Source organism: Nesoenas mayeri (assembly GCF_963082525.1).
Source record: "Nesoenas mayeri genome assembly, chromosome: 3".
NCBI lineage: Eukaryota > Metazoa > Chordata > Aves > Columbiformes > Columbidae > Nesoenas > Nesoenas mayeri.
The window spans coordinates 26883103-27027281 of record NC_137544.1 but is presented as its reverse complement, the minus strand read 5'-3'; the positions used below and the strand labels follow the sequence as shown (position 1 = coordinate 27027281).

The window sequence follows — 144179 nt, the reverse complement described above, 5'->3', positions numbered from 1 at the left end:
GTAATAAATATGTGAATAATAAACAAATCTAACCATAGGGAGGGAGGAAGGAAGGAGGGAAGGAAGGAGGGAAAGAGGGAGAGAAGGAGGGAAGGAAGGAGGGAAGGAAGGAGGGAAAGAGGGAGGGAAGGAAGGAAGGAAGGAGGGAAGGAAGAAAGTCAGGCCTGGCTTCCAAATAAAAGACAGATCAACACTATCAAAACTTGTACAAAGGCCCTTACTGATTTCTGTCCTGAAAGGTTTGATCTTTTGGATGATGATAACAGTGCAACTACAGCAGGGCTTCGAGACATATAAGGATGTTTCCAAAACATAATTTTTTGTTTTAATTTTTGCTTTTAATTGTTGACCTGCTTTTGTTACTGATTATTCTTGTTTCTATCTGTTTTATAAGACCATCCTGCTTAGTAACACATTTCTATGTTTTTTTTCCCCTGTTTATTTTGGGAATGTCTTCTTGTTTTTTTTAGTGTTGCTTACTTTTAATCATTCAAAGAAGGTATTCCCACAATGTTTTGGTATGTTTTCATATGATACTGGGGGGAGGAAACCAAGTGGTTGCTATAGAAAGGTCTGTTTTTCAAATATGTAATATCAGACATGAAAATACAACAGAGTTTAGTTGTAAGAATTTCTATATATTGGTAAATAACAGTAGATACTGACACCAAAAATATACATTTTCAATAACAACATTATAAAAAAAAGGCATCTAACCTGAAAGAAAACTTGAGAGACAATATAATCTATTTCTTACTGTAAAGTAGGATCAAACGTACCTATGCTATTCCTGGCAGATGCTTGCCTAACCTAATCTTAACAATGTACCACAATGAAGCTCTCAAAACCTCCCTGAGCAACAAGTTTTGATGTATGATTACCCCTTTAACATTAGAAAGGTTTAGAGGGGTTTTTTTATGCTTTACTGTCTCATCCAAACTTGCCTTGCTGCACTGAAAGTCCATTTCTTTTTGTCTTATCCAGACAGAAAAAGAAATATTTGTAGGGACTGGTTTTCTTTATTCAGAATAAAAACCTTCTACCCCTAAGAAGATAAAGATAGGTACACCAAGTTTTAGTTCCTTCAAAATTTCTTTTACCCTCTGCAAATTCCCAAAGATTAATAATGACTCTTGATTCTGCCAGTTCTTCCAATATCCTGGCACAGGTGTCATGATCCAGATAATTTGTTAAACTGCTTTAAGTGTTCTCCCATCTGTCTTTCCGCTGGTCTAACCTGAGCCTTCATTCACTTATTGCCAGTCTAAATAGCAGTTGTCCAAGTGACGATCTGAGGAATTAAGATAAGAAAGTTTTAAATATTTCTATATTTTAGGTTTCATCTGGCTATAACTTTCTGTCTTTACTGAGTGGAAGGATTTCCTTCCTGTTGCTGTACTTACATAATGATACATTTTATACTGCACATTCTTGGTTAGCATATCTTTGCATTGTTTTTCTGATTTTTTCACTCATTCCTCCTTTATTCATTACAATTCATCCCTAGTAACTTTACCAAATCTCCACATCTGCTCTTCTTAGACTTAGAATTTGCTTTTAGCTAACCTTTTTCTTATAGCACTTCCTCCTCATGGAAATGATTCATACCTGAACATTTAATATAACTTCTCAGGGAACTGCCAACTTCTCCTATCTCCTTTTTCCCTCTCCGACTTGCCTCCTGTGATTAGCAATACCACTGCAGCCATAAATCTGAAACCACATGCAGAAACCTAACACAACCTTTGCACATAGCAGGGAATGAATTGCAGAAGTGAGAAATGACTTGTAGAACAAATATTAACTATATATAGTTCAGGTATATATATGAACTGGAGCAAGTCTCTTTAAAATTGTACATGAATTTGTCAGGTTTTGAAATGTATAATGATGGGTTAATTTTAACAAATTTAATACCAGCATCTGATGGTGAAGAAAACAGACTTTCATTTAATATATTACTACAATTCGGGCAGCAGCATGGAGAATTAAATTAATTAAATTAAATTAAATTTTTAAATTTAAGACAGTTTCTCTGAATGGCAAGAGTCAGCTTAATAAAAAGTTCTATTGTTAGGACATAGTATTCACTAGATGTCAGGATTACATGCTTTTACTTCAAATAATAAATGTGAATTATGAATTTACTTAAGAGATAACCGACAAAGTCATTTCTAACTTATCTTTATCATATAAAAGTTTAGGTGTTCCCATGGGGGCAGAAATGAGGCTCACTAAAGTCAGTGCAAAGCCTCGGGGTTACCTCAATGGGCTCTAGATCAACCCTTCATGTGTATGATAAGATAACATGAAGTGAAAAACTTGAAGATAAAGATAATCAAAGCATGACTGAAGAGCTCTGCAGTCACACAGACTTGTTAATCGAGTAGAGGTACATGGCATCTCTGTTTAGATATAGAGAAATAAATAAAGTCTATCGCATGAGTCAAGTCTGAGAAAAGAATAAATAGGTGGTGATGTAGAAAGATCTATGGAGCTGTTTATCCTGTTGGTGTTGAGCCAAGTTATGACTATTGGAGAACATATAATTCAAGTGACTTTTATACTGCTGTATAATGGACTGATTAAATAGGCTTATAAAACATTGAAGAACATAGAAAATCTACTACAGATTAACCAAAAAAAAAAGGTTTGACAAAACTTCAGGAAAAACAAAAAAAGAACTGAGGTGATATAGAGAAATCTGCAGGCATCCAGGAAGTGACGCTTCTCAAGTCATTGACACCCTCCCTACAAGAGGAATTACAAGTGTGTTACTAAAAAAATTGAAAACATAGAAAGGTAAGATGAAATTTATCAGGAATCTTCATAAAAGCACAGAGATTTGCAGGCTGATAGGACATGAATATGCATTTTTCCAAAAGTAAATGAAAATTTCCTCCCTACTTGAACTGTAAAAAGGTGATATTTAGAGCACATCTCATCTTCTGGGAATCATCACTGTTCCAGATGGCAATAAATTTTGGATTTCATAGCATGACATCTTGTTTCAGATAAAGCCAGTTAGTCCTACCCATCCTAGCTGAACAAAGAGTTTCATGCTTTTAACAAATAATTTAATGCAAACAAAAAAGTAAATGGCAACAGCAAGACAACACTACCCTGAGAGAAAACACATAGCTCCAAGAGCAGCTCAGCATCCACCCATTAAAATAGTTGCCAAAATGCATTATTCTCTTAAAAGACAACATATTGTGTCTGCAGCAGACAACTGAGCCACATACAGATTTTACTTCTGCAAGAAGTTTCATACACTGCTATCTCTTACCTAGGGGAGCACTAGATTATTCTAAGCTTAAAGAGAACATAATACTAGGAAAAACAAACAAACAAACAAACAAACTGGTGAGGAACAAGTAGGTATTTCTTGGCATTATTGTGATTCACAAATTTTGTCCTTAGGTACTCAGAAATAGCTGAATCAATATGAAAGATATTGAGAGGGGTCTGGGGTTTTACACAAGTTTGGCATTAAATTCGAGGAGAAATGTCTCTACCAAAGATATAAAGGTTACTGCAAGGGAAAACACCTAAAGAATAACAACAGCTTGAAGGTTTTGCTTTTTTGATTCCCAAAGGTTTTTAGCTTCTTGAAGAAAGTATCACTTTAAAGCCATTTCTGTGGCACCAGATGATCGCAGTAGGAGGCCTGAGTCCAGCAGCTTCTGGGATTCCCTACCCCATGGCAGGATGAAGGCCAAGCTCCTTTTTCTAACGTAGAGGCTGAACTTACATCTAATGATCAGCAGCTTATACCGATCAGCAGCTTTATAACCGTATATAAAACATCCACATTTCAACCCAGACATTGCTTTGAGCTTTGCTACAGATATTTCTGAAATAGAGAGATGATCTTTACGGTACTTGCTGAACTTGGAAGAGTCACTGAGGGAATCATTTGGCTCGTCATGTTTAATTAATGCTCATAAAAGAAAAATGAAAGGACTCACGCTGTCTTTCCCTTGTCAAGAGTATTCTGTGTTGTCCTGTCTGTCCACACAGAAGTCATGGTCTATTTTTCATTCTTCTTTTAGATCTATTCCTTCCAAAACAAACACATTTGAACTAAGCTGTACAAAATGCTGATGTCCAGCACTTGGTCTGTAAGTGCCAGTAGCAATATCACCAGAGGCATGGCCACGGAGCTTGGTCTTGTTACTGCAAATACTTACAGTACAAGGAGGTATGCTACAGGATTTGGAAAGATGAGATATTCTGATAGTACGGTGATGCTCTACACAACCAGATATCTATGATCCAATTATAAAAAGGTTATACATTCTGTGAGAATGACTCAAGAGGAGCTTGAGATATTCCCAGAGTGCAAAAAGCTGCAGGTTACCTCTTCCAGCTGACATCTGGCAACAGACCACATGCACTTCCAGTCATTTGCATTGCAAAGTGAACAGCAGACGCATAAATCACCTAAAATCTCAGACATTCACCTGACAATGCTACAAAGAGTAGATGATTAACAGCACTTAGCTATGACTAAGCAACAAGTGACATAAGGTTTACTCTGTGTTTTACATTTGGTATTTCATTTTTCTTTTCATCTCTGCTTTGCTTTTGCATTCATTAGTTGCTTCAGGAAATGGCTAGAGTTTACAGGCTGCCTGGACATTGGGATGTTCTCAGAGAATGTACTGAAGTGCATTGATCTGAATGATATTGAATCTATTCCTTCCCAATGGTGCACAACAAGTGACCTTAGCTGATTGCACAGATCTACTGCTCTTTCCATTAACAATGTACAACTCATGGTTCCCGTTTTCATACATATTAAATATATCATAAATCTTTACCTTGAGAAACAGCCAACCAATATGCAGGAGTCTGTAATGTTTTGAAACTCCTCTGCTATTTGAACTGTGGTTAGCTCCCGGGGATGAGTTTCTCTCTGGAAGGGCACAGGCTCTCTGATGGAATATGCTGTTGGGGAAAACAGTGACAGATAGACTTCTTACTTAGAAAAAAAACAGACCAAGTAACACCTTTATGCAAGTCATCATGAATACATGCACTCACCCAACACAAATTATTCCCCAAATACAGCACGGGTACAGGACACTCTCAGCACCCAGCTCTATTAAGTGAGTGACATTATATCATGATCAGCTGCTTCAGAGAGTATACACAACGTTTTAACTAAAAGTTAGTTAATTTTTATGTTTTGTTCCTTAGCTAATTATCTCAAACCCCTTCACAACTTAGTGCTTGACAGAATGCCTATGTGTGCTTTGCAATAAGACACGGAACAGAGACTTAAACTCAGAATTGTCCTTTAGCACTGCTGTTTTGCCTGAGAAATATAGGTTTAATGATTTGATGGGATTTCATCTGTCATATCCATCATCACTGTGTCACTATAACTGACAAATTTTCGGAAGGTACAATAAACTATGCAGCAAACATTCTGTTAATTATTTGATGCAAGCTCTTTCCACAACGTGAGGTGGATTTTTGCCCTTGCCATTTCTATCACTGGAAATAGATATGGAAAATTAGATATTTTAGCTTCTCATTTTGTTTTTGAAGCAGCAAAGTGTCAGCCATCATTAACTATGTGCAATGTACCTGAATACAAAGGAAAACAGTCAAGAAAACCTTACCTATAGCAGTGTTACTGTGTAGTGCAATAGTACAATATTTATGCGGACAAGAAAAAACAGAATAGTGTCTACCTCATCTTTTCAACAAAATAATGTCCATGTGGTTTAAACCTTAAAAAACCAATATTTTTCTAATGAAGTTGTAGTGGCAACCTCACCTCGTAGCCAATTTATAGTTAATATAGAATATAGGTGAATATAGATTTATCTATTTCAGTTCTCCATAGATGAAAATTAATGAGGGAATAGTCATTACTAAAGGAGACATTATGCTGAAGAAAAATGTATTTAGCATTGTAATTTTCACGGGGGCTTTATGTTTACCTCACAAAACTTGTGCCTGGAAATGTCCATAAGGCTGCGATGTTTCACTCACAGGTTTGCCCAGCTTAACTTGGGAAGGGCGGGAAGAGGAAAGTAAATCTATGTGTTGATTTTTCTGTTATGGGGAAACAATTCAGAGAACTTCAGCATGTCCTGCCAGAAAAACTGCTACTGAGTACACAGCCAAAACTGCCCCATGCCCCCTGTCAGGAGGAGAAGTGGGTGCCTGTGTTGTCACTGGGGGAGGCAGGACAGCCCGACATCCCAGCCTGACAGAGAGGGGATGCACAGAGTCCTCTCCCACCTGCTCTCCACCCTTGTTTCTGCTACACTTTCTGATATTAAAGGTTTGTTTTCACTAGTTTGTTTCTGCAGTTTCTCTGTAACTTGTTCTCCCATCTCTGCAGCCTGTCTGGGGTGGGCTGGAGAGCGACCAGGGAGGTTTGGCTTTGCTGGGCTGCAGCTGAGCAAAACTGCACCTGAGCCTCCCCTCTGCCCAGCTGAACCAACGAGCCCAGCCCCACTGGCTGGGGGATGTTTATTGCTACAGTAATCTGGAAGCCTGAGAAGCCCGTAATTCCCCAAGGCACAGGAGTCTGCTACAAGCATTTCAGTTTTCTAATATCAACTTTTTTCATAAGCAAGTTTCATAATTTTCTCTATTAAAAACAAAGGAGTTTGAATGCTTTGAGAGCTTGCAGGTAAGCCTGGAAAGGTTTACACATTTTCATTTTTCAGCTCTGATACCTGTGACTGGATAAGATTTTGTACAGGAGCTTAAATAACATGGTTTATATTTTTAAGAGATCCTTAAACATGCTTTAACATACACTCTCCTGGCTAACAAAATCCATGTTTATTAGTAGTTTGCATACCTGATTTCTAATGCTGCGGCACACACCAGTTGCTTGCTGAGGGAATTACAAGACTCCCTAGTAAGTCTGTGCTGTTTAAAACCCCAAATAAACCAAAACTCCAGAGGCTCACACATTTAATTTCCCTTCTCACTAGCCTTGCCAAATATCTCCTTTTCTATAGTGATACCTGCACACAACCAAACTTTGTCTAAAGGTCTACTTTATGGCACTAATTCTGCTTTACTGTTTCATTGCCTGTAGGGGTGAAACTAGAGCAATGGAGGCTCTTTTTTGCCCATGGGAATAATGGCATTCCATTGACATGGATGACATTAAACCTTACCAATAAAAGGGTATTTAGTGTATGCAGCAAAACACTCACTGTCCTTGACTTCACTTTTCTTACCCAGAAACTATGGACCTGTGACCACAAGAGCTAGACTCAAGGGGAAACATGGTATTCCCTGACCCTCATTTATACAATGACATTATTGCATGCTGCAGAGGAAAATGTCATACACGAAGCAGTGTCCTCCACATGCCTGGAAGTTCTATTCATCTTCAAGGTGGGGTCTCAGCGGCATGTCTCTAACAAAACCTTGTTTCAAAAACAACTCAACTTTGCAAACAAACACTGCACAGTGTCAAAGGGTTTGTCATGTCTTCATGACTTCACGTGAGAGTTGTTAATTTCACAAAAAAAGGACATTGGCATTTCTGATTCCAGCTAACCCAGAGCTCCTTCTGTGTTACTCCTGCCTCACACACCACCTCCATCACTGAAGTTTTTACAGGCTGTGCCCTTAGTGTCCTCCCACAGATGTAAGTGGGGAGTCAACTTGGCACCACAAACCAGAATTTATTTGATGGTTCTCTTGGGTTGGGGAAGTTAGAAGAAAATCCATTTCAGTCCTATCCAGCTACATTTGCAGAGCTAAGAGCCAGAGGAAAAATAAGCAGGAAAAAAATTTAGGAAATTCATCGTCAGTGGGCAAAATCAAATCCAAATCTGTATGCACATAGGAAATGAAATTGCTCCATAAGAATGTACCATTTTTATATATTAGCTCTCCAGAGATAAAACAACTCTTAAGATATGAATTCTGGACATCACAGGTAAGCAATGAGAGAATAAAATTCCAGTTACTCACCTTGGGCACTAAAAGTCTGAAAATAAACACACTGTTTCTACTGTCCCTATCAGCCCTACCCATACACAAGAGCAGAGAGAGTTTGTGATAAAGGAGATCCCCTTCAGGGTCATGTCAGCGTAATAGGGATGTTTTGTATTTTGGTTTTCCTTTATCCTGAGGCTATTGCACCTCCAGTCACTGCAGAACAGGGCATGTTGTTACTTACAAAAGAAGAGTAACCGAAAACTATTTTATTACCAGGTTCTGGTGAACCAGGAAACAGATAAACAAGAACTCTAGGAAAGAAAAGCTTTTATCTACCTAGTGTATACAAGTAAGCACACGGACAAGAGGCCGAGGGGAGTCTCTGGTGACCAACTCTGAACTTGGATCCGATGTAATGGCCACGAGAGACTTCCATGGGGACTGCAGCAAGCTGGAAGATGGAAAAAGAGGACATTACATGGGAGAAAAACATGCAGGAAAAAAAATATTTGCCTGTTTGATAGAAATGTATGAATGGAGAAAAATCTTCCAATTCCTCAGAGTGTAACAACAAGACGTCATAAAAACTACCAGACTAAATTTTAAACTGTAAAAAGCATATCCAATAAGAAAGTTATATGTTTAACTAGGTTAGAGGTTGCTATGCACTTTTAGTCAACCTTCATCTTATTTAATGTATTATCTCACAGCTTTATGAGCACACCCACCTATGAAAAGTATGGTTTTGACCACTTACCATGACTCCAAAGGTCAGCTGTGGATCACTTCCCACTGAATCCCTGGTGGTCCCCATCAGCTGGGGAGCCTCTGAGGCCCGGGTGGCTCAGCACAGCCGCTCTGGTGACACTTGGAGGTGACGGTCACTCCTACTCTCCGTGGCTCCTCCATCATGGAAATGATCCGGACTGGTATAACCCTCCCAGACGAGCCTCATGGCAGGTCACAGGCTTTACTTCTCATTGTTTGAAACCTTTTTTTTCCATTTTTTCCCCCAACTGCTTAGGCATGCTACAGTTTGAAAACTAACTTTTGGGATTTTATGTTATTTATGTAGCTTTGAACACTTCACATTTTTTCTACACCTGTTGGGAATTCTGCTATGGGCATTTTGAACCGAGCCCATACCAGGCAGGACCATAAAGCAGTGTCTGAAGGAATCAGCTATGAAGAACAAGCTAGAAAAGTATATGAAGTGTTGCTCACCCCAAGACTGAAAGAAATACATTTATGTGCAAATTAGAAACATTCCTGGAAGCATGTTTGCTCTGCAACACTAAAAGCTTGATTCACTTGATGACTTTGAATAAGCAGAACTGTTCTCATTTTTAAATAAAAAAGATAAAACTGCATTGCATTATCTTCCAGTTAGTCACACTTGCTGAATAATTATATTTTATCTCATTCTTTTAATACCCTTTTTCTGGAGAAAGAAGCATGTGTAATTGTAGGCAATCGACAACAACTTCCCCAGTATATTCCATGAAAAAACATAGTTTATAATCACCATTTATTATTTACCAGATTGGTTGCTGGACAGTAAGAGTATAAGCAGAACTCCTCGATTTTTGTTCTCTCTGGCAGAGGATGAAGAGTGACAAGCATTAGAGCAGCATCGCTGAGTGACGCTCCCCACACTGTGTGGCGTGAAACTCCAGCGCTGCCCTGCAGAGTCCACAGTACAGCACCAGGGCTCTTCTAAGGTTTTTTTGCCATTTTTAGCTGTAAACACACAATGGTTTTGAGCAGTGGAGACCAGGGAAAGGGGTGAGGAAGAGGTTTCTGCCTGGCATGAGAGAGGACCCGAGGGCAGGTATGCCAGGCTCAGTCAGAAGACGACACCTCCAGCATCGGTGGAAATAACTTACAGCTCTTGTTTGCGTCTTCCCTTCCCTGATAAATAATACAACAGGCGCATCATTGCTGGGACACTCCTAGCCTTCTTGAAAACTGCCAGCATTTCCTAACTAAAGGCAGGAATTACATGACGAAATGGGTCATTAAATAAAACAGATGCTTTTATTGTAGCACATTAACTTCTGTGTTATTCTAGAAAAATGCTTATGCTTGACATGACTGTGTGCTCCATTCCTCCAAAGCCGGCCACTGACCTTAAAACATTTGTCAAGTATTGAGTCAGATCCACACTGTCGGAGGTCACCAACTGCCTCATATGTTCCTTTGCTATAAAATTATTTTTTTAAGCATCCAAGGTACTTCTTTACTGTAACCTGTGCATGGTACCTGCCTTGATTTCTTGTAATGTCATACAGTCCTTATGGTATCTGTCAACATCTGTAGCTGCTCCCAGGGTAGTCTGAGAGGAGATCCTCAAGGAATAACAGTTCTGATGAAGGAACTCCTCCTTAGGTTTGAGGGCTTTGGGTTTTAGATTTAAGGTGAACATACTTCACTTGCATCTGTCAGTCCAGCTGATTTTTCCAACACATAGAAACAGCTTGTGGGATTCACAGAGCACATGGTCCACATGGGGGTCTGAGAAATGAGACTGGGGTTTTTCTTTTCAAGAAAAGGCACAGAACACCAGTTAAAGAAGGACAACAGAGCACAACAGAGAAAGCATAAGGGGAGGCAGAGGAGGGAGAAAGAGTGGAACACCCTCAAAGTCCACTTCACAGCATGCTCAGTGGGAAAATTGGATCCTCTTAACGTCTAATCAGATGAATGCTTGGAGATTACCTTTTTGCTTCTGCTTCAGAAAATGCTGTGCTGATGCACAGATGCATAGTCTCCCATCTAACATGCACTTTCAGTTTATGGAAATGCAACTTTTAGCATTTCATCTGCTTTTATCAAAAGTAATTTTGATGCCACATTAGAGTTGCTCAGCATTATTTCATTGCGGGGGGGTGGGGAGGGGGGTGTTCCCCACAATTACAGTATATTTTGCCTACCAATGGAAAAAACAGTGCAAAAAAGGTAGAGAGTAACTCCACAGAAGTGCTGTGCAGTGGGATTCTCCAGACTAACCTTATTAAAAAATTTTTTACTGGGATGTCCTCTCTCTTCTTTCTCATGCTTTTTTGAGTGCACCTCTAGATATTGGCACTGCAATGTGACAGGCATCCATTGCACCTACTATCTACAGGAGCAAGTCCCAGATATGCCACAGTCCAAGGAGAAGACTTTTGAAGATAAAAGTGTCATGGCTTCACACACCTACAGCCTACATGTTTCAGGGCCACATACACACCTCCTCCTCCCTTGGCATGGAAACTACAGACACAGGCTGGAAAAGCCATTGTCCAGTCAGACTGTAATCCTCACAGCATCTTCCTTGCACTGGGGAGGTCTGAATAGTGAGAGAAAGTTTCCCTTGTGAAAGGGCAGAATATGAAAAGGAAAAAAAAAGATACACAGAAAACACCATTCTCGCCTCTTTTAAACTTCAGTAAGCCAGGGACAGATTTTCTTCCCCACTACAGACCCATTTCCTCATGGCAGCATCGTCTCTCACAGTTGTCCAGAGAGTGGTCAGGATGCCTTGTGCCACCCATGCTCTGAACACATCTCAGTATTTTCCACAAACTGCTGCATCTTCTCTTGCACTAACCTCAGAATAAAACACATTGTTTAAGGATGTCCAGGCTGTCAAAAACATGGAGCTGCCTTGCTGCCTTTCAGCAATGTGGGCAGTCCAGCCCTACAGGATAGTGGACTGACCATGGAGAAGGCAGGATGACAGAAAGGGCCTGGCAATGGCATGCAGGGCCAGAACAGCAGCAGCCTTGGAGAGCTTGGTGCAGGGACAGGGGACAAGGGAGTCAGAGGGAGAGGAAGGTCCGGCCAAGGCTGCCCCTCTCACACACAGCCCTGGAGCCACTGCAGCAGACAACTTGGCAGCAGGGTCATGGTTGTATTCCTGATTTCCTAGGCACCTGCCTCCTCTGTCTGTGCATGAAACTACATTTCTTGACCTTTTTTGTCCCCCTTTTTTTAGCTCCAATGAGTTAATAAATCTCAGAAGGTGGGGTGAGGATGCGAGGGGTGGGAGGAGTGCGGTGCTCCTCTGCACACCTTGGGTCACACAAGTCTGACTCTCCTGTGTTGCTCAGCTGAGGTGGCAGTAATCAAAAGCTGTGGGTTAATACTTTTAAAACCCTTCTAACAGAGGGACAGAGTTCCTGTGCTCATACCCTTCCATAGCAAAGATTATACCTTACACCTTAAAAGTTAAACATCTATTTCTCCCCAGTATCAAAAACTTCAGTGATTAACGAGAACCTGAAGTTTATGCCAGCAAGGAGATTTACTAACTGCTACTTTGGACTATTGTAATGTAAATTAAAGTCTCTTAGGGCTGTGTTCTAGTAATTTAATTTTAGGCTGCACAGAGTTGTGGAGAAATGCCAGGAAACAATGTCCCTCTCCTTGTAGAAAAGCCAGATTAAAAAATGGAAGCTGGTTTACAGTCTTTTGTGCTGTCATTCACCCCACACTACCTGTGTCAACCAAATGGCTGGGAAATCAGGTTGGCATCAATAAGTCTCAGAAACATCCATGAACTTTACATGCAAACTTCATGCTTTGTACTGGGTACTAAAAACACTTTTCTGCATGAATCCTCTGAAGTGGAGCTGAAGAAAAACAGTGCTTTACACATGTGAAGCACCAAAAATCCTAGTATCTGCACTGAAACTTCCTGCAGAAAGACTATGTGGGTAGGAAGAAAACAAATTTCATCTAAAACTGCTGAAAATAGCAGATCTGGGGTCTATGGGCTGTGTGATATGAATTCAGGTGCTGAGTTAAGTGTTCCTCTGCTAAACACTATCATATGAAATGAGAGAAGTAACACTGAACTATAACCAAGTTATTTCCCATTGTAAATTAGAAAAGAAAAAAAAAATGGTCTTTTCTCCTCATCACAATAGAAGTGAAGCAAAGGAAATAGGCTGGGGGAAGCAAATGCCCTTCAGAAGCCATTAGAGTTAAATATAGAATAATTTTAGAGACGAAACATTCATATCCTCTTCTGCCTAATCCACTCTGTTGCCAGCGTGCAGAATCATTTCTATGGAGTCAGAGCGAGCACGTGGGGCAAAAACATGATCTCGTCAGCCTGTGGCAGCCCTGAACGTCAGGCTGTCCAGGCCTCCTTGCTCAAAATTCTCTACCAAGCAAACACTCCCCAAACACAGCATTATGAGTGAGAGGCTGGGCCCAGCACTCCCAGCTCCAATATCCCGCTAGCCTAGAATTGTGGGAGACACCATCATTCACTGTTAGCACAGTCTATGGCAAAATTAATACCTAAGGCTACAAATTAGCCTCCATTTTTGGAGATTCCACCATCGCCAAGTGCAACAGACACACCAGAGCTATTTTATCACTCTCCATATGGATCGGATTTGCCAACCACCATCACAGGAAGAATGCACTATGCCGATGCTTTGTGCAAGGACCAGTGTAAATTATAATACCTCCAGACCAGATTAGGGAGTACCATAAAAAGGCCATCGTCAAAGGGAGAAAGCAAACCCATATATCCTGACTGCTACTAAAGAAATCTATCCAGTGTACTTCAGTAAAACTAGAAAAAGGTACCATATCACATCCCAAAAAGAAAAACACCAAAATGTTCATTTAACACTGACTGTACCAGAGCAATAACCCTTCCTCAGAAATTAGGACCAGAGGGACAGAATTGTTTTGAGCCCTCAGTACTGTCACTCCTCAAACCCACCCCATCGCTCCGTGACCACGAACCTGCTCATTTCCCATTCCCCCTCATTGCAAGTCTCTCCTCATTGCTTTTTGGTTTCCCAAGGCCAGCACTTGGGGAGAAAGTTCCAAAATCAGCAGTGCAACCTATTGCTTTACATGGTGCAAAAGATCTACCCGTGCAAGGCAAGATTAATTCCTTAGCTGTAACAATAATTTGGCAGTCCTTCCACACCAGCAGGCATGTTGTTACTGAGGCCGGCGGAGCTGAGCCCCTGCCCTGCAATGTGCTGGCCACCTGGCTGCTGCTGGGACAGCTCCGAGAAATTTTGGGGAGTTTTGAAAGCAAGATCATTACAGGTGCATTTCAGCACCGCCACCTTCAACAGCAACAGTAAGTCCGTAATCACAATGAGTTTGATTATGGATGCAAATTAAATATGCTATAAGTACAGGGATCAACAAATACTCTGATTTACTGTAACGGACACCAGTCCTCATTTCTTGAAACCTGAATTTGTGCTGTACAGTGGTTTGACAAAAAGCCTCGGTAAGTCATCCACTATCCAAGAGTTACATTGAGTTATCACATGAGCAGCCATTACTCAAGGTGACAGTCCCAGCACAACAAGCCCCTGTTGAGAGCACTTGAGTTTATGTCAACATGAAACAGAAGAACTCAACGGACATCTGCCTGGATGAGTCCAGTGCCTGCATGTAGCCACCAGCCTTACTGTATACAGTGGAACAAATTGACCAAGCACTGCATCTATCCAGCATTGCTCCCTGCACAATAAGACTGACATTTTTCTGGTTTTCTTTAGATAAGCCTGGGGTTTTGTTGATTTTTTTTCTTTTTTTTCTTTTTTTTTTTTTTTCTTTTGGAGGAGAAGGAGGTGGGAGATAAAAATAGCTCATAATTAACAACAACTAGTCATATGTGGCAACATGTTTAGTGTTGAAGGGGCAGTAACCTTTCAAAAATGATGGGAGAAAGCTTGGCTTTGATTTTCTCCATCAGACCTGATCTGCCTGGCACACTGGGGCACAAAGATACCCAATGCACGTTGTATAGCCCACTTTGGGAAACAAAGGGGCTGTGCCCAGTTCTGGTGCAGGTTAGACCAATCTTGGAGGTTATTCTAACCCAAAATCTATCATCTTCTTTAGCTAATTTCATAGGGTCAGCTATTTTAGCAAACATCTTGAAAGGCAGGTTTTCTAAAGCTGCTAGCTGAGAAAGATCAGGATTTCCTCCATGGCGCTCTCTCTTGATTAGGAGATATTTCCTCACTGCCAGCAGATATTGCTGTTTCTGAGCTAATCCCAAATTATTTTTGTTAAAACCTATAGCTGAGCCTCATGGTGAAAAGAGAAGACTCATTCCTTAACCAAGAATAGTAGAGAACAAATAAAATTCACATCAGTTATTTTTCTACTGCTGAAGTTATTTCATTGTCATTTTATAATACACAGTTCTCTAAATTATATACAGAAATTTCCTTCTTCTAAAAAAAGTAATGAAAGTCAACGTCTGAAAGCAGAATATTAATCTTCTGACTATTTTACTGCAGTTTTAGGCTTTTATATCTTCACTGCATATTAAAAGGAGGGGGAAAAAAAAAAACATAAGTAGCTAGTGAGATTGATTTCTGGAGCTGTTATTTAATCTCTGGGGTTTTTTCAGCACTTAATACAACGTAGCCAGTAGGGAACAGTCACATTTTGTGTTCATTCATCTGATTAAAGAGAAAAAGTCACTTCCTAGTGCCACACATTCAGCCAAATTACCATGGGCTGAGTCATCAGGCTCATCACCACCCTCCGCCAGACTCCACACAGCCCTTCCCGCAGATGATGCGCAGCGGCGTCCTGCACAGCTGCATCCCTGCACGCCACCACCCCTGGCCACTGCCACTGCCCCGAGCCCACAGAGCCGGGAGCCGTCCAGGGGCTGAGCTGGCCCTCCTCACCACAGGCACCCAGGAAACATCGCCACAGATGAGCCAGAGGAAAATTGCATCTATCTGGAGTCATTTATTTGGAGCTTTGTTTAAAAGCAACATGAGGCAGACAGAGAGAGAATAAATCTGTGGTGAGAAGTGAACCAGGATAACAAATAAGGAGACAATACTGAGCTCTGCTCTTCAGGGAGCACATTAATATTCTTATCTAACAATGTGTCCCTTTAATGATAATGCACTGGAATCAATTCAAAATCATATTAGTATAAATAAGGTGTAGCTGTTACCAGAGCTCAGTTTAAATGACAAAGCTCTATATTAATGTGAATTCATTAGTATCCTCTTCCCTAAATTAGTATATCTAATTTGCAACTAAATTATTTGGGGGGTTTGTAGCATACCTGACCCCAACCTGATGCTGCAGTACTTTTACCCTCAGAGAACCGGGGCTGGGAAGGGTGACAAGAGGGCTCTCTTCTGAACCATTGCCAAACACTGTAGCACAGTCGTTTTAGTTCCTGATTTGGCAAAACTCCTTTAAAAAGCAATGGTCATTTGCAGAGCGAGTAAAGAGCAAGAGATCAGAGCTCTGCTGTGTGGTACAGCCATGAGAAATTACAGCATGTCTCTCTGCGCAAAGACAGAGAATGCCACTTAGAGATACCACAGCAAAATTGGTCAAGTCATCCTCCATCCATCATGATGTCTGCAGCTTCCTTCACATGGTGGGAAAGATGATGATAAATACAGCATGAGTGCGTTATAGTGTGTCTTTTTCCTGTGCTGCAAATAAAGCTGCCTGCAGAGTCTGCCTCCTCAGGAACAAATGCCAAGGAGATATTCAAGGAAAACTAAGGGAGCTGGTTAATTGAGTGATGCCCACACCCCTCATCAGACATGATCCTACAGAATGGAGCATGCAATCCCAATCTGGCACTGTTTACAAACATGATGCAACTGGCATCGTTTCAATATCACCGTAACAGGTGAGTACACATATAGGTTGGGGAGGAAATAACATTTTTATTGACTGACAGATTGCAGTACTACGTTACATTGAACATCTCATTAAGAGTGGAGTAAGCCCTGCCTAAAATACAGCACTGTGCAGAGGTTAGCGGTACAGCAGTCATTTTATTAAGGTTAAAGCTATCCTGTAAAGCTTTGCTGGAACAACGATGTTCATTATGAATGCCAAATAAATAAATAAATAAATACAAATCTTATCTCAAAGCCAGCTTCTCTGTGCAGAGGAGCACCAAAAGGAGGTACAGATAGGCTTTTATCAGCTCAGTTGGGCTGTTCGAGGAAACAAGAGTAACAAATGCAGCATCTGTATATACACCTTCACTGGAGGGCTCAGCAGACACACTGTGCCAGCACAGCTGCTGCAGCAGCATTGCATCCAGGATAAATCACCCCTGACACAGGCCGTATGCATGTGTGTATGTACGTATAAATAATATGTGTCTGTTGTGCATATCCTGACTCTCAAGTTCTGGTTCCAGACATGGCCACAGCCTTCGACAGCTTCTGGGGTGTGCACAGTCCCCCGTAGCTTCTGACAGTGGTGACAGTCACTCCACTGCCACCTCCCTTCACTCGGCACTTCTGACATACCTAAAATCAGATCGATAGAGTACAAAACAGACAAAAAGTTATTATGCATATAAAAATTTGACACTTCAGCACTGAAGATTTTGGGGGGATCTGAATTACACCTCTGCTAATTACACATCTAATCTTCCTCACTTTTGACAACTTCACGACTAGCATTGTGTTTGCCCCTGATTTCTGCACTCAGCTTCCATCTCTACAGCAACCAGTGCTCGAGTATTCGTTGAACATCCTTACTCATTAAATACCATAGAGAGTAGAATTCTACCTCATGTTTGGACAGGCCCAGCATAGTGTTTATTTAGTTGTCTACATGTTACATGGAGCCATAAGACTCCTTGGATGGTGCACAGCTGGGAATGCATTTTGGTGAAGGAAATACATTAGCACTAATTATAACACTTCACATGAACACAGACAGAGAACTCCAATGTTTAGCTGACTAACAAAAACATATTTACTACATATGGACAACCTTGTTCAGCTCAAGCCAATCGTTTCTCAAGTACTCCTGAGCCTGTGATTCTGATAGCAAATAGATGACTGGAGATCAGCTAGTAACCCACTGTCGGGGCAGCTGCTCTCTGTTAAGCAGAGGACATTGATATTTCTTACGCAAGAGAGAATTTTTTTCCTTGGCTTCTCCTTTGACAAAGCTGGGTCTGGTGGAAGAAAACAGCAGGAGGCCCCTGGCCCAGGTGTTGCGCTGTGCTGTGCTCACACTCCATCCGTGGTCATCACCGTTGTTTTTCAGAAGCCTGCTCGTTCTTCCAGAAATAGGCTGCTGCCAGAAAAATAAATAAATAAATAAATAAAAGAGGCTTTTCAGTTACCGATTTCTTCCAAAGCCTGTGAAGAAAAGTCAACCTACAATATTTCTGCAGTAGCTTCAACCAACTCACATTCTTAAAATTCCTGGTAATTATAATTTTCAAAACGGCTTTTAAAGGCCACGTTGGATTGCAGACTTTTTTAAATTATGAGACACAATAACTGGTGGATCACAACAGGTAAGGCTAGAAGGAGCCAAAACCCACTGAAGTTGAAAGAAGCACCAGCAGGATTTAGTCTAGAGTTTGCCTTGTACTTTAACCATCCTAAAGGCTGCTGGCAATGACATAGTATGGTATCTCTTTTGTCATAAACAGAGTCACATGAACTGATAAATTCTGTGCCATTTGAAAGCCGGGTGCTTAGTCCCTGGCTCTAACACCACTCTGCAGACTGATGACTGATTAATTGACAGGCATTTTGGGGATAGCTAGTGATGAATATCAACAACAAAATGAAATGTCAGCAAGTGAGTGAAATGTATTGCAAGGCTTACATGGATTATGAGATGTAGTATTATCAAACAAGAGAACCAAGTCGAGGGATAAGCAAAGTGTAGAATCAGAGCATCCAGCAGGATAGTGATAATTAAGTCCAGGGAGATGATTTTATAAATGTAGATTTAACGGCTTTACTCAGATTCTCATATTTTCTTGTATAACCAGTAGGTTTATTCAGAGATCGTGTTAGTAATCAACTCAAGTAGAAGTGGCGACGTGAGTAGAAAAGTAGCTGCACAGAGTAACAGTTAGGTTGAAGAAAAGCAAAATTACAATTTCCCTGCTGCCTGCTAATGACTTAACGACCTCAAATGTGATCCATAGGGGGCTGCAAAAGCAAACTCCCTTTTGAAATTCAAGCAGGATTTTCATATCTGTTATGCTAATTTCCAGACAATAATGTGACCAATTTTATATATAAACAACAATTTCATCTGTCATTTTGGGCTCAAGTTGTGATCCTTTTCAGTAAATAAATATCAGCAAGTAAGTAATAATGTCCCTTAGGCTAGAATTGTAACCCTGGTGTCATCCAGAAAACAAACCATGTTAATCACCCAGCTGTAATGCCATGAAAATACACACATCTGTTTATGAGCAGTTGCCTGTTCTTACGTACCTGTTACTGGGTGCATCATATGCACCATCTTATATTTACATTTCTGGCCAGAAAATAAAAACTCTGCTTAACAAAATAGTTCATATTTCACTACTGAGTTTTGGAGTTTTGCCTGTTGTGAGGATGAACTGGAACAACTGTGCATGGCTTTGGGAAAGGACAGGAGAAAACCATGGTGGTAAGATAATTTGCTGCAAATATCCAGTGCTAAATCACCATTACTTGAGATGCCTGATTTCCCAGCAGTTCCCCAGCCACAATACTGTGCGATTAATATTCCCCTCTGCACATATAAATGAAATGACTGATTTCCAATTTGCAGCCTCTACACCCCTAAGGAGGACATGGAGTGATTTTAAGTTGTCCAAGAAAGGGGTTTACAAAAGCAAGCTCCTACACTCTACATATGGTTGGGTGGGGAGTTTTTTGGTGTCCACAAATTGCTAGATACTGAAATTCTCTAAATGAAATTTAGAGGCTGATGGGAGCAGTAACCATCAAAATCACGAGGCTTAACCTGTGATATCATAAAACCAGTGCAAGCAGCACTGCCATCAATAGCTACCTCAACCTTTTTGCTGCACGCCCAAAGCCAGAACCTGAAGAGATTTTGTGACAGACACCTCCTTGAAACATATGCCCAAAACTTTTACTTTCAACAGACAAGAATTGCCCAACATCAAGAACTTTCCAATCACCTATAATAAGTACATGCATACACACTTGCACAAAGCACTTAGATTCTTGTAAGATTAAAACCAATGATTCAACTGGAAAATTGAAAAAGCCTCAGTATAGAATCACAGAATCATAGAATGGTTTGGGTTGGAAGGGACATTAAAGATCATCTAGAATTCCAACCCCCCTGCCATGGGCAGGGACATCTTCCACTAGACCTGGTTGTTCAAAGCCCCATCCAGCCTGGCCTTGAGCACTTCCAGGGATGGGGCACCCACAGCTCCTCTGGGCAGCCTGTTCTAGTGCCTCACCACCCTCATGGTGAGGCACTAATTTAAGTGTACCTTCTTTCAGCTTAAAGCCATTACCCCTTGTCTTATCATTACATGGCTTTGTAAAAAGTCCCTCTCCTGGAAGGCTGCTATAAGGTCTCCCTGGAACCTTCTCTTCTCCAGGCTGAACAACCCCAACTCTCTCAGCCTGTCTTCACAGAGGACATGCTCAAGTTCTCTGAGTGTCTTCATGGCCTCCCCTTGACTTGCTCCAAGATGTCCATGTCCTTCTTATGTTGGGAGTCCCAGAGCTGGACGCTGTACTGCAGGAGGGGTGTCATGAGGGTGGAGCAGAGAGGGAGAATCATATAGTGAGAGATTATAACCAATTAGAATTATCATAAATTATTATGAGAATAAATATATATTATTTTTAAACATTGTAAGGCCTTATTTCACATTTAAGTGATTGTTTCATTATAACTGTACTTAAATACCTATAATTACATGTTGGTTTCCATTGTTCAGAATATTTTATATGCACAGGTAAGGCAAACGCTCAAATATAAATCCCAGACGGTGATTATTTTTAATAGTGCAATTATTTTCTCATCATAATCACTAGGGTACAATTCCTATTAAACTATTCAGTATTCCTTGAGAAAGTTAAGTAAAAATCAATCTGACTTACTTTAAGGGAAGGGCTTCCCAACTCTGCTCGCTCTCTCATCTCTGCTCCAGTAAATATAAATGTGTGTTAGCTATGTGGAGAATCAATGAAATTATATTAAATTTGTAATTCAGCCAAGTGTCTGCAAATTCACTAATTATTTATATTTTGAGTGTTGTTGACACTGCTGTTATCGAAAAGCTCAAGAGCCCATCTCTTTAATGTAACCAAGTTTTGAGGAATCTACACCACCATTACATTAAAGTTGAAATATTTGTGGCCTATTTAAGTGGTTTAGATAGTTTTCTAATTATTTACTTGAAATTGTGAAAAAAAGTTTGGTTTCCTGAAATGCATTTTATAAAACAGCACATTTTCAATAGATGCTGATAACTTAATACACATGCTGCATAAAAAAATTTGGATGCTTGGGCCTTTTAATGTCATAACTGACTGTGTTTCCTTCCTGTAGTTCTCTGGAGAGCTTTTGGTATAGGTCAGAGAGCAGCAGGTCCCTCCAGAGCCCCCCACAGCAGGTCCTGCTCCAGGAAGTTGTGTAATAGAAACCTAAAAAACATCATTCTCCCTATTCCAGCAGTAAGAAGGCAACTAGCCTAATGTTAGCAAACCCTGACACAGGCGAGGAAAGCCTGCCCAGGGACTGCAGGGCAATGAATTTCAACCCACAATATGACAAACGCTGATGCAAACACCTCAAAATCAATTTGAATCCACAAGGACAAGTTCACCACAAAGACCTGCCCTCCCATGGTTGCTAAACACCTCGGGACATTTATTAGAGGAGTGCGAGTAACAACCTCACTTCTGCTTGGCAGATTACATTCTGCCTCCATGAACTCACCATTAAAATTTCAAACGGATTGCACTTTATTCATTTCCTGTTTCAAAATGTCCATTATTAGCAAAAATGGCATTTTAGTAAAGAGGGAAATGATTTCAATGTACTCTGCAAATCGATTTGTAAGGATTTCAGCAAAGCAATTAGGGGAAATGTCTGGACTACAAACACGGAGTGATGTGAGATTCCATCCTGGCTGAAAGGTCTGTCAGGATTTCCATCCAAAGATACAGCTGCATTTCCTTACTCTCCACCTCACCGTTTCATGAGCTACATCTTAAAGTTTTGTTCTTTCCTGGTTTTATGCCTTGGCACTTTACCCAATTTTAATCAATTTTAAACCTCCTGCTTTCCCACTGAGCAGAACAGATGCCAAGCAGGACTGGAGAAAAAGGACAAAGAGATGCCACACCAGCAGTGCTCAGGAACCACTGAAGAGAAATACAAACCAAATTAAACCTCTAAAAAGTACCAAGTGCTCAGGACAGGAGAAAGCAAGACTGACCAAAGCTGAGTTTGGGTACATCATGCAGTCCGCAAGATGACAACCAGTCTCAAGTTTTCCTAACAAAATTGGCAAAATATAGGATCACAAGTTGCAAGCTCTACCAAAAGGCCCCAGGGCATCATTTTAGGAAGCTATGTGTCTCTTTTTTTTTTTTCTTAGCCTTTTTCCCCCCCTGTAAGTGCAGTGAATTTGTAGCTGTGTTCCAGCTTCTTTTGAACTGTGCACCAGAGACATCATAAATAACAACCTTGCTGCCATTTCATTGACTCAGAAATTTTCCAGCTATTAGAAACCTGAGTTCCTTTCACATTTGCAGGTTGTGCTGTCTCACTGTCAGCTCTCTCTGAAAGGTTCCCTGACATCCCAAGCTTAGTGCAAAAGCAGTCTTCCCTTCTTCCTTGTGAACCCTTTCAAGCCTAGCTGGTAGTTTGGTTTAGTTAGTTAGTTAACCTAACTTAGTGTAAGTAATTAAATCTCACACATGTATAAATAAATGTATTTATAGATCTTTAAAGCTGGCATTCACACACTGAGCCTAACTCTTGCTTTGCCCTACATGTCCCTGCACCTCTCATTAGGGTAGGAAAGAAATTCATGAAGCATTAACCAACTTCCAGAGCTTTTGTGCTGGAAACAGAAATAAACAGAACAGCTGAACAAGTCAAAAGCATCCAGCTGGGATTCTCTTCCCTGAGCTTCAGACACAGTCGTGCCGGCTGTGCTGGGAAGGACGGCAATCACAGATAAACAGCACGTTCAAAACAATTTGATACCCACAACACCGTAAATAAATTAAATAGGGGTTTTTCACACCCTGAAGGAGTGGGATGGAGCTGCTCTTGACAGATTTGTCAAGACTGCATCTAAACAGACTATTAGAGCGAACGAGGGAGCAGAAGAGTGAACACAAGGCAAGAGCAGCCTGCACCACCCATGCAGTGAGAAGGAAAATCTCATTTCCTACACTATGTACAGCATGTTGCAGCCCTTGCACATGGACAGTACACAGCCCTTAGGAGAAAAGCAGATCATACGTTGTGAAAGGGGAGTGGGAACAGCTCCAGGTGAACTGCTGGAAGCAAAGGAGATCAGAAGGCGGTATCAAATGGCAGATGGAAATCAACATCCAAGTACCAATGTGAAATCCAAAACATTACCAGACTAGCAACCAGGAGTGCTTCAAACATCCAGAACATCTAACATCAGGATGCTAGAGGAGGCCACCTAGAATATTTGTTTCTATAATAATCCAAAGTTATTGCTCAAGTAAAATACTTTTTTACACATCAAGTGCCTGGAAAGAGAACTTTTGTCTTTGCTCATTGTCACTGCAGGCAAGTTCAGAGACTCCATCTGAGACAATCCTCCCAATATGCTACACAAGTGGGGAGACCCAATCTACATGGTATAGACTGATACAAATGAGGCAGAGCTGGGGCAAGGAGGGATGGTTCCCCCTGCCTCGCAGGTGAGGCAGGTAGGCAATTTGCCACTGATCACCAGGGAAATCCATGGCCACATCTCACACTGAACACAAACTCTCCTGGGCTCTGCAGCATGGTCTTTGAGTGGCAACAAAGGCGACGTTCAGTGGACCAGCGCTAACAACAGCAATGGGATTGTGCCTGCTAAGCCAGCATGAATCCGATACATTTATTAAGAAGGGAAAATGAATGCATTTCACTCACTTTTGTCCCAAAATTTCCAGCATGCCCCCACATAAGTGTTCTCTGCCTGCTGGTGGCACACAGGAGCTCATGGCTCTATTGCTCACTTCCCATTCCCTCACCTCGTAGGAAAGAGTTTTCCTCTCCCAGCCCTGTAATCAACTGTTCTTTGTTTCTAATAATGTCACTTCAGAGGAAAAACAGGCATATGCAAAAGCATTGTGAAATTAGCAGCTTTCCATACACAACCAAAGCCACAAGATATTCAGCCTCAGGCTCCAGCAAGCAGAGGCCTTCATTTTTCACTTGCTTCCGTTATGATTTAAATATCAAGTAATTCAAGTTTGGAGGGAAATGAAAGCAAAACAGGAGTGCTTGCTTGGGCAGCTGTACCCTGCCTGCCACCAGCAGGCTGTGGGCAGTTGTGCAGCCCTATCTACAGTGTCCACCTCCAGTACAGGTCAAGCTCACCAAGAGCATCTCAAAGCATCGTGGAGACATGACGAGATTAATGGAGCAAGAACATCTGGTGTCAACAGAAAAATCTGTTACTGCAGCTGCATCACTGCAAAGTGTTAGACAGCAAATCGTGTTATTTGCACTCTTCCCCACATCTTCCTGGGGAGGTATTTTAGAGGTATGACCAGAGAAATCTAGATATAGGCTCAGAACTTCACTGTAAATGGATAGAAGAGGATGCAATCAGGGAAAAAATTCTAGAAATATTTGGCCTTAGGCTCACATCTGGCATTAAACACTGACAGTTTCTGGAAAGCAGGTAAGACAACGTTTTTGTCGTCAATATCTTAATGGTCCTCCCATCATCTCCCAGTTCATCAAGGCAAAAAACCCTATTCCACCTACCTTTGATGGGACATGAACCTTCTTTTCGTGGCAAGATTACTCACCTATCTCCTTTAACCACACTTTATAATGCAAGCTGAATACCATACCTGCTCACACAGGTACAGCCTGAAGGTGTGACTCTGCAGATTTTCATTACTGTCTTTGCAAACCACACTGTATCCTTTTGTAACAGAGGTAGATAAAACCATTTTCCCCCTCCAGGTCCTACAGAATTTTCATTATTCATACTTCTGACTAAAACAAATAAACAGTCATATTTTGTGACTGCTTTTATCTTTACTGATGCCTAAGATATGTCGTTTTGTGGCACATTAATGAGAAATATATATGTCAGAACACAAAAGCAGTAAGTTTTGCCCGCAGTCTGTTGTGACAAAGCATTTGTTTCTGACTGTATTGAGCCACCATCTGTGGCTCACTGTGCAACCTGATAGCTGCCACCAGTGCCGTGACCTTCTGAGCAATCCTCCTTAGTACAGCTTCCTACCCTGTCATTTAAGAAAAAGAAACGACTGGGGAATAACTCCCAAATATGCACCTCTCCCCACAACCAAAATTCAAGGGATGAGGCAGAAGACAGAACATCCACCAGAGAATCGTATGCTTTGTATGCTAATCAGCTGTGGAGAGCAAATAAAACATGTCCTATAAAACAGAAAATTGACTTCTTCCAAATTAGGAGAGATTATAAGAATACTTGCCTACTCTGAAAAGGAAAATCTAGTGACTGATTGCATACAGGAGCAGCCCCGGTCCAAGGCAAAGCAGCTCCCCAGCCTGGATGCGTTGAGTGGGCAGAGGAAAGACACGTCTCCCACAAAGGCTCCTGGAGGAGGGAAACACCTTCCTCCAGTGTAGACTTCAGGTGTTATTTAAGGGAGAAAGGTCAAAAAAACTATTTTGCCTTTTTGACTTTCTTGTTTGTTATCTTTTTAGGCCCTTTGATGCTGTGTCCTTGAAACTGAAAGCTCAAAAAGCAACTGCAGGAAACTGGATTTTTATTCTTCTCCAGTCTTTTGGCAGGAACAAAAGCATTTGCTTACTGCATTACCTGTGGAGAAACACAAAGCAACACTTCAATCACCCATTCCAAATCAGAAACACAAGGTAAAAGCCAAACAACTGGGAGCATGCTCAAGGATCATAAATTTCCTTTTGCAACTCCATTTTTCTAACAAGCTTCTGTTCCTGAAAGTACTATTAAAAAATGCTCTCCTTTAAAGCAAATTCTGGAATGGCAGAAATAAATTAATAAAGTGACCAGAGTACTGTTTTGAGCTTGTTTTCCATGCTTATGAAATATATTGAACATATTCAACTGACAGCTCTGTAAAATAAAAACTTCTATGGGTAGGAAGAGATGAACAGGAGACAGAATATGCTTCTTGCTTAGCTCCAGGCATATCTCTTTAACATATTAGGGGAGAGGGGAGAAGCTACTTCAGTCATCATGTCAGAAATCAATCAAGTATCCAAGCATCCATTTTGGATATCCAGCTATCCAAAAATTATTTGTCATAAATGATTAGGTTGCCTTTAAATTATTAACAGGAGCTGAAATTTTCTTATTCCTTAGTCAAGCAAACCTGCAAAGCAAAAGATATTTTTGTGGCTTTTTTTGGCTGTGTAGTAATTTGCGTATTACAAATTGTGAATAGTTACTTATGATTATAAAATAATAATTAAAATACGAAATAGACCAGTTTTATGGCATCAATCCAAAATTATTTGCTGCAGCACATAAGCTGGTGTATGAAATTTGCGGAAGCCAGAGTTTCGCTCTGGCTGTAAAATCACAAGTCTAGAATACAAAACACAGCATTCAAATACAAAGACATTTCTGAACCTGAAATAGCTGTGTTTCAGAGACTATGAGATCTGTGATGCTCAGAACAAGAGACAGTGTTACAAATTATACACAATCTTATTCTTTGCTTGATCAGTAATTATAAAAATAGTTTATATTTGGGGCATTTCATCTCATCTTCAAGATCTGTCATAGGACATTATGGTGATAAAACATAGGGCTTGTTTTTAGCTGTTGCAACACTGAAATCAATCAAGTATCTGTATGCAGTCCAAAGGGACAATAAATCGTGTTTGTCACACCTGCAACCAATTTTCTGACAACAAAAGATGTAACAATGTACAGAGCCTCTGATGCCCTATATTTATCCTTTCTCTGAGAGCCAGAAGTGAACATAGAATCCACCCCTCCCTCTTCTTTTTTTTAACAATTATATTTTTTAACATACCTCTTATGTTTTTTACTACAGCTGAAGCTTTTGCTTGAGGCAGAAGATGTTTGAAGTGTTTGAAACAGAGCACTCTTGGCTTCATGGAGTGGCCTAGATTACACTTCATATAAATGAAGTTATTATATTAATCTCAACATTCATCGTGAAGTATGACAAAGTTGAAAATGCCTCAGATTTGTTATGAAAAACAATATTATAAAAAAACCCTTCCTATTATTTCTGTTTAATTGACTGCCTCTTTCTACATAAATATTCTAATTACAAGACATATTTGTTTCCTTTATTGGTAAATATTAGAACAACATAAGAGATTAAATTAGAAAAAATATGTGCTGTTGCAAACTCTTAGTTACAGAATTACTTGCTCCAACTGCATTGCCTCGATTATCCACTGATCTATACACCCTAATAGATATTCACGCAGGTCAGTCTCAAGCACAAATCGTTATCAGGCAGATGTTTGAGACATCTCAGATTCTGGAGATGAGAAAACACAAGACAGTCATATTCCCTGCATCATGTTTAGTCACCTTTGGTTACCCGCAGCCGAAGTCACCAGGTACCCAATTACAGCCTGGTGAGCTGACAGAAGGTTCAACGTGAGGTGCGACCTCGTGCCTTGTGAGGCTCATTAGCCACATCATGACAGCGCCTGAGTAAGTCTCTGGAGGACCAGCAATGAAAACGCAGCTTGAAGTCTGGGGTAGAGATGAACCACACACAAAAAAGACAGAGGAAAAAGGAATATCAGAGGCACAGAAGAGCATCCGTGTGCAGAAATATTAAACACAGGAGGACTCTTCAGTTTAGGAAAGCAATAACCGAGGAAGGGTAGAGCTGGGACCTGTCATATTGAGAAGGTGAAAAGAACAGTTAGTTGCTGTTTCTTACCGTACAGTATAACAATACAATCAGGCACCAACCCTAAATTAACAAAAAGGAAGTATTTTTTCACATAATACATAAACATATAATGCTAAGTATTGTTACACAAGCATTAAAAGGTAAATAATACAAATTACTTCAAAAAGTGTTTTAAAAATTAATGGACTGGCCAGAGAATGATCAGTGTTCACTTCTCCGCTTCCTTTTCCTGAGCATCCAGCCAGGTACAGCTCCCAGGGATGAGATACGGACCAGGAAGCTACAGGATTCACTTGCTTGGCTTTATTAGGTAGAAAACATCCATAGCAATTCAAAATGCTCAAGGAGTTCAAAGCAGCAGCAATAACAATGACAATTTAAGATTTGCCAGTCAGAATAAACAATATAACAAACAGGCAATAAGTATATATCAAGCTTATTATTGCCATTCTATGCTATGAGAATTAGAGTTGGAATTGAGAGATTGCATGCAGCTCCAATATTTCTTGCCTGAATTACAGTGCTTCTTTCAAACAAAGGCCTTTCAAAACAGGAGGAATCATGACTAGTTTGCATGTGTAATATTTACTTATTTTTATCTGGACTGAAAGAAGCAAAGAAAACCAGCCTCTAGATGCCCTTGCCTTCACTCATAAATGCAATTTAGTGCACTAAACCCCAATACATTAAAATAATCTTTGTAAATCATTATGAACTCACACCTCAGATCTAACACAGCTGAAATGACAAATTAAAAATGTCATCTCATGATGCATGTTAGCCCAGTGTCACTAAAAGCTAATGTATTTTGTTCATATCAAACTAGAATTGCCAGCAAATGGATATTTTTTGCTTGAACAAGGTACAGCTGAAAGCTCTGAAAGAAATCTGACTCCAAAGCATTTCTTCTGGAGCAATCCATAAATCGCCTGCACATGCGATTAATGTTGGACATGGGAGGAGGGCTGATGTGTGTCAAAACACTCATGTGACAGAAACGTGTGTTTGGAAAACAAAACATAAAGGCCAATAAAAAGACATTTTATAAGCTGGCAAAAAGATTACAAAGGTGGTTAGAAGAGACTTGGACAACAATAAAACAAATAACTGGGCTGTTCTTTCTTCAGCGGTCTCAGGCAAAGGAATAGGTAGAGAGTGCTCTGAGAAGGTTGCCCTGAGAAGAGCAGCGTCATGAAGGACATTTCATCAAGATGCCAAAGCATCCTTCTTGTGTAGGTGTATGTGTAAAAGTAGTACAGTACATGGAGTAGTATGCATGGAAACTATTCTTGCGAAAAACAAACAAACAAAAAACAACATAAAAAGAGAGACTTTAGACCTGGTTCTACCTTCTGTTCTATGAGCAGTCAATATTTGCTGTTGGCTGTACCTCCTTCTCAGCTAAACATCTTAAGCTCTTCTGTTCTACAAGCAGGTATCAGTGAATCTGCATTGGTTTTGCAGCTTTCCCAGGCAGTGGTTTTGAACTGCTGCCACTCACAGGCTTCTGCATTCAACACAACAAGTGACCAGATCAGCAACAGGGACAGTAGTTGCCACTGCTTGGACATTGTTAGTTGAATTCAGGTCTATGAAACAACACTGTGCACGACAGAGCCAAGCTGTTGGATTTCTTTATCATTTATGTGCATTGGTGAAAGCTTAAAATGAATGTCCTTAAGGCTGTTATCACCAGCTGGAAAGGTGCAAACAGTTTGTGATTCAGCCCACACACCTGCTTAAAATTCAGATACATCCAGCTGGTTTCAAGGAACAGGCAGGATTCCCATGCTTATTGTTATCACTCCAATGTCACATCAATAACACATAAAGAGCCAGAAAAGTGAGGGCTTCTATTCAAAAACGAGCTTCTGCATCATCAGAGATCCTGAAAAGTTTGTGGACAGCAAGAGAACTCAGGCAGCAAGGAAGGCACAGACTTCAGCTCAGGGTTATTTAGCATGTAATTTGATTTCATGTGTTTTCCTGCTTCGTATTCATTGATTTCAAATCCTTCCTCAGTGCCCATTTCTGCCACAATAGCTATGGTAAATCGCCAACTCATATTGGACAGGCAAGTGGCCAGCTGAGACCATGGATGTAATTAACGTGTCTAGTTTAAAAACCCACCTCAAACCTTCAATTTATACAACAACACATCAATGTAAAAACACCTTCTGGTCACAGTTCTTTCAATTTTTTTACCATCTGCCCCTCATATTTGTCACACTCATCACAATGTCTCATAATTTAAATTTTAAGCTGTTGAGGACAAAAAATATTCTGCCTTGTGTATTCTTGTCCAATGAGACCATGAACAGTGAGCCACTGCCACAACAGCTCCTCTGAAAACTAATTCATATAATAAACTTATTATAACCTTCCAAGCATTCCTTTATCATTTTGAAGCACATTTTTACCTGTATTTTTTAAGCAGAGCAATGAAAGGTGCGGTTTGATTTGCATTCAAACGTGAACAAGACGCCAAGTGCAAGCGCTGCTCTGCACTCTGCAGCGTGCGCTCCACAGCGTGCATCTTCCACAGACAAAACTCTGTTGTAGCAGCAGCAGATTAAATTAATCCAGACAGTTTCTGTCCTTCAGGGAAAGCCTCCTTGTTTTTGTTACACTCAAGTCTGTCGATGCTCTAAAGTCACAAGACAGCAATCCACAGTACATAGCATCTCAGAGATTAGAAATGGAAATCATGTTCTTCTTCAGGAAAAAAACAAAACAAATAAAACAAACAAACAAACAAACAAAACCCCCAACACACTAAAAACATTATTTCATGCCACATCCGTTGAGCAAAATGCTGCAACTCTGTTGAGTAGTTATTTAAGCAACCTTTGCTTCCCAGGGACCGATGAAGGAAGCAGATGGGTCTCCACATGCTCCTGGTGCATATTCTCCTTCTTCCCGATCCCCTGAACACAGAATACATGAAACAAGATAATGATGACGTGAAGTTGGTCTAAATGTTTCCACAAAACCGAACCTCTTTTAAAGAGCAAACCTGACATCAAAAACCCATCTAGGGAGTGTGTTCCACCAAAACCTTGCTCAGAGAATGCATGAACAGAAAGGCCTGCTGCCTGCCAAAGAAAAGAAAAAAACCTCTTGGGGTTGAATCACTGTCGAGGGTTAAGATTGCGGGGTGACAATAAAACCCTGGCAGATGTATTGTTAACCTCCTCTGCCCCCCTACTTCCCCCTTTTTTGCCCCTTCCTCTCCCCTCTTCCCACTAAGGACAGGTGATTGGGAGGGAAAGAAGGACAGAGAGAAGACAGTTGGAAAAATTAACAATGTTTTACTAATGCTACTAATAAGAATAGAGAAAATAACACAAAATGTACAAAACCAATCTTGAAAGTCTCAGCAACTGCAGAGCCGACACCTGAAGTCCTGGATTGGACTCTGCAGCCAACCGGAGCTGGATTCAGTCTGTCACTAGGCCTCAGTTCGCAGGGACGACTAGCGAGGTCCTCTCCTAATGTCAGCCATAAGCAGAAGGGAAAAGAAGGAAAAGGGACGAGATCCTCGTGATGTCCCACTTTTATATGAAGTATTCACGTGAATGGAATGTTATACACAGTTGGTCAGTTTCTTGGTCACCTGTTTCTTGTTGCCCCTCTTGCGAGATGTCCATCCGTGCTTATCAATATCTTTGCATTCCATTGCTATGTTTACCAAAACATGTATCTGGTTGTCCAGGAAAATGCAGCTAACATGAAGGCTTTAGCTGAAAGGCAAATTCACTAAAAGAGAAACTTGTTTTTTAACAAAACCAGGACAATCACCCATCCATCAGTAGGTGTGAATAGTAACAGCAGCCTGTAACCATGGGCTCTACACCCTGAAACGGATCACTTCATACCATTTTGCTTATGGGCAAGGGGGGGTTTAATATTATTTATTGTACATTAAATAACCAGGTTTCATGTCATAATTCATTCGCTAGTATGATTCTCTGCATCCATAGAAATTAAAAGCTATACAGGAATTTTTTTTTGAGATATTGGTCCTCTTATAACCATGAGTCATAAGGTCCCTCAGATGTCACCTGTAAGATCTCCTGTTTTTCTATGGATCTGATGGATCTTTTTGACGCATGCAGCCAACAGCCCATGTCCATCACTGCTCACTGCTCCTCAACAGCTCATCCACACAGAAAATAAACATGGTGATGCCTTTATCCCTCATTTTCCTATTCCAAGCCACCCTGTGATCCAGGGACTAGGCCGAACGCTTTTCAGTGCTGACAACTGCTTTGAACCATGAGCAACAGCAGGAGTGAGTGCCAGCAGAAACCTCACGCTCCTTTCTTCACCCCTGGGAAGTTACAATTTTACCAGTCACTTACAAACATCCCACAGAGACTATTTGAGAAGTGTATGTTTATTAAACTTCAGTTTTCCACTGAGCAGAGTGACCCATGGCTTTCATAATTTTCCCTCCGCAGGCACAATTCGGCCATACAGCTAATTCGTGCTGTAGATTCTGCTCAGCAGACCACTGCAAATTATCCACACCAGCAAAAAAAACACTTCCAGAGAGTAAATTTAGGTTAAGCGTTGTTCAAGGATTTGCATGCAAGACTCTCGCCACAGTGAATGATAAAGACATTAACATAATGATACATTCAAAAGACATGCTGAATGCTTTTATTTATTTAAAGTGCAGAGGAGAACCAACATTTCATTCCCAAAACAATCATTCAGCAACAGTTGAAAATTAAAACTGTTCAAAACCACCCAGGAATAACATGTCGTGGTGATGTTTGTTTGGTATTAATTAAAATATTAAGACATCTGGAATTGAAAGGAATGCCAACAGCCTTCAACTTTCTGGTAGGGAGAAGAAATAAGATATCTCTATGTCAAGGTTTAAGGCAAGGTGGGAACAAACACTCTAGTATATTCTTATCATTTAATTTTAGTTCACACACTTTAAAAGATTAGTCCTAATCCACTTGATTATCTCCTTGTGTAGCCATATATTGAGCATTCAACCTCACGTAAAACCTCTGAGTTTTCCAAGCAGCTGGTCAAGGTAACGCTGCCTGGTCCACCTGCCTGGCAGACCCAAGTTCATAATCCTCAGCTGAAAAAGGTCATGAACAATGAACACTTTAGTCTGCTGCTACAAATCACAGCTCTGCTACGACATCAGTTGATACCAGTTGTAGAAAGTGTCTATTCACTTCCTTATAAAGTCAGATTAACAATGTCTGCTAAAAATACTTCATTTAGTCTTTACTAAAGCTTGGGCTGCACTCCTTTAGACACTTCTTCCAGGTTTATGCACATGATCACATCTTACTAATTAAATGTTCTCTACAGTTATGATGATTAAGAAGGTGACAACTGAATAAATAACACTATGTATAGGTGTATTACTTTATATTTTTTCTGTTTAAAGATATTGTTCTTGCAGGCTACAGAAACACTCCTCAGGTAATTTTTATTACAGAAAATTATTCTTGCAGACATAATCAATGTGGAAGAACAGTGACTCAAGTTTAGGTCTACTAACACAAAGGGAAAGAGGTAACCTCTTCAAAACAAACTTCATCAGAAGCAATAAGCTCCAACTGACTGTAAGAAACTTTAATAAGGAACCATAATTAAGAAATGTAGCATTTTTCCAAAGAGTTTAAATAGGATTAAAAGCTTTTCTAAAAAGTTTATTTTTTTAAATGTTACCTAGAAATACCGGATCACTATGGCTGAAGGGCAGGGGAAGTAAAATTTTTGAAACAGCACTAAATTATAATAAAGGAAAAAAAAAGTCATCAGTTTGCTACCCATTCAAAGATAAGATTGCCTACTAACCAGCCTTTTGAGAAACTGGGTCTGAACGGAGAGTGTTGGCAGCCGGGATTACTGCAGAGATAAAAGCAGCAGCATTCCTTGGGAACTTGGCTTCATGTGTTTTAAATCCTGCACAAAAGAGAATTTAATATATATTTAACCTATCACATGATAAAACAATATATGATGAGAACACTGCATGAGAATATGTGAAAGGTCTGCTACCACTACAGCTAGTATTTTTTCAGTCATAAAAACCATTTATCGAAAACACTTTAACTGAACCAGTTTTACAGCCATACGGCACAGAGATATTATTTCCCCTCCCAGATCTGTATTTAAACACCTTAACTAAGTGTCACACAGGTGAACTGCTTTAAAATAGTTTTCAGCTGCCCATAGGAAACAAGCGGCTCTTCTCTCCTCTGCAATCTGACTTGGTGTGCGCTGGGAGCCCACATAGCAGCTGAAAAGAGTGAATATCCCATCAAATCTGCTTCATAACCAGACTTGGTGGCTGTGCTGCAGACTGGCTTTGGCCTTCAGTTTGGAAGCAACCAAGCAGCCTTATTATTCTACAATTTTTATTTCTGATAAGGATAGCGAGGTTGGTTTGGTTTTCCCTCAGCAGAGAAGTTCCATTCACATATGCTCCAGAACAATTTGGAGATCAAAGGAAAAACATCGAGTCTAGAACTGGCTTAAGTATCTTGTCAGGAGGCCTCCTGGGTAGAAGAGGGGAACTTCTACAGAAAGTTGGCCAAATGCGTTAGAGGAAAATTTACTTAGATTCTCATTTCGTGGGAACTTCACAAGGGCAAAGGGAGGAGTTAATTTAATATGGTCTATGAAGGTCTTTAAAACTTTTATTGTGTGGGGATTTTTTCCAGCTGATGCTTAAAGAGAAAATGAAGTGGCATTCTTTAATCCAAAAGTTGCAAAATCCTGAGGTGTCAAGGTAAGGCCTTCCATATCTCATAAAAATCAGCTTAACCCAAAACATAGAGGCAATAGGCAGAAAGTCCACAAAAATCTGTGTTTAAATTAAGGACATTCAAACGTATTTTTCCACCGTTTAATACATTTGAAATGTTTACAATAAAAATCTATTATTTTTTAAAATTAATTTTTAAAATGTGAGGATTTTTTTTCAAATATAATTTCTAAAAACACTGAGTATAAACAGGCAGGGAGAGGAGTACTGCACTTCTTTCATATGTATGTTCACATCCAGCAAATTACTATAGCTGTGCTAACAACATATTCAACTATACCTCTTATTACACACCGTACAACTGGTTTGAAATCTGGATACTCAAATAACACAATTTATTTTTCCTATTTGTATGTTGATTTAGATATTTGTAGTTTTTCTTGATAACATGTAACAGTGATGAAACTGTGAGAAGCAAGACCTTAGATGAACATATAAATCCAAGTAAACGTTCCCTCAACTGTCAAAAATTATATTTCCATGAATACTAGAACCTGAAAAGTGCAGTTTCAATAATTTCTCAGGACATGGTAAACTAGAGAAAAATGTGATCAGTTGTATGTAAAACTTAACTTCAACAGTGTCTCCTGATTTTAAAGAGGGAAGGTCTAAGAAATCTCTAAATTCCTTTCTAAGTCCTAGTGTCAAGGATTCTTCCCTTTTCCATTCAAAATCATACAGCAGCAGCAGTTATAACTGTTTCTTACCTATAACACATTAAGAAATTTACCTATTTTTAATTATGCTCTAAACACCAGAGATCAGAATAGAATTAATGTCATTTAGCAGGTTTTCTCGTATTTTTCTACAGCCAACCGTTTCTCTGAAAATGATAACTGACCAAACCACTGACATTCCAAAGACCTGAACATTGTGTACCTGAATCACACATTTCTGACTCTTAGGTCTGTCTACGTAGATTGCCTCTATATTCTACCCAAAAGCACTGGAGCAGCTGTCTGAACCAAGGACACCCTGCAGCTTGGACTATTAGATTCTTCCTAAACATAAAAATAAATCCCAGTGTCATACACTGTAATGGCCAAAAGGGACAGTCAGATCATCTACTTTGAACAGTACAACACAGACCATTACATTCCATCCAGGAGCTTGTGCATCAATTTGACTGGTTCGGGTTGAGCAAAGACACTTCTCATTTAACTTTGTTTTTACTGAAGTTCACTTCAAAAATGCTGCCATGAAGCATGGCCAGGGACTCTCTGTTTGTGTAACGCCTCCCATGATTCATCTCTGATCCTGAGTAGAATGTAATGTTCTTCTAAAAAATAAATATCAAGGTTACACCATATCTGCTTCTGCTATACTAATGTCCTTTCATTATCCCACGTTCATGACCATCTTAATCAAGATTTATGATTATATGACAAGTTCAGCTTATCAGAGAATTTTTGTTTCAGCTAGAAACCAGCATCTTGTGATGCTTTCATTGTGGTCATCATTTTTGTTCCAAGAGATAATGAGAGCTCATACATCTTCCTGCCTTTCACAGCCTAATCACCAAGTCCTGCTCTCCCTCGACATCACCTTCTTTTCTCCAGCTATTGATCTCATCTTCCCTAACCCACTTCTGAAGCCTTCCAGTGCTTCCTCTGTTAACCAGTTGGTATTTAAGTACCTATTCCTATATATTTCCCAGCTACAATTCACTCTTGACATTATTCCAACCATTTTTATACCTGTTTTCCAACTGATTTACCTACATAAATGCTTCATGTTCCTTGGGGGATTGAGTTGCACCCATTGATCACAACCTTTGTTCAATTCAAAAGCCATAGACCCATCAGCATTTGAGGGATTTAAACAAATCTTAGCAGACAAGTGTGCTAAGGGGTGAAAGTCTTTCTTCTTCTCTTTGTCAACTAGATACGAAAGGTGGAAGTTTTGATGTTGAGATAATACCATTACCAAAAGTACTGCAAGAGTACAGATGAAGGTGCAAAGGTTAGTAATCTCAAAAGCATCTATTAAAATCAGCGCTTCCCACCACACTTTGTACGGCATACACAGGTACAGTTGCGTGCACCCCTCAGAAATGCTGCCAAATATTATCTTAATATCTCATGTACAAACCCAGAATACATAAGTGTCTTGTCCAGAACAGTTTCAAACTTTAGACGTTTGTGTGTCTCCTGTATTTTTTTTTCCAAGTTGCAAAATACAACAGAACTTTACTTTAAAAAGCCACTTAGGAGAGCTGATGTTTCCAAACAGACCCATCTGCAATGCTTTACTGGAGAAATACATATTCTTTTCAACTTGTAAGTTTGGGGATTTGGGGTTTTTTGCTTGGTTTGGTTCTTATTTTTGACTACTGCATAACTAAATCAGGATCACCTAGTTTTCACAATCCTTCTCTTCTGACTAAATATATATATTCTTAATAGCACTACTACAAGAAATATGTTCAACTGAACGATTTACATATTCTTAGTGATTTTGTCTTTCCAATCTCAAATAGCTCCATAATCGAGCAGTAAGTGATTTTTATTGAAACTATAAAGCAGGAAGACTTTAAATCCCTAGAAAACAATTCATTCCTCACTACTCAGCTGCTCAAAAGGAGGATTCTCATTTTAGATTTTTTGACACTATCAAATTCAAAATGGTCAAAATGTGTGAAATACAAAAATAGTCATTCTCTTCAAATAGCAACAAAAGCATTCTTTTCAACTTGTAACTGTATGCCATAATCGGTATGTTTTTGTGTTACATATTTTATTATAGTCCACCTGCCAGGTAATAAAAGGGAATAAAATATAGTTCAAAGCAATTCATAGTGCTATTAATCAAGAGAGGTAAACTCACAATAATTAAGTAAACTAATGCAGGACAAAGGCTTTGTCACATACTGTTATGTTTGCTGCACTTCAGATTAATGTATTTTATTCAGAGAATATAACTGCACAAATCCTCCTTCTTGTAATAGAGATTTATTTTTAAATTTTATGCTTGAAGTCCTAGAAATAACTTAATTCTGCTAATGTAGCAATCCAAGGTAGGCTATGTGAACAAGCAGCTATTCCCAGTGTGACATAAAAACACATGTAAAGCTCAGAAATTAATTGCTGGGAGTTTCGTTCAAACAGCAAGCGACAATGTTGACATTGGTGGGGTTAGGACAAAACAAACATCTCTACTGAATCAAAAATTACAGTTTGTGATCCTTAGCTGCATTCAGTGTCTCAACAACCTCATTCTTCTTCCAGCTGCTTCACTTTGGAACATACGTCTCATTGCAGGTCTGAAAAAGTTTCACTGCGCTTCTATTGAAAGAATCCATGATGTCCACTAAGGCACCTCCAGTTCAGTAACTCAAAATTAGAGGACAGCCACCCCTTTGCAAGGACACTTCAAAACCCTAAGGCCAAGTTTCTTAACCACCCAATACAACTAGGGGACTTCCACACATCAGGTGGGGTGCTGCCAGGAGCTCAACCAACAGGAGAAACCAGGCCCATGGGTGTTCAGAACCCTTTCCTTCTTGGGCCCAGAACAACCACCGCCCTGCAGGATCCAGAACACAGAGTCTTTGCTCAGGGTGGATTTCTACAAATCCTTTGAATATGAGACATCCAAAAGAATAAGAGGTTTGGCAGTTCACACAAAGCAGTCACTAAATAAATTAAGAATAATTCAAGGAAAAGGAGCAGTGAATCTTGGCAGATCCTCTTCTAACAAGACGTTTTATTTTTAAAGCCTGGTGTTGTGCTAGCCCTGCACAAGTTCTGTACCCTTAAAGGTACAGATGAGAAGACACAGACTTACAGTTAGTCCAAAAATCTTAACCATAATCAGTCTTTAGTCCAGTCACAATATTAATAATCTAAATCAGTCAATTATTGTAGAGAAAATAAAACCTCTAACATAATACAACTAGCAAATTTTACATACTCACTCCCTTGCCTGTATCTACCCCTTGGTTCCACACACCCTTCCTCTGCCCCCTGGCATCTTGGAATCAACAGCACACGGTTGGGGTCCCACGTTGTCTATCAGAAGCAGCAGGATACTGATGGTGAGGGGATCATTCATTCTTCTCTCTTGTGTCCACCTGGGCTAATATTACACATTTCCAAATATGTTCTACTCATGCTGTTCTTTCTTCATTGGTCTGGCAATTCCACATTACACCCGAATATATGCTGTGGTTTACTCACATTACGTATTTGTTTTTTCTTCTCCTATTCCTAAGTACCTGTTTTGCACAACTCTTCAGCCTGTATTTCTTTCAAGATCAATTGTTTCAACACAAAACAACTACTTATCACTAGCTATTAGCTACAGAAATATAACAAAATCGTTATAAACATAGGCAGTACATCACCCAATTGTACAAAGTTAGGCTGTCATTTGACGGTTGCTTTTGCAGCGGAAACAAAGCTTCAGGTAGGGCAAGGTAAGTCCAGATCAATCAAGTTCAGTAAGTCTTCACGCCAAGGTCTTGCAGAGTTAATACAAGTCACCAGCAACGACAATTCTGTGTTTCTGTGGTTACAGGGCTGTACCAGTAGCTAGGTCACTCTCCAGGGAAGGAGTAATGTTGTCTTGAAACCCCTGAAGCATCAGATAAAATGAAATTCAGGCTTTCCAAATCCTCTGGAGAATACTGCAACAGCACGATATAAAAATACCAGCTCTACTTGGAGCTTCCACCCATCGCTCAGTGACAGCTGCTCAAGTGGATGACGTTTGTATGTCAGGAGACAGGTGGGATCCAGGTGACCCAAAGGTGCATCCAGATGGCTGTTTAGCTCAGCAGGACACAGGAGGCTCCAGCCATGATCACACATACAGAAAGTGCTAAAATTGAAAAGGAATATATGCTAATAAGATTTTAGCTTCTTCAAGACGAATCACTTGGTAGAGTGTCAGCTTTTTGTATTACTTTCTTACATAAAGGTGTCCAAACTCTCTTTATTTTCTATTTCAAGCACCAAAATGAGCTCTCTACCTTTAGCACCGAAGTACACAAATTAGGAAGGTGATTTCCCTCGGCTCCTCCTGTAGAAAACAGACTGACTCCTCCAGAGGGTTTGATCATTTGCAATTTATTTATTAAGAAGAAATATATAAAAATGATGTCAAAATGGGATAAAAATACTTAAACATTTTGAAGGAAACCGAAAAAGTTGAGTCAGACAAAAATCAACTAATAATTGGGAAGGAACTTTCATTTCCCATCCTTCAACATGCCATATGAAACAGTGTCCTAAAGCAGCAAGAACAAGTACTGGATGCAGTTACAGCTTCATTATATTTATTTTCTTCAGCCTATTCAAAGCATTAAATATCTGTGTCTTCCAGGTAATGAAGTGCATACTCCTGAGTATAGGGACAAATTTGGCTAGAGAAGGGAAAAGAATGAAAGAAAACCAAAGAAAATAAACAAACAAAACCACCAACACAGCTGCTTAGTCTTCAGTGAAGTATGCCTCCAGTCCCTCCAGTTCTGCATCAGTTGTTGTATTTGAAGAGGTGGGAGTAGAATTCGAATTCACACTTTCCTGACTATTATTTCTTTGTTGAGTGTTTCCTGAATTAATTACTTCCTTCTTTGGTTCTCTACCACCACTTAATAGCTTTTGACTCTCTGTAAAATACTGATTAGGATGATTCAAAGAAAACCCAACGTCATCAACCTGCACATAAAAGGAAAGGAACAATAAATTATTATATTTATTTCAAAACGTCATTTTTTTCACATTCAAGAACAAATCAATTAGCAATTTAATAAGTTCAAATTTTGTTGAAGAAAAAGGCGTCAGTTTGTAAATACTATCCCAGTAAATATTAGCAACATACAGAGTTACTTTCATCACAAAGTTTCCTCTTTCGTGTTAGAAATACACCAACTGCTTTGGCATATTCAAAGAATATTTCACATTGTCTTTGCTGTAGTAAAGAAAATCCCACGATGTATAAAACAATATAAGTAAAATGGCATACCTTTACAGATGTAGGACATTGAACCTACACCTTAAAACAGCATTTACCTACACAAAAGAGGGACAGAGACAGGTCTGGAGTGCAAATGACAGTAGAGAATAACTGCCTTGAGAATAACTGCCTAAGTAGAGAATAACTGCCTAAGTTGGAATAACTGCACAAAATAAGTCCAGATGTTAAGTATCAGTGTGAAACTGTGAATGGAAACGGGTAGCTTCACCTCTTTGCCTGTTTTCTTCAGTAGTCACAAATGCAATAGCTACAAGGCAGAAGCTGAAGAAAGAAGCCCAACAGATCAAGCTTGTCTCTGCTCCACCAGTGACAACATCAGCATTCTGAAATGCCATCAGATGCGCAGCCAATACCAAAGAACAAACAGTCTTCAGTGGAAAAAAATACAGAAAACTAGCATAAAGTGCAGCATATTTTTACTGCTCCTTTCTGCTTAGCAGGCACATTCTTTCAGCTCCATAATTATATGATAAATGAACATTCAATTAATGCTCATCAAATATTTCAACAAAGTTCATGCAAATACTAAGAATATTTTGAGAAAAATTCTGCTCTTAAATAATGTTGGAAAAATTCCCAAACTTGTGATACAATAAACCAAGGAAGACTAAAAGCCATGTACCAGTAATTTTCTGCTTTCACTGTCTTCCCTTTTTCCCAGAGGGATGTGGCCAATTCAAGCATAACAGGCAACTTTGCACATACACGGCGTCTCACGAGGACACGTACTGATTTAATATGCCAAAATCCATCAGTTTAGATTTCAGTCACTTGTGAAAAATCATAAAGCAGAGAATCAAGATGCATTTTAAATGGAACCCTGATTCAATGCATGATCACCACCCTAGCTGAGCTCCATCGGAAAATGGCAACACATAGAACAAAAAAGTAATTCAGACATGAAGATGACATTAGCAACTACAGTAAGTGACCTTGCTTGAAAAAATCTAAAAACTAAGTGACAGGCCTAGCACACTAATTTGGTGCTCAAAATAAAAGACACAAAGAAAAATAAAAGAAAATAAAGAAGAAACCTGAAGCCACCACTGAATTTCATTTCAGTCTTATCTGGATGAGTTTTACCCAGCCAGCTTTCATCCACGTATCAATTTCTATTATGTGGGTACTAAATTACTTCTTTACACCAAAAAGGCTTAAAAGTAAGTGATAGAGTGAAAAGCCAGCTTTCCTAGAAGAACCTTTTAATTAGTTCTACTTTTTTTTACCTTAAAATCTCAGTTTTCTTCAGACTAATTGAAGGTTCACTTTTTAACTCTTCATTTTGTTCTAAACTCTTATCTCCCCAACAAATTGGAATAAGGTGTAGAAACAGTTCATCATGCACTTTTACAGAGGCAATTGACAGCATCTAGCTAAAAGCTATTTACAGATTAGTTAAAATTGTAATATGGCTCCATGAACCCTATTTTAATTACAATAATTCTGCCCATTCATTTTATCACCTTTTTTGGAGAGCCTCAAGTGAAAAAGGGGAAGTTTTGTTCATCATTATCATCTTCCTGTGTGATACAGTGATACATAAATGATTCAGTTCTGTGTAATTTTCAACAAGGTTCTCTGAACAAAAATATTCTGCTCTGGCTGGAAATGCACAAGAAATTTGACCACAAAAATGGAATTGAAGCATACACAAATTTCTTGGCCTTTTTGTATCAGATTGCTCATGCTACTTTAGATGGGTTTACAATGCTTTTAGGTAATACAGGTCAACACACATCAATTTTTAAAGCTGCATCATTAACTCAAACTTACTACCAGAGATAGATAAACTTGATTTCTCTAGCAGCTTTATCCATTTATACCTGTAAATCCATCTGGAATCCACTATGCCCAAAGAAAAATGTATTTTCTGTGCAGTCAAAAATTTAAGCTTATAACACACACTGATCCACATGAAAAGGCTTGTAACTTCAGACAGAACTGTCCATTCCATCCAGCAGATTATACCAACACAAGACTTTCCTTGGATTCAACACATGGTGCACATACTGGTTTTCACAGAAACTTTGTTTTGTATTTCTGCTATAGTAAATACTGTTTTGAAAAACCTGAAGCAATCCTGTTGTAGCTATAGTATCTTTTGGTTTTAAGCAAGAACTTTTAAAATAACAGTTGATAATGCTACAGCTGCTATTACAGAAAAAACATACGGAGCAACCATGGTGCTACAGTAAATAATATCAATTAACGATATCCCTTTTTAAAAAAAAAAAAGTTCCTGTGATTTGGTCACAAAGGCCTAAGAAAAATGAGGTTTGCATATGTTTTTAAATGAACTATTCAAAAGTGATTCTTCTGCACCAGAATTTTTTCTATGTGCAAGATTTAATTTACTTCTTAAAAATAGACAAGGATTGTAAAGTATCAGTACCCGTTACAGCTGTACCTATAATAAGCAACTAATACAGCAATTCATGTAAATAACAGTAACAACATTGGTTCCTGTCACAAGACAACGCGCTGGACCCCACAAATGATGGTTGCTTTTGTTCTGTGGTTGTGAGATAGTGAAAGAAAGTTCAGGAGAGATGTGCCATTAAAGTTAATAAGCCCAGTTTACACAGAATATGCAGGTTGGTAACAAGTTTAGCAGCTAAATTCTCTAAAACATCTGCCTTCATAAGCACGTTTCATTCAAACTGCAGAAAATGCCTTTCTGTGCGTTCTGGTTTCTCTCACAGAAGTAACAGCAGCAGCAAAGCAGACAGATGACTATCAGGGCAAGCAGCACACACAGATATCTAAGTTACGAAAAGAGCAAAAAAAAGCCAGTGCTTTTCAGAAATTTGCTATAGAAGAATGGAAAGACAGTTTTCCTAAAACACAACAGACCTTTGACACTGCGCTGATTTACGCTTTGGTGAATGTTGACCTTGAGGTTTGCAGTCATATCTTAGGAAAATATTATTTCTACTGACTTAGCCTTACATAGGGCATGTATTATCTAAATTCCAATTATATATAATTTTGTACTTCCTGTTTTATCGTTTTCTCAGATTGTAAGACAAAGTGTTCCTCTCTAATTACAGCTGCCGAAACAGCACTGGATACAGAGTTCAGAGTATACTTTTACTACACATTCACACATATAATTAATTGCTGGAAATCTGCCAAGACAAACACGTCCATTTAAATCAAATGTGAAAACCAGTGAGAACAAAAACCACAATGGTAAATGTCTCTGAGTGGGTCATCTAATCTTTATCGTGTATTTAGCAAGGCTACTCCATATTCTTATCTTTAGAAGGGACGTTTTAATTTTTTGAGTTGAGGAGAGAACAAAGGTATAAGACGGGCCATGCTCCACTGTTTTTCCTTCACAACAAAGAACCGCTGCGAAAACCAGGTCTTGGAAGAAATCACATAAGAGATGGACTGCAGTCATTTGCTATCTTACGATTTTATGGAGAATCTTACTTCAGTATATTATAGAAGCTTATGATTAAGCAAATGGGAAAGCTCTGAGAATGTTAATTTTGATTTTAAAAGTAGTCACACATGATTAAAGACATGAAAAAATATCAAGTGAAAATTAACAATATTAATTATGTAAGTGCTGCAAGATAAGAGTTTCAGTTAAACTTGTTAGACCCATTTTGGTATTTTGTAATATATCTTAAAAATTTAAACAAGCTTGCATAATGGTTTAAAACCCACAATTTGTTTAAAAATGGGATAGAGAAAAAGTTAAATGGTTTGAAATAGAGAGAATTCAAGAATATTGACATGTTCAGGAAGAAACCATAACCTTTTATTACATCTTCTAATGTTCAGGGTATTAATTACATCAATATATAAATGCAGAAAAATACAAATATTTGAGGTATATTTTAAATTATTAAATGAAAACTAACAAGGTAAGACAGCTAATAATGGATGTGAGACCTGCAAATCGTCTCTGTACTTCCATGTATGGTTTCCAAGGCCTTCCTCAAGACAAAGACAGTGATTATAGTTTAACAAAAATTAGTAGCTACTTACATCATGTGTCAACTCAAAGTACTTCTGACAGGCCAGCTGGTAATGCATTCCTTTCACCAATTCCAGGATCTATACAGAAGGAGAAAAACGTAAAAGATTCAGAAGTAGCATGTATACATCTTGTTGACACCATGACAAGGTGTTGCACAACAAGCTTGTATATACTTTATGGAACTTTTCAGGACATGGCACCTTTGACATGTGTGTATTCTACTAATAACTGACAAGATTTATATATACTATAGTTCTTTAAAAATAGCCTGGCTACATTAAAAACAAGATAAAACCACAGGAAGATACACTTGGTCCTTAAAATGTAATTTCAATACTCTTAACTTCAAAAATAAGTTGAATCTATATATTGGTAATATAATGGTGACAGTTATTGTCAAACTATCATATAGTAACCTCTCTTCCATAATTGCAGACATAAATCTGGTAATTCAAGTGGCTGAAGCATGAAGCAATCAAGGACACAATTTGTATTTTTATTTTCCACATTAACAGTTCATGCAGAAGCAGAATAAAATACTACTGTGCTCCCATCAAGAAAATTTAATGCAAATCCTTTGAACAAGTATCTGTGAGAGGGGAATGCTTTTACCCTCAATCAGATTTGTCATTTTTGAAATGAAGTTATTTCTAGTCAAGCTCAGCAGAATATGTGAGTGAATAGGCTGTTTTGAACACCTTTTAGGAAAATCATGCCATCTCTTGTAAATACAATTTGCTTCCCAGTCCTACTTCAGGTAATCTCTTCTGTGCTGCATAAAGTCCCATTCTTATCACCAGAATGCAATGCCGGTGGAAATTTTTTTAAAGTTTCATCACCTCCTCCCTTCTTTATATAATCAAAACGTATGTTCTCTCTGCTTATCAGAGAAAATTGCTGGAATTAAGAGACAGCCTCAGTGGAAGGAAAAATAGTTTTCAAGAAATGTCAATTTCAAGCCCCTTTCCCAGGGTTGACCTTTATGTCAAACACAGCAATACACTCCAGCTTAAGCCCCTGCTGTACTCATTATTGGATGCCGTCTTGTATTTATTGACAGATGTATAAATAAATTACAATTGCTGAATGGATAAAAACAGCAACACATTGCTAGGAAAGTACTTAGTCACATTGTTTCTCTGTAATAGCCCAAGTGATTACATTTCTAGCCCTCTTGCCACTTCCTGTTAAATCTTCTGTAAAAGATCAAGGCCAATTAAGCAATAAAGACCAATATCTGGCACTATCTATCTGTGCGTGTGTGTATCTGTTTTTTTTACCTCCTCCTTCCTTTGAAATTGACTGAAAATATTAACATCATATTAAGTAGATAAGGATTGAAGAAAACTCATTTATTCTACACATTTAAATCAAATACTGCCTTATGTTTTCCTCTGTCCCTCACTACAAAATCTATACCATGGAAAGGAGCTATCTCTGGTTTTAGGTAAATGCAAACCAGGCTGTATGCATGCACTTTTTAAAAATGTATTTTTCATTGAATTTGCAGTAATCATCAGAAGACCTATATGTATGTTTGTGAGTTGAAATAAGCATTCTAATGTTCTTTAGGATTCAGACTTTTCAAACCTGAAGTTTCCAGCTGAAACATGTCAACTAATTTAATCTAGTTCATAAGTACTTCAGGTTTTCTCAAAACTATTCTTCATCATAGCAATATTACACCTAATATAAATAAAAATTTCTCTAAATTCAGGTGTAAATATACTTAAATTCTCAGAACCTTAAGTGAGCAAACAAAAATTTAAGTATGGACAAACTCTGAGTATAAACCCCAAAAGTTTAAATGCACCAAGGTCCTCCTGTAATATAAGAAAACATTCAAAACAGTTGACCAGTTAAAAGGTTAGTCATTCTGCAGTTTGTTTAACTTCTCAATCACAGCAGTTTGATGGGTATTGCCCAGGTGCACGGCAGTTTCACCAAGGAACTGCTGTCCCGTTCCCCCTAGACTCCTCAAACTTCTCAGAGCAGCTGTTAAGTCAGCACACAGATTTTGCTGCTGTACTATTAGTAAGATATATATGTATATATATATATATATCTGTTGGAGAACAGCTGTTAGAGGAACTTCCACCAATATTCTCCAGTGAATTCTGGCAACTAGGTCTTTACAGCGCTTCTTTTCCTTGACACTGATAAGAGTTTTCCACAGAACAGAATGTCAACTGAAACAGACCAGAGACTTCCACTCAGTTTGTTAAATTTATTAAAGTATATGATTGCACTGGTAGTCATCATCTTACTCCTGCTCTCCACCACATCACCTTCCCAACTTTGATTGGTTGGCTAATTTCAGTCAAATTTGACAGGGCAAGATGACAAGTTCCTACCTGTTGATTACAAGTTGTAGTTGGGTAGAAAAGCCAGATCAACATTTGTGGCTTGTTCAGGGAAAAGCAGTTATGATTCAGCTCCTACCCCTTCAGAGAGGCAGCCAAACTAGCACATGTAACTTCTAACTGGCCATGACACAGGGGACCAGATTCATCTTCTGCATATGTGATGGGGTTGAGGAACAAGAGGTAGATTAAACATATGCAAAGAGGAGCAGGTTTAGTAGATTAACTGGCTTTAATGCGGGTCAAGTTGCTAAGATGTAAAAAAAAGTTTAAAAAATGCAACAGAATGGAGTCCATCTAGAAAGGAGTCCTCTGTGTGCAAGAAACTAACAATCCCCTATTTAAGCAAAACAGAATTATAATTCATAATAAACATTATCCTTCCTACTAGGTTTGTGCACATAATGAAAGCAAGCTTGCAGCTGGTTTTCACTAGCATTACCCAGAAACAGACCTCCACTCAAAACTATCGTAATTCACAGCAGCAACCTTTTGCCTCTCTATATATTAAGACATTTACACTAAATTGCTTGATTTGCAAGGAAAGGTACATACTCAGGGACTCTTCTTGTTAGTTCTTCTGTGTCTTTTGTTTTGCTTCCATCTGCAACTTGCTTTTCTGATGCTGTTTTACTGACTACTAATAAGGTGAAGATGATGTTTGGCAGCTGTGTGTGTGCAGCCACCTGCTTTGTAGATTCTCAGCACCAAAAGCTAAGACACTGCACTGCAGGATAATTTAGGCTCTGCAATTATCCACTGTTATTTTCATTTACTCAAAGTTTGTTTGCTTTATTTGAAATTTGCAGAATTCACTTATATTTCAAAATTAAAATCTTTCTACTATAGATTCAGTTAAGCATGACACATTTCTAACTTCATTTTTATTTCAAAGGTGACTGAAGATACAATTGGGTGGAACTGCTGGAGCAGATCTGAACACAGTCCAGTTTTCTTCTGTTTTGGGCCACTTTGTGACCACCTCAGCATTAAGTCCTTCTGACTGTTTTTAGATATTCCCTTTGTGTTTTAAACTGATTTTGAAGGTTTCACATTTATAACATACACATGTAAATTTTCTCAGATTTAAGCTCTGTTTTCCCATAGGGACTCTCACCCACAGGCTACAAAATCATTGTTACAGCTTTGTCAGAGCTCCTGTTCCCTTCAGACTTTTACTTGTCACCTGTAGTGAGGAGTACTTGACTGCACATAGTTTTAAAAATGTACATTTTATGATTAGAATTTTTTTTGCTATTTTTCAGTGACACATTTTCATTTAACTGACAAATCCTGCATGAGTTTACAGTCGCCTGTTTTAAAAGACAGTCATACCTGGTTTTAGATGATGTATAACCCACATTCCTCTCTTGCAATGCTAAGACAAAGCCTGGACTGTTATAAAATATGAAAGCATCTCAAGTACTTCACAATTAAAAAAAGAAAAGTCACAATGTAAAAAAGTAGTATTTGATTCATGTACGCTTTAAGTTTCCAATATAACTGTTTCAAGAACAATGAGGTGAAATATTTTTATTTTATGTTCGTGTGTTATCTGTTTTCGCATCCTGATTTCTGCGTTTATCCCTCTTCTTTTTGTGTACTTCTTTCTTTCTTTCCCTTCTAAATAAAAAAAAATTATAAGTAGTTTAATACACCATAAATCGAAGCTGCTGAAGTATGAAGACACAGCCCCTAATTCTGTCCACTCATTCCTGCCATCTGAAAACGAACCTCATTCGTCCTTTATAGTTAATATCTTTTCTTCGTCTATTTTACCACGCAGTCACAAGGCCAGCATAAGGAAAAGAATGGGAACCCACCAGGGCAGAACTGTTTCCCACACTAGCAGGGCCCATTCAGACTAATTAACTGCTCACGGACCTGAAGTCTGAGATTTCACTACTGAATTTAAGTATTTCTAAATTGGGCACACTGAAATGAATGTCATTCATCTCTTTAACCACAGTAAAAAAAAAAAAAAAAAAAAAGCATTTAAACTATACTTTTTGTATTATTTGTTGTAAAAGGCACATTTGACTGAGCATTGGTACAGGCTACCCAGAGAGGTTGTGGTGACTTCATCCCTGGTGACAGCCAAACCCCACCCGGGCATGGCCCTGGGCACCCAGCTCTACATGACCCTCCTTGAGCAGGGGGTTTTGGCAAGAAAACCTCCAGAAGCACCTTCCAACCATATTGTGATTCAATAATAAACAGTCTCAATAGCACCTGACCGTACATTTGTATTACGTCCTTTAGGTGATTAGACACATATTTTCTAGTTCAATCATCTACCTTATGTACTTTAAATTGTGTTCTATGTATAATAAAATCTATGCACAAACCCTAAAACTCTTCTGTATTCTTATAGTTTTTATTATCAAGCAGGTTAGCTGTGCTTCTCAATGTGTTTCTGCTTCTTCTTTCTCTCAAGTTTTCTTTCACCATGCTTTTTTGTTTGTTTGTTTTACTCTCACAAGCCCATTCACCAGTAACTAGTCAACATTCACCTTTTTTTTTCCTTACCAATACTTAATTCAGATTTTTGAACAGTCCACTTGTATTTAGTCACCTACAGCCTCTTTAGCATAATAATCTTAGCTGACAATAGCCAGATATAACTTGTCATTCCTAGTACTTGTTTCCACTTATCAGCAATAAACCAAAGATTTGGAAAATTAGTCTGGAATACTGTAACTCACGTTTTAAAAATAATTAGTTTTACGCTACGTCATGTTAGGATGTCATGTCATCGTAAGATGTTAAAGCCACGTCCTGTTAATACTGTACAGCACTTTACCCATTGATGGTGTCAGAAATATTAATAGTAACACCCCAGCACGAATAAACACACACAAAAAAAAGTCACTGGGGTTGACAGTAAAGGTGTGAATTTTAATATCAGAAAAGAAGGCTTAGTATTGGCTGGTTAAATTTATGATTGTATTTGTTCAGCTTACATGCGAAAGTAGTCCTAATTAAATCAATGAGGACGTTCATGCTTTAAAAATAAACCAAAGACAAGACAATTAAACAATGCACACGTGGTAGCTGGGAAACCATAGAAATGTAGTGTCAAAATACAGGGTTTGCAGAGTCAGCCAGAGAAAGTATAATCTCAGATAAAACGGGGAAGACATACTCCTAACACACAACTATTGCTCTTAAAATAATAGAAAAGCTGAATGCTGTCTCCTATCAATAAATGTTCCCCATCTATAGAAAACGTGGAAACTTTCACACAAATCTACACTAGAGTGCCACAAAGATTTATCTTCACTATGATGTTTCCTTGAATAATCATACTTTTGTGATTGACATTGTCCACTTCAAAAGATTTAATGATTTTAAAGCATTTACAGGTTTTGATGTATAACAATAACTGAGAGATTTTGCATAGTGAACAAGGGGTCTGAGTCTGAATGACGTACAATTTCTGGATTCAAAGTCTAACACTTCTAAAAAATTCTCGACAGAAAATGTGTAAGGGTGCCCTGCTTTACAAACTGAGTTTTAACTAGTTAATTTGTGGTGGGATGCTTTCTCTGGTAAATGCTCGCAAAATCTGTGTTCTAAGTAAAAGTGTGAATTTGATGAAAAGGGCTAATATATATCAAGTGCCATATCATTTCTTGATCAATCAAATATTTATTATAGCCACAAGTCAAAAAAGACAAAATTCAAAATTGGAATTGCTGGAAGAAATTTTAAGGAACTTTTATGTACCAAATTTCACTGTAATTATAAAATGGGTATCACAGAAGTTTTGGCTATATCATGAATATAAATTGTTCTTGTATTTTTATTTCCATTTCATATATTTTCACAATAAATACTAACTTAATGAAAGATCTCTTATTTAATCACTTAGTAAAAGACCTCTTACTTAAACAGTACTTGCTACTATCTAATCAGAGCTTACAAAAGCACTACCATGAGGATGACTGATACTAGGGCTGAATTCTTTAGCTGTAAGGGAAAATATTTTTACAGTCAGCAATGATCTAAAACTTTTCTAATTTTAGATCATGAGGAGAGAGAGTGTGGGTTGTCTTTTGTTCTTCCACTGTGGTGTGTTTTGGGGTTTGGGTTTTTTTTGCTGGTTTTGGAGTATTTTGTTTGGTGTTCTGTTTCTTTTTTCATTCATGGAAACATATAGCTATATCAGAGACCTAGGCACAGATTGGCTTATTTATTTCCCCCACAACACTAAAGTTGTTAGAGAACATTGGCCACAGTTCAAAGGCTCAATCAACAGCTTTAATTTAATCCAATTTGGGGAAAAAAAGCAGTTTTTTAAATGAAGAGAACAATTCTACTAGAAAGAATATTCTTCTGAAGATATCTACGGCTCATTTACATAAGCATTTTTCCCTAAAGAAAAACTAGTAATTGGAGCAAATGCAAAAAGGATGAGTCTTAGACTCTCTATTTCTCTTGACTGTAGAACCAGAAATTTTTACTACCTTTTTCTTTTATTACTGCAATCGAAGTGAATTGGAAAATAGGTAATTTCTCCAAGAAAGCTTTCAGAAACAAATAATAGATATTTTGAAATAACTCTAATTCAAAGCCTATCATATCTGCTTTTCTATTTGAGATATGTAGGCAACACATTACAGTGCATTTAGTACAGCACCACAACAGATGCATTCATCTTAACATATGCTTTAATCTCTATATTCTTCAAATTGATTAGCTCTTGTCAAACCTGGTTTCATAAAGATTTCACCTGATTAGCAGTATACTAAAGACAGAAATGAAATGTGATCCAAAATATACTATAAATTCAAATGCCATACAATCACACATTTGCACATTAGATGCTCAGCTAGCTGTATTACTTTTCCAAGAAGCATTTTTAAAACAAACAAAAAAAGCTACTATCATGAATAAAGAAATAGCCTAACCTAAGGGAAATCTGAAATAAATACGAGTTAAATAATTTAGTTCTTGGAATAAACATCAGGATTAATTCTTTCTGCTTGAGGCTATATAATAACTAGGCAAGACCTAGAAGTCATCTGCTGCATTACCTCAGGAAAATTACTTCAATAGATAAACTCCCAAATGAGACATAGCCTCAGAAAATCTGGACTGGGATAGCAGGCTGGATCTAGATACCTCGCAGCAAGCAGATTCATATATGCAAATGTTTTGATCACTGTTTTCATTCCTGAGTGCAAAACCAAGGGCTGCAATGAAAGCCATCCAGTGCTCAGGCTGATTACTGAAGTCATGAGGTCTGGCAGTACTTGCTCTGCACCATCGTCCCAAGGTCCAGCTTTCCTTTTTTTCCCCATCTAGCCCATGCACAGAGAATCCTTTGGAAAAGCACCATGAGGCCGGGGCTTGCTTCCACCACAGACCAGCCAAATGCTTTGTCTGCATAAAAAAACTGCACGGCTTCCTGGGCTTATGAACCTAAAAGGAAAAGGTGCATCCCTTTATCTCAAGTGTACGGGGGACAGCCCCAGAAAGAGAAGACTGAGAAAAGCACTGGAAAACCAACCAGTTTGGGTAAAACCGCAGCCATACGGGCTGGACCCCAGCCCACACTGCGGCTCATGTAATCGTCATGAGGAACAAGCTCCATAAACAAGTGAGGAGCTTTTTCATGGGCTTGAAAGGAAGACATATGAGTACCCTAAACCAACAGATTAAACCCCAGTGGAGGACTAATTCATGACTACACAGCTAAAACCAAAATGAATGCTTGGAAAACTATGCATCATTCACATAAAGATGGACAGGTCTGATAAACTGAAATTTTTGACACAGAAGTTCAGTAATTGAGAAGCTGAAGAAAAGCTCCACGTTCTTTGAATCCAAGAAATACCCCAAAATAAGATAAAAAACATGGAAAAAGATTGAAAATAACATTAATAACTGTATTCTGACAGTGCTGGAATGAAGTACACGTTCTTGCTGTTGGGAAAAACAAACACAAAAAAACCAAACCCTTGATCAGAGAAAAATGCAGTTTACCACAGAGAAACAACTGCCATCTACACTGGAAAACAGAGAGTCTCAAGAACAACTGAAGCAATTGATCAAAGTCCTAAGAATAAACTCCAGCAACAGGCAAAGGCCTCAGGTTCTGAATGGACAGACGGGGAAAGCCCTGGAAACAGAACGGAAATCGAGGCAGAGCACGGGTATGGAAAGAACCCACAGAAACAGGCAGCATAGACACAAAACACAGCAAGGGAAACACATCCAAAACAATGGGTTGCTGGTTGTCATTTTTTCCTGAAACATCCAAACCCACTTGAAGAAACTGCCAGTCAACTTGAAATCAACCAAGACAGCGGCCTGGATTTCACAACGCAAGGACCTCTTGAGATAACCTGTGAAAATTATGAGAGAACTAGGAAAAAGAATAACTTAGGTAGTTGCTGATGTACTACAAATCCAAACCTTCTCATGGTCTAAAGGATTGTGAACTAACTTCATGGAAGATAAACCACCACCACTCAGGAATCTGCATTCCCTTGATGAACACAATATATTCAGGAATAAGCCATGTTTTTTGTGCTGATAGACAGCACAAAGACCACTGAAAAGAAACATATAAAACATCAAAATAGCCTTGTTCTATGATATCCCCTGAGAGCTTCATCAGAAAAATAAATGTCCTCAAGATCAGTTTGTCAGCAAGACCCTGATGAATATTTAAAATGTTGTGAAGAAATGGAAAGGAAAATCTCTAATAGTAACAGTTCTGATCCAGATCACTGTATATGAGCTGGAGACAACAAGCATTCAACAGACAGCCATGAAAAACAAGAGTCCCGCAAACAAGAAACGCAAGCCTCCAGGCGCAGCTGATAAAGACACGTGCTAAGCCTCCATCAGACTCAGACTTGAATATCTCTATTCACACTTGCACAAATTAAGGTTAAGACACCAGTTCTGTTTATTTTGGGTACAAAATACCCACCAAAGTAAAATCCTTTGTGCATGGCCTGAGCTGCCATGGCTTCTCCAGCCTCCCTGGCCAGGACAGCACCAACATCCTGACTGATGCTTCCGGAAGGCCTGATGAGGCTCCAGTCAACCTCTGTTTCAGAATGAGAATTTCATCTCAGTAGGGAACAGAAATTGTTGACCTTTCAATGAATCAGAGTGAACTTCTTAGCTTAGGAGAGAAACTTCTATTACTGCTCATCTGAAGAAAGAAGTGTGAGGTTCTCCTCTCGCAAATGCCATTTGCCCAGAAGAGTGCTCTGGAGTACCTGTTCCACAAAAACTGCACAACTGTACAGAAGTTCCAATGAGAACAAAACCCTTGGTGAGCACACAAGCAGAACTGTAGGTGTGAGCTCTGAAGATCTCATGACCTTGAGCACAGATACATTCCTGAGACCCAGCATGAAGATGTCTTTTAAAAATCTCATTTGTTTTCATGACAGATTCGCACACTGACAGATAAACGTATGAAAAATTTAAGGGCACAAACCATCCACCCAAGAGGTCTCGTGCGTATAGATATTGGCACATTCTCAAAAAGAAGCACGCCTTATGCTTATAGCATATTAATCCTCTGTAGCCCTGAAAGCATTTCATTTAGGTGAAAAATATATTACTAAATAAAACAAAGATTAATCTTCTAAAATTTAAACAACATTATAAGTAAAAACGTACAATACATTTTAAGGATTAATATTATCTCAAAATTGATAGAATTGTTGAATTGAATTTTAAAAAATCTGCTATTCTGTTGCAACTACTGTCACCTAAAGGTCATATTCCTAGAAAGGTAAAAAAGGAAGCAAGCACCCATCAGCTAAAAAAAATTAAGATCAGCTGAGATAATGCTGGAAGACTGGGTTCTCACACAGGAAATGCCATAGGGAAATCTTTGGAAAAAAATGATAAAAATAAGCATTTATGTCTGAAGGTGAAGGATTTCTGTGCAGCCACTTGTTGGCTGAGTCAGAAAGTCATCTCAAGTCCAGTAAATTACTATAAATTATAGTAAAAATCACCTATTAGGTGGATAGTAACCTTGAGATACACCAAGTAAAAAAGCAGCACCCCAGGCCACAAGTTATCAAGTTATGCCCAACAGAATGTTTCCTGATGTTAATCAAAGACATCCTCTTAAGAAATGAGCAGGAACACCCTATTTTTTAAAGTCAATCATGAGGTAGTTCAAACAGGATTAGAATTTGGACAGCAAACTTGACCAGATTCTAGAATTAGAAGGTCTCAGCATAGTGACTGAATCCTGGGATCCCACAGTGAAGTAGCCTGATATCAAACTGTCTTGGATTTGTTTTGTGCAGCAGGAACATTCTTGCTGAAGAGAAGTATCAGAGGAAAAGCACAGAACAGCCTTCTCACAACCTGTCCATCCTGGGAACAGAAATACTAGCATTTCTTCTTAGATTCCCAGATGGACAGTTTGATTTTTGAGTGCCTCAGTTATCAAAAGTGACTTCTAAGATAACATTCCACGCTGCTTGCAGTCCATTAAATAAGTAACTCTATGTACTCATGTAAATGTTCGGTTTCACTGCTCAGTGCATAATTTCACAGATCTTGTAGTATTTTATTTTGCTGATACAGAACTTGGTAGTGATATAACATATGCCGTAAGCAGGGAGGTCTGAAACGATGAATTGATTGAGGAACAGAAGGTCTGGTATGTGACCTCTCAATGTGATTTGCAGAATTCTGTAATTTGTATTCAACAGAGACTACAAGTCTTGAACTTTCATTGGAATTCCTTAATGCAGCTCCTTAGCCACAGAGAAGCATGCATCACTACTAAGGTGGAAAGCAGAAGTCTACTGTTGACGTGATCTGACACCTGTTACCACTGCAGGGTGTCTCTTAACTCCCTCAGTGACACCCATCAAGAAGTAAACTGGGAAACAATTGAGCAAACAAACGTTAGTTCAAATTACTTTTGCACAGATTTCATATAGAGGTTTGTAAAATATCAAAAACTGAATTTTCAAACAGTCAAGTATGAACCTGCTAGCTGCAAATGGTATGGACTGGCTGTAAATTTTGATAATATTTGGACTAAACAAAAGTGTCTGATCTCCACATTAATAAAGGAACATGACACAGAACTCCCAGTCAGGAATCTAACCAAAAGTTTTGCAGATTTACTATTTAGATGAAGAAAAATGGGGCCTCAAAGCCCAGAAAGATGAGGGTGAAGATCCTGGGAAGTTGTGGATGACACTGGAGATCACAGATGCAGGGAGATGAATGCTGGGGAAAGCCCTGGGACCACGGCCTGTAATGCCCAAGACTGTTAACCACGGGCAGCTGCAAAGCAGGCATTGATATGACTTTCTGCTCTGTCCTCCCAGACCAGCAGTGATTCCCTTGCTGGAAAGGAAAGCTGAGACCTCAGTAAATACCACCAGGGTGGGAACGAGAGGGACTGTGTGAGACAATCAATCTGGGATACAGTTCTAATCTCTTTGATTCGTAAAACAAACAAATAAAAGAACCCTAAACCAAACCAGTATCCAGATCCACTACAGGCTGTCTCACCTGTAACACCATGACACACATTTGTTGATGACGCAGCTACTTTGTACGCTGACTTTTATTAAATGGATTTGAGACTTCCACTCCTTGCAGACAGCTCGTACCCCTGGAAAACTGCTGTAAAATGTCTGCTCCTTTTAAGTTCGCTGCCCTGTGCACAAGGCCACTTGAGTGTTGTCTCAGCCCAGAACAACACATTTCTCTCTACCATAAACCAGGCAGAGAGAACTGAAAAAGCATTACGGTACCTACATTGATCTGGTTTTGACAACACAGAAGGGAATTTTTCACTTTTTGTACAACCTCCTTATCTAAAACATCTAGAGCAAGAGGATGACACTAAATGAAGTCACATTTGAAGACGGCAAAATAATTTTGGAACAAAGCAAGGAGCAAGTGTAAAAGGCCCCAAGCCACGGGAAATACATAGCTGAAAGGCTGAGCTCTGAATCATTCATTAAAAACAGGAATCTGTCAGGTTGTAAGCAAGCTCTCATTTGATCTGGAGTTAACAGGAGGTCTAACAGACTCAAAGGGTACAGTTTGAGTGAATGTCAATCCTGAGGCCCAGATACTGGAAAAGCAACTCTATCAGAGGCTTCAAAAGACTGACAAACCATCCATCCCTAATAACCATTCACTGAGCTAAAGGAAAAACAACATTTCTGATACTCAGCAACTGTCACCAGCATCAGAGACGACTCTAAAAAGACATGGCCTGGACTGAAAGATCCTGAACTCTTATTAGTCATGCAAATGTTATTGGACCATGCAACTGTAGCAATGAGGAGTGGTAGCAATAAAATCTGTTTGAGATCTTGGGGACAGATGTGAACCAATCCTACTAAATGTGAATCCTCCTGCTAAATATATCAGAGACTGTCTGCTGTAAAAGATCAGTTTCTGAAAACCCAGCCACAGCCAACTTCTTTTTTTTTTTCATTATTATTATTATTTTTCAGATGGAGCATGTTTTGTTTTGGGTTTGTTTTGGTTTAACACTAGGAGTGGCCACCTAAATCTCAATTCACAACAAGTAAGAATCTATGTTAAATATGAAGATACTGCCCCACTGTGCAAATTGACTGAAGAAATAACCTTTACTAAATCAAATCCACACATAGTAAAGCAGCTGAACCAGTAAATCCTCACCAATCTTTCCAATGATTAGCAGGATAAAAATCTCATCAATTTTTGATGCATATAAAAAGGAAAAAAGCCAAAGCAAAGTATCTCTGCTGCCTGTCAGATATACGGAAGACAGTCAAATGCTTGTTTATATGAACCAGGAGAAAAGAAGAAAAATAAAAGAAGAAAACATTCCTAGAAAAAAGTCTGGTTCGCAGTCCTTCAGTATACATGTCCAAAAGTTCCAATTTCTGCATTGTCCTTGCTAAGTAAGATAGTTTCACGAGGCATTTCATGTCCTTTTGTTGTTTCGGGGATGTTAACACAATGGATGATTGAGAATGTATGTTTAAGTTTTCTTTATAGGAAGCAATTACTTATGTGTACTGACTACACAGTACAGTCTTCCACAAGTCACTGCAAAAATAAAAATAAATTATCTAAAATATTGCCAGATTCATTTAAACTTTGTTTTTCATCACAGTGCAGTAAAACAAAATTCTGCATTATATCCACTATAGTAATAAACCAACTCATAATATTAAGCAATAAAAAGTAGATTACAACAATCAACACATCGGTGGGAGCACTGGAGTCAGAAAGCCATGACTCTGCTTTAAACCTTTTATAAAAAGAGATAATTCACAATACATACTGACAAACTGCATATAGCGTTCCTACACAAATAGAAAGTAAAATTGAAAAGTAGTGCCTTATTAATGAAAGCGCCAAACAACATAGGCCTTACCTGAGTTATTCCACTGGGAGGGATCTTGTATGACTGCAGCTTCTGCTTCAGTAGCTCAGGATCGCTGTGGCGGAATGGGCACCCTGACGGTAAAAAACAAGCAAGCTCACAAACAAGGCTGTTAGCACACTAAGGCACTCAAGAGACCAGCTAAGCTCTTCCTAATTGTCTAACAGCTTATTAATAAGAAAGTTAATTGCCCATGTGTACAATTGCTTACTTTTTTCTTACTTTTTTTTTAATCATTACTCCACTGCATGGTTATCAGGGCACCACAGGCTCAAGAGTTACATAAAATATCACAACGGAAACAGGCCACAATTCTCATTCACTGACAGGAAAAGAGTTTTAGTTAGTTCCTTACTAACAACAATAGCGCTAGTACAGTTAATAACTGAAAAAAACAGGAAAAGACAAGTAATGAGAGCCAACTGGTCTTTAAAGCATAGTCTTTTTAAAAAATATTACTTCAGAAATACCTTAGGAAGTTCCATCCCCTTAAATAAGAGTGGGGCTCTTTGTCCTAGAATTAGCTTTGAGACACAACTGGATGAACGACTTGGTACTAAAGTAACAACAGCGAAGCCGATGGAGATTTTCCATGTTTAGTCACACAGAGGTAGGAGGTTTTAAAATACCCTAGCAAACTTCAGATGTTCTGTATGATTGAATTCATATCTCAAAACACCTTTAATTGGTCACTTTTTAAAGCATCTGTACATTTAAAGTCTCCTTGCACTGCATGACATAATGTATATAAAACCAGAAGCTATCAAGTGTGATCTAAAGAGTACAGTGTAAGACCACTGTGGCCTTAAAATTAAATACATAATTCAAGAGACTGCAGGAGGGAGTAACTTCTCTGTAACTTCTCTCGTCAACAATTTCTGCCTCTTTTTTTTTTTTTAAGGAACTTACCATGATAATCTCCTTGACTTGGTGGATTGGACATGATAATCTTCATGCAGCTGTATGGGGTGTAATCCGTTCTCTTCCCTTCTTTCCCATAGTTGTGGCGAATGCTGTAAGCATATCCTTTGTCAAACTGAACAAAAACAAAAGGATAAATTCTTACATACTGTGTCAGTGATTCTATCTGTTCTGCAATACTGGATAACAAAATAAACCTTACAAACATATTCAAAATGAGAAAAATAAATATTGAGTTGCTTGCTGCTAGCTTTGATTTTTATATTACATAGACTTGTATGTGCACATAGATGTGTTTTACACACATTTCACAAGTGTGAAACTGCATTGATTTAAGGTCTTTCCACCTGATGCAGTATTCACTATAAAGATGATTTAAAGATCAAAATTTTGAACTCCACGATGTTAGTAAATGCAGAAAACAGTCATTTTAAATCCTACACAAATGTCCATAAATTGATCGCTTCATCAGGGCAAAAAATAGAAATTCTCTTTACTCAGGTCCACATTCTTGTTCTCCCAAAGCGTAATGCTTCACCGATACTTTGTTTCAGCACTGAAGTTCAATTCATTAGATTCTAAAATGGAATATACTTCACTTGTACCAAGCAGAAAGATTTTAGTCTATCTTTTTTGTCTACTGACAGACTACCAATTCCTCCAATAAAATGAAATCTTCTAAAGTAATACAGATGTAAAAAAATATTTATCTTGGTGGATGAGTACAGTGCTATCAATGTACCATTGTAGATAAATCCTGTAGAGAATATTCAGTGACATGAGTTCATGTTATTTTACATGTGGCAATAGGTGACACAAAATTTGTAGTAGAATCAGATAATTTACCATCTGAATTCTGTTAAATTGCATGAGCTACCATAAGCCATCAAGGAACATGTGTTCAAATACAGGATAAAATAATGAAGAATAATGTTTAGAATTACACATACTCAGTCTCTTTTCTCCTCAAAAAAGCTCTAAAAATACATTAAAGAACCTGCGCTCTTGCTCAATTCAAAAGTTTAGCATTAACCTTACGTAAAATTCTTTATCTGAATTAAACAACCCCCCAAAGAATATATGGGGTTTTTCCTCAAAAAAATACTTTAAAATAATTTTTGACACTGATATTTTACTAATACAAGAAAACGTAATATACTGAGAAAAGACACTGAAGTGTACAACTGGCAACCCTACTACTACTTCATGAACACTCTGATTTCTACAGGTAAAAGTAGTTCCTTGTTTGGCCTATGGAATTCCAAACAGTAATTCAGAATATTCATATACCTATGAAATACTTCGAGATGCTAAAACATGTCTAAAATACAATAGAAAAATAAGTATATTTTTCTTCACGTAAGACACTTAAATATTTTTTTAAAGTATAAATAATTGAAAACCTATAACATAATACATAAATAAATTAAAATGTGTATTAAAATATGCACAAACACTGAGAATAAACTCCTAAATTGCACCTGATTCTGGAAGAGTGTAAAATCTTTTAAGATGCTGGTCACAATCGAGCCAATGTATTAATAGTAATATTCAGAATTCCTTCCAAATAAGGCATAAGACATCCAAAGCTCTGAACAAACACTTACTAATTAATCCTTATTGTGCATTTGCCAAATTGACTTTATTTTAAAAGACAAAAAAAAAAAAAAGAGCGAGAGGGAGCAAACAGATAGTGTTGTATTTTCCAGCATAGCCACAGGCAGGATCCAGCACCTGGGAATATTCCTATTGAGTCAATCTCAAACTTTTGCCCAGGAGAGAAAAGAAACTGGTTGGTCAAATAGTAAAGCAATAGTACTTTTGCTTGCAATGGAGAGTTGGGTTTAGCAGCTCTTCCTCAGAAAACAGAGCAAGCCTGTGTGAGGATCTGCTGTCGGGAAGGGCCAGGGGAGCAGGTCCCCACCACTCCGCAGGGTGAGCAGCGGCTGCTGAGTCCTGCAGCTCCTCCACACACCGTATTTACTCCTGAGAAATGGCAAACAGCAAGTGCAAACGTGTGTATTTATTTCCAACTTCCTGAGTGCACCTGTTCAACCGAAGATGGAGTCTGTGATCCTACCATCACCTATTCTTCCATCCAGAAGCTCTGGAACCTTTCCGCCTTCTTTACAAAAGACAAATGAAAGCATATTTCATTTGCTTAACAAAGGACATTGGAGCACACAGTTAAATTAGACTAAATTAGTTTTTGGAGGGGAAAAACAAATCTTGAATGCTTCAGGATGTATTGCTTAGTTTGCCAGAGAATTAATACCCCTCTTCAACTAAAATCCTGAACTGTACTTTTCACATCACTTGCCTTAATGCCCACAGAAATTACTTTTACTACGTGACTCGTTATTTTATGCTGAGAAACAGCTCTTGCAGTAAATAGAAATAACAGCTACATAACAACACAACGTGCCTTGGGATTGGTTCGACATTTTCTCATTGCTTTCTTGTAACCCTGTTTGGATCTGAGAGCTTTTGCAGTGGCAGATGGTGGAGAAGAACAACACAACTAAATGGTGAAGCCAGCACACGCAGATACGGGCTCCAGTAAGAGCTCTCATCTTGTGATTCAGCACTTATCGTTAATTAAGCAAACAGGATTTTAGCAGGGCCAATATCCAACAGGCTATGTGGTCACTCTCAGTGGGAAGAAACCTTGAATTGCGGCATTTTATTTCAGAAAACACATCCTGAGCAACAGCCCTCTCTGTACACTGGGGGCCAAGCTCAATCATCAGACTCACTCTTTCCCAAAACCATTACTCTGGGATGTGCACAACATAAAATCCCCCTCGGGATCAATCCTTCCTGCCAGCAAAAGCACCACTGTATAATTAGATGTGTTTGAAATATGCACAAACAAGAAAGCACAGGTAGGGAACTGTACTTCCTATTTATTCTACTGCCCCAAATTGAAGTGGTAGCATTTTCACAGTTCCACAAACGAAGTAAACAAATTATGTGCAGCACACATCATGCGTGTAGGTGTTTGCAGGGTCATTCTAATTGCTTATAAATTACTTGGTTTTAAACTATTTCAGAAAAACAGTTTAAAAGCCTGTAGTTCTAGTATCACAGTATATTCTAACTGCAATCTCCTACAAGGTCATTATGGCAAAAAAAACTGTAAAACGTCAAAACTTGAATAAGCGATTTTAAAAAAATCAGTGTTTTGGTGATGGCCCTATAAAAACTGTTGAGGGTTTTAACGAAGCCTGATATGAACTTGCTTAATAATGATGCTGCAGGAGTGTGTACACTGTCTACTCTGTGTGACAGTTTCCACTGTGACAGAAGAAAAGAATACAAAGGCAAAAAACGATACTATTATCATAGAAAAAATGGAAATATGTCTCATTTAAGCAATGAAGTGGTTCACAATGAAACCAAGAAGCTTTCTCTGAGCTTTACCTTGACCCTCGAAGATACAAAGTTTTGTGAGGACTTCTCTTTCCAGTGTATGGGGACACTGAGGCTTTCTTAGACTTCTCCCTATAAGAAACTAAGCTCCTAGCACTGATTCGTGGGAGTAAAGCAGTTATCCAAAGCCAGAAAAGAGAAGGTGTAAGTAATTAAGTAAGTGTACAATAGCAAGGAAATGACATTTTGCTTTTATGTGGTATATTCACATGATTATCAGACTAATGCAGATTAACTGTTAGTTCAGACACACATACTGTGTTAGACAGCCTTCGCTAGAAGACATACAAGTTACAAATGAAGGTGTAAGTAAGGCATGAATAAAAAGATATTTTAAAAACATACATAAGCTCTAGATCTGCAGCTGGCATAACCTAATATCAGATTACTATGTTCCAGAGAGGAATTTATGGAAATGTTGTTTTCAATAAATTCTGATCACATAAAAACCACAAAATCTTTGGATGTATATGCTTTCCTTTGAAGAAAAGTTTCTGTCAAAGCAGGGAAGGATGAGTCACGTGTGCCTCATAATTATGAATTCAATACAACTGAATAAGATTTTGAAAGAGAACAATGACGAACAACATTCCCAAGGCATTCCAGCCACTGCAGAGTAAGTAACATCATCACTGAGAGTTACTTTCCTTACATTACTTGTCATATTTGCAGATTTTTATCTGGAAATAGAACTAGGTCATCTACTAATTTTGTTTTCAATTCTGAGATACAATATGTGTATAAGGATAGAAAATAACTTGCTGACAGGTTTCCCAAGGCCTGCATACTGAGGTTCACACTTCGCAAAACTTTGTTTCAGTTTAACTAGTTTTATATACTCATGTAACATTTTCTGCATCTATTTCTTACAGTACTGGGAGATTTATTTATTTAGAAGTCTAACAACTAAGCAAAACGACCGCAGTAATTTTGTCTAGCTTCTTGGCTGACCACCAGATTAGTTCCAACTCTGCAAAATTGAAAGAAGTAATGGTTTCACACCTTTTTTTAAACAGTCATTGAGTAATTTCTTGTCTGAGTCTGTATGAATAACAGCTTCAAATTCATAAATTTATTGCACAAACTTGTGTATCTTCCGAAATAATTGGTGGACTCTTTCAGTCATTTTGCAGGCAGTCACTGAAATCATTACTGTTGACATTGCTTAGTTGGCATATCTTTTTCTAAGCAACTCTTTTTTTAACCTCACTCTTAAAATAACCTCAACTCGAGGTTATCTTTTCCCAAGCATGGTTGTTATTTATGAGCACAAGTAAATGCTTATGCATCTGCTAATGCCAAAAAAAATCAATTTATCCTAAATTCTCAACCTGTAGCATGATTTCTACCTTTACGGTACAGATCAGAGACATCAGCTAAAATTGAACTGGAAAATTCAAATAGGTTGTGCAGCTGTCATCACAGATCGACTCACATCAAGTACAAACAAAACCTCTTCCCCTCCCATTTCATATTTTCCAGGCCGCATGAGACAAGAACTGCTCTGCCCTGGAGATGGCTCCAGCTACCCCGAAGAAATCAGAGAAGTTTTCATCAGCCAAATTCCTTTTATACTACTAATGCAAATATGACAATGTAGGCTTTTTTTTACAGTAGTCCAAGCTTGCTTTAGTATAACTTAGCTATATATACAATTTTTCCACACATTTACATGGACTAAGATTTTGGACGAGGAAAAGCATAAAAGAAGCCACAGCAGGCTGTCTTCTACCTAAGACACTGCGTCAAATTACCAGCACAACACATCATGAAGCCATCTCCCATATACTACGTGTTTTCTCTTAGGCATAAGCTTGGTCATCTACAAAATACTTGATTAGGTACTTCAAGACACAGCAATATTTCTATATCTAAGTTATCAATACTTTTTTTTTTTTTAATTCTGTTGATGTTTCACATACAGTCTATTGAAAAATCAAATACAGAAGATGCATTTCAAAACATGGTCATGGAAGAGACATTTCAATTCAGATTCGATTGTTTGGAGCAAACAATGAGGGAGTTGCTTCCAAACAAACTGAAGCCTCTGATCAAGAAACTGGCCCAGGGAAGACTGTTCTTTCACAGACTGCCAATGAAATAAAGTTTCCATGGATGTAACAGCTTGAGGAGGTCTTTAAGGTAAACACCACTTTAAAAACTACTTTAAACAAAATTAACAGCATGTATAATTGTGACTTCATTTTAATGTTCACTAGTAAGAGTAGAAAAAAAAATTAACTTTTTATGATAATATTTTATCCATTTCTAGTTCTGGTAAACTGTCTTTGTGATTACAAAATGATGCAGCAGTCTTTGTTTAAAGATTATTTTTACAGAACATGAAATGATTGCCTTAGCACTACGCCCTGTCTTCCCGGCATAATATCACCTATTTTTGGATAAAAAGATAGATACATTTGAAAGAAATAAGTCCTTTCCACATTGTTCTGCACCCATATCCTAACTCTTTTTGGGATTACAATGCCTAAGTTATTTCATGTAGTACTCCACTAATTGTACTAGCCATTTTCTCTAATATCATTAATATTTCCAAAAATTACAAACATAGGAAAAGATGAAAATGCTATGTACATATGAATATCACTGGTTTGATATTCCCAAGAATCATCGTTTTTTCAAAACATTTGCTTAACCTACTGCAAAATGTTCAGTGAGTCACAGAACCAAAAAAAAAAAAATCTGAGTGAAAAACAGGCATTTTAAGGCAAAAATCAGTTTGTGGGTGACAATTTCACCCACACCAGAATTCCACTAACAAACTGATACACAATCTCATTGAAAATATTGAAAGTTTCATGCTGGTAGTTCCAAGTGTTACTGAACATAGAGGTGTAAATTCCTTGCAATTTTAAATAGTCAAGAAATAGTCATGTTCATGAATTATAATGAAGAATTATAAGGAAATTGGAAATTATAGCAAGAAAGTAAATATTTCAGACAGTAATTAATACTGAACAGGTGATGACAACTGCTGATGCTTTGTTTTTAAGCAGAAGAAAATATTAAATCTTATTTTAAACATGAATTAAACAGCTGTTTAAAATGGCATATTTGACAGCACCATAAGAAATACTGTACTTTTCTTAAGTACCTATAAAAGTACATTGGTACTTTCCTTCAAATAACAAATGAAGACTCAATAAAGCCCATTACTCTAAATGTGTTTTAGTTTCAACAAATTTCTGCAGACTGTGCTCTACAGTATTAAAGAACTCTTTAAAAAAAGTCTTTCTAATATCAGAGAACAATCTTGACTCCTTTAATACATATTTACTCCATAACATACTCATTTAGAAAGTTTAATGAGATATAAAAAAAATCCAAAAATCAATTTCTAAATCAAGGAATCTCATTCAGTTCAGAAGAAAACCCACAATGCACTTCTGGTTCTCCACGAATCACAAGGACACCAAAGCCTTTCAGATTTTTCTGCTGATGTTTTTCAATCAGTGGTTTTCACATTTCAATATTCAGAGGAGTTAACTTGGAAGTGTATCTTCAAGCGGAAGGTAAGCAGTAAATTAAGGGGGTTATTCATTTCATCAGAAGTGGCAGACAGAGAATAAGAGTACCCAAAACATTCAGTGGTGAAGCAGAACACAGCATTATCACTGAAAAATATGTGATAGCATTAACAGATTGCAAAATAGACAGAAATTTGGCACGTGGTACAGTAAAAAACCACTAAGAAACTTAAATGGAAGTAGAATAGTAACTAACTGTGTGCCTCGATAGGGATAAGATTCAGCTCCAGACATCTAAATCCAGACGTCTCCCATTACTGTCAATGGAGGTCAATGCAATCAGAAGAGCCTGCGGAGCAATTGAATTTACTCCAATGTAAGTGCCTAGAGGCTCATTAAATAAATCATTCTCTAGACACTATTGACTGTATAGGCTAGATCTCTATTGATCATAATGGCAGCTTAGGATCCCAGTATAAAGATTATGTATATCACGAAAAAAAGAAATTCAGTAAGTCTATATCAAAACTGGGAGAGATCCATACTCATATGTATTCCACTGCAGTATGTATTACAGGTTTTCAGAGAAGATGGATGAAGACTGGCCATGGACCCCTGCAAAGTCCAAAAAGTAAATTCCCACTGCTTATCCAAGCTCTATCAATACTCTAAACAGGAGTACTCTCGTATGATGTTCTACAGTTTTGAGCACAGCGAGGATGTAATGCATTTACAGTCTAATATAGTTCATGATATATTACACTGTGGCATATACTATAACCTAGATCAGCAGGTACAATAAAAATGTAAGCATATAGGGAAGAAATAGAAGAGAAAACTGAAGTCAACAAGGAGACACGTTATCACTTTGTGATGAATCCTGAAATGTATCCAATGGGCCCTTGGTTATAAGACAAGCCAGCAATGAAGAAGCGCTACTGCTGGCATGGGCTGCAATTCACCTGTGCTAGGGTGTTCCCAATTTCAAAGATCTCTAGAGGATACTGGAATTAATCCAAGGAAGTCTGGCTCATTATCCAGTATTCCAATTCTGCTTAGTAAGTCCAATTACTGTAATTCTTCTTTAAAAAAAAAATAATAATAATAATCTTTCCTGTTTGGGAAAAAAAAAAAATCCTCAGAGTTTCATTGGCTCTCATACCCCAAACCCAACTCCATGAAGTAGATGAATTAGAAAACAAACAAACTGGAATTTAAACAATGAAACACCATAAAGATCACTAGCTTCTGCTCCTCCATGTACAGCAGGGGAGGGAGAGGAAGGTATTTGAGTGACATTTTGCTTTTCTCCTTGTATAAGTGAACTTTAGAGACAGGGAGATCAGGAAAAGCTCAGACCACACCACATTAAGCAGAATTCAGTTTCAAAGCTAAATAGCATTGTACGTTTCAATATAAAATCAGAATCTAAATTTATTTCATGAAGTAGTAACCTCGATGCTGAAATACTTAAGCCTTCTCATAGTAATTTAACTTTCCTACATCCACATATTAAATTTCTGAAACATAAATTGTGCATAGCACAACTAATGTATAAAAAGCTGTCCTGTCTTTATTCATGAGATTCAATAGATTTCAAAGACATACAGCAGAATGCTAAAACAATTCTGAAAGTAAAAATACATTTTTATGTACATAGTGCCTATGTGGTATATCAGCAGAGTGCACACTTGATACAACATTCTGCTTTTCTGGATGACTGAATATGAAATATAGCTGGCTGAATATAGACAGATGGAATATGACAGCTACATGATGTTACAACAATTACATGGACATTATCAAAAGAGAAGACAAAGCATACAGGAATCTGGGTTTTGCTTTGGAAGTCAGTTTATACAATTAAAGGAAATCCGAACATTTAATATAATAATTTTAAAGTATTCTTCCAAACAATTATATTAAGATTAATAAATTCTTCTATCAAAACTTTTCTGTTCAAAAAGCACAGGAACATAACTGGAAGAGACCTGCTATCTTACTCAGTTTGTCCTGGAAGGTAATAAAAACATATGGATGAACAGGTTTGCATCTTGAAACAGTTAACCCCCATCTCAGAACGTGGGGTAAATAACCAGAGCTTAAATACATTACTGGTGGTGTGTGGCAACATAGAGCAGGTATTTTCCAGCAGATGGCTATAAAGAGAGAGATATAGGGTTAAGAAGGTATTCGACAGAGCCTGCTGAAAACCGTATTTATTGACACCCCGATGCTTTACAATTGCTGAACTTAGAAATTTGGCAACCAGACAGACAAATCCATCTATTACTTTTCTTAAAATGTCATGGACTGACTTACTTGCTGCAGCTGCAATTGCTAATAAAACAAATGCCTCTTCTGACAAGTACACAACATTTCTACAGAGATAAAGTGCAAGTTTGACAAGTGGTTCAAGACTACAAAAGGAATCTCAGAAAATTAAAGGTCTGGCTTTAACATCCATTTTTATACATACAATTCTAAAAAAATACTACTGTATGGAAAGAAAAAATGTGTTGCTGAGAATAAAACAAGTTGTAAAAGACCAGATTCTAATCTAAATTAAGTTTAGTACAGGAAAGATCCTGATTGCTTTCATTCTTGACAGTGCAAGAACATTTCCACTAACCTGCTCATACACTAGGTTACTAAATACTGATTTCAGTGCCTAATATGTAACAAGTGTGAAAACTGATTTCTTTTCATAGTAGCTAATAAAGTTAAAAATATCACTAAAACTTTGCTAGCAATGTAATTAATATCCTAGAAGAGAGATGATGTAGCTAGAGTTCTTCTCTAAGACACACCACAGGCTGAAAGTTGGTCTAAAATTTTCCTCTATAATGTAAGACAGATGATAAACACTGAAAATCAAAAGTAAGGGCAGACACATTTTTTACAGGTTTAAAAGAAGAGTAAACAAATTAAAGTACTTTAAAGCGAATAATCATAGCAAAATGCCACCAGAACTGTGGTTTCACAATAAAAACTGGAGAATTGAGGGTTTAAAAGAACATAACCAATAAATCTGCTAGCAGCTGAAAAAGGGATTGTGTTTGGAATGAAAGAACACACATTTTTACCATAGCACCTTTTACTGTGATTCCTTCAGTATTGTGCCCACACAATAACCTTCCAGTATATAATAGTCTAAAATTATTTTAACTCTTCTAGTACATCATCATCAGTTGTGGTCTATTTGAATAACAGCCATGAGGCAAAAATATAGGGAAAAATAATATTTTTATACCAACTTCATTTCATTGAAGAAATATTGCTTTAAGATTTTTGAATCTATTACTCAAAAATTAACTGTTTTTTTAATTCTAAGTTTTTTTAAAAAAAACCCAAAGATTCTGTAACAAAAATACTGTTTTATTAGAAAAAAGTTAAAATATAAAATGACTAATAGTGAAATATATCCTTGTCAATATTCAATAAGCTTAGATAACTATAAGATACACTGATATGCTGCTTAGTAATTTAAGGCCTGAGAACATAAAGTTTCAGATGGAAATACGCAGAAGCATGATTGAGTTTAATATGCATCAACATTAGGTACAGGGCATAATTAAAACTACATCATTCTCTTAAATCTACATAATTATGTCCCAAAGACACTTTTGCTTTAGTATCCTTACTGATAAAACAGCAATGGCCTCAGGTTTAGAAGGTCATGCAATATTGTTTTAAAGTAAAATACAGCCTTGCAAATAAAAGGATAAAAAGGTTTTAGTTTGGTTTTATTTATTCTAGTGTTTAGAACTCCAGATGTGGCAAACAAAACAAAATTCTAATGCACGCTAAAAGAAAACAAGTGAAGTTACAGATTATTTCCCCACAAAAAGTTACGGGGAACTGATGCAGGATTGGGGGGTGGGGGGGAGTAAGCATGGCTAATTTATATACCTACGCACTACAGTACCTTCTCAATGATGATTACATACATGGAATATGGGCAGAAATGGTGGAAAACTGATTATTTTCATCTTATTTTGCTGAAGTAAGTGGTAGGACATTTCTACCATGTATCAAAGAAAAACTGATCTTATATTTATATCTGATTTCTCATCGTCTAGCTTCTTACATGTCAACTGGAGCTATGATATGTTTCATTTATTTGCCTAATTTGGAGTTAAAAAAAGTAAAACGGATTATGAGAGAAAGAGCCACAGAACACGTATCTATATTCTTCACGTAATAAAGAGGTAAGAGCAACACCACCTACAAACTTGCACACATTTGTGTGAGTATTGTGAACAAGGTAGATGTTACCGGTAAATCTCTTGGCAGCAAACTCAGGATTTCCTGTTTACATGAAAGATGAAATAGCATCAACTCCTTTGCAAAACTTGTATTAATCATATCATGCAATAATGTCCATAAGCGCAACATGGCATGTTATTTTAACAACAACAATTCCATATTGCTATTTAACCCTAAGTCCTAATAAAAATCTCCATCTGATGCAAACAACTCTAAACTATTTTGATTTGATCTCACGATTAATTAATAAAGGAAGCAAGCAGCTATCTCCAGCTCTAACTAGATCAGCTGATTTTCTGCAGAATGATTGTGTCCACAACACTAAACAGAAGTAACACTGACAACACTGACAGTGACTTCCCTTCAGCCATGGGCCAGGATTAGATGTTTGCAGGCATTGCTAATATTCTCTACATTTGATGCAGTTGGTGAGGAAACTTATCCCAGCTCCTTCCTATGACTTTGTGGAATTCAACATGAGTCTGCAAGGAGTTATTCACGTTTGATCACACTTCTTGGAATACAATCAAACACAACCCCTGTGAGCACACTTTCTCAGTCACTGCCAGAAGCCTTTGCAGATCTCTTTCCTACTGCTTTGGTCAATAGCTACACAAAACAAATTGAAGACATCAAACCAAGCAGACCAGTATGTCAGTAATATGCCACTGGTACTCATCTGAGTGTTTCAGAATTCTTAAGTGCTTCACAAGAGAAGGGAACAGAATGCTAGCAAGAATAAATAAATGTACAAAGGACACAAAACACACAAAGGACAAACTCTCATCTATAAAACACAACTTTAAATAAATATGATAATACATGATAGAAAGAATCTTGCATGCTTTTAACATACTTAGTGTGATACACTTATTGCCAAAAGTAATCAAATTTTAATGACAATTGAAGCTTATTTCCATTCAACTAACAAAGGATATGATTCCTTAGACTAAACTCCCGTGGTCAGATGACAGATGTTTTGCAAGAAATTCCTAGTTTTCAGGCTCAGCTCTAACCGCTCATATGGAACCAAATGGTTAAGTATGATAGCTATCCAAAACACAAGCCCTCAGGATTTCCAGTTATTTGGGTCCAACCCCTCCCTGCTTCTTCTTAGCAAATTACCATGGCCAAAGGACAGATAACAAAATCTTTTTCCAGCTACAACCAACAATTCAGCTTGACGCAGATGCAACAACAGCAATTAATGTATTTACAGCTTCAAGTCATGCTTTTCATTCTCATGCCTAGTTGTATAAACTTCGACTATAAAACAAATTCACTCAAAACACCTCTTCTGCATATTGTTTATTAAAATATAAAACAAACTCCAGCCTATCCTCTTCAGCTGAGACCATGCCAGTTAATAGATCTCAGCAGCCATCTCTCTTCACGTGAATATCATCTTCAACAATGGTTATGTCCCGTTTGAACAATGCACCTGTTAACCTCCAGGCTTCAATCTATATGCAAAAAAACCCCAAACAAACAAAAAAACTCAAACCAAACCAAAACCTTAAGGAAGTTATATGGAAAGAGTAGATCTCTCGATGATTGATGCACTGCCATAAAGCTGATTCCTGGAAGCTAACATTACTATGGACACTTTTAACTTGGTGTTCAGAGTATCACTGTGGCATAAGCTGTTCAGCTCCTAACAACCAGCATCTTGGTCGAGACACTTCACAAGTATTTTGCACAAATATTCTAATTTCATCAACATGGCTGTTCAGATGAATGCTACAAAGGACCCCAAACCAAAACCACACAAAAGAACCCAGGAACAGTGAAATCTGAAAGTCCTTTACCTTAGCCTTTGGGATTGAAATTCAAATTGAATCTTAATTTTTGCTTCAAGCCAAAATTGCCTAGGATGCACTTGCAGCACCCAGAGTCTTGAAACCCCCATAACATTTGCACAGTGGTGGGGTTTCTTCCCTTCAAACTTGCATTTAAAGAAAAGGTTTAATGTAAATTCAACAATAAGTTTGAAAATCAAAACAAGTCATGTAAATCAAAATGCATTTTCATGTTTCTTCTGACAACTGAATCACTTCTAGCCTGCTATTAAAGCAACCTCAAGATCTAACCTTCTAGAATACAAAAAACATTTGGAAATATATCAGAAAAGAATGTTGACTTTCTTCATGCTCAGCTATACTAGGTAAGCATAACCATTCAATATATAATAATGTTATGAATAGAATGTCATTTTTGCCAAAATGATTCACCCAAAATCTTTAAAATTTGCTTGTTCTATCTCACTACAACTAGAGTATGAAATTATCATTTCCAAATAATGAAAGAGAAATACAGGCAGTAAGTGGTTCTACTGAGGCTAATTTTTACAGTCAGTGGTGGAAGGAAAAAAAAAATCTATTTCATTTATGATGAGTTTAACACAAAAATCAAAAGCTTGGCTATCTAGTTCCCTGATAACCAACAAAAGCAAAGGCAATACGCTTAACTATATTAATACTTTGTTACCATGACATATTTTTCCATAGACTTCAGAGGAATTTTACAGCTAATATATGCTGCACTTTTATTGCATTATTTTATATCCTAGAAGAAAGCAAACATTTTGTTAAAGTTCTATAGTAGCCTTTATACATCACAGGAGAACTCAAGCCTAGCCATCTATTTGCATGACAGTACTACTGATGCACAACTAAACAAAGATCAGATTTTACCCTGTAGAGAGTAATTTAAATTATATTTATATCTTTATCTCTTAGATGTCAAATATTGTGGTTTGCTGTTCAAGACGTCAGTCTAGGCTGAAGACTTGTAAAATTTAAATAATTCAAGAATAAAAGTAGTAAATGGCATTCAGTTAGACAATTATAATTAAAAATGTGACAGAATAATGATCCTTTTCAGCTTTATGAATCAAAATATATTCTCCAAACAGTAAGCACCACTACCAAATATAAAGCGAACAAGTAAAAAAAGATTCTAGCCGCAAATCAAGCCCCAAATCTGCAACAAATGAGAGAGTGAAATACCGAAACCAAAGGTAACCAACTGACCAGTACAGAAAATATTTCTGTGGATTTAAGGAGGTAAAGGTTGTTTTAAAGAATCACCACATCATCCATACATTAGAAATTGCATGGTGGATAGTTGTTCCTGCTTAAAAGTACTGCCCTGTACCAAGTGCCTGTTTCTATTTTCATTTAAATACATGAGGTTTTTAGTAATATAATTGTATAGACCTACAAAGCTCTATAGCATAACCATGTCTAATTTACATCTCTACATTATATTTCTTTATTCCTTATGATCTTGTCTCCCTCTAGTGGCTGGCCCTCACAAAAATATACTCTACCCCTATTCAGACCTGTGTGCAGAATCATTGGATAATTCAGCTGGAAAGCCCCTCAGGTCTCTAGTCCAAGCTCCCCTCACGGAATTTGTTTTTGGCCCTGAGAGAAACATTCACCACCAGCCGTGTGCAGTCAAGGTGAAGCCTCAACTCCTGAATCCAGACTCTCCTAAGATCATCTGGAAAAGAAATGGAAGAGCCAGGAAAATCTAATCACTGGAAATATCTCATTGGGATGTATCTTCATCCTAAAGTCTCATCACTTCTTAACAGAGTAGGAGATGTATTCTTTTGCATATTGATGCAGTACATGGCTGGCAAGTTGTCTGTCCTCAGTTTCATACATCATCATCACGTGTGGAAGAAACACCTAAATATATTATAATAATAATCAACTGAAGCTCAAAGGCTTCATTGTGAAGGGTTTGCTTCTTTACCAATCACAAACTCTGAGCAAGGTTGCATCTGAGTAAACTTTGCTCTTCTTGCTTCCAGGAGAATGTTTGTCATGAGGACCTTCAATAGTGGGAAGGCATGAAGAGTCATATCTCAGGCAGAAACCTCTGACAACAGGAAAAGAACCTGCTCATTGCCACTTGTAATCAACTGCTACAGAAAACAACAAACCATATGAAACTGCTGTAAGATGATCTGGAAAATGAAGTCAGAAGAGGCTTCACTGTCCTGAATGCCACCACAGCCCAGGAAAGAGTCCCTGAACACAGGGACTAAAGAGCCATGTCTTCTTCTTAGTGAGAAGTCACAAGGACAAGAAAGATGTTCTCTCATCGGGATAATTTAGTAAACATAGTAATGCTTAAGTGTTGGAGATTTATTTAAAAGAAGAAAAAACAAACCCAAAAAATCCACTTTTGCACAATTTTCAGATGCACTTGAGTAGCATATACAAAAGTAATAAAAATCAGTGCACTATCAGATTGCAATATCAAAGGAACTACATTTCAACACAGAAGTGCACAACTAGCAACTGCCTATTCTGTAAAAAGTGGTAAACAATCAGAGTATTAGAAGTGAGCGTTTCATACCCCCGCGTACCAAATACTGCTGAAGAAAAAGAATATATATCACAAGCATGTATGTAGGAAAGGAAAGCAGAAAGTGATGGGTTGCCTTAATCATCCATTCGTATCAAAACCTTGATTCCAGGCCATTAGCTAAAGAAGAAACTGAAGAATGCCTTAAAGAAACTGATCCAGCTTTCATTCCCTCCTTTGTTCTAAATACTGCATCATCTTTCAAGTTGTCAATCTCACTCCCATTCACAGGCTAGTAATACAAATAGATCTGAACACAACAGCCAAGTAACAAACTCTGCTATAAGAGGATTTTCTTTTCAACTAAGCAGCATTTTTACAACTGTGGTGTCATTAATTTGTCTTGATTCATCTTACTACTTCCTTGTTTCAAGTATTTTAAAAGCATATTGGAGTTACCCCCTCTTTTTTGGCATGGGAGGGGAGTTATTTTTTAAGGAACAAGATATGGAAAAATCTATAGTCATTAATATCAGTTTAGAGTAAGATTACATTTTATAGAAAAAAAAACCAGCCTAAAAAAAAAAAAAACCAAACAACACACTGAGGCACTAAGGTTATAAAGACAACTGGCATAGTCACTCAGTCAGAAGTAACCCATCTACCACCATTTCACAGCTGATCCTATCATATGAACAACAATAATTTATCAGTTAGACACTATTAGCCCAGTAATTTGCAGAGCAGTTTTAATTACAGTGCCTAAAGAAAAAACATTTTATTTTGTGCTTTGTATTTATCTTTGTTATGATCATGCCATTTTCTTAGGGACACGGTTTAGTGCCAGAGGTAGGTTATGCTTGAACTCAATCATCTTGAGGGTCTCTTCCAACCAAAATGATTCTATGATTCTCCCTGCAACAAAGCATCTCTACCAGTTCCAGCGCTTTCTTTGTAAGCGCTACCTGATTATCTCTTTTCCACTGAATACATGGTTTCACACTTCATTTACAGTATTTTTCACAGATTTCTCTCTAAAGGTAAAATATTGTTTCCTACAAACTTTTCTACAGTGGTTTTATCAATGAGCCCTGAGGTGTATCAGTGATTCAGAGCACACAAGGAGTACTTTTGGGTGCAAGTTTTCGTTGTGCCTACCCTCAGGCTGCTGGTCGGCACCCAGTGCTGCTGGTGCGTTCAAGGCAACTTCCTCCCTGCTGAAGGCTGAAGTCTGATTTAAGATTGAGAACTGGCGTAAATGTTGCAGCCATTAAAGACAAACGCAAACACACAATTTTTAAACCATAATCATATGCAGCAAATTGAACACTCCCTCTTTGCAATGCACCCGTCAGTAACAAATAATTAACCTTACCACACACATATCTTCACAATGCTCCAGTAAAACAAAACAGTATAATTATCTCCACTCTACAGGAAAGGAACAATAGCATGAGTGCCACAAAATAAAAATGTCAAAAGAAGAAAGTACCAATAAGAATTGTATTAATCTTCATTTTTTCAGGATATTGTATGACATTTTACTGTAAAAAACCACAGGCCACTGACTTCAGTTACAGGTATGAAAAATCAGCTTGTTTTTTCACTGAAGTCTGAACTGGTTATCTAGAACTTGAGAAGAATACAAATTACATGGAAAGAGCAGCCTGATTGTGAAAAATGCAGTAATTACAACACCCTTGCTTCATTTACAATATGCTTACTAACATTCAAAGCTAAGCATAGGATCATAAAACTTCATTTATTTCCAGAGCCTATCAAGAGAGATGCTATAGCAGAAAGTCATAACCCTGTGATTGAAAACAAGATTCAAGGTATATACATGTCTTCACATATGTGCATACACCTAGGGTCAAAGCACAAGTAGGTGGAATCAGGCCTGTGCACAACTTTTTTAAAACAGAAATTATATAAATATATATATATATATATATTTATTATTACTTCTGATAACTTGTTTTTATTTTTTCAAGTTCCTTTAAACACAGGAAACAGCAACTGAAAAGTTTGCACTTTCTTGAATTCAACTAGCAATTAATTGGCATTCAACTGCATAATTTAAGTTATTGCCTCTCTTCAAATCCTGTCCTGAAACCTTTTTACGGGAATGCATTGTGGATTTTTTTTTTAACAAAACATATCCCCTCTTACATCATATGCCATTTAAGGAGCAAGATTTACAGAGATTTAGGTACACATTCAAATCATATCTTCAGATCCCTTTCTCCTTCCCAAAAAATCTGCAGACCAGTTGATCTGTCCTCTGGGACATGAAAGAGATACACGTGCCGTAAGTATTGTAGCCAGCATTACTTTTTGCCCCCTATCTTGTATAAATAGCCATGTCCCAGAGAACCTAAGCTAACAAACGATTGCCTACCAAACACTCCGAAATACTTTGCAGGAAGCGAAGGAAAGCTGAGATCTCACAATATTAGATGCAACGTATCACAGTCCAAACAAAAATGACATGAGTCTGAAACTTCTGCTCTAACACACACCACAGGCCAGGCAGAGACAAATGAGAGAGGAATCCTGTTTGATTCTACCCAGGCTGGTCAAGGTAAGGAATAGGTCACAAACCTCCAAAAATTAGCATACATTTTTCATGCTCCCAAAGAAACAGCACATGTAACACTTTTCTCACTCTCAAAAATACTGGCAATGGTTAGACCAATGATTAATATGTCAATAATACTGCACATCGCACTGAACAGCATTTTCTTGCTATATTCTTGAACAAATTTTTCTGTCTTTGTTCACCTCCAGTTTCTTCTTTTATTTTTAGACCATAAATTTGCTAAAGCAATCTAACCTCACACACAGCTGTCCAATTACTTTTTTTTTTTCTAATTAACCAACAAAAAAGGTTAACCTTGCCCTTCAGATAGTACTGTTTGTGGTCACTTACCTGCTTGGTGAATTCGTTTAGTCACAAAGTACCTGTATTTCATAAAGGACATTGGTTTCCTAGTGATTTAGTGTTAAAGTAAGATTTTTCTAGTTCTCATCTATAAAAATCTTCTTTGTGGCTTGCCTGTTTACCCCACGGTTTGGGAGAATGACAAACGAAACAAATTAATAGAATTAGAATTAGGAATAGAATTAGGAATAGGGATATGATAGGATAGAATTAGGAATAGGGATAGGATAGGATAGAATTAGGAATAGGGATAGGATAGGATAGGATAGGATAGGATAGGATAGGATAGAATAGAATAGAATAGAATAGAATAGAATAGAATAGAATAGAATAGAATAGAATAGAATAGAATAGAATAGAATAGAATAGAATAAGCAGAGAGAGAAAAAAACCCACACCTTTAAAAGATATTACTGTGCCTTTTGCCCAATTACCTACTTTAACAAGGGTCTATTCAAATATGTAGCACAACATACACATTAACTACATCCTCACATTCACATACGTAGATATTTTTCATTTGTTGAATTACCTTATCTGCATCCACTTTTCCCCTGATAAATTCTTTCTTCCAAAATTCCAGTGCCTGTTCCAGAGTCAAGCCGATGCCTTTTAAGAACAGCCCATACTGCATCCGGCCTCCGTGCCGGAGATGGTGGTTGTCACGTAAGGCTTTGTGCAACTGGCGCATGCAAAGAGGGAATGATTTCACAGACAGCTGCCACAAGAAAAAACTGCATTTAAGGCATACTGATCTTTTATGCTGGAGGAAGATGCTTATTGTGATTATTAATTAGCTCCCCTTGAAAATGGCCATGGCCGGAAGAAAAGACATGCATGTGCAGAGCACCTTGGGACTGACGATAACACAAATGTGTCCTTAAGAGATCACCTACAACAACCACCTCAAGAAATCCAAAGGACAGAGTAATGCAAGTGGTAGGTAATATTAGAATATTTCCAGTTACTAAGCAAGAAAGGTTTAATTGCCATCAGGAAAAATATATCCCCAGTTCCATTACAATGTTTCTTTCTTCTTCCTTGTTTTAGCTTCTGGAATGGAAACATAACGTTTGTTTAGAGTTTTCTGGGGGAGGATTGTTTGGGTTTGTTTTTAAACATCTTTGAAAAACTACAAGCAGGAGTAAAATTCTTTACAATCGACCTGCAGGTTTTTTCCCTGAAGAATACTATTATAAAGCAAGACCTCAAAGATAAAAAAAATGTGATGCTCAAGTTTACTGGAGCTTTGCATTTTTAATTTCAACAGCTGAGTCATGTTGTGGAATTCACTACCAAAGGAACGCTGTTCTTGCTAAGACGAACACTGAAAACACAATTTCTGAAGTTCAGATAAAGGAGTTGTAGTGTGTTTTCAATTGTCTCTGCACCATTGAGGTGGTTTTACAATCCATTTCATTTTATTCCTTTTGCTTTGAAAAAACCCTTCTGTAAGTCGAAAGTTCAAAAAACACCACTGAAAAGACTAGCATTGCAACACAATAATCACAAACTAAACATCATGGGCTGTAAAATTATTAAATAAGAAAATTTTCTTAAACTCTGTTTATAATCATGTTAGGTATTTGTGAATGTACACAAAATTAAGCAGCAAATTAAGCAATTCATTATAGCTCCAGCCTAAATCCTGATTAGACTCATTTTCAGTTAATTCTGCTCCATTTTAAACTTTATCATAATTTCATTCAAGTACTTCTCAAGAGTTACAAAGCAAATATGAATTAAAAAAGACAAAGGCTTTATATGTTGTCTGTACATAGAGTATTTGAATTCTAAAAGTTACGTATCAACATACAATATAGCTCAATTAACACAGAGGACTTACAGCATCGATCTGTTCTAGAGAGATTTTCCCAGTGTTCTTTTGCACGCTGTAATCTGGGCCAATGTAGGAATGGCTGAAGAGCAGAGCAAACAGTACAGCATCATTAAAAACTGTTCAAAATTATTTTTTTTACAAATTTATAAATGCATTATTTTACAAATTCAGGTCTGCAAATATTTCATATCAGGCAAAACCAAGAAAACAGTAATTGACAGTGATGTAAGTAATTAAGATTCATAAAATTCAGCACTGCAGTCAACATGGTAAATAAACACTACCTCCCTTTATCTGAAAGGAGTGATGAGAGGTCACTCAGAATTCAGATCACACTGCTGTTGACGCTGAGACCTCTGAAGATCATCTAGTCCAACCTCCTGCTAAAAACAGAGTTAACTACAGCAGGTTGCTTAGCATGTCATCTGATGGGGGAGAAGACAAAATTATACTTTTCAGGCTCTGAAAATCTCAAATATTCTCAGTGTGGTAAGCAAACAGGATAAGTTTTTTATGTTTCCTTATTTTACATTAAAAACTAGCATGTGACTTTTGCACGGTCAAAGTGTCTTGGTACTTGACACCACTCACCAAAGAGCTGAACCCCACAAACTGCCTTTAAGGCTTGTGCTCTGAAAATGCTTTATCCGTCCAGAATACATGCCAGATTGGAGCTGGGCATAAAGAGGCCAGCACTGGCCATGTGGCTTTGGGCAGTTATGCTGCTGGATTCCTGTCCAAAGGAGCTCGAGGGACTACAGATTTTGGGGTTGTCATTTTAGGTGCCATCTGATTTTCTATAGCAGAGACTCCCCAGGTTCCTTGATTTCACCACAAGAAAACAATACTTTACAGCTTTCAACTGATGGTTTGAAAACACATTACAACACAAACCAATCCAGCTTTCTTCTTTTTTTTTTGCTTCCAGTTTTAGCTCTTACTCTAGACTCATCCTTTCTTTTATTCCATGTAGCTTCTGAGGTTACATCCTGGTCAAGCTTTTTACTCACCTAGCAATATCTACAGTTCTTCATAATTTCTTTTTGTGTTTTACTGGAATGCAAGCACCAATGTCTTCACTTTTCACTTTTTAAAAGTTTTATTTTAACTCCATATATAAATTCTTGCCTGCAAATTCAGCCTGACTCAATCACTCGAAAAACTCTCTTTCTAAAAATCTAAAATCTTAGTTATCAAATGTTTTCTAAACATATCTTGCAAATAAAGACCAATATATACATTTGCACCACTGCAGACCAGGAAGAAACTTCCACTCCATCAGTATTTCCAAGAGTGGGATCCATGTCTTTCAAATAAACAGCTGTAGGACTGTCCTGATAAATACTGTATCATTCACAGATGTGTTAATACATTGTGAAATTTAGTAAGGATATGAAGGTCACTTTGTATGTCTTGAGAACAGTAATGGACACCAGTCTGGTAAGGTGTGCATTCTTCTTTACTTGCTTGTGAGATGAGCATAAGTGAGAAGGAGGGTGAACATGTCTGCATGAGTATTGTGTTACGTATTCAAAAAATCCAGTCTTCCAAACACTTGGGTTTTGTATCAACCTTGTGAACAATCATTTGAAGACAGAATTAATAGAATCATACAAAATGTTGGTTGTAAAGGATGTCAGAAGACTGTTTAGTCCCACACCTCACCTCAGCTGGGACTACTGCCACCACCAGTCAGGTGAGACATGGCTTTTTCTAGCCGTGCCCTAAAAATCTCCATGAACCAAGACTCTACATCTCTGGGTGATCTGTTGCACCTATTGTTCTAGCCCAGGTATTCTTCCTAATGTCCGATCTGAACCTCCCAAGCAGCTATGTGTGACCGCAGTCATTTGTTATACCCTCTGACACCACCAAGAATCCCAGTCCTATGATGTTTGTCCTTCCAACAGTTATAGGCTGCCCTATAATCGTCCCTAAGCCTGCTCTTCACCAGACTAAACAAAGTCAACTCAATTCCTCCTCAGAATTCATGTAGAGGCACAGTCCCATAGTCATTTGATGGGATTACATACGACAGTTTTTGTCTATCTTTGAAATTATTCCTGCTGAGGATTTTAAACAGTAGAACGTTACAACCCCATCACAAACCCCATATAAATTCCTTGGAAAGCAGAAGTTGAAAAAGTGTTCTTCTCATGCATTTAGACATAAAGTTTCCATTTCCATTAAACTTCTGAAGTTTTAGCAATTTAAATTTCCTTGTAGCCCACTGTGAGCATGTGAAATCCCTAAGCATAATCTTGTATCAAATATTTTAACATTTTATCTAAAAATGTTCTTTTTTTTGGTCTAGTACAATTACTATTAGAAAGCACCAATGAAGCAGAATAGGACAAAAAGAGGATCTAAATCACATATAAAATACATATTCAGTCCAGAACAGTCCAATTACAAAATACATGCTATGTGCACTTTAAAAAGTGGGCATGGATTAAAATATCTATGCAGACAGTAAGGTAAAATGACCTTTTATGAGGACTAATTTAAAACTCACAAGCAGATATGAATGTGTAGGGCATTAACAACCAAACACTGCTCTGTAACCTTCAATTCTGTGCTCTTTTCATACGTTTCTATCTAAGCTTTTGGTCCCCTGATAAAGCTTTATTGACTTATGCCAAAAATAAAATAGTGCTGTAAGAATTCACACAATGAAGGTGGAGGAAAACATTCTCCTCTCCTATGAAGAAGACGAAGCAAAAACAAATCACAGATTCACAGAAATAAATTACAGAGAAGACCTCCTTGGTCATTTGTTTGTTCACTGCCAGAGCTTGTTTTTCAAGTTGTGAGGGTATGATATATTTTGTCTATTTTAAGAGAACATCCAAAAAGGCAACTCAGGAGCATGCATAGTTTTTCAGTTGGTGACAAAATATACTGGGAACAGCCCCTCCATTTGCAAAAAGCAAAATGGAAGTCACTTATCAGTCATTAAATATACATATGCAAGTTAACATAAGAATGTGCAAAAAATATCTTTTTGCATAAATGTAGGATACAATATCCCTGTTTAAGCAGCTTTTTTGGAAACCTTTCCTTTTCCCATATTTAAAAAAAAAGCATAGAAAGCACAGAGAGGATTGCAATCGCTGTGATATTGAAGGCTGTTCTACATACATAGATGCACAACATATCAAGAGAAATTTCAAATTTCTCAGTAATTATTCCTAGAGAGCACAAATTATAAAAAGCTAACCTAATTGCTCTTTAGCTTCAAATGGAGAAAGCTGTGCCACTGAGGAGTATGTTTTTTTAAATCTCAGTAGGATGTATGGTAACAAAAACATGGAAGGTTACTGGCATTCAGAAATATCCCCTAACCAGCTACCTAACAGTTAAAGTGCAGTATGTTCTTCATTCACATGTAAATAAGCAAAAATACAATTAAAGCTATTTTTCCTATTCTGTTTTACACTAAAAACAATAAAACATGAAACTGTTTCTATGTAATAAAAATTAGTAGGGTTTTTTTTTTCATTTTAAAAAAAAAAGTCATGTCTTGGGTACAGGTACCTCAAGCAGTAGAGCACCATAGGAAATAAAGAGCATGCTAACTAGATCTGCATCCTAATTCTGGTGTCGTACAATCATGATAGTACCTAATGACCTCCATTTCTAATTCATCCAACATCATTTCAGTGACTTCGATGCAAAGCTGTATGTGTTCAAAACCAGAGCTTTCATTACTGGCATTCAATATTTGAGTAAATTTCTACCCTTAGAGATAGATATTCAACTGAATAAATACCTGAGCAACCTGATCTAACTGGATCTGCATTGAGCAGGGGCTAGATTAAATGGTCTCCAGAGGTTCACTCCAAGCTAAATTATTCAGTGATTTTAAGTCAATGCACCTCCCTCTCATTGTAAGATCTTTGTCCTACACATTACCCTAGTAAGAAAACTCTCTCAAACAACACAAAGGGGTAAAAAGCAATCACGTGTATAAGAGAGAGACCAAATCTATGCTTAACCCGAAGAGCATCAGAAAACTCTTATTTTCTTACTCTTGACCCCCAAACACATTCAAAGAAAGTAGAAAGCTTCTATATAATGTATTTAACAAAGAGAGAGGCAGGCTATTTCAGCTGTCTTGTAGAGCACTCTTAATGGTTCATATTTCCAGCTCTCTCCTTATATCCATTAAAAGAAGATGACTCCATTCACCAGTGACAGCGATGGAGAAATCTTCCAAAAAGAACACAGAGCATAAAATATTCGCAGCAAGAAAGGTCCATACTCTGAGCAGTATAATTTGGAATCTGTTTTGTTCATAAAGAAACTTAACAACTTTGCTCTTACTATTAAAAAAAGTTTTTATAAAAGCTAGATATATTTACTTGTTCCTTAGAAGTAACATCAGCTCTGTAAATTACGTTTCATATCATTGTAAAGCTTTCGTTAAGTTGAAGGGATACTTTCAGGGATTTTTTTTTCCAGTCAAAGCAAATTGCACAGATGAGGTGTCTGAAAAAAAATTGTAGCTAAAACATTCTACTGATACTATTATTTTAATCTATATGAAAGAACACACTCATACTTTATGTTTTTGTTACCTGAGATGATTAAGGAGAGGTTGTAGTCTCTCATCAGACTGTATGGAAGGCAGCGATCGTGCTGTCAGCTACAAGAAAACAGAAGTTCAATTAATAATAGCTTCAAAAAAGTTTGATAACACAAAGAAGGAATGACGTAAGAAATCACAACTCGACTCAACATTAGATAAGACATACTTTCTCCTGTTGAAGGTAACTAAGCACAACCTTCCAGAATCTGAAGTTAGCAGAAATATTTAGAAGTTAACAAAGTCAAATAGTGAAAAATAATTTTTTTAGAATTACAATGTTATTTGAATTAAACCACAAGACACTGTTGAAAGTGGTATACTTTTTAACTAGAAGTTATATTCTACCTAGACAACCTTCTAGCAATCACATAATGTAAATATATTCCATTAAGCCATATTATATACAATTCAAATATGTACAGAAAAATTTCCATATTTTTGCACTTTATGACTTTTATATAGACTTGCCTCTGTGTACAGTTTTTTTCTTTAATTAATGGGCGTAACCTGGAGTTTGTAATTTTACTGTTCTAAACTAAATACATACTTTCTTGTAACTGTTTCATATGACCAGGTAAAACATTAAAGTACTTCTGAAAAAATAAACCTAGCTGTCTGTAATTGAACAAGTACATGTCACACTATTGCAGAATACTAATTACTTGATGTATTAACTAAAATAATTTGAAAAAGTATTAAACTTGCTTAACATCACTAGGTATCTTACCTTCACCTATAAAATGTACACACATGGTAGTTCTGCTGATATACCTCTACTATAAAATATTTAAAATAATATGCATTTTATTATTCTATTGCTGCCAAGTTAGACTGTATTTTGAAAACTACCTTGGTACAAATTTAAAATTTCAACATATTTCACATTGTATAAATTACCATCAAATTAATCAGTATGTTACAGGTAACTTAGAATGGCATGAATACAGTTACACATACTCTATAAAAACCTTATTTAAAAAAAATAAACAAACACTTTTTAGCTTGAACAGTGTGGCTTTACCTTGCTGGCTTCAACACACAAGGAGTAAAAGCAAGCACTGAGGCAGGACTGACTAGCAGGCTGCAACTTCTATTTATAACCCACAAATAAATACACCCCAGAAAAAGCTGCGCTCAGTGTTTGGGTACAGAGAGGTTACTTGTAACCATAAGAAACTCCACGCCAAACTCCCTCAGCTCATAGGTAGACTGTATGAATACGGAGGAGTTTAAGGTTCTCCTGAAAGATCACACCCATTCATTACATCCACGAGGCTTTAGTACCAGAGTCACCAGCTGTATCAATAATCAGTATTTCAAAAAGCAAGCTTCCTAAAAATTCAGTGATATTTTTATGCAGTATCGTAGAAGAAGAGCAAGAATCTGAGTTCTTCTTTTGTATTGACTTCCACGCAACGATCGCATCTCTAGTGTTCACGATGCTGCGTTTGTGGCAAACAAACAGGACATTTTCATATGGCATGAAGGAGGTGACAATTTGAGAAGGTAGAAAGCACGTGATGATTAGAAAACTACATGAACATTAGAATTAAGACTTGCCAGCGGTACTTCAAGTAATAAAGAATGTAAACGGATGACAACTTATTGGCTGATGTCTAAGAACTGGTCTGTTTTTCTTCTCCCCATCCAAACATGAGACCAGCACACGAAATTCCAAGTTACTGAAGATTAACTATAAACCTTAAACAAGTTAACTTGACACAAAGCCTAAAGTTAAGTAACAGCTTCACATGCTAACAGAAACTCAATGACATTTTCACACATAGCAATTAAGCAAAAGATTATCATGGCTCAATTAACTTGTCTCAGTTTTTTAGGAGTGCGTGCATTTCTTGATTTTGAGGTTTTCATGTAAGAGTTACTTGCTCTTTAAGTGTTTTTCTGCACAAAAAAAGATAAGAGAATTTTTATTTTCACAAAGAGTTTACTTTCTAAATGAGATGAGATGTCCTAATTAGCTGGATTGATGAATACTTTTCTTTTTTTTTTTTTTGCCAAAAATCTCATTAATTTGGATGCTATTGAGAAGAATGACATGAAAGGCTCAGGAAGAAAGCACAGAAAGAAGGGGTTTGTGGCAAAGGTTACTTTTTGCTGAGGCAGGCTACTGAATTACTCCAGGCTCTTCCTACAATTCACCACAAAATAAAGAAATGTTCCATTCAGAGGGTGCATTAGAGAACCTAAAACGTAAATTGGTACCAAGATAATTTCATTACCAACTGCTAAGTACTCCTAGAACAACAAGGAGTGTCTAGAGGCTTGCTGCCCACACACGCATCCACAGCCTGCAATCTGCCTCTACACAATTTGTCAAACCCAACTCTTTTAATAACCTCGACCTACCTGTGCTGGCATTCATGCTATTTTTTCATATTTTAACAAACACTGTGCAAGCAGGCTTGGTGTGCTTTTGCCTCCTCAGTTCTTCTCAAACCCGGACAGGTAGGATTACATCATATGAGACTTGTATTTCAAATGGAGGGTGGTTGCACTGAGAACATGTCTAAGGACAGGGTATCTCAAAAATGTTCAGTCCCTGGAAAGCTACCTTCTTTTTCCCCCCCCAATAAATTTTTCCTTCATAACTCCAAGCTTTATAACAAAATTTACTTAAAGGAGGCTTGCAGAGATGTTGAATGGAAGGCTGCTCTATCAAGTGCTAAACACACCTCCAAAATACATGGTACTTTACCTGCTGAGCCCGTGGTTCCAAGCTGGCCCTCTGCGGTTCTGGGAAACACAGGCACTTCTCTAGAGGGACTACCCGGTTATTTAAACTGTATCTCCACTGGCAGTGCCAGAACAAACATCATCTCCATACAAGGTCTGGATTAAGACGAGGCACAAGTTTGGGAGCCTTATGCAGCACAGATGATGAGATTTTCCTAGAACATTTGTCTATTTCTGCTGTGATAGTTCCACCACTAACAGGAATCAAGGAATCATAGAATCATTTTGGTTGGAAGAGACCCTCAGGATCATCGAGTCCAATCATAACTTAATTCCAGCACTAAACCATGTCCCTAAGAACCTTGTCTAAAGGCCTCTTAAACACCTCAATGGATGGTGACTCCACCCTGGGCAGTCAGGGATTGGCTCTAATCCAAATGCAAAGAAGAAATAGAGTAGGGATTGATCAAGGCTGTCAAAAAAACCAAATAAAAGGTTTTAACAAAAACACCCAAAACCAACAAACGGAAAAAGGCCAGTTATGGTTGCCATCTGCAAAAGTCTCCCACTGCCTATGCCCATATAACATCCCGCACAGCAGTAAAACTGAGGGGCAGTTTTCCCAAAGCAGCCCCTGCGCATGGCCTGGCTGGGCACCGGGCTGCTGGGGCTCACACCACTTGTCGTTTTTGTCCCACTTCCTCTTCTTTGTTTAATAAACCATCTTTACCTCAAATCCATGAGTTTTCTTATTTTTATCCACCCTGAATGTCTCCCCCATCCCTCAGGGAAGGATGAGGAGGGGCTTTCCTGCCAGCCAGGGTCAATCCAACACACATATAAATAAAATCATTTCACACCAATAAGAAGCTGTAAAATGTGAGGTTAAGCGAAGATCTCACAGTATTTGGAAAGCTTAGTCGCCCTTCTTACAGGAACCCAAAAACAGCTGCTACTGGTTTGTATAAAATCTACTGAATGTTCTTTTATACTACCTCCTTTTACCTTTAACACTCAAAATCAAATCTTCCCTATTAACAGAAGCAATTTAAAAAAAGATTGACTCTATGACAAACTTGGAAAAATAAAAAAATAATTTTAAAAGGTAAAAAAATACTACATTTGTTTAACTAGAAACTAATACACAAAGGGTGAAAATCCGCTATAAATTAAGTCTTTTATATCCCTTTAAAAAAGAGAAAGTTGATCACATCTAGATAGAAAAAAATTGAATTTCACCCCCCCACTTCTAACTGCTTCCCTGGTAATATAGAGATCTGACTTGAAGAAGCCACCTCCAAAAGTAACAAGTATAGCCACCATATCCATTTCAAATGGTACTAATAAATTATACTATTTTTAATTATCAAATTTAATATATTAATTTAGAGCACATTTTTAATACTCTTCCCAAAAAGGTCGAAGAAAAATACAGGAAGACTTTGTGCTTACAGTCAGTAGTATTACATAATAGTTAATTTTTCCCTACAATTGCACATTTCCCTACAAGTTTCCTGTACAATCATTTTAACATTTCACTACTCCATTGCTGGGCTTCAACTTTTATCAGCTTCTAAGTTGGAGAGATCACATCCAGGCTAGTTGCTTTTCCATTTCATTTTTAATTGCTCTAATTAAACAAATTGGGAACAAAACTAGTTTTAAATGCTACTGGAGACAACACTGACAAGATAATTATATGGTCTTTAATATTATCCACAAATCTTTTATACCATTAGTAGAACAGTTTCTAAGCATTGGTGAAAAATCAGTCAAAGGTTCATAAGACCTGTTCTCCACTCACAGAAGTTCAAAAAAAATGAAGTAGACTTGAAGCAATTATACTATTAATAGTAGCAAGAAATAACAAAACACTGCAACAACACAGCTCACAGATGAAAACAAGAAAAGCAGAAGAGTATGGAAATAGTTTACTTTACAAAATTTCATTGCTCAATTCCAAATCTTTCCATCTTTGTTGCATCAGTAACAAAACCAGTTGATTAAGTAAAAACCTCTAAGATAAGTGTATTGTATGCTGACTTAAAGAATATAGAAATAACTGTGTCATATTTCATGCTTTAACTCTTCAACGAAATATCATTAATGCATTAGTGAAAAACACCTACAGCAATTTCTTTAACAGTGATTTTGATGTAGCACAGAAAAACTACAATTGTTACGCTTTTTTTAGATTTCAATTAGATGACCAAGCAAATTTTGGAAAGTAATGAGAACAGAGAAATTAGAAACAAGAGTATTAGAAAGGAAACAAAATCCTAAGTGTCTGGAATCTTACACCACAGGTTACAGACAACATTTTTATGAAGATTCAATTTACACTGCGAAAGCTCTTGCTTCTTTGCATTACATTTATTCAAGAACAGAAGAATGAAGGATTAGACTGCTAAAAGGTTAAGTATAGAGAAGAAATTTCTGTTTAGAAAGCAAAGAAACAAACCATGGACTAGCATATTCTTTTGCTATATTCTGTACTCTTTAGTCTATTCTCCCACCACCATTTGTTCCTACGATGCACTTCAATGCCTTCAGCGCTACAGGCAACCCCTTCCTGCATTTCTGCTTCCCAGTTGTTAGAATAAGAAAGGAGAGAGCACAAAGAAAACCAAAATGAGTTTGAACATCAGAACTTCAATTTCAGCCTACCAAGTGAAAGCTTTAGATTGTACTTGATTGCTTTCATGCGATTTAAGTAATATTTTTATGAAGAGAGGAAAGAAACATTGTGTAACATCAACAATTCAACCATTTTCAGAGTGAACACATCACTAAAATGCTTCCTTAATAATGGAGGAAAAAAAAAAGGCCCAATAACTTTGGTCAGACATGAAATTATTACAGTTAGGACTTCAAAAGTTTAAAGAGAAAATCTATTTCGCTTTCTCATTGCTGCCTAAGGAATAAACTATAACTTACAGGTTTTCTGTTTCATTGTTTTCTAATATGCCACTTCACAGCATGTGCCCTTCTTGTTAAAGTGTCTTAATTGTGACCTTTGCTTTTTGTTTGCTCCTCTTAACCCTCCAAAAAAGCTTCCTATTCACTGTTGCCCTGAAACATTTATTTAGATAATTCTGTCAGTCTGAAAAGGACTCAATACGTATGTGATGGTTCAGAAAAGCATTAGCTATTTTCTCAAAGGGTTAGTGCCCGGGTGCGTTGTCTACAAGGGAAACAAAGGCGCAAAAGTTTAGACTGTTTGCTAGAATTGATTTTGATTAGTATGAACTGCAATACTGCAAACTTATTGCCATGGTTATACAAATAAGATTTTTCAACTGAGGTTGGAGCAGACAGGGAAAAAGATATTAAATGTGTGGACTATTTCAAAATGGCTTGTAAAGGGCATTAAAAATCAAAACAACACACCTACAACTATCCAGCAGGTTTAAACATACCAGTAACTTACACCTTTAACAGATTTTCCCCAATAGATGTGCAAACCAAAAGAAATAAAGTGGAAACCTTGATGCTAACAAACTTGAAAGCTTTGTTTCTGTAGAGAATAGCAATTATACCATAGCTTAACCAGTGTTAACAAGTGAGTAGAAAATTATTACATGAACTAGATAAAAATGAGAGGAACGTGGTTATATGGATATATACCTCATGGGAGTGTTCTGATTATGCCATCGTGTTTCTGTCACATTAAGATTACCCTAATTTTAACTGTGCAAGGTGCTGACACTGCACCCTGTTGGAAGTTTTAATAAAGCAGTGACTTTTTGCAGGGATGTTTCTGTAATCGGTCAGAAACAAACTCGGCTCAGATTTGAGCTAAAGCAGAATGTGACCTGGTGACCAGCAAGACACACGAAGGGGAAACTCCTTTCACTTGCAGTACACATGCAAACAACAGCTTTTGCTGAAATTCTTCAAACCTACTGTTAAAGTTCCCGATATGAACAATTCATCTCCATCAAAGACTAAATAACAAGCCTATTTTCAGGAATTTAAAATCTATTTATCTAACAAATAAACTTTGGCAGAAAACAGAGATGGTATTAACTGCATGACTCCTCAAACCACTCAATTCTTAGATAATGATTAAAAATCATTATGCTGTATGTCTACTAGAAACAGTCTTCCTGGTTACACCTCTGACTATGGTCTATTTGTTGCCATTAAATGCTGAGTACAAGCCTGCACAGGAGGGAAGCGCAGGGGGAAGATGAGCTAAAAGATAAATGGAAACAAAGATACAAGTAAAATATAACATTGTAGTACCTGCAGCTGTAATACATCCAAAGTAGCTATAAGCAATAAGAAAATATCTTTTGTGAATGAAATGAAATGGCTTTAGTCTGGTAATCCAACACTATCGATATACAACTTTCTATTTAATTTTTTTAAAGAGTAATTACATTTTGCAATACCTACTTACCATGACTAGGCACTACACTTGTGACAACTAACTCCTTAATATCAGACAAGCTTTATTCAAAGATGTTTGGCCAACAATGTCTTAAGTTATTTTCCAGATGTAACCACTCTTACAGAATACCAGCTTTTGTGTAACCAAAACTAGACATAAGCTTTTTTTTCTTTACAGCAGAGTAGCTGTGACATATCTGAGAGCCAGAAGGAGATTCCAGCTTTCCATCCTCACCGGGGCTACTGGAAAAATGGGAGAGGGCAGCAAGATATTTTCATTGCAAGTTTTTTTACCTTAATTCAGGATTTTTCTCCTTATACCTAGACTGTCTAGATTAGCAATTCTTCTGCCTGATCAAAAGGAAAAAAGCAATATCCAGGAGATGCTACAAAAGCATTTGGGAGGCTTTCCTTTCCCTCTCACTCCCATTTTAAGATACAGAACAGGTTAAAAATGATGCTGTAGAAACATCTTGGCTCTCCTTACTTAAGGACTGTGTCATAACATTCATCATTTTATTATAGATACACTACACACATGAAAGTACTCTTTACATATTTGTAGTGTTTAGGATGAACATGAACCATGCACATACCCAGCATGATCACAGTAGATAACAGACCTTTAAAGCCCAGTTCCCCTTATCCTGAGTCCAATTACAAGTGTTTCTCAATGCATATAATCAAGCCCAAGCTTTTACTTAAAAAGTGAGAGTCCACTATATACTGACATCTAATTTCAAACATAAACTGCTCCCGTAAAATCTTTCTCCCGATGCTATCTGATCATCTTCAGAGATGAACACTACTTTCAATGTACCTCTTATTCCAGAATACAGCCTGTGGGGGAAGCAATAGTCACAAAAGACTTCTTAATACATTTCTCTCTGATTAGAAGCATTGTTGATGAATAGGAATTCTAAAACCTTAAAACAACTCTTTTTTTTTTTCCAACAAAACCTGAATTTTAGCTAGCAACTCCCTAAAAAGCAGTATTAAAGAATATGAACTCTTCAGTAAGGAAGCCTATCTTCCATTTTAACGCATCAGGCACCAAAATAATTGCCTTAAATTTAAAATACATCTAGAAAAGTTTTCACTTCTAAGAAAGTCTTAATATTGCTTTTTCTTTTTTTTAAGACTTTCAGAATTATAATCTTGTGTGGTCTTTAAAACTGTACGATTTTGCAGCCACTACTAGGAAGTCAGGAGATGCAGATACTGCCAGAACCCAAGAATTCAATTTAATTACATTTCAGAAAAATGACTTCAACATCCAACTTAGTTGCAGGCTGCCTCATACCAAAAGAATCCTGATTGATTTTGAAACATCAGCTATCTTGCTAATGTTGTAAGAAAATGTCACAATGCAAATGCTGTGCAGCTGGGGAACCTGAAATAAGAGCACAGTGTTTGCATGCCCGTGTGCTGCTGCACCTAGACAGTTGACATTTTAGCGCTGATCAATTTGCTTTTGAAAAAAAGTTGGGTTTTAACCTTTCACAGCAAGGTGTTGTACGAAATTAATAAGTAATTTTTGCCAAGGCTTTTTCAGCTGTTAAAAGTTATTTCAGCAGCACTTACACTGAAATAAATTCAATAAAAACAAAGCAAACAATCTATTCATTCCATGTTAAGTGTACACAATCTCTACGAACGTTTTTCAAAACTATTTAAGCATAAATGTTTTTCAACATTACCAAATGTTTTTTGCATTGGGCCAATATAAATTATTACATAAAGCATTTAGATTATTTTCATACAGCACTACCAAATGTATGGAAGAAAGGAAATAACACAGATTAGCATTACTGGGCTCTTGGTACAAATATAACAACTCAGTTACATTTTCAAAGGACGAGAAAATATTTCCCTCATGAAACTCTAGTGGTTGTTATAAACACCAATACACGGCTGAAGTTGGTTCTGTGCGGATTTTTCATTCATTTTGGTTTTCTAATTAAATAAATCTCCCTGCTGCTCTCTCTCACACACCTCCCTTCACAAAACCACAAATCTTATGTCTTTAGGAAAGTAAGTCAAAGGCAACAGCTAATTCATGACTTATCTAAACAAAGAAACCCAAGTTGCAGTCTTAGCATTGCAATTTTCTTTTTTGAGACTCTAAAGGGTCAAGCACAACAGTTATAATCAATGCTGCTTAACTGCTATATCTCCCAATTTTAAAGCTCTATATACATACAAATTGTATTACAAAATATCTATTATAGATTTTTTATATATTATAGATACGAAATTAATGTATATTTCTATTTAGTCAGTTAGGTCAAGCTGCCAAAGGACAAATCTTCCATGGCAGAAGGAAAAAAAATAACAGTTGTGAAGAACTGCCTTGCATGTCCTAGATATTCACCTAATACTTTAAGAACTTTGAAGAAACAGAACTCCACTAATTTCAGCTCAGCATTTGTCAAATGCATTCAGAATAATAATTAATGTTTTCCTGAGGCATTTACTTCTGAAAGTAATTGATTTCTTTTTTCCATTTGGAAATGTCTAGCTTTCACATTTACATTGAGGTATAAATAACATCTGCACTGAAGATTAAGATTTAGTCTTTAAAGCAAAATTTTTCAATAATTAAACCTTGTTTAATCAGCAAGTAAACTGTTCCTGGTTTTTGCATCATTATTACTTGTGGATATATACATTTCACCTCCATGTCAGGGCCAAAGTATGCAAATGAACCCATCTCTTGTACTTCTTTGCATTCTAACATATAGCTGAAGCTGACAGTTACCAAGATGCTCATTAGATTTTTTTTTCCCCAAAAATAAAAATTATTAATTGCATCTTTCTTACAATACTGTATAGAGTCTTTCAGGCTTCAATTATATCTAGATTGAAGCAGCCACTTAGCTACCTTGTCAGCAAAATCCAAATCTTCTGTCAAATAATACTGCTTCACATAATGGTGAAGGTTATTCAGTGATTTTATCAACTGTTTCACCACTGACTTGACCTTTACCAATAGCTTTCTCAGCTTTTAATTTAGTCCTCAGTCTTTTTTGTATCTAGTTCCAGATACCTAGTAATTTTAAAGCTAAGTAAACAGTGTACTGGAAGACTTGTCTTCACAGCAAGCCTGGAAAACGAGATAATTTACTTTATTTCACCATCAGCTTCTGACACATAAAAACATTTCTTCATCTCTTCAATACTGCTTACTGTTCTTTAGCTGCATGCAGATCTTTTGCTTCTTTTCCTGGCATTATTTATGAACAGACGCTTCTCATTTTTGCTGTCTTTCTCCCAGGTTCACAGACTAAATATTGATTCCAGTCCTCCAAGGTACCCCGGAATCTGTTCAACTATACATTGCTGCTATAATTAACATGCATCAATGGAGTGTTATTGGAGGAGGAGAAGGTCACTCAGACAGCAGAGACTTCCCCAAGGTTTTAACATTATGATTTTGAAGTTTTCCCCCCTCCTCTTCTCTTCATTCCAGGAACAAAATTAAGAAACCACCATCTCTGCATAATTTGGTAGAAGTTACTAACCAATACTACACAAGAAGCAACCAGCTAGAAAGCATGAAAGATTCATTATTGCTTCATTAAGCATCCTCAATGTCACTGTCAGAAACCATGGTAGGTTTTTTCCATCACAAACTTCAGATTATCACTAACGCTACATTCCAAAACTGCTTCAAGAACAACCACAACCGTGCTAGAAAAACTTTCCTAATATGCAGTCCAAAGAGAAGAAGCACCTCTATAACCATACAACCCGCTTGATTAAAAGCTCATTTTCCATAGTCTTCATCACCACTATGAGGCTTCGTCTATTGTTCTACAATGTAGACCATCATAATCTTGAGATAACTCTTATGCAGTTATTAATCTTGACAAACCTTCTTACTACAGCCCTAAGCCTGGGCAACCAGCAGGTGACCCTGCTTGAGCAGGGAGGTTGGACCAGATGATCTCTGGAGGTCCCTTCCAAGCTCAGCCATGATGTGATTCTGTGAAAAAGCACAGGAGATCGGACAAGTTCCGCCAGTCTTCTACTCTCAATTGCCCAACTATCAAAGATGGTCAAAAAGAATCTCAGTTGTTTATAATCAAATGCACAATACTTAACACAGATCTCCGTTATTTCTGAACAACTACTAGCGTTTCTGTTTTCCGTACAAGAACTTCCATTCCCTAAGCATCCTCAAAAGCCCACATTTTCATCTGCAATATTGTGAAATTTTCAAAATTACTAGTGATTAGCAATTAAATGAATTCTAACAAGATTGTTAAATCCCTTTTCAGGAGTTTTAAGGACAAAATGAAGTGATTTTTTGGAAACGAGATAATTTTACTCTTAGATTGCTTTCAGAGAAATACAATTAACAAAAACCTTAAAAGTACTTGTTGTTAGGGACCAGGGTTATTTACTACAGTCAACACATCCCAAGGCTATATTCTTATTCAGTCTTTAAACACTAACAAAGACATTCACGTCTAAGCAAAAAAAAAGGTTCCTATTGCAAATCATTTTCTCTGTTTAATGAGCTGTCAAATCTTCATATATTAGCTTTTTTTTCCTCGAGAAAGTTACTATACAAGTCCAAATAAATTTAAGTAATCCTTAAGAATTCCATATTTGATCATTAGTAACAACAAACATTAGTAACAAACAAACATCTGTGTGATGCCAACCTCTTACTTTCAAACCTCAAACAAAGGCATTTGAATTTCAGAGTCTTACTCCCTCAACATGTGGTACCGCTTGGAAATATTTTTGTTGTTATTAAGACTTAGAAACTATCCATCTTTAAAAGTAAAAAGGTATTTGGAATACTTTTGCTCAGTTATGCATATTTTCAATATTATGGAGAGTTTTTTAAGAAGTAAAATAAAATCTTGCCTATCTTGGAAAGAGTTTTAAGCCTCAGCTTCCCATATGTTCAAGTACCAGTGATTACGTTCTTATCTTTAGTGAATAGAGATAAAAACATGACAGGCGCTCACATTTCATGCTGCTAAAACCCAGCATTAATCTGAGCCTACTTATCATCATTTTCAAATATTTCATTTAATCTCAGCTCTCAATTGCCAGCAACAGCAATGACATTTTCCAAATATGAGTAAGAGTTAGTGTTTAAATATTTTCTTTCTGAAACAGAAAAGGACATTCACATTAAGGAACACCACTAGCAACTCCAGCAATATGCAATTTTTTATTCCCTTTTTTCAAATCTGGATTATTCACATTCGCAATTATTACAAATATTTCACTTCTGAATAAAAATGCACTCTGACACGAGAGCACTTCCCCCAGGACTCAAGTTCACAAAGCAGAGAACCAAACCTCCAAAAAAAAAAAAAACCTACTTAATTATAAAACATAATATTGTTGCCTTAGATCTTAACTGTGGCCATTTGACCCCCTTTTGAGGTCTGTGGCTTGGTGCCTTCCAGAAGTGAACAGAGCAATCTGCTCCAGCGAAGCCAAACCTGGTGGGCTTCAAGGCCTGGGGATGTTCTCCTTCCTGGCCCAGTCAGCAGCCAGCAACCCTCATACACACACACACACTGAACAGGCACCACGGGCCACCAGAACAACACCACAAACACAAGAACAAGCACCATACACACACAAACAGCACGTGCATAAACAAATGATACCAGTGATGTGAACTGTTCGTACATGGTGGCTGATCTCATGCACATGAGCCTCCTGTAGCTTGGCCACAACCTGCATTCTCCTCAGAGGCTGCCTCTCAAAGTCCTGACTCTCCTTCTGGAAGTTGGTTTTGACATGGGCCCCTCCAGCCACTGACTCCCAAACCTTCTGCTCTCTCCAGTATCCTGCCCCTAGACGCGTGGGCTCCAGCTCTCAGACCTCTGCACCACACAGAGAACAGAGAGAACCCTCAACCAGGAAAATAATTAGGAATAGTGTTTAATAAAATACATCTGCTTATTAACTTATCACTGCAGTGATACGGTACTGGGCACACGCCCAACGATCAGCAGATTTCTTATGCTCCCCTTTCCTGCCTTTGGCTCTTCCCCGAGATGATCTGTAATAACTTTTACACAATCCCACAAGTCCCCTCAAATATCCCATAATTAGTAAGTTTGTTCATTTCCATTAGACACACAATCTTGTTCCCCTCAAGGCTTTGAGCTGCTCCTTTAATGATCCATCAACCTACGGTCTGATAGTTTCGGTCTCTGATATCTTCTTAATTATCTCTCATTCTCCAGATTTTGTGTATCTGAGTATTTAATTTATTACTTGTCCTGTCTTTTGTCCTAGTTTTTCATGCTGAGTAGCCATTAACCAGATATGCTTGTGTAAGGATATGTGGAATGTAAGACTGCTTCCCACATTCAACAACTATGTTTTACTCCTTGAGGTTAATCAATAACAATAGCACTATTTTTGACAGAAGCAGTAAAAAATATGACCACTTATGAATTAAGTAAAGGAGTGAACACAGTAGTAAGAAATTACAGCCCAGCTCAGTCCAGATTGACACCAAGCCTCAATTATATCTCTTGAAGCATTAGGACACAAACTGAGACCGCTTCATGACAAAGTTGTGTGGATCTTAAAGCATGTATACAGTAACACATGAACATCAGGAAAGCACAAGCGGTGTATAATAGCTTCTCCTGGCTTGTTTAAATCAGTCTTGCATGCAATGCTATTGTAATGAATTGTAGAACATGGAGCATACTCATGAAAAAGAGCCCTTCCCACCAAGCTGTCTTTCAGGAATACATCTGGTATAGAAGAGGCATCTTGTACACAAAAAAAGATGCTGTGAAGTGGCAAATACTGTACTTCATACACATGTCCTAAAGACTGCCCAAATAACTAGAGCCATGACAGAGAATCTGAGAAAGTAAAAATCTCCATTAAGTTATCAATTACAATAGTGATGGCAGATTTACTACCTCAGTCTAAGGGACCAACTCTGCCACCTCTTCCTACTACTTTTCTACCTAATCACAAAATCACGGAACTGTTGAGGTTGGAAGGGACATTTCTGGAGGTGATGGAAGCGACGCCCTGCAGAGGTCACCTGATCCAATATCCATGCTCAAGCAGGGCCACCAAGAGATGTTTGCCTAGGACCATGTCCAGCTGGCTTTTGAGTATCTCAAAAGGTGGGAGATTCCACAACCTCTCTGGGCAGCGTGTAGCAGCACACAGGCACCCTCAGGTACTTATATACATTGAGAAGATCTCTCTGAGCTGGGCCTTCTCCAGGCTGAACTGTCCCAGCTCACTCAGTCTTTCCTCACAGGACAGATGCTCCAGTCTCTTCATCATCTTGAAGACCTTTTGCTGGACTTTCTCCAGTAGGTCCATCTCTCTTGACCTGGAGAGCTCAGAATTGGACGTGGTACTCCAGGTGTGGTCTCACCAGTGCTGAGCAGAGGGGAAGGATCCCCTCCTTTAATACACCAGCAGTGTTCCTCCCCATGCAGTCCCATTAGAATTCTCTGCCACAAGGGCACTTTGCTAATACTCCATTTTGTCTAGATAGACCTTTAGCAAAGGACAAAGATGAACATCAACTATTTCAATCATGGGAAACTAGCCCCCTTCTCAGATAGTAATCTAATTAAAAAGATTAGCAGCTATAAAATAATTAACTAGTAACTGAGGTGTATCTCAAGGACAGATTTCAACAACAGGACACCAGCAAAATATCAGAGGGCACTATTAGGACCACAACTCTCACTGGCCTGTATTTTTTCCTGACTACTGCTCATCTGAAAGAAAGTCTGAAAGTTACTCCTATTAGCTAATGCATCTGACTTACTGTGAGATGATCAGTGAAATAACTGCACACTGAACAAACAAATACACATGACTGCCACATGAAAGTTGAAAAAGACTATGGAGTCCAGCAACCGAGAGTGTATGGGACTGAAAGATCTTCTCATTAAACTGTGATGTGTTGAGTGACACTTTTTTTTTTAATTCACTAAATACATTATTTCCTGAAACACATAGAAACAAATCCTACTAATCATACCTCCAAAGCATCCAACATATCCCATCGTCCCTATGACCACAAAAACTGTAACTCCCAATCGATGCAGCTCTTGAACTTAAACTGCACTTTTGCATTTTCTCTCATGGTTACTGAAAATCATGTGAAATGTTAATCTCCATTTTACATAAGAAAACTCTTTTCACACTAACTTGTGACCTCACCAAGAGTGAGACTGTACAGAATATTCAAACAGGACAAAAATTATCTAAGACAAGGACAACAAGGTTACTGAGGTTGAGAAAATAAAATTGTTTTCAAATATGTACAAGAGACAATGAAAGAGATTAGGAGAAAGCAGAAAACAGTTCCATTAATATGCCAAAGCAACCACAGTCACCCACAGACCATATACAATATTGTTTTAGGAAGCATGCATTAATGGGAAATTATTTGTCTAAAATATTATCTCTGCACTTTGAAGTTAACTCAGTAAGTCAAAATACAAGGACACATGCAACAAAACATTAACTTCTTCATTTTTTTTTTCATTTCAAATTTTCTGCACCTAATGCCTTTAATAAGTCACAAATAAAAAGCACTGTGAATTGTCTGAGCCTGCTTGGAAGTATCACTCAGAAAATAAGACTTTGACTGAATTTGTCCAGCTCTAACTCATTAGATGACTCTAGTATACAGTAGGAAACGAGGAAAGCACAGGTAATTCTTATGGGGGTAAGCTTGCTCGAAAGACTATATTTGCCTTGCTCTGATGGTTTAGATATCCACAGGAAAAAAACCAAAGCAGCATGGATGGCCTCTTAACAGCTTTACATTCTTACATTAGGGTCAGAAATCCAAAAGCTGATAGCACCTCAGGTATCAACAGTAAGTGCGCTTAAGATATCGAGAAGGTCAAAGAGATATCACCAACCAGGTCACTAACAACTTATGTCAAGTGTCTACATTAGTATACAAAAATACATGAAAAATAACAGCTCTGGTTAGGATGAGGTGACACATCCACAAACATCCAACACTGTAAAAGGTTGAGCCCAAGGGGAGGCACTCAGCACTGAAGCCAGGCCACCAGCCGAGACCCAAACCCCTTAACCAGATGAAGTGTCCTGTTCATCCATGGCACGAGTTACAGCTTGACAAGAGGAGCAGACAACTTGTTTGATGTGACTCTCTATTCATCATGGAATGTGTGGGTTGGTCACAAAACAGAAACCCTAAAACAGTCTGGTGGGTGGGCCAAATTCCCACCCAGCCACTCACATACTCGCCCTCCTCAACAAGAAGGTGGGAGAAAATAGACCAAAAAAGCTCATGAGTCAAATACCAGTAGCTATTATGAGCAAAACTGACTCAACTTGAGGAAAAGTCATTTAATGTATTAACGATTAAAATATATCTGGATGGTGAGAAACGAAGAGAAAAACCAAAACACCACCTTTCTACAAACCCCCTCGTTTTCCCTGTCTCAACTTCACTCCTGTGTTCCCAACTTCTTTACCCAACCCTGCCAAGTGGTGCAGAGTGGACAGGAAATGAAGAAAGTAAATCAAAATCAGCGTGCAGTGGTTTAGTTAAGAAATTGAAGTGTGTTTAACTAAGTGCTCAAAAAGGCACACTAATGGTATGCTGTCATGCAGGTTTTTTATTAACTATTTTACCAATTAGTTTAGCTTTTACTATATTCTTCAATGAAATAATCTATATATAAACACAAAGTACAAAAAGCTTACTACCAGGGAAGTAGTATTATTCAAGATGGGCAGCTCTTCTGTATCATCAGAGGTAGTTGGTCTGCCACATAAGGCCCAATACCTTTTCTTTTCAGAAAGAGGCACTCCAGCTCTATCCCTGCCATCTGTTGCCATTTCAGTTGTTCTTTGCTGAAAGTTGCATCTGTGAAGTACTCCACATGAAGAAGATAACATACACATGGACTGCATACCTGACTTAATTGATATAAGGATTAGGTAAGTCCTTACCTTTCTGAGAAAAGTACTCAGGACTGATAGGTAACTTGAAAAGGTATAATAAGCAAACAAATTGAAACTATTGTCACCAGTCACCTTGTCCATTGGTGAGGCAAGTACCATTCGAACACTAAATGAATCTGTCTCCTTCACACTGACAACAGAATTGATTAAACTATCCTTTCAATTCAATGCCGTACACAAGTATATGCAGTACACCGCTTTTCTGACTCTTGATTTCACAAACAAGGCTTATAAACGCAAGTAGCTAACTCAAAAACGCAGGACAGACAACATTGATCATTGAAGTATCACTAACATCTTATGGGTAGGATTTTAAGTCAGATCTCTATTACCAAATGAGCACTGCTTCTCTTATTACTTTTATTACTTTGTGAAACACTGTTGCAAACTGCAGGAGAAAACTTTGTTATAGGAGTAAAAAAAGCAAAACTGAGCTATAGAAAAAGTGATGCTTACAGACAATTTATGTGGGAAAATGTGTCAAATATTTTTCAAGGGTATTTTATTGCTTTATCTTGCCACAAGAGCAAACAACTGCAGAAGCAGAAAAACAAATTCCAAATTGATGTACTTCGTTACTCAAGCGTATTGTGTTTGGGATGCAAGGGTCTGGTATCGAGTGTGGCTACAGGGCCGACTTCCCTGAGAGGCTGCCAAAAGCTCCCCCCATGTCTCACGGAGCCAGAGCCAGCTGGCTCCAAGATGGATCCACTGCTGGGCAAGGCCAAGCCCATCAGCGATGGTGGCATCACCTCCCACTGGAGGGGAGAAGATAGAGAACACAGAAGTTGAGCTTGGAAAAGAAGGAAGGGGTGAGGGGAAGGTGTTTTAAGATTGTTTTGTTTCTCATTATACTACTCTGATTTGATTTGTAATAAATTAAACTAATTTCCCCAAATGGAGTCTGTTTTGTCTGTGATGCTAACTGGTGAATGATCTCTCCCTGTCCTTTTCTTGACTCATGAGCCTTCCATTATATGTTCTCTCCCTCGTCCAGCTGAGGAGGGGAATGATATAGCAGCTTTGGTGGGCACCTGGTGTCCAGCCAGAGTCAGCCCACCACACATAAGCAAGCAGATTTATGAGGCTACTGTTAAGACATAATCATAATTTTTAAATGTTGATCATTTCTTAACTTTTGCTTATAAGTTCATGCTGACAGATATAGGGAGATTAATCACAGAGCTAAAAAATTAATGACATTTAGTGAAATGCTTATTTGCATTTGGTGTATACCAAGAGAATAAAATCAAGCTCATTTACATGTGTTCCACAGTAGACTGAATACAGCACATTTTTTCTTTAGAATTAAGACCTCAATTCCTCAACTTCATCTCCTTAAAGGAAGACCATTGCTGCACAGAAAGGCTGCATCTCAGGGCCCCATTACTCTGTCCCACCTCATTCAGCATTCGTGTGGTGCCTCCGACGGCCCATCCCACAAGGTGCAGCTACAACCTCAGCCCAGTCAAGCATTTGGACACGAACATTGTAAGCATCATGGATCAGGCAAGAATCATAAAAAAAAATGCATTAGCAATTTGATTTTAAGCAAGACTAGATGCAATAGCAAGCCAGAATTTTCTCCCAAATCTCACCACATTAACTTTGTGCTGACCAGAACTAAAACTGCCATTGTAGCTTGCAAAGACAGTCATCTTATAAAATGTGAAAATTATCAAGTTGCTCCAAACTCCACACACAATAGGCAAAACGTCAAACTAGACTGCATGATATAAGACATGGAGCTGCAGCAACCTGGAGAGAAGGCTGCTACGTGGCATTTAGTTTTTAGTATTTTGTCTGGGTTTGTATCTGCTTTTCTGACAGTGAAAGTTTTTTTGAATTCAAGCCCAACATAGAAAAATATGCTTTCATAGAGCTTGCTTACAAAAAGCTGAATAATGATGTTGGAGGGGGGGTATTGAGATGAGAAAATATTTTAAAAGCTAACTAAAAAATTGACAGAATTACTTCAATTTGCAATTTCCATACTTAGCAATTCATATCCTGCAAATAGTGAACTTTTCCATCCAGTCATGCAGTCAAATAAATTAAATTGCTGTACCAATTCCAAGTAATACTAAAACTGCTTAGTTTAATTATATTTCCTAAGTGACAAGCCACAGTAAACAAAAAAGCAATATTACATATTTCCTTTTCAAATTTCCAAAAGTAAATATAAATAAAACAGATCTTATGTATTTTAGCTTCACAGAGTACTACTACAAATTAGAGACAATCATTTAATATAAATGCAAGTTACTGGGCAATTTTACCCTCCACATTTTCTGTCCATCTTTATTGACAAAGTTTTTCAGGCATTTATGCCTTGCAGAGATTATTCAAGTAAGCAAAGAACTACCAAGTAGTCAGAAAGGATTGAGTAATGGATCTAGCAAGAAACCTTCTCTTATGGAAGTCCATGGAACCTGATGGGATGCACCTGAGGGTGCCAAGTGAGCTAACATTATAAACCTGCTCCCCATCATTGCTGAAAGACCACTGCAATCAGGACACGCTCCTGATGACTACAAGGCAAGTCTTGCACCCACCTTCTGATAAAGCAATATGGATGACTGGAGAACAACAGGCCAGTCGACCTCACTCCAGACCCTGGGGAAGTCAAAGGGCAGGTCTTCTTGGAATGCACTTCTGGGCACACAATGGAAAAGGTCATCAGGGATAGCCAGCTTGATCTACCAAGGGTAAATTATTTTTTATTATTATTTTACTTTTAACCAACCTGGCTGCCTTCTGAAACAAAATGAGTAGATCTGTGACTAAAGAGCAGTGGATGTCATCTGCCTTGGCTTTAACAAGACTTGATATAGCATTCTACAATATCCTTGTATCTAAGCTGCAACTTTATAGTCACCTACTAGATGAGTGAAAAGCTGTTCGCATCACTATAGTGATCCTAAAGAGAAGATCATGGTACATCAAGGAGTTAGGGACTCCCTTTAACAGTGAACATGAGTAGGCACAGGCCTGGGCTGTGCTATATTGTGTGTATAAGCTGGTCTTCTGGTGTTGTGTCACACATATCCCTTGGCTGCAGGACAAACCTAGGTGTCTCATTCTAATGAAGCAGCCTGTGGGCAATTCCAGCCCACAAGTGCACCACCTGCATGTCCTTGTCTCTATTTAAAAGTACAGCAACAAATATTCATATGAACACGTAAAGACGATGAACATAAAACCTTGTAAGAACTCAGAAGGTCAAACTGGGGTAACCTTTCACAGACAGCATCTGTGCCCTGGTTGGTGGCTCATTTGGTGCCTCACAACTCTTGAATTCCCACAACTTGAAGGGAACAAGATTATCCTCTCTTTATCATATTGGCATTTTAAGCAACACTTAACTGCTTCTGACTGCCTTTCTTACCAAGATCAAAACAAAACAGCAGCTCTCAATATAAAATAGTCACCAGGCCCGAAGTGTAGTGGTTAATGTTTTGTACACTACCTGGAGGCCAGTTACACATGGAGTTCCTCAAGTGCCTATCCTGAGAGCAATGCTGTTTAATAACTTTACCGATTACCTAGAGGAAATGAAACTTCATGAGGTTTATAAACACCAGTTCAGGGAAGCCAGTCAATGCACTGAAGAGCAGTGCTGCCATTCAGGGGAACCTAAACAGGGTGGAGGAAGGAGCTAAGAACAACCTCATGAAATTCATCAAGCACAACTGAAAAGTCCTGTACCCATGACAAAACAAACCTTTGCATTGACGGTGGTGGCCAACTCCTTGAGGAACAGCTCTTCTGGAAAAAAAAAACTTGAAGATCTGGTAAAGAGTAGGCTTGACTTTGCCAGTAAAGACAGAGAGAAAACATAGGGGTTAGAATTCTGCTAAAATTTCCCCAGTTTATCAATGTCTGTCTTGTACCAGAAGCCTCCAAACTGGACACAGTATTCTAGGTGTAGTCTAATGAGTGTCAAGTAAATGGTGATTCCTTCCTTCTACCTACTGTACTTGTGTTGATACAACCCAAGATACCGCTGACCTCTGCTGCCAGGGTGCTTCGCTGGCTCACACTGAGCCTACTGCTTGCTTAGATGTGAACTACACTGAATCCAAACTGTAATACTTACAGTAAAAGTTTAAGAAACATGATGACATAAATGTAAATCACCTCATCAAACTCAGATACTCAATCCCATTGTGGCTGCTTTTGTCTCTATATGCCATTGAAGTGGCTGAAGGAACATGTCAGGGAAGTTCTTGGTGACTATGACTTATATTTCAATAGTGCTACTCAACGTTCACAAGAAAATGTAAGGAAAAAAGTTGGAGCAATAACTTCTTAGATGACAGCATGTTACCACCTGCTATACAAAGTAGAAAATTTCTAAAAAAAACAAACAAACAAACAACACAAACAACCAAAACACACACACATCCCCCACAACACACAACACACATATACACAAGCAAAAACCTCTTCCCTGGAGGTTTCTCTGTGGCTTCTAGACACTGTCACAAAGGCAAAGGAGGTTATGAAAAAAGATAAGAGAAAATGGATTTATTTTTTTGCAAGTATCTCATATCCTTCTGCTACTCATAATAGTATTCATGCCTGAGGAACAGGAAAGGCTTCCACCCAAAAGAAGTGCTCACAATGACCCTCATGCAGGTTCTGCACAGATGTGCCTGCAGTGCTGGCAGAGCGCTCTGCACAGGACAGCGGGAGCTTGCGTCCCCCCCCACTTTGCAGCTACTTTTTAATCCCTCATGCATTGTCTGTCATATTCTTCTTTGTATCAGTTGAACTGAGGTATCCCCACATCTGCTCACGAAACGATCCAGCTCTTTAAACAGCAAGGTGGACTCCACAAGAATTACCACTATATATTTGAACCACAATAAATTCCCCACAGTCACAATGTAACAGTGCTGGTTTCAAAAGCATGGAGCTTAGAAGCATGTTTTTATTATTGCCTCTCTTATTGTTTCTTTGATCATCTCTCTGCTTTCATTGCAGGCTCTACCAGCATTATCCTACCCCATAAGAAAAATATATTGAAAGATTAAAAGTGCCTAAAAGTTTTCCACTGAAAAAAATCAGGAGTTACTCCCACACCTAAATGGAGGCAAATGCACATCAAGTGATCCACAGCACTACCCTCTTAATTCCTCCAAAATAGCTTCAGATCAAAACTCCAACTGGACTTACTATTCAAAACTGGTTACTCCAAAACTGGCTAGTTGTACTATGAGTGATGAAGGGCTGAACAGTGGAAGGAGACAGTAGCTGCCAGCATCAAAACATCTCCTCTCCAATGCCCCTCATTTCTCGCACAGGAGCAGCAGAGAACATACCAAATTTAAAAGCAGATTAACCCAAGATATTCATATGTTTAGTAAACACAACCTAGAGGAAAGGAAAAAAAACCAAACAAAACACAGTAAAGTCTAGAAGCATGTTTCAAAAGAAACAGTGTAATTTGCCTTTGAAATTCCACTTACAAAATAACATCTTGCCTTGTTAGATGTTTTAATATGACAGACAAGAGACTGATTTTAAATTTAAAAATAGTCTAAACTAATTCATAACCTACATCCTCTGTTAAATTTCTTTTACTTATTTGTTCATGCAATGTGATATATCACCAACCTATTGAGAAACAGGTATTTTCTTTCTGTCACCAAAGGGTGTTAAGCAGCTAGAGTTCTCCAGTCATGCCTGGGAGACTCAAGTCCTCCAAAAATACGTTAAAGGGTTGTAATTTGGAATAAGAACAAATTAGCATTTTTAGTCATTCACTGACAACTGGTGGGATTCACCCTACTTTTTAAAGAAGTCATTCAACACTTTGATGTACTCCAAAATGCTGCTTCTGATTCATAGTTCAGTTTTAAAAGGGGAAAAGGGGGCGGGGATGTTGGTATTTGCACTTTTTAAAATTTATTTTTCTTGTCCATACATCAAAAGAATGGAGTAAAAAGAAAAGCAAACCCTTTGGCACTAACAAAGCTGGTTACAGAACAGCCTCTACCTCATTTTCGAAGCACAACTAGGAAAAGAAGGAAAACTACTGAGGATTTCTATTACTTCAGAAGCTCTAAGCACTACACCCAAATTTAATCAGTTTCTTTCATATGTACATATATAAACAAAGGCTGTAGTCATTAATAAACCATGTCATTTTGCTTAACTCATGACAGATGATAATAAAAACCTTTGCTTTTTGATATTTGTTCAAGACTACAGATAATTTAAATTAAACATCAATCCTTACAAACAGAACAATACCAGTATTTACATAAAAGGAATTTGTTTACATAAATACAGAACATAAATTTATAGCTAAAAATATCTCTCACAAGCTACATGTAAATTGAAACTGTGTATCTTCATTGGTCTGTTTTTCCCCGGTACTTCATCTTAGTTTCTGCCTTTCTACAGCTCAGATACTGAACAGCTAATTCAGTGTCCTTTCAAAATCTGAAAAGCACACACAAGCTTTTACAAAATGTCACTTATGCCTGGAGACTGTCCTGTGACCTTGGATGTTGAATAAATCCATCACTGCCTTTCAAAATCCATTTCTACTACAAAACATTTACATCACAGTACTTTTGTGCCTCCTCCCTCAGACAGATGAGGCATCAACTGACAGATGAGGTTATAAAAACATTTGTGTATATACTTAAAATTGACACACTATCAAAAGTACATAACCCATGCAGAATCCACAGAAAAGACCTCTCTTGGTTTTTTGTTTCACAGTAACAAAGGATCCAAGGAATAATAAGAACCAGCCCAGGTAAGGCCATACAGACATACCTATTAATTTAAGAGGTTATTGCTCCTAGACCACCTCCTCACATACCCCAAGAGAAAAGAAAGCCACTTCAGATAAAAAAATTTCTGTTTATAGCAATGTCAAAGTGCTCCACACAAAGTTACTGCCATCTTCCAGGACTAGAGCGCTTAGAAGTTCAAGCAGGCTTGAAACACTGACAGATCAAGGTAGACCCGTAAACGTGGAACACAGCAGCATGGAGGCCTCTCTTAAGGAAGCTAACACAGTAACGTTGCCCACCCAGCTTTTGATTTATACCCTTCTTAAAGCTGAAAAGATCACATGAGATAACTGGATACGAATATACAACATAGTATATCTCTCACAGCAATGCAAGGTTGGACTCCTCAGGGTGTGCCACAATACCAGAGCCAGGTTTAACCACCCTAGCCCTGTGTTTACAGCCTAATTAAGTCACGCTTCTAGTATTTCAGGAAGACAACACTGCAGTGATTTCAGTGACATTCATAAGACACGTGTGTGTTTTTATTGTAAAAATTCTGTTCAACTATACTGCCTCTGAAACATACCCTGCCTTCTTATTACCAAGAAAAAAAAAAATATGACAAAGTCTCCATTTACTACCAAAAAAAAAAAAAGTTCACTTCCTCTCTAGCATAAATATGCAGATTAGCAATTAATTGCAAAAGAAACACAGGAACAGATGAACTTCCCTTTGAGAAACTGCAGTAAAGTCGTACAATGAGGCCACCCAGAAATCAGCTGCAGCAACACGGACAGTGACTACCATCTCTAAAAATACTCACTTCATCTGTATTTAAACCAGTTTCAAAACAAATACTCAATAAGTTAAAAAGCATATTGCTGCAGTTTTTCTTAAGAGTTCAAAACACTTGAGTTATGTAACCAATAAAATAAAACCAATAAAGGTTTTTTAACTAGTCTTACGGCAGGATTTCTCTTAAACATGTCTTGACAAAAGCATTTCTGGGATGAGACTTGCACATACTTTATTCTTACACTTGCTGCTTAAGAAAGTACTCCAACCTCTATAAAGATTCTATACATTAATTAACCAAGTGTCACCTTATATGACTATCAGTAGTTCAATGTATTTCATATCTGACTTTGAGCTACTGACATCTGTTTCCCATTTTTCGTTCTGATTGAAAAAAGGATTTAAGATTCAGTTCTTCCCCAATAGTCAGACAATCTTTATCATTTGTAGGAATGGCAAAAACATGTTAACATCACATACACGGTGTACATTCACTGGCTTAGCATACAGTAAAACTTTACTGAGGAGATAGCCATTCTCTGTATTTCACAGAGAAATATATTTTAAAAAATCATGTAATTGGAAAGGTAGTCATCACAATTTTTAGTGATTCAACCTACTTCTTTTTGTCTGCTCCATAAATTTGCATTAAATATTTTAAACATATCCTCTTTCCATCCTTCTACCTTCCATATTTTTCACAGCCTTTTTTGCTGTTAATCCAAATTGTTAATTCAAACTGTAATCATAACTTAATATATTATAGCTTAATTTAGGTCTAAAAATAACTTGCATGACTCCAGTTCTTCCTTGAATGCTTAATCTGACACTGCTGTACCCGTTGCTACTGATTTCATTGTGGCTACTCACAACAGCAAGTCCTATGAATATCTGTATACGGTGTGCTATAAAATATTGATTTACAAACAAGGTGCAATTTTTTTTATATCTGTAGAGCAGATTTATAAAAATGTCCAACATGCTTGCCATAATTTAACATCTAACCAAGGATCACGAGAAGCAAGGGTTACAGACAATGAAAAATATGGATAATGAAAAATCATCATGGTGAATGCAGGTGCCTTTACTCTTGCACTGTTTGTGATTTTTAGGACTACACTGCAGAGTTTTCAAGTTCCTCTCCCCTTTACTTCCAAAACAGCTTTTAGAAAGGGAGTTGAGCAAGAAAGGAATCACTTTGAAAAGCAAATGCAGGGCAGGCACTTTAAAGTGTAATGAAGAAATGGGGGAGGGAGCCCCCCAAAGCCCCTCACAAGAGATGCTAATAGCCAACAATGGGACAATTAAGGGGTCATGGCAAAAAGAAGGTCCACAAAGAGTCCAGTGGGTGTCCTTGTCTTGCAGGTAACCATTCCCCGTACAGGCTTGAGCCCTCTCTGACACGCAAACACAGACTCAAAATCACTTGATTTCACTTCTCCCACTTAAAATAGCACCATTTTACTCAGCAGACCGGTGCCTTGGACAATGACCTTACAATCTAACACTGCTCAGCAATGAAGACCAGCTGCTTCCCTGCAAAACTCTCACAAAAAAGTTTCATCTGAGATACTCAGAGGACAAAGTCACCGTAATCAAGTTTTACCCTGCACTGCCAAAGTTATTACCTTACTAACCTTGTATGCGCATATTACAAAAATCATCCATTTATGTTACAGTGAATTACTTTAAGTTAACACTGGGAACACAGCACCTGAAATGAATTTCAAGTGACAAGACCATCATCAATCATAGTTTCTCAACATTAATGCCACTACTTAAAGCCTTCTGCTTCACTGCTTGAAAAAGCAGGTGTTCTAGGAAGAAAATGCTTTGCAGGTGGTGCCATGTATACTGATACATTTCCCAAATTAGCAAGCTCTCTGAATATATAACATAAATCAACCAAAACAGCATATTTGACTAGTATTTAATTTTAAAAGAGAAATCATTACAAATATTAGTAAAGCTAGAAGCAATTTAAACCACATTTCTAACAATTTTGAAGATTACATCCAAAATAGGGAAAGGAATAAAGAAAAAAATACATAAAAATTAGAAAACACCAGTCAGGTCTTCCTTTTGTGCTAAGTCCTCAAATCCCAACAATTTGATTTGTAGACACTTTATCAGTTTATGCAAGATCATACTGCAAAGTAAAAAAGTGTAGGCATTAGATTAAGAAGAAATACATGCTATCATAATTATACATATTAACACTGGAATCTTGATTCTTTATGGTACCAGTTTGTGTTATTTTCAGTTACTATTGTTATTTGCAGACAGATCCAATATGATGTTCTAACAAAGTATTTTCACAAAAGCAACTTTTTGCAGTAAAGGTATAATATAAAGACCAGATAAGTTATTACCTCGATTGCTAAACTCAAGATGGGGGGAAAAGGGGCTGGACTTAAATACAAGCATGACAAATCTACTGAAAAAACACCATTAGACAATGAATGGAAAGTTCAATTATGCTATCAACCATAAGTACAAGTCTTTGTAAAATAAGCTCTTCAAATCCACAATAAAGGCCAAAAATTCAACGAATAGCCAAGGTTAAACCACCACAACCTAAGGGCCAAACTCCTGCCCAGCTGCTCACCCACTCCCCCTGCTCAACAGAACAGGGAAACAGGATGAGAAGGCTCATGGGTTGTGATAGAGACAAGGAGATTGTTTACCAATTACCACTGCAGGCAAAACAGACTCGACTTGGGGAAAATTGATGCAACTTACTGTCAATTAAAATAGACTCAGGTAGTGAGAAACAGAGAAAAACACCAAAATGAGGCCTTTCCTCCCCTCTCTCCCAAGCAGAACTTTACTCCTTCAACTCCAGACTCCTCCACTTCTCCCCTGCACAGCGCAGGGAGCAGAGGGCAGGGGCAATTATGGCCAGTCCTACCCATCCATGCATTTCCCCTGCTCTGGCACAGTCTCTCCCCATGGGCTGCAGAACTTCAGGAAAAACAAACATTGCTTCAGCGTGGGCTCCCCACAGGCTGCGGTTCCCTCAGGAACTCTCCACCCGCTCCAGCGTGGGGCCCTCACGGGTGCCCTGAAAATCTGTCCCCGTACAAGAGAAGTAGTTAAAAAACCCTAAATGCATCTTCAGAAATTACATAATTTCTGGGGACTGGACATCACAGGTAAGCTCACAGTGAACACTGCAACACTTTCGGCAGGTAGGAGACATTGTCCACCTCTAAAGCCGCTGCAGTTGACCACACAGGGCGAGAACCGTGGAAGCTGACTGCTGCCCAACGCAAGCTCCTGTTCAAACAAATCACACAACTGCTAGCGTCATATTAAGTCATCTTCTCAGTTATTTGAGGACACTGCTCCTAAAAGCAAGTCCTAGCCAATGATCCGGCAGCATCTTCTCTCTTTCCCCCATTTGTCCCATTTCAGATTTCTCCGAAGCAATCCTCATTTGTGTGGTACCGAGTAGAACACAGCTCTGAGATGGGTCTGAACCACCACACTAACCCAAATCTCCTGATTTCAAGCAATCAAAAATTAAAACTATTATAATCAAAAAAGGAGATCTAATAACCAACAAGAATTTCACAGCCTAAGTTCACTACATCGCTATAACTGAAATTACCAAAACGCAGCATAGCATTACTGCAGAAATGTTTTGTGTATAAGCGTAAACACCGTGAAACACTTATGAATAAAATATAATGTAATTTGAATTAATAAAAGTTTGCTTTAAGTTATAAAACAATCGTAGAGCTAATATTACAACTTACATGAGCTACAGAAAATGTGATTCTGTGATTCTATGATTTCTACAGTTTAATAATCATTAATGACACAAAGGAATTTTTTTATTGTCGAATGGGTCAGACAACACAGAAAGAAGGTCCTTGCAGTATCGATTTTGCACATAAAATGAACTTCTCCAGTTGCATTTGCAATTGCCAAGAAGGCTTGAATAGTATTAACTCCCCCTACTATTGAGCCTCAAAGAACAGCAAAATAGTCGAGATGTCAAATTTATTTTTAGAGGATGAAACAAAACACATGACTGTTTTCTGGGCTTGACTAGTAAGCAATTAAAGCATAAGTCTGATTAAACTGAATTTGTGCCAGTGTCAACATAAAACATTTTTTTAAAAGTCAGTACTATTAATTATTTACTGTGCTCTCAAAGCTCAGTATCAACACATCAATTCACTCTCGTTATATCGCTCCTCTATAAGCCCAACTAGAATCACCCTGTAATGCAGGACAGTGGCACCACAAGCCTGCAATGTAGTGAGCAATGCAGCAAGGCTGGGCAACCACCCAAATTATTCCACGCCTTGGAGGCCTAGGAACAGTAGCACTGGCACAAGCACACTCCCATGAAGCGTAACAGCTTCAGAACACCTTGGAAGAGGCAGAACAGGGATTACTCCTTCCAAAAACCTGGGCATGTGACTGGTTGGAGTAGCACCAACCAACATTCAGGAGGCAAAAGATGCATCACAGCACAAATAATCAATAACCCCACACTTGAAAAACTATGCTGCTTTAACGGTGAAGAATTGAAGCACTAATGAGCGCTGTGAGAAAAATTCCTCAAAACTACATGCCTGAAAGATCGTCTTTCCGCTATCTATACTCAGGTATTATATTTTGCCCCTTAGAAGCTTAAAACAGGCTGTCAAAGCCAGAAGTACTGACCAAAGTCAAACTACCCCAGAGAAGGTACAAGTATTTAGCCTAATTTTATGGCCCTGTGAAGATACAAACCCCTTCTTTAGAAATACCATTCATGCCTATTTTGGATTATCGCACCATTAAGATCTTTAATTCTACAATTCTAATAAAACAAGGATTGCCCATTAGAAACCGCTGAGAATGAAGCGTAAATAGCCAGATGCTGCAAAAACAATGAAACATACTCCCAAAAGTACACATAAGTAATGCTTACCAAAGTGGTAATGTTATCAAATACATTCATTAAAAGACAAATTAAATAACAAATCAGTGATGCCATTTAAGGCTCTATTACTTCTTAATTAAGTTTGGTCATGATGCACGACTTCTGTGCGAAGTCATGAAGACCTCTATACTATCACAGTGCCTGAGGCTGAGAACATTTCCTGATTGATTTCTCCTTTGCAGCAGACACACAAACATCTGTGTGCTGCAGAAGCATTACCAAGCAATACTAAAGCAGCTGTACCTGCAGAACTTAAGCCTAGACCAAATAGTATTTCAACAACTACTTTTCACAAACAATCCTGAAAGTGTGTCACTGTGTCATAAGAGGCAATTCACCGAAGATTATCCTCCTAATTTATAAGTTGCAGAACAGCAACCATTACCATCTTTACATTTCATTTACATACAATCCTTTCACTAAAAGTGTATTCTTATAGTTTCACTGAAATGTAATTGATTCTTACAGTTTTGTTCCAGTGAAAACTACACTAATTATCCTACTACCAAGTGTCACACTCCAGTTATGCCTCTGTTTGGTATAGGAGAATAACATTAGATTGACCTCTGCAGAACATGCTGGATTTTTTATCTTCATTTTCAAAAGATTCAATTTAATAATAATCTCAATTTAATAATCTCTCAGCAGTGTACTGTGCACAGTTTATTAAAGGGGGTTTTGCAGACTAAATCAGTAATCAAAACCCCACAACTTCAATCAGGAGCTTTAAAATAGGACAGAAATTACAAATCTTCTTCTATTCCTTACTATGAAAATATGCAGAACTTCAATAAGCAAAATTTATGTATTAAGACTAAAAACTAAGGCAAACCTGAAATACTGCACTAACTTAAAACCTAGAAGTTCTAAAGAAGATAGTTTTCCAAGCTCATGAGAGTGTTAGAATTTCTAAATCTTGATTATAGAGGATAACATAAAGAAGTACTTTTTTATTATAAAGCAACTATTGGCTTTAACAAAGTAAGCTAGTTTAAATGAATTATATACAAGATAGCGTATGTTTGTAAGAAAAAGCTGCAGATTTTTCCCCAGACTGACAAGTCAAGTGGCCTACTCATTACTGTTCTAGCCTATTGTTTTTCAGATGTATACTCAGCTACTTAAACAACATGCAAGTTCCAGAGGTCCATGAAGCTTCTCAAAAGTATTTAAGCAGATGCAGACAACCCACGTCCTTAGCCACATTTCTATAGAACACATTCACTGCTTTTAAATTCCACACAAGTGCTATCAACTTCCATTATGCACCAACTGAAATAAGGATGTCTCTAGTTGCAGTTGTATCAAAGAGTTCTAATGGAAATGTTCACATGAGAGTATCATGGTTTTCACTACAGTCACCGCAGTCTCCAGTTATATTCAGAATTAACTAATTAGAAAATTTGCATACTGGCAGCGTCTTAAAGGAACTAATTTTTACTTCACACTATTTACTAAACATTCATAGTCAACCTTGATATTAATGTGACATAGCAACATAAGGCTTTGAAAACATTTTAAAGAAAAAACTGACTTCATTTATTTCAATATGTTATTTTCTAGGACTCAAATGCTAAACAACATACATGATCACCCACTTTTAAACCCTGTGAAGAGTCTAATATTGTAAAACTAGTAATTCCCAAATTGATCACCAAATTACTAACAGAAGAACATTCATATAGAGTATTTACCATAGGTGTCCTAACTAGATTTGATACCTCAGACATTCATACAATGAAGATTTCTATTTTTACCTGACATGTTTTGATTTATCCTCATTTCAGAACTCACTAACAAAAGGAAAAAAAGATACAACTCCCTATTTTATTTGTTTAAAAAAAAAATTGCAAAATGTGTGAGAAAAGAATGGTATGAAGAAAAAAAACCAGCTGTCTGTATGAGGACAACATTTTGAATAAAAAGTTATGTCACTGTCTGTGTGGGAAACAATTTTAAAATCCTCTAGGACAAATTGCTTTACAATGCACAACACATACTAAATTTCATGTGAAAAATCAATGAACTCTCTGCTCATAATGAACTTTTCTCTTAGTGATATCAGCACTTTTGATAGGGTTTCTGGTATTCTCCAAGATGGAAGCAGATAAAGTTAAAAATCCAAAAGGTTATTGTCCAGGAGCATCACTAAACAATGCAACAGCAGTTGTAAAAATCAGACTTTATCAAACTTACCGCCAATGCTTTAGATAACTTTGCTCTATAGTTATTCAAAACGATCGCAACAATGTCCTTAAATGGCACATATGCAAAACCATCTTTAATGAACACTCTTCTGGCTCTAAATAGATCCACAGCATCTGCAAGTCCAACCTGAAATAGAAGAAAAGCCCACACCGTGAAACAGCAAAATAATGCAGTAACAATGTTTACAAAGCTAAGATTCAAAATGGACCAGTAAAGCTTTAAGTCATTCTCTATCTTTTAACAAAGCTCTACCCAGGCAAAACATAAATATTTTGAAATTAAATGTTGACTTTGGAATAGCTGATCATTATTTTGGTGCAAATGCATTGTTTACTTCTAGAAGTCAGGCATCCAGGCAAAATAAGCTACTTTAAAGCTTGCATCTATGATTATTAGCCCAATTATGTAGCTTTGCATCCCTTACTGATTTGATATTTGAAAATGGACTTCTGTTGGCCTTCTGTTTCAGACATCTTGAAATATTTAATTAACATCAGCTATATATAAAAGGTCTTGGAAGCAGATCTGGAACCCAAACAACTTTGCTCCAGAGAAGAATCAGTGGGTTACATTAGATACTTCTTTTCTCTCCCCTTGCTCTCTTGCAAAAAGAATTTCAGATTAATATAATCAGCCCCAACCTAGTTTCAGCAACAGATGTTTGACAGTGTCTCTATCCTGAACAGTCTGTCAGCCAGACAAGTTACATCATTTGTCTGGGAAACGTTAAAACTGGTTTTGTAGCAAAAAACAAAGGACATCAGAAGAGGACAGGAGATATTAATGGTAGTTTAAAGCTCCCTTTGTTCTCCCAGTCCCTCTCTCTACCCTTATACTGACGTGAAGAAGAGGAACTCTCGTTAGTCACAGTTAATTTAGATACTTTGATTAACGGTTAGCAATAGTATTATGTAAACTTAAAAACAGTAACTCCAAGTTTAACTGAAAGAGAATGAATGTAAATATGCGGAATTCACCAGTTTCTACTTACCTTATAGAACATTTGTTCTTTTACTTTAGACATAGTGAAGCCAGGGGTTGATGTAGACAGCTCACTTGCCAATTCATTTTTCAGGTCTTCACTAATCTAAAATTAAGAGTTTGTTTTAGAACTGTTGAAATACTTCAGAATAAGGTGCTTTTTTTAACTAACATGAGCTAGAAGATTAAATAATCTGTAAATATATCAACACTTTAGTTGACAAGGGAAAATGAATTACATATTCAGCAAGTGATCACTAATAACTAATCAGAAACGAGCAAAACACTAGTGGCGAATAGTGTTAAATAACCTCCCTTCTGAAGCAGTAGTGCAGATTTTAAATATAATAATTCCAAACATTAACACAAGAACTATAAAATAGACTTTTTAAAACTCAACCTCTTCAAAATAAAACTTGTGACAATCTCTGCTCATATCTAGATTTACTGTACGCACTAGAACAAAGCACGATGACTCAATGGCAGTTAGTAAGGACTTAAGCAACTCTGTCAGAATGTTGACAAAAACTTCAGTTTCAGCTCAGTTTTAAAACCAGGCTTTAAAAAACAAGACATATAATCTCATATTCATAGACTGATCTCTCTCACCTTTTTTTCAGGAGTAAGAACAATGGTATACTTATTGTTCTCTAAATGTTAGCGCTTTCCCAGTTCTTGAAACAGGTGAGTTTAGCAGCAATGATCTGATTTAACAATGTCCAAGTATCTAAGCCAAAATTTCTAGCTTGAAAAATCATGGACAATGCTATACTTCCTCATATAAAAACTTAAATACTGTGTATACATAAATATATGTTATGCTTTTTGACTATCTAATAACGTGCCAAATACAGCAGAAAAACCACACTAAAAATTAGCACCTGGTAATGATTTTACTAGCCAATAAATCATTTTGGAGTTTTATACAACAGAAAATAATTAAACACCAAAATTGAAATTTGAAATCAAATTGTTCTGCTTTAACTCATGATTAAGCTGAGGCTTTAAAACCTGGAAAACATAATCAATTTAAAAAAAAAAATCTAAATCATAAATAATCCACTCTGACAAAACAGATCATACATGCTGATAATCCAGCAATCACACCTAATAACTTACACTACATGAAACAAGAGTCAAATATTTGCACACCACATTCTTGCTGAAGTATAACAGAAGCAGTCCCTGACTGGAAGGGATTAAATATTCAGGAACACAGAAAATCTTCCCAAAACACAGATGGACATCGATGTGAAAGCATAACACATTGTGTGACACTGCTCTACATCTACGTGTCCTGTGAAATACAGAGAGGTGATATAAGGCTATGGTCAGGAGAGTTTTTAGAGACCAGCCAGGACCCAAGCCAAGGCCATCCCATGTAATAGATACCCAGACTCCAAACACAAGATCAAAGAGGCACTCGGTGTCCCTTCACCCTTCCTCTCCATGGAAAGGGATGTGCATAAGCGGTTTAGTTTCTTCTCTGAGTGGGGCCTAATATCTAATTTGTTGACTAACACTTCTATGCAGTTAAATGGGCATTTAAATAAAAGTTATTTTCCTTCTTCTCAGTTGAAAAACTGAAAAAAAAAAATAAACAAAATGCTTTTCTTGGAAGTCATGGGTAGGACTCTTTAATTTCAAAGTTGGAGGAGTAGCTCAGCAAATCCCCTCTATGAAAGTGATTTGATGGATGCATATGAAACGGCCAAGGCAGCAATGTCTAGAAGGCTTATGGTTACCCTGTCTGCATCTTGATGTAATCTGTAGTACTCTCTCAGGAAAATCAACTTTAAAAAATAATAACAAAGCTGCCAGCAAGGCAGAAGCACGTAACTTTGAAGACAGAGGAAATACACAGCGGCATTTTATTTCTGCATGTTAAAATCTAAGGCTTAGGGAAAAAAAGCCTCTAAGGAAAACGTTTTTCTTTAACAAAGCAGTTGTATCAAAAACATTACATGGATTCAAGTAAATGATATGAGAAAACACTTTCTATAAAAGGCACTCATCTTATTCTTGTTATTCTTTGAAAGATTCCTGCTTTTCAAATGTGAGACCCTGGAACTATATAAAAATTTCACAGTGCTACCCAAACCCAGCTACTTCTTCCAGATGATACATTTCCTGTTTAAATAAGTATAAATCTAAGTCAGCAGATGAGCCTGCAAGCTTTCCTTTCACCTTGTACAGACCAAAGTTCTAATTTTAATTCCAGAATAATCACTTCTGTTTTCCAAATTTAACAGTTTTATGCTTTCTCAGTAGAAATTGCTTAAGAGAACCCAGTCCACCATGTCATTCCAAACTCTGTGAAACTACCTTTGAATAAAAACAGTACAACATATTGTACAGCTATAGTGGTTACAATTGCAGTAGTTCTTCTAGGATATCTCCATTGTTGAGTTTTGTTTGTTGTTGTTTGTTTTGTTGTTTGTTTGTTTTACAGAAAGCCATTAAAACAGTCCAGTGACTGTTTCATATAAAGGTTTTCAATACTGGGGGAGAATGAGAACTAAAGGCAAGGATTCCTTGTTTATTTGTTTTTTGAAAAACAATTCTGTCATTTTCATCAACAAAACCATTTTATTCAGTATTATATTTAATTTCAAGGGTTTTTATCTTTTAATATATACACATAAAATAATTATCCTGACTCTAACTTCACAAGCTGTCTAGATCCTTCTTTATTAGCAATTCCACCATGTAAATCCTGTACAGATATTAAGTGACAGTGATTTCAGATTTTCTTGCATCTCACTAGCAAAAAACTTAACACTGTTGAGGTAAAAGTGATGCTAGTGAAACTCCAGAAAAACAGGTTAATGTGCCATAAATAACGATTTGGATAAAGACTGCAGACAGTGTTACTGAAAATACAGTTTAATCATAAATTGTATTTTTTAAATAAACACAAATATTATTGCAAAACAATATTTATCATATAAATAAACAATACTTACAAAGCTGTTAAATCATTTACTTTTTACAGCCTCAGTTATATTATAGGTTAGGCAAACCTTCAGCAGCCCTACAAACACTTCACTCCTTGCCTTTTCACAGAATCACAGAATCACAGAATCGATTGGGTTGGAAAAGACCTCAGAGATCATCGAGTCCAACCCTTGGTCCAACTCTAGTCTGTTTACTAGATCATGGCACTAAGTGCCATGTCCAACCTCACTTTAAAAACCTCCAGGGACGGCGAGTCCACCACCTCCCTGGGCAGCCGTTCTAATGCCTGACCACTCTCTCTGTAAAGAATTTCTTCCTAATATCCAGCCTAAATTTCCCCTGGCAGAGTTTAAGCCCATGCCCCCTTGTCCTATTGCTGACTGCCTGGGAGAAGAGACCAATCCCCACCTGGCTATAACTTCCCTTCAGGTAGTTATAGAGAGTGATGAGGTCACCTCTGAGCCTCCTCTTCTCCAGACTAAACAACCCCAGCTCCCTCAGCCTCTCCCCATAGGTCTTGTGCTCAAGTCCCTTCACCAGTCTTGTTGCTCTTCTCTGGACCCGCTCCAGCACTTCAATGTCTTTCCTGAACTGAGGGGCCCAGAACTGAACACAATACTCCAGGTGCGGCCTCACCAATGTAGAGTACAGGGGAAGGATCACTTCCCTTGTCCTGCTGACCATGCTATTTTTGATACAGGACAGGATACCGTTGGCCTTCTTGGCCACCTGGGCACACTGATGGCTCATGTTGAGCTTCCTGTCAATTAGTACCCCCAGGTCCCTTTCTGCCTGACTGCTCTCCAGCCACTCTGCCACTCACCAAACTCCCATTGCCTTCATGTTTTCAGCTAATGGAGAAAGAGGAAGAAGAAACAAGGATATTCTCAGCCCCTCATGAAAGCTGGGAGAATACTCCAGAATGCATTTAAAAATAAAACTTCCTTCCCTAAAGACTGGAACTTTAAAAATAACCTTACATTGGCGTTAAGTATTTCACTATTTTCACATAAAATCACAGAATAGTTTGTGTTGGCAGGGATCTTCAAAGCTCATCTAGTCCAGCTCTCCTGCCATGAGCAGGGACATCTTCAACCAGATCGGGTTGCTCAGAGCCCCGTCCAGCCTGGCCTTGAATGTCTCCAGGGATGGGGCATCTACCAGCTCTCTGGGCAACCTGGGCCAGTGCCTCATTGTAACATTTTTTTTCCTTGTATCTAGTCTGAATCTCCCTTCTTTTAGTTCAAAATCATTACTCCTTGTCCTGTCCCAACAGGCCCCACTAAAAAGCCTGTCCCCATCTTATCGGCCCCTTTTAAGTACTGAAATTGATTGAAGATGTAATGCAATGAAAAAAACTCCTTATAGTCTAAACTCAGACTCAAGCTTTCAGTTAGGTCACGCCTGTACCTCTGTATACAGAGCATCATGAAACATATATTCCAGTTTTTCCTGGTTCATGAAAGCTGTAAAAGATTTTTTTTTTCTTTTAACAAGAACACTACAGGTTGTACATTTAATAATTTCATCTCTAAAATAGCACCTACAAGAACACATTCTGGGAATCATTAAAAATTAGACAATTAAATACAGCTTTTAGCATTCTAATCAAAATTAGACAGATAAACAGACTGCTTAACTTTTGACAGCACTTGATGTTCACCAGATAAAATACTGTAATACTCAAATGACTTAAAAAAAACCCACAACAGAATTCTTCTGTGGGTGTCATCTGGTGCTTATCTGACCCTCCACACTGAACTTATTCAACTTTTTACTTCACAGAGAACAATTCACTAGTTTTGCCTGTTTGTTGCCAACAGATGCTGCATTCAAGGCACAAGCAAAGACCAGTAACACCAGGAAAAGGCTCTTCCTTTTCCAGTGACAATGGATCACATATCATAGCTTGAAAGAATTTAGCACCTCATCGTACATTTTTGAGACTTAAACAAATGAGAAAAATCAAGACATGAAAAGGGAAGGCATGAGAGGAAAGGAAGGAAGCAAGGATTTGGGGCGAGTTGCATTATTTCTAGTTTTCTTGCTTCCTATATGGAGTTTACTCATTGATTTTAATCACAGAATTGTCCTGGAAACACAAAGACACATAAATTTAGATTAAAATATGAATAATTTAATATGTAAGGCTTGGTTAAACAAACACTGGCATTGAGGCAGTCCAAAAACTCCAAAATAAATTTGACATCCCTACTCTGTTCTAATGAAGAGATAAAGATGCATGCACACATTATACTACTATACATTCACAGCTACTTAATTTTGTAGTTTCTGTGTCTCCCAGTAAGAAACAAGAACTCAATGCGTGAGTCCTTTTCCAAGACTCAGCTTCAGGTATTTACAGACACACGTCACTGGTGCCCTTAGAAAGTGAACTTTTTAAAACTTGCTTTTAGTTACTGATCAGCTGGCATTCAAATGGCGCAACACGCTTCCCAAAAAGAGATAGCATTGGTCTCTCAATACTGTGCTGTATTGCAATTTTAAGTGTCAAAGAGACAAAACAATTGTTTCTTAGTCAATCTTCTCCATCTCCACAAAGCACAGTATAAACTAAGCTAGAACTAGAACCTAGACACCATTAAATTTAAGAACATAAAGTGTATTCAGCTGGTTAATTAATATTAGCTTGATTAAGAAAGAACATAATTCCCAGCTGTACTACCAATTATAGCATGAAGAGCCTCAAAAAAAAAAACCAAACACCACATTCCATGGACCCACAAATCTGATTACAATGTTTCTCAAGAGATATCAACTCCATTTTGGCTAGACACAAACTGAATTAAGAAAAAAAAATGTGTATTTCCCATGGTAATACAACTTACTATTTTAGCTCAAGTTCAAGTTGCTGGCATCCCTGAAAATATAACGGGCTGCACTTGGAATTATTATGTATTCTTATCCATCAACTGAAAGGTTATTTGGACTTTTTCTCAGGAGCGGGCACAGAAAGGACATTTTATGGATCCTCCTCAACTATGCAGCTAATTCATGGTTGCCATAATCACAGAGTCCAGTTGCCTAGATTCCTGACAAACATTTCCCTTCATCCACGAAAAGGAAAGCTGAACAAAAAAAAATACTGCAGATTATTCTAGAAACGTCACCACATACATATTAGAGCTGCACATGACTGAAGAGCTCACCGAACATCCTGATGAGAAATACAGCAACAAGTTTTCTTCCATTTACAAATCAGGATGCCAACATCAGACTCCATTTTACAGAAACTTGTTAACAAATGTTTCTCTAGATTCAATCACGGGATTAGCAGGGAAGAGTATTTCAGTGTTTACAGACCATTTTATGAAGTTTACGTCCAAAACAGCAGCTAGTAAATTCTACTTGCAGTGTAATTACATCCTGCACAAACTATCTTGTCAGCTTTTATGCTGCTGTGCTAAGGAACAATATAAACATTTCCAAAGGTACTGCATTCACTGCTATGTGAAAAATAAATTCATTTTGAAAACATTCTTAACCCCAAAAACTACAAAAGAACACCTCGAATATCTAAAGAGTTTATTTTCTTCTTGAATAACATATGAATATAATTTTTTAAAAATACACTATTGATTTCCCAATTTCCTCTTCCCTTATGCCCCAAATGCATGTCTAAAATATTTATAGAAAAATAGAGGGCATTTGTTGACATCATTCTCCTTGTCTATACTAAGTTTCTTCCAGGAATCCAAAATTCCCAATTGCTAAGAACTGAGGATCTACAAAGATCAGGTTAGGAATTGCTATTCTTTCATAATTTCCAAGCCATTGTTGGCAGTCAAGCGTCACCTGGTCAACCCCTCAGTGCTAGAGCGCATTATCACCCAAGCAGTGCAGGTTCCCTTCCCTCCTTTTCTGCCATAAGCTGAAGAACATGGTGTAGGAGATACCTGTTCTCCACTGCCTTTCTGGTACAGCTGCCAGTTATTATTATTTTAGAAATCCAGGGTTAGAGCAGAACATCTGCCTCAGGATTCAAACTGTGTTCTGAATGTTATCTGGTTGTTTTCAGCTAGATTGTGAGGAAGAATGCTTTTATTCATCATCTCATTTTTACTGCCGCCTTTTTTGCACTTCTTAATTCAAAGCACGTAACTTTATCAAAGCAGGATGACAATATACTTCAAGCTAGGAAGAACGTGTACGGCAGCCAGTACAGAAGGATTCAACCTCACAGTGGACTCCAAAGGTCCTATTTAACTCAAACGATGAACCGCAGAGCGCTATTCAGTAAGAATCATAGTGCTCTAGTGCACTAAAGGGGGCATAAGTGACTGTACAGTTCACGGTTTGGTTTGACTTCAATTTCACAAGTCAATGTTAAGCAATAAAAGCTTTCCTCCAAGGGTCCGTTTAGACTTCTGCAGATCATCAGCATCTGCTTCTAATCAAACCAAGATGATTACCAAATTAAAACCTTTAATTCACATTTTGCATCATCTACAAACTGTTGTTCATTATGTTTATGAAGGTGAAAAGGGACATCCCCAGTAGCTATGTATTCTTCATTCACATTTATTACTTAATTCCACAATTTTATAGAACATCACCAACACCATATGTGCAAGTAAATACATGCAACTAGAATTACTGCAGCAAAATGCTAGCTTTCTGTATGACTAATAATGAGGTCTTGCTTATAGTTCAATCCATTAGAGAATAAAGACCCCTCCCTATCCATCCTGTCAGTGCATGAAAAGATAGTAAATGCATATTGTCCCTCCTTCCAACCAACATGTCTCCCTCTTAGAACCACGAGATGCATTTATACTCCCCTGTGAATCAAGCTTTATTTAAAAAGTTGATAAGAGAATACTACATTTTAAGCCTAAATGTTTTAGTCAAATATCACCCCAACGTTAGCTCAGTAGAACACTCAAGTTGCTTTGCAGTGAACCCAGATATTTTGGGTTGCAGTCAGTGAATAAGACAGGGTTGCAAAAGGCACTGCTTTGCAAAAGGACCTGCCAGTTGGTCTAACAAATCCTGGGGCTGCAGTACAATGGTCTAAGGAGTACGACCTACTGGTTAAACTCGATTCTCACACTGCTGGTACTTCTGAGGAAAGAGGCCTCCCCAGGGTTTTCTTCCACTAACATATAACTACAGTCAACTACGAGAGGTACCCACAAACTTAGATATCAATGGGGTTTTTCTCTTTACGTGGAAAAAGAAATATTTTTACAATGGAACAGTCAATTATGTGACAAACCTGTCACTTGGTTTCACTTAAATCTGTCTTCTGAAACACAAATGATTAAACTGAGAAATTTATAATTTCATTTGAAATTAAGTTCTTTAGGATGAGAGTAACCTGTTACATTTTTAAAGTGCTAATGGTATAAACGCTTTGCTGTCTTATTTAACAAATTCTAGCATTAAAAAAACCCTACTCCTAAGCCTTTCCACATACAATTTATTTCTGTTATGATTATAAGCATGGAGCTAAAAGACAGAATATGTATTTTTAGCTTACTTTGGCAATAAGGCACTATCTCCCACTTAGACATGCATCATTTCCAACCTTTGTTGTCACCTGTAACACAATCATCGTTGGTTTTTCAAGCAAAGAGACAAATGTAAGATTCAAGTAGCTGGAAACAAAGATAAAATTCAGAACCATTTCATTCACAAATGCAAACTTCATCCCACTTGGACATAATTACTGTTTTAACTTGGCCTAAGTTTCCACACAGTAAAATCAGGCTCTAGACAGTTTCCACTTTTAACGTTTTTTCCCCATCCTATTTGGGAAAGGAAGAAATACTATTTGATGCTTTTGAAATGCAAAGCCATAAATCCAATTAGAAGAACATTTTTGTTTATACACCTGGTAACAAAAAGGGTAATTACAGTCACAGCCTTCAAGCAGTCAGACTTGATATTGAGTATTTTCTTTCATCTGTATCTTTCCACAGTAAAAACAAACTAGTTCCATTCTCATTAATCCAAATCTGACTTTAGGATCTTCCATACCCAATAAACGCAGTCATAAAACATTTTTTCAAGAAGCCAAACTACAAATATTTATACAACTGCCCCACTATGGAGATAAATGCTTTTGAAGAAAGCATAATAGTGATATCAGAAAGTGTCTCATAGGAGTGCTCTGATCATAAAAAGGGAAATTAAAGAAGTTTAATTTCTACTGCTTACAGCTGCTAAAAAAGTACTTCAACTGGAACATCAAAGAAGAGCTACTGTGGAAAGAAAAAATGAACTCCACTAATGTATTTTGCTCTTTCCTTTTATTTTGCAGTTCTTATTCTTTCCTCTCACACGCTGGCAGATGCACTACAGAGCATTAGCTCCCCCAGCTGACTATTCCCATCTGCTGTTCCTTCCTCATCACTATGATCCAAAACATTTTATTAAAATAATGTGCTTTAGAACAGCATTTAAAAAAATAATATGGTTAATTTTGCAACACTGGTAGTTACCCAAAAAGAAGGCATCTAACCTAGAAGTCATTAAAAAAAATCTCATAATATTTCTGAAATTTCAAGAGGCTTTTTCAGAGCTGAAGAAATTCTAAGATAATTTAAGCAGGATCTTTTATGCTCTGTGAAGAGGAAACAGCAACACAGAAAGATGTATTTCAGAAACATAATACACTTTTAAGTTTATTTCTTCTGCACATTGCAGAAAGATAACACAGAACAGAAGCACTGAATGGAATCTAAATTCAATTTTGCTTCACCCTTATACCACAGATAAGGATATGATAATAACTATCAATTTTCATTTCTTGTGGAAGCAACAAAGAGGAAATACGTCTATTTCAAGGAATTAACAGTCTGAAGACAAGATGAAAGAGGGGTCAAAGCAAATCACAAGAGTCAAGACGATGATCAAAAATCACTGAAATATAAATTTAGGATAAAACTTCACATTCTATTCCACTCCACGTTCCAGTGTATCGAGTTAAATTCCTGGAAAGGTCCAGCAACAAATCAAAGCATCTGACAGCACAGGAAAAAACAGGAGACAAGTAATAGCCCACGTGGATCTGTAAAAAACAAACCGCATGAAGCCCATCTCACTGCCTTGATGACAGTTCAACAGACCTCAGGGACAGGGAAAAAAAGCAGGTGTCATATTGCGTCAAAAATCCTTGTAAGTCGCTCATAGGACACTTTCATGAGCAAACAATCAAACAGTTCCACTGAGTGTCCTATAACCTGGGTGCAAAGCCAATTAGAAAAATCATACATGGAAGAAATTAACTCAAAAATAGGAGGAGGCATTAAGCCAAGTTCCATTATGTAATTTTAAAATAAAATTTAATATTTTAGTTACTAGTTTGTACATTAAAATAAGAGCAGATTACATATTTAAATGCTGGGAGACCGCAAGGGTTCTGGAGAAAGGGATCAGACAAGACAATCTGGTCTAAAACTGAAGGCTGTATTTCAGCAGAGACATTGCAAGGTTCTACAATGAAGCCAGTTCCGTCAATTAGAGGAAGAGCTGATTAACCATGGGTGCTTAGAAAAGGAGTTGTGAGACCTTTCCATCTCCAGCTTGGGAGCTGCTATATCACATCGCTATGGGAGGAGGAAGGAAATGCAAAGAATACATTAATTTAATCTCCATGTCATCTCAGAATTGGTACTGGTTCAGCTGGAATATTCTGACCAGCTGACACCGCACTTGAAAAAAGACATTGCCCCATCAAAAAATGGGAAAGAACACCCACAAAAAATGATAAACTACTACACGCACAGAAAGGCTAAACGAAGAAAGAAGAAGAAAGTATAATTAGAACCACCTTGAATGCAGAAGGCATGTACAAAGAGGAAGAAAACAAAAACAGCTCACCTTTCTCAATTAGTGGACAGAACAAAAAGAAACAAACTTGCATTACTGGAAGGTAGAGTTTGGTTTGACGGAAAGGAAATAAAGCAGCAGAACGATGACCACCACTGTGAGACATGAACGTGCAGGCGCTGGGGACTTTGCAAGCAAAGCTGTGAAGTTTTCATGTACAAGGCAAATGAAACAACTGTCATCTTTAAAGTGCTACTGAAAGTCTTAAACACAAAAAAAAAGAAGAAATATATAGTGTTTTGAAAATAAGCACAGAACACATTGGTCCACATGAACAAAAGAGAGACCCTTAAACAGCCCCCAGAGAAAGTCTGAGTGGCTAAAGGAAACAAGTTTGGTGGCAAGTTTTCACAAGAAGCAAGTGGAAAGGAATCAGAACTTCACTGTCTCTTCCAAATCAACACAAGATACACCACAGACCTCCAGAGACCTTCAGCTGCAGATGCTGAAAGGACACACATGTCCTTTGATGTCTATGAACAAGTGGTTCATCTCAGACAGTCAAAATTGTACAAGGCAAAGCAGACAAGAGCCTGAAAAGACTTTCAGCCCGATTGAGGGCTTCAAAGGAGATACCTCTGACAGTGCCAAGTAGTAAATGGTGTTCTGAGGAAAAGTACAGCTTTGCCACACTGAATATAAGCTATGAGAACATCCAAAAGAGAAAGCAGGAAACACAAAACCAAATTAAAACAAAGAGCTAGCAGCAAAAAAGTATTTTTAACTATCAGGTAAGGGTTGAAATCATAGTAACAGTGAAATCACACATCCATGAAGAAAAACAAAATAAATGAAGAACTGAATCCTGTTGCCCTCACCACAGAAACAGAATGGGTAACTTAAAAGAAAATAACCAAAATATCCACAGCCATACACAATGAGAAAAGAGAAGCATGACTGAGTAGAAACTGCTTTCAGTAGAAAAAGCAAAAGCTGTAGCTGAGAAACACCAGAAGGACCCAATGTTGAAGCTAGGGCAAAGAAAAAGCAAGGATTAGAAATGCTATGTACCGTTAATTTACTGCTGGAATACTAAATGCAATATTGGCAGGAGAGCTCATTACTTGAAAACAGGTGGTGAATTGTTAAGTTTCCCTCAGAATTTAATCCTGTCAAAAGAAAGATTATGAACAACTTAAAGGCATTATCAGCTTCACTGAATGGACCATGACATGGAAGAATCTCCCAGAATTTGATAGCAAAATTAGGCTCTGCTTCTTCTGAGTTTTGTACACAGGAAGCAGGAATCCAAGGTGCTAAGAAGGAAGAGCTACAAATGGTTCCTCTGTCACAGGAGAAGTAGGACTAGACTGATTTAAGAAGCAGGAAAGAACAGCAAAATTAGTATGGCACACCTATTCCAGGAATTAGAAGTTAAAGGCCTCAGAATATGTAGCAGTTGTCTAAAAATGAACTAGATAGGTGACAGTTCCTATACAAAAAGTTCTATGAAAAGGCACTGAAGGGCAAAGTTCTGTTCTCTGTCATTTCAGGGAACAGAAGGATTGAGCAATAGCTGAGAAAAAAAAGTGACATTCATGGAAACAAGGAAGTGTTAATAATTACAGAAATTACCACGTAAGTTAAATTCACAAGGACTTAAAAGAAAGACAATTTAGTCTTCTGCCCGTAGAGCTTCCTTTTAAGGAAACATTTCTCGAAATACTAATTTACAATAACTGACATGTTAGTTGCCAGTCCAAGAGTCTCCACTTCTAACCACCAAACAAAGCTAAGATATTAGTATAATTAGGTAACATTTTACCAAATTTCTCCTTCAATGCACAAGTTGGCATATATAAGAAGAAAAAAAAGTAAGTGTAGATATAACTCTAAAGAGAATACTTTCATGACTTTTCCAAAATATCTTAAAACAACTGCTAAAAGAAGAAAAACATATTAGAGGTGCCCATTTTGAAGCATGCAAAAATCCAGCCTAAGATCTAAGAGTTATCGTGCAATAGGACATACATAGACACAGCCCTGAAGGGCAAGAAAAAGCTAAGCAGCATGTAGAGTGAAGGAAAGAACAAATTTACTCGATTTTTATGGCTTCGGGTTATCACCATCATCATCATGATTAATTACTTCCTCAGTGTTAGGTCCTGTAACACCAAATACATGAACAATAAGAAGTTCAACACCTTGCTTCAGGAATTTCTAGGAACACCAATGACCCAGATATCTTGCAGTTTTCCTCAAACTTACAGACACATTGAAAACTTTTCAATAACAATTTGTGGTGGCTACCATAAATATTCTGATTATGTCAAAAAGGCTATCAGAATGTCAAATCGATACACTAGAATTTATCTCACGCTATGGAAGTCTAAAGACACTATTATGACAAAAAAAAAAAGTGTAAGTAGAGTCATTTCTCAAGGGCTTTCGATATGGGCATATATAACCAGCTGCAAGAAAAAAGGGAAAAGGACAAGTGAAAAGAAACAGGAGGATGAATGAGAGGGAACATTTGTAGCAGGGCACGTGGAAAACCACACAGACAATCAACCTTTCTGATAAAGTTACATGACAAAATGGGGCTTGGGCGGATGTGAACTGACTCCAAACACCCTCTTGTATAACAATCCAGCAGAAATAAAACCAAGCATTTTTAACTTAAAGGAAAACACTGGATGCCCAGAGCTTGTGGCAAGAAAGAAAAATTACCTTCTAATTAAAGCCCAAGTGTAACTTACCTGTAATACCATTTACTTTATATAATTCCTTCACATACTGAAAAACTTACTTTGAGATTGTTTTCTTTCATTACTACAATATTTAAAATATTCACTATATTTTATTTTAAATACCTTAAAAATCTATATTAGTGGCTTTTACTGCCAGAAATCATCAGGCATCATTGCTGCAATTACTGATTTATAGCATTATTTTAATGCTTTAATCTCCTAAACTAATGTAAATCACGACCGCACACCTGTGTTTGCAGATTCTGTGATGAGCTCTGTCACCTTAGCTGTCAGCATTTGCTTCTCTTGATGCTGCTTAAGGATCTCCCATGCTCCTGATGTGACTGAATTTGCACATAGACTATTTAATGTGTCTTGAGAGCTGAGAATTACAAGCTATGCATAAAAAACTTCAGTATTTATCTGGATAATGATAGCACTGGCCCTTAAAAACTGTTTTTTCTTCCTTTTTTTTTTAGTACATAATGTATAGAATAGACTGAAACATTCTGAAATATCTTCATAACCATTCCATTATTCTCTTGTTACTGTGACAGAAAACCATTAACCATAACTGGGGAAAACACTTATAAAGTGTAGATTAAAAATAAGCAAGCCATAGAAACAGGGAACAGATTAATAAGCATTTGTTATTCATTCAAAAAAAAAAAAAACAACACCAAAAAACATATATCAGAATCTTCTTCTCATTCTGAATACCCCATAATACAGTGTCCTGAAAGGCAACATAGCACTTCTCTCCTTTCTGGATAAGGAAACATCAAAAGCGGGAAACTCCCACACCAACATATTCAAAGGCTGACAAACCACATAACACTAAAATAACACAAACATATAGAATCAGGTGAAAAAAGAGTGAATCATGGATCCATGTGTAGTGGGTTTATTTTTAAAAAAGTTTTGTTTTGAAGCAAGACTATTAACCATTCTTCCAGGCTCTTGTCCCTTAAGCAGTTGCCCAAAATTTGGTGGACACGTGAGAGCAAGCCATCCATGAAGTATTACAGAAAAAGTCAAGACAGACACGATTACAGACTGAGGTCCAGAAATTAAAGTGCCAAATAAGGATAAATATAAGGTTTACTTAACAAGACAACTGCAGAATCACAGAATATAAAGTGTAGAAAATGTTCCTTTAAGTCCAGTTCTCTAAGCTGAACAACCAGATGCTTTTTGTGAGACAGCAGGATTTCAACTAACATGAAGCAAATGCTATTCAAATTGCCATTTTCCCAGGCAATAGGTAACATCAAGAGAAATACCCCACAGCTGGGTATCAATTAGATGACACTGCTCTAAGAAAACTACATTTTAAATTAGTTAGTAAATAGCTATCCTAATAGGTTGCCAAATGTTATTTCCTAAGAGTTATTATTGTAAGTGTCACATAATACACACTGCTTAGGCCAAGACTAACCCCTCCCAATTCAAGCCTCATCACTCGCAGGAAAATACATGGAAGGGATTTCTACCAAATACTGTATCGTAGAGTAAGTATATGTCTATATAAAATCGTTTCTGTTTGCCCCAAATGTTCTAACTACTGTCAAAAGTAAAGTTCAAAAGTTAAATTTCCCCAATGCCTATTTACTGGGAAGGAAACTATATTGTAAACATCACCTTTGACACCATGGTTCAACCACAACTTATTTCAGAGAAAACAGGCTAAATTCTGAATTCTTCCAGTTCTCAATACAATTATTTTGAGGGGGGGAGCTATTCCTGAAAGGTGTAGAAATTACTATTAAAATAGAAATCATCTTCAAAATTGAATCTTTTAATTTTCAAAAAGATATCTAAAAAGGATTAAGTGTCTGAACAGCACAGATCTTAAATCATTTATTTCTAATGCAATACCAACAGATTTAAACCTGTTTAGAAAATAAATTTGAAAACAAATTATGGAAATGAACTAGTTAAGACAACTAGTTGCAGATACTATAAAGTACACCAGTGTGTATTAATTTTGTACTATGTGCAGGCAGAACAGCACTTCATTAAAATACCTATTTTTATTTCCCAAAAAAAAGTTGAGGCTTGGTGTTCAAATTAAGAGCCTGACACTCATGACACTACACAGAATGCTTTAACTCAAAGGAAAAAAGAAAATATTTTCATTACTGTCCCAATCTCTGGTCAAAAATCAAAAGCCAAAGTTAATGTCAAAGATGTTGAATGCATCCTCTCAGAAGCTGAGATCACTGAATTTTTCAAACTGGAAAGTATCAATTATAAAATTTCAAATAATCCTCATCAGCCTCTACTCTTGGGCACAACCTCAGTTTTTGCCACCAGTAACCTGATAATCTCTTCTTATCCAACCTAACATATCCATGCTTAAACAAAAGGAAAAGACCACTGACATTTATATAACCTTTTTCCCCACCTACTATTTACAGCTAACCAGAAGATTCCCAGTTATCAAAAGCTCCAGCAGGGTCCCAATCTCAATAACAGTCTACAAATATCTACATCAGAGTTTAAATTAAAAGCAATTAAAACAAGAGAAAGTCATACACTCATGAGGCTGTCATTTCACATCATGGGACACTTAAAATTATCAACTCACCACTATAAAAAAAAAAAAAAAAAGGCATGAGAATGAGGTCCATCATTCCTGCTCCCCTACTTTTACTTTTGCTTTCTTTCAACCCTTTTCCTTTCTTGACATTTTATTCAATACCAGATACTCTACCTCTTGTCCATGCTGGCATAAATTGGTACAATATAGACACTAATATTTCAGAGTACTAAAAAATTCTGAGCATCAATGTTCCAGTAGGCTGAACAGTACCAGTCCGGGCATCTTCCACACATGCCAGAAATAGACTGGCCAAAGCTATTTCCTAAAAGTGACTAAAATGCAATCTACCTGTTAATAGTTTAAAAAAGTGCAAACTCAAAGCTAAATTTCGGTTTTTTTCAGAAAGTCCAGGTTCCAGAGGCTTCTCACAGAAATGCTAAAGATGGACTAACTTAATCTGGTGACAGCTTTGTAAAAACATTTAAAGGAAGAACTTACCCAAGCTTCAAAATTCCACAATTTATACTAAATGTAAACAAGGTTATTTTCACAAACAGCAGAAATTTTGAGTTATCATAATCCCATGCACATTCAAACACAATTATACTGAAGTCATCATCTTTAATCTTAATACTCTGAACAGTTTATAGACTTCCTTTTGGAAGTAAAGGGCATCTTTGCAATCAGGTTAAACTCCCAAGAGCAAGTATTTACTTATTTTAATAAACCCTTGTCCATGCATTTTGCTCCACCAGCAATACAAATGTCAGTCACAAGACAAAAGTTAAAAGTTGCAACATTCATTTTCATTAAATGTAATTTATATTTTACCTTCAGAAAGGAAAGCTATTGCTCTTTGATTAAAATTCTCTTTAATCATGAAATCAGAACTACTCTTATTTCAAACTCTGTGCAGCTGTCATATAAAAAAAACTTTCCAAGTCTGATATTTTTTCTTCTAGTTAACAACTTTGTTGCTAATATAAGTTGCTAAATAAGATCTTTGCCGCTAAAGTGTTTGAATAAGATCTTAACAGCTGCTGAAGTGTTATCCCTGAGTGGGACTGAAGATTTCTTGATTCTCTAACACAATAATTCTCAATCCATAATTCACAAAATCTCAGGAACTAGTCTGCAAAGCCCCTGCAAAAAAAATTAAATGAATACATCTCACTTTCTCATGCATGTCAGTAAACATGTAAATGAGAGAAGTGATAGTTATTGAATTCTCAGCGTTACGTTCACTTTGTTGGTGCTGTAAATGAAGACAACTGTGACAAAACTGCACTAAACGATCCACTTATTCCTCCTCCCATAAAAAAGGTTGACCAGTTCTTTTAATAAATACTGAGAACCACTTCTTACAGTGGCTATTAGAGTTGTTAACTGGAGACATAACTATGCGAGGCTACACCGAGGTCTCAACTTCAGCAGCTCTGGAATGTCTCAGATTACAATTCTGAAATGCAGAAACTTTATCTAGAAAATGCAAGGCACTTGTGTTCTCTTTAAAGAAACTTAACTAACTTTCCTAGCATATCTTAAGCAATTAAAATCCCATAGTAGAATTTCTATCTGTTTACCAATAGGGAAACTGAACTGTAATATGAAAATCTAATTCCTTTTCCAGAAGACTTTCCTAACAGGTGGAGCACAAAGTTTGATTTTCATCTTTTTTTTATGTGCAATAAGGCATGAAAACATTGTAACTTCTAACAAAGATGTATGAAGGGAATAGTTTGCCTCCATTTCCCTTTTAAAGCCTTTTACAAATACAACACTGAGAAAATGAATACTGCTTTTACAGTGGCCCCTACATAGCACCATAGAGTTTGGACCCGTTCCAGATACATACGGAATTCCTTAGTAATTCAAATGTTTTATAAATGACAGTGCAAGGAAGGATCAGTTTTGCTTAAATTCCTAGCGGAATTGGAAGGGAGTGAAAAAGCAGAAGCAAGGAAGTAGATGTTCAATGAAACGATGCTTTGTTGCCTCAACAGGCGTAAGAAAGAAATACCTTCTTAATCATTTTGACATATTGAAGGCACATTGAATAGCACAGAACGAAGCCATACTCCTAGCTATTTCCAGCAGCCTGCAAACATTAATTTATTCTCACAAGCCTGAATGCTGAAACTGTGACAGGACAATATGAGACTGGGGAATAAGCAATGGAAATACAGCTCCACAAACACACCATTCGCTGAACAGTCTGTTGAACCAAAGAATGACATTTCTGACAGTCTCTCAAAGACCCAGGAAAGCCAATGTGTTACTGTTTAGCTAGACAAATTCATTCTCAACACTGCACAAGTCATCTTTCACCATCAACAGGCACTGGTGCCAGATCTTTCAAACCAGCAACATATAACGCACATCAGTCACAAATTTGAGAATATTCAAGTACTTCTAACTAAGCACAATTTCAAGAGAAAGTTTTTTCAGTAGAGTGACGATTGTACATGTTTTTTTTTATTAAGTTTACTCTGAGAGCTACAAGAAAAGCTGGAGCTTTCTAACAAAATAGTTCATATTTGCAATGCAAAAATGTTAGTGAAATCATTAATGTGGGAATTGCAATAGATGTTTTCCTTTAATTTCCGCGGCATGACTATTCTCCAAGTTCAGAAGTTCTGTGTGGTTGTTTTTAAAGCCACAAATGCCTTTTTTATAATTAATTAAAAACAAAAAAAACCAACCAACTAAAACAAAAACAAAACAGGACTAAAACTATCTTAATGAGAATTTTAAAAAATATCAGGTACATGCTATATAACACAAATCCAGAAAGTAACATACTTACAGCTTCAAAAGATAAGTCCACATGTTCCATGAATTTCTGTATTAAATTGTCAGATAGTTGACTGAAACGATATCGAAAGAGATCCATTTCTTGTTGAAGAAACCAACGCCTGAGCTCCTCACTGGAAATAAATAATAATTTTAAAAAAACATACGCTGTTTTATGATTATGCATTCTCTCTTTCTTTATAAACTGAATGTCAAATCTAGTGAACACAGCATTAACTGTAGTGCTGCCTTTGGCATGGGACCCATGAACTGAGGAACTTGGAAGAGAAGGTAGGAAACCTTCAGGAAGGAACGCTCAGTCAGACAAGACTTCTGAAGAGACAATGCACAAAGAGGTAGGACTGCAGATATTTTGGAAGAACAGAGGTAGTAAACCTCAACATTAAAAATTGCTCTGTAGGTACCAAAGTTGTTACTCCCCTTTAAAGGGAACTCACTAAATCTTACTTGTTTTAAGTAACAATAACCAACTGCAGATAACATTCTCCTCTAGTACATAAAGGACAGCTTTGTTTCTTCAACATGGCACGATACTACTTCATCATACAATTAATGTCACAATTAACCTGATGAGGCAAACATATTACAAAGCCTACTTCTTTTAATTCTTAATTTTTGGCTTATCTCCAGCTGCAGGAACACACACACATCTCAGGTACCGTAACCACAGTGCTAGCCAAAAAATAACCAGGCAAAAGGAAAACATATGGCAACAAACCTGAGTGAGGAACACAAAGAGAACATTAACACTTGACAAACGAGCAAAAGGGGTTTAGCAACTGCAGGTGAGCCAGTAGAAAAATAAACATTCACACAGGGACAGGAGTCAGTAGATGGCATAGAATAAAAACAACATTGAAGCCAGTCTCTAAGAACTCACATTACTCTTTGCATACTGGATTGCTAACATCCCAGCACTCAGATTCCCAGGCGTCAGCACGTTACTCAAAGCTATAGAAAGCAGGGAATAAGCTTTATAGTGTTGGATTTCAGAAGGCAGAAGAACAGTCAAGATATGATGACTACATTACAAATTTAACTGACAAGAATTGTAGAGCTGGCCACTTCAGATCATGTAAAAAACATAATAATCCAGTTCATGGGGACTAATAGAGACTAGGAAAAAAAAAAAGTTGATATAAACTCCTACCCCTGGGTGGCACTGTTGGACAACTAGAAAACTTAGAGCAGTGTTGCAGGAAAACCAGCCTGTAAACACAACTGCCTGGTGGACCACAAGGAGCTGAATCCAAGCTAGTTTGCAATTATGTCTTTTTAAGTACACTTTTCCAAACAATCCTAGCCTTCATCAATTAACCTAATGATTTGTGCCACGCTTATCTTTCTGACCTAGTATGATAAAAACAGTATATTCTATTTGCCTTCCAATTTTATCTTTTGGGGAACATCCAAGTTCCGGAGCACAGAAAGATCTTGTCCCTGAAATAGCTGCTTTTCAAAAGAGAACGAAGAATGCTGGGTATAGGGTCACTTCACAGTGCTTAAGATGCTGTTTTCCATTTTATGAGTAATCACTAAGTCCACCTTTTCAAACAAACAAACAAACAAAAAAGTTACTTTAAGCAGAATCAGATCATCAAGCCACTTTATTGAAACATTGCATCAAACCATCTGTATATAAACAGCAACACAAAACTACATTTGCATGTAGTTTAAGAAGAGTGCCCTGGAGCCCTATCCAAGGTTCTTCCTCCCTGAGAAGGAGTCTTTCCCCCTAAACTACAGAGCCAGGCTCTTTCCTGCTGATTCTGTGGCCCAAAATAGCTTATATTCATTCCTGCACGGTGGTTCACCTTAAACAAGTTGCCCACCTCTGCCCTCTCTACAGTTTAATTCTTAAGATACTCCCTGAAACACAGTTTGAAACATGTCTCCCATGTATCTTCTAAGCAAGCACTGCAGTCAGACAAGCCCTCCTACAAAACACAAGGATCTTCTTTTAAAAAGATAGCTTGCAGAGAAAAAACAGGCAGTCCAATTATCTGCATGTATCATTAATTCCAGAAGATTCCAGTGCCATTACAGAGATGCAGGGCAGGGTGGAAAATATGTCACATCAGTGACAGAGGCAGATGTTGAGCCAAGTCCCTGCTTGGTTATTTCTGAGTGAAGCAGCCTTTCACTCAGCATGCTGCCTACCATCACTCACAGATGCCTTCCTCCCTTCTCAGCACAGACAACAAAGTTCAGTGAATTCCACTCCTGAAACAAACACCTAACCTATAGTTCTTGCTCTATGGCTTGTGCGGCCTTCTGTGAATCTGACCCAAACTTATTTTTCCTGAAACCACAGATCAATCAAAAATAGATACCTCCTGAATTCCAGATCAGATTTTTGCCACCAGACAATTCCACCTTCCAGAACACAACTTTCTTCATATATGTCACTACCAACACCCTCAGTGTCTCATCTCCCAAAGAAAAGGAACAGTGCCATCTAAATAGTAACTAAATGTTCGAAGTTTTACAAGACAGGATAATGGAAAACAAATCGACTATTCCAAATTCCACCAGCTACCTAATAAGAAACATCCAGTTTTCAGGGGCTGTTTAGTCCCCAGCTACTTAAAGATACTGCCTTTCAGAGGGTTTTGGTAGAAACTTAGAATATACGTAAAGCAAGATAACTTCTTGTAAAAATCAGCATGACCAGTATGACTAAGGGAGTATATAAAAATACATACAACAAACATAAGCACTAGAAAGAAAACCAATATACATTTGCTATTCATAGTCACAAATAATACATGTTAAATAGAGAAGGATAGAAGGAATTCCAGTTGTAATTCCATTATTCAACTTGCTCCCTTCTTTCAGGATTTTAAACTATACTATCAGAGTCACTGCAGTGAAGGCTGCTATTGACCTCCACACCCACAACCTGTTCCTTGCTGTCATGCACCACAGATCTAGCTGGCTCATCCATCACATACATGAAACTGTCTTCAGCACAGCCCAGATGTCTTTTGAAAGGGCAACATGATGGGATGTGAATACTTCAGAAGACTTCAGGGTGTTTAAAGTCACCCAAGGCCTGTTATGGTGAGGTTTCCTCCATCTGGAGGCTTTTGAGGCCTCCGCTACTTCCCATTCTAATCGGATGGTCTGTAGCAGGCACCTACCATGATGTCGGCCACCTTGGACTACTCTCCACCACTTGCCCCAGAACTCCCAACTGTGTCATCACCCATTCCAATTAAAAGCCCCACCCATTCCAGCCCCTTGTCTTGGCCTGGATAACAATCCCTCCTACTCAACCTTCCCGTCTGCTTTTGCCTACAAATCCATCCATAGCAGCACTTCAGTTGTGTCAGCTATCACAGTATCATCATATGTATTCTACCACACTCAGCTAATTTAAACAAACTAGACCACAAGTTAAAGTTCAATTATTGAATTAACAATTCAAAACAGCACACACTTCACATTTGCCAGTTTTCATTCTAAAAATGGACTGCAATGGCAAGAAGTCAGGAGTTCACACTGGTGAATAACAAAGCTGCTAACAGACATAAGGCCCTGACAACCTCTATAATTTCATGTGAAAACTACAGCTGAAGCAAAAGAAATGCACTTGGCAGGACCAACTTTGTGCTTGAGATTTTACACACACAAAAAAAAAAGCAGTGCAATCATCCATGGATTTAAATTTGAATTCAAATGAATTTGAAAGAAAAGCAGAGTCAGTAGAGGAAACCTCAAGCTCAGATGGTAGTTTTAGTTTTCCAGAAACCAGGCCCTCTCTTTAGGCAACAATATAAAGTTTATTTACATAGTGAGGTCTTTGGTCAGTAATGAACAATTTAAGCATATGAAGTAGCTAATTTAAATCAAATTATCAATCACTGCAAATGCCTGACAGACACTTAATACTGGTGTGCTTTAATCTCAAAAAAATATGTCAAAAGGAAGAGAGTCAAATCAATGTTCTGTGGGTAAAACCCAAATATTTATACAATTTTTTAAATTATTACAAAATCTAGATATTAATCTTGACTTTGAGTATCCCTTTTCATCACAGCTGAAATCAGGTTCCTAGCAAAAAAAAAAAAATAAAAATCTGAGCCTATCCCTCTATTTAGTAGCCAGGCAACTCCATAATATCTGTTATGTCTATAATAAAGAAGTGTAGTATCTGTATACATTTAAAATTAATAAGTGTACAGTATAATCCAAAAAGTACTTACGACTGACAGTAAGCAAGGCGTAGTATGAAATGAGAGATATGGTCTTTTCTTCTTGCCTCATAATCATCATCAGCCAAAGCCTACAGAACATTTTATTAGTATTTCAGAGAAATAATCTCTCCCAGATTAAAAATCCATAATTAATTTTTCATTGCTGTTCGACCATGTATTAATACTCATCTTTAAGACAATAAATGCAACATTATTAAAGAATCATAGAATAATATATGTTGGAAAAGACCTTTAAGATCATCAAGGCCAGCCATGAACCTAGCATTGTCAAGTCCGTCACTAAACCATGTTTCTAAGCACCTCATCTATATGTCTTTTAAAGACCTCCAGAGATGGTGACTCCACCACTTCCTTGGGCAGCCTGTTCCAATGCCTGACAACCCTTTCCATTAAGAAATTTTTCCTAAAATCCAATCTAAACCTCCCCTGGCACAACTTGAGGCCATTTCCTCTGGTCCTGTCACTTGCTACTTGGGAGAAGAGACCAACATGCTACAACCTCCTTTCAGGTAGTTGTAGACAGCAATAAGGTCTCCCCTCAGCCTCCTTTTCTCCAGGCTAAACAGCCCCAGTTCCCTCAGCTGCTCCTCATAAGACTTTTGCTCCAGATCTCTCACCAGCTTCGTTGCCCTTCTCTGAGCTCTCTCCAGCACATCAACATCTTTCTGGCAGTGATAGGCCCAGAACTGAACACACAATTCGAGGTGCAGCCACAGCAGTGCCAAGCATAGGGTGACGATCACTTGCCTGGTCTTGCTGGCCACACTGTTTCTGATACAAGCCAGGACTCTGTTGGCCTTCTTGGCCACCTGGGCACACTGCTGGCTCATCCTCAGTGAGCTATTGACCAACAGAAGGGAGTTGTCCTACACAAAGAAACCCATATTCTCAAAGAAAAACTACTTCTCTGACAAAATGACTAAACTTCAGTTTTAGGAATAGTATTTCATCACTTCTACTTTTATTCAGAATTCCTGAATGGTGTAAAGAAAATAAAGTGCAAAAGAGTTCCCTTTTTTGTTGTCACTTACTTTGTAGGGAAACTTGAGTTTCCGGAGCTCAGACTCCAGCCTACTGTTGTAGTGATCACTGTTTCTTGCATAGCTCACACCAAGGTTTTCAACTGTTTTCAGCACTGGGGAAAAAAGAAAAAGTCCATGTTAGAGAAAAAATGTTGAAAAGAAATCTAACTGTATCATGTATTGGGAAATGCATAACCTGGGGTAAGGCCACGGGAATTGGTTTTAGTAATATGAGGAGCAAAGGGTCAAGAAATATGGAAGAGAAGATGTGGCCCACAAATCCCGAACAGCTCCCCAACTCTGGGATCCACACAGTCAACAAGGGAAGGGAGACAGCTAACTCGTGATGGATCAGTCTCTAAACAGCGGGTTTCACTCTAATGACGGGAACCTTTGATTCAGTGACTTTCAGGAGCTCAGGGGAACCTTTGCTCCCAGACACAGTGGTCTGAACCACTGAGACATCAGATATGCCACAACACCTAGAAAGTGAAATATGCTCATAAAAACCACCTCTGTAAACCAAAACTATACAGTCCTGACTGCTATGCCCCAAACGTGCGTTGTGAAATCAGTCACAGCTCCCTGAAATACCCAAAGCAACCCGTTTTACTTTAAAACAGGTTCATTTCAGCATGAGCAGGCAGCCAGTTCACTTCACTAACAGGCAAAGAGGGCACTCGAGCCCGCCAATAACACACACATCCGTGACAGCAACAACCAAAAGCTTCGGGGGTTGTGGGAGGACGGGACTCACGCTTCAGGCGGTCGATGGCCAAACTCTCAAACTCCGCCAGCGAGATGTTTTCCGTGGGGGGTTCCAGGTAGAACTGCAGGCTGTGAGGGTACAGCTGCCGCCGGTCCCCCGACAGCCACGGGTGCTTCCCCCTCGCTTGGGCGCTGGAGAACTGCATCTCCCCCGCCGGCCGGCCTGCGGGAGACACGGCCGCTCAGCCTCGAGGGAGCGGAAAAAGCCGCCGCCGGCCCTCGGGGCAGACAGGGCCCCCCCGGAGCTGCCTCCGGCCCCTCCCGGCGTGACCGACCCCCGGTTCCCATGGCAACTGCCCCCGCGACATCGCTGAAACCCCTACCTGCTCCCGGCCCCGCGCCCCAGCTTCCCGCGCACAGCCAGCCCCGCCCACTTCCGTCCCGCCGCGCTCTGTGCCCAGCCTCGCCCATCCGCGCCGCGCGGCAATTGGCTGACGAGAGAGAAGTGGGCGGATACGCAGGGAAAGGTGCCCACAGCCAAGATGGTGGCGCATGCTACTGGCGGGCGGAGTGCGGCGGCTCTGCAGCGCCCGCCCCGCCCCGCCCCGCCCCTAATGCCCGTTCTTGCGCTCCCTTCCCGCCATTAGTGTCAAGAGCTGGAGCATCCGAAGCGGTGTCCATCCTTATCTCTTCCTGTTTTCTATGAAACTGGCCTGAATCTGTGTAATTGATTTTATTGGGTTCTTTTGTTCCACAAAATTGTCTGTCCTCAGGATTGGCACAACTACCATTTTTCATCAGTCATCCCCTGTTGTCTGCTGCTCACTTTAGCAACAGCGTCACCATCTGAATCTTGCACAACTCCAGTACCCAAAACCAAGGGTCACAATGTCACCGAGTGTCATGATGGTGCTAAGCTGGTTCGAGAGTGAAATGTTCAGCACAGTATTAAAACTCCAAGGAACCTCCTTTCAATTCCATGATCCCATAAATTCTATGTTGTTCTACAGTTATATAATTTTGTCATTTTTCCAAGATAACTGCAATTTTTGCCACTGGATTGACCATTTTGCTACAGCTGAGGTTATGTTATGTTTTGTGTCCTTGCCTCAAAATGCCACTTATTTGCTGATTTTCCCCGGCCAGATAAGTTGGTTAATGATCTTGCAACAAATTCGGAGCATAGAGAGATCAATCAGAGTGGAAATTAAGTTTATGCCCGTGAAGTGAGGAAAATCAGTAGTTTAGGCTGGCAGGTTCTTAAGAACCAGGACCAGGACACATACTGGTCTCATGTTCATGGGCAACACCTAAAATATTGCCAAGTAATCTGATTGCAGCTTTAACAAACACTGACACTGGTCATCAACCTAAACCTGCAGCCTGCCTCTGTACTAGCAGATTAAAGATGGTGCCAAGCTAAACTGACGAGGGATAACCCATTCCAATTACCTTTCCAAACAAGGTGTCAACATCCAAATTGCCCATGGAGAATATTCCTATGCTCATGCTAATTCTCAAACTGTCAAGTGTGCTCTTTGGTCTGGGCCAAGCCTCTGCTACGGGACCATTTGAACAGTTTAACAGGATGGAAAATCAAGTTTGTCTCTCCAGGGCTGCTCTGTAGTTTTGTAGGAAAGAAAGCGTACTGTCAATATCTTTTTCTATATTTATTTTTTATGTAATAAATTTAACCCAAAGCAACCTGATATCTTTATATATATACATAAAACAACTTTAACCCAAAGCAATTTCCTTTTAATAGCCACCTGCACAGTTTCTTCCCGTCTCTACCTGTCTGCTACATGAGTTGGACCAGTGCGTCAATATCCAGGAGATGTCAGGGAGACTGGCCATGCTCCATCCAGACAAGAGCTCACACATTTGCTGTGAGTGCTGTACCCGGCCTGGACCAGAGGGGGAGAAGTGCGACAATGCTGAGGAGCACATCACAGAAGCCAGCAATCTCTTTTGTTTTGATTTCATTTCAACTAATGTTTTAGGGTTTGGCACAGAAGTGGTACCACACTTTCAGAAACCATGGTATGCAGTTTGCTGTTCGTCACCATTTCTTCTGTTGAACCATGTCAGCAGCTGTGTCTACATCTGCTGTTTTCTTTTTTCGTTTAATACATTTTTTCCCTAATGCTGTATACTGATCCCCAAATTGTCTGAAATTAAGACAAGACCTACTCTGTTTCTTTTTTTTAAATTTAATTTTCACTAACATTATTGCAAAAAGTAATATGATCACTTCAGCAGATATTAAGAAGCAAAATAAACATCTATATTACTAGACTCAAATAAAACTTACAATGCCAAGCCTTGTGAGGGGTTTGTCAGCCCTTTAACACAAAAATCCTTTTCTTGGGAAAAGAAAACAGACAAAGAAGTGAAAAGATATAATTTTGGTGGGAAACTCCCAAAACCACAATTTGAACAA

The 144179-nt window shown here is 37.8% G+C and overlaps 1 protein-coding gene across 1 annotated transcript; it reads right to left on the bottom strand.

Moving 5' to 3' along the window:
• Positions 1–39941: 39941 nt before the first annotated feature.
• On the bottom strand, positions 39942–141942 carry PRIM2 (DNA primase subunit 2; the record flags this gene model as incomplete). Its single annotated transcript, XM_080342742.1, has 13 exons — positions 39942–40277; positions 44599–44667; positions 58349–58431; positions 59267–59393; positions 78267–78452; positions 79581–79653; positions 84155–84222; positions 115930–116067; positions 116933–117028; positions 135779–135899; positions 139995–140074; positions 141038–141141; positions 141786–141942. The coding sequence occupies 13 exons, from the start codon at positions 141940–141942 to the stop codon at positions 40050–40052; spliced, it is 1530 nt and encodes a 509-aa protein (XP_080198868.1). The 3' UTR covers positions 39942–40049.
• Between the last annotated feature and the right edge of the window lie 2237 nt (positions 141943–144179).